This window comes from Grammomys surdaster, unplaced genomic scaffold, assembly GCF_004785775.1.
Source record: "Grammomys surdaster isolate TR1022 unplaced genomic scaffold, NIH_TR_1.0 126271, whole genome shotgun sequence".
Classification (NCBI taxonomy): Eukaryota; Metazoa; Chordata; class Mammalia; order Rodentia; family Muridae; genus Grammomys; species Grammomys surdaster.
The window spans coordinates 1,066,197-1,210,375 of record NW_021621071.1 but is presented as its reverse complement, the minus strand read 5'-3'; the positions used below and the strand labels follow the sequence as shown (position 1 = coordinate 1,210,375).

The window sequence follows — 144,179 nt, the reverse complement described above, 5'->3', positions numbered from 1 at the left end:
CGGGGAAAAGGAAACCCATCAGGAAATGCTTCCTGCCAACTCTCACAGAAACACGAGGTGGAAAATTTCCACCCGGCCACAGAGCTTCTCTGTCGGGACTCTCTTGGGTTCTTCCATGTCTAGCTGTGTGTGTGGTGATGTTTTAGGAGACTAATATTCCCCAGTGCCATTTATATTTCCTTATTTTAACATTTGGCTGCATTTTCTGTCAGAAGAATGGAATGGTCTGTAATTTGTAGGGTTTTTGAGAAGAGAAATATTGAAATGCTTTTCTTTTATGTTTAATGATTTAGAAAATTATTTAGTGAGCTGGAGAGATGGCTCAGTGGTTATGAGCACTGACTGCTCTTCTGGAGGTCATAAGTTCAAATCCCAGCCCACATGATGGCTCACAACCATCCATCCATAATGAGATCTGATGCCCTCATATGGGTGTCTGAAGACAGCTACAATGTACGTACATAAAATAAACAAATTTAAAAAAAAAGAAAATTATTTAGTGTGTGTATATGTGTGTGTGTACATGTGTGTGTATGTGTGTGTATATATGTGTGCGTGTGCATGTGGGTGTATGTATGTGTGTGCATGTGTGCATGTATGTGTATCTATGGATGTATATGCATGTATGTGTATGTATGGGTGTGTGAGCATGTGTATGTATGCATGTGTGTGTGTGTGTGTGCGTGTGTGTGTGTGTGATAGTCTGGGGAGGGTGCATGTGTCACAGCACACTATTAAGTTCAGCAGATAACTCTGTGGAGTCCTTTTTCCCCTTCATTTTTCCATGGATGAATTCAGGTCTCTGAGACCTGCCGAGCCATCCCCCAGGCTCCTCTTTTATAGTTGGCAAATGTTTTTACACTGTCTATAGATCTCTGTGGAAAACTATCTACTAATGAAGCATCAAATATCTCTCAGAAAGACTCCGACCCACATATTTGTGTTTTCCACTACAACTATGCATTTGTGAGAGGCAGCTGCACATAGCTGATAAAGACAGAGGACCGATACCTATATAAGATTTTCTCTGAATCATTTTACAGGGGGAACCATTGCACTGCTCATCCAGTTAAGCTTAAGAAAATGGAAGCCCTGAGAGATAAACTATTTAACCGTTTGTAGCAAAGGGGAAACTGGAAAATAAGTTGGTTCCTACACAGAGATTCCTACCCAGAGATCCTTTCACCAAACGTGGTTACTTGTTTCATTGAAAATTGTAACCAGTTACTAGACAGATATAGGGTATTTGAGCAAGCAGTCTCATGACTGACCAGTGTTCAGTAGTTTTATGTTGTCAGAATGTAGACAAAATACTGCTGCTACCAACAGCCCCCTGTAAGCGTGGCTAGGCGTATGTACTTTTGGTTGAGCTTTTACAGGAACCCATAAAGCACAAGTGTGCATTACTTTTCTTGTCCCTGAAAACATGCCCAACAGAACAACTTACGGGCTTAATTCTGTGGGCTCATGGTTTCAGTCCACACTTGTGTGGGCCCATACACTTGAACAGAGCAGCACGCTGGCTGGAGTGTAGGTCAGAAAAGGCTGCTCTTCACTTATTGGTGAACAGGAACCAGAAAAGGGGAACACAGGAAGGGAGCAGAGGGGCTTTGAGACTCACCCCTGGTAATCTACTTCCTCAACTAGGTTCCCACTTTTCTCCATTACCTCCAGTAATCCTGTTGTCTTATGAGTCTATCAAGGGATTAAACCACAGATGAGTTCAGAGCCCTTTCTACAATCATGCCTTACTCACAGGCAATTCTTGATCAAGGTGACAATCAAAATTGACTGTCACAATACATTTTATTCCTGTTTTACCAGTAAGAATAAAAAGGCCGAATTGGCTTTGTCCATTCCACTTTGATAACTTGTCCCGTCTCAAAGGTTTTCCAGTGCTGGCTGGCCCGGAACTCACTGTGTGCCGAGCAGATTGAGTCCAAACTCACAGAGATCTTCCTGCCTTTGTCTCCTGAGAACTGGGATTAGGGGTTTATGCTACTATGCCTGGTCCATCTGTCCTTCCTTCCTTCCTTCCTTCCTTCTTTCCTTCCTTCCTTCCTTCCTTCCTTCCTCCCTTCCTTTTTTCTTGTTTGTTTCTTTTGTGTGCATTTTGTATGTGTGTGTGTGTGTATGAGAGAGAAAGAGAAGAGAGAGAAAGATTGTAAATGAGGTATTATGTGGGTGTGTGAGTGTGAATAAGGGTATGCATGTGCATGATAGATTCATGTAATTCATGTATGCATGTATATGAGGTGTATGTGTACATGTGAAGGCACACATGTGCAGTTATGTATGGGCCAGGGTGCAGCTGTGGAGGTCAAAAGACTAATCTTGGGTGGTACTTGCTTTCCATTTTGTATCTTGACTTTGACATGCCTCCCCACCCCCACCTCAGATACCAGGCTGGCTGGCTGTAGGAATACAAGGATTAGCCGGGCGGTGGTGGCGCACGCCTTTAATCCCAGCCCTTGGGAGGCAGAGGCAGGCAGACTTCTGAGTTCGAGGCCAGCCTGGTCTACAGAGTGAGTTCCAGGACAGCCAGGGCTACACAGAGAAACCCTGTCTCGAAAAACAAAAACAAACAAAAAAAAAACAACAACAACAAAAAAGGAATACAAGGATTATAGACATATAGTACCACCCAGCTTTGCTTGGGTTCTAGGGACTTGAACCTAGGTCCTTGCTCTTATGCAGCAAGTGCTTTTCCTACTAAGCCATCTCTCCAGCTGACTTTGGCTTTTCTTAATCCTAGCACTGGGGTTAAAGAATAGGGGCTACATACAGTAAAAGGACCCCAAATTTGAGGCCAGCCTACATAGTGAGTCTGAGGTCAACATCAGGTGCAGGATAAGACACTGTTACAGCAAAAACTCCTCCTTTGCCCTTCCTCCTGCCTAATTCACAGCACGCTCTCAGTCTCAGCATAAAAACGCCTGGTTTGTTTAGCATTGTCCCACCACAGAGCATCATTTTAAATTGTTATTTCAATTACTTGTGAATCAACAGATATTTTTGGCAATTCTAAGAGGAATGTTTCTGTTGTAGTCGAATGTTTTCAGAAACATCTGAAGCCAAAACAAAGAGGAAAAAAATTAAATTAGCCATTGTTTATTAAGCATTGCCAAGAACAAAGGAGACTTGATTCTTTTCCCTAAAGGTAATATGAGAGTGTAGCAGGGGAGATAAGATACATAAATAAGTCACTACAGGGAGAGGTGGGAAAGAGAATGTGGTCGTCAGGAGACGCCCAGACAGGGCACTAGGCAGGCAAATGAGAAAGGACCACTTCTGTTCTGTGCTGGGAGTTGGGGCATCAAAGTAAAAATATTGGCTATTTAACAAGTGTGTCCTTTTCAACATTTTATTATCATTAATGTAACAGGTAAAACACAAAATTAAAATGCATGAGAAATATTTGGAACTTAGAGAAGAGAAAGAGAAATGGCTGAGAATTGAAGTTAAAAAAACAAAAACAAAACTGAGGACTAGAGAGATGGCTCCGTGATTAAGAGAACCTGGCTGTATTTTTTTCCAGAGGACCAGGGTTCAGTTCCCAGGGCCTACCTGCAGCTCTCAATCTGGGACTTCAGTCTCAGGAGATTGGACGTCATCCTCAGGCCCCTGTCAACAGTGCACATGATACATAGGCATACACACAGGGAAAACACCCCTACACGTAAAAATAATGAGTAAATACATAAATCCTTCAAATGGATATTTAAAAAATAACTAATACATTTTCTAGAAAGCTACATCATTATTATGTGGTTTGTTCACAACTCTCATTATAGTACATGCATAAATCACTATAGATAAAAACACGTCGTGATATATGCTGGTGCCTACATTAGGTCATAAAATTTTATGCGTCAATAAATTATAAAGGTATAGCAAGATTGTAAATGTTTTATCAGCTCAATGAGGTTTTATAAACGTGAGAGCTTTACAGCATCCTGGGTACATGTCCTATCGCAGTAGTAGGAAAGTAAATACTTCTAAAGGTTGTGGATGGCGTCGTCAGCAAGGAGGGACTTCCTTGAAGTGTTAAGAGATGAACATGGAATGTCCTTCTAAGAGCAAACTAAGTATAAATGTTACATAGGAAGGCAAGCTGTGTTACCTTCATTCTCAAGCGCAAGTTTCCTTCTGGGAATAAAATTGCAGGGAATGTCATAAGTGAGGTCGATTGTAGCAGAGATGAGCATCTCTGGCATCTCTGGGCATTTCCTTAGAGATATCCCAGCATCCTTTGCCATTGGACGTCGCTGAGTTCTAGACAAGGTTGGTGTGAACTCTGACATCCCCAGGACTGGTCCATAACTCTCCTCCCTACGTTCCTTCTCTTTCTCTTGCTTAATACAAATAAATAGAGAACCCTGGGAAGCCGTGTGTCGAAGATGAAAGAGCCGTAAGATTGAATGTCTTCATCTTCTGTTAGAGGGGACCTTCTTCCACAAGGAATAGTCATGGTAGACTTTCTTACTGTATTTTTTCAAAGATTTGTTTAGTGTTTGTGTGTTTGTGTGTGCATTTGTGGGTGTGTGTTTATGTGTGTGTGCCACCAGTATTCTGTGCCCCAAGAGGCCAGAAGAGAGCATCAGATTCTGTCAGGGGCAAGCCCTGCTTATACACTGAAGGCCTAGAATCAGCCATAGGCCTAAAAACAGCAATAGGCCTGACATACATACATGCTAACACCAAGTCTTGGGTCTCTGTGGAAGAACACTGAAACAGATGACTAGAAGCTATTGTAAACAGGCAGCTTTGGTGGAAAATTGCCAGGCTGAATAGTCATAGACCTTGTAGATAGGTAGCCTTGGTGGATAGTACCAACTTAGATAAGGACAACTGAATCATAGGTGGAGTCATATCGACCTGTCCCCTGAACCTTCACCCAGATGACACTCTGTTCTGGAAGATATCTGTACTCCCACTGAATACCCACGCTCCAGTGTCATCCCCTTCTGCACATCCTGCCTTTTTGTGTATATAACCCCTGTGTGAAAAAAGTAAAAATTATGGTTTGATCAGCCTATAGACAAGCCATGTTTCTTTGCGTTCACCCATTTTCCCCCCAATTCTCTCTTAGGTGATCTCCCCGGACCCTTTTTAATGCCCTGCTGGACAGGACAAGATTCTCAGAAGCTGGAGTTACATGTAGTTGTTGTCCCCTAGAGACAGGCACTAGGGACTGAATCAAACTCCTCTGGAAGAGCAATACCCACGCTTAACCCTGAGCTGTCCCTTGAGCCCGGGCTTTGTTTTGTTTTTTTAACTATATTTGAGCTGTCAAACTTTGAGGCATTGCTATAGCTGCTAGTGTTGCTGTAACTAATGAAAGGTTTGCACATCATTTCTTACTGATCATGACACAGTTCCTTCAGGGTCCTCCACAGAAATCAATCCATGTCCCACCGCCATCAAAATAGGCCACATAGCCCATCAGCAATAGCAGGCTAGGTCTTAGCCAAGGACGTAGTAAGGTGGAATCATATTGAAACCCATACAATCTTGAGTCTGTTCACCTGAGGTAGAGTCTCAGCTCTGCAGTTAGTGAGTGCATGCCTTGGACGTGTTGTTTCTTTTCCTTACTTTTTACTTGTCTTTCTTTTCACAGCCTGTTAAATGGGGATCTCAGCTCTAATTTGGAATTCATTGTAAAGAGTAAAAGAATATATGGAAGTTTCACAGAACATGGACCCCCCCCCCCATAGAGTATTTAATAATTAAGTCAGCTGTAACCAAGATCATGAGAAAATGCAAAATACCTTTTCAACTAAGCGGTCTCTCCTAAGGGGTCTCCCTTTCTTTATCTTCTTCTTTTGGGACTCCATAGTTGAGTCTCCAAGAATTGTCTCTTGGGGGCTGGAGAGATGGCTCAGCGGTTAAGAGCACTGACTGCTCTTGCAGAGGTCCTGAGTACAATTCCCAGCAACCACATGGTGGCTCACAACCATCTGTAATGGGATCCGGTGCCCTCTTCTGAAGTGTCTGAAGATAGCAACAGCGTTCTCACATATAAAAAAATAAATAAATCTTTTTAAAAATTGTCTCTTGGAGCACCTTGGGTATGATAATACTACAAACTGAGCTCAGGGGAACCTGAGCTTTCCTGGTCGTCTGTGGGAAGCCCTTCCAATCCAGCCGCAAGTGTGAATTTGTATTCAGCCTAAGCACTAGTCTTTGTTGTAGCTGAGGCACTCGCTAAAAAGAATGTTCAGCTCCGCACACCCCCCACCCCCACCCCCCGCAGCATTGTCCCTTTACCTAGCTCTGGGTTTTCCTCAGTATGTTTTAATGTCTCCCACAGTGAACACTGTCTGGTTAAGATCCTCCTTCCCCAAGCTCCAGACACACTGCCACGTCCTCAAAATTTCCCTCTCACTCCTCAGACCCTGGACGTCTCTAGATTGTTCGAATCCCGTGGAGCTCTTTCTTCTCTGATTTCCTAGGTATTTCTACTCACTTTCTTCCTCTTTCTTGTTTTGTTTGTTTGTTTGTTTGTTTTTTGTTTTTTTGAGACAGGGTTTTTCTGTGTAGCCCTGGCTGTCCTGGAACTCACTCTGTAGACCAGGCTAGCCTCAAACTCAGAAATCTGCCTGCCTCTGCCTCCCAAGTGCTGGGATTAAAGGCGTGCGCCACCACCATCCGGCCTCTTCCTCTTTCTTTCTGTTTTCTTTCCCTTCTCTCCTTACAGGTGACCAGGAAGAACTAGCCCGACGTTAATCTTACATATATGAACATATTAAGTTAAAATACATCAGAAAGTAGGCTTTGTAAGTCGTTCTGTCCCCCAAAGACGAAAAGGTGTCAGCACACAACGGGCCTGTCATTTGTACTTTTGAATGGATTTCTGCTTTACAGAGACTTGTCAAAGAATAAGTCGATAGTGTCTTAGTTAGGTTTCTATTCCTGCACAAAACATCATGACCAAGAAGCAAGTTGGGGAGGAAAGGGTTTATTCAGCTTATACTTCCACATTGCTGTTCATCACCCAAGGAAGTCAGGACAGGAACTCACACAGGGCAGGAACTTGGAGGCAGGAACTGATTCAGAGGCCATGGAGGGATGCTACTTATTGGCTTGCTTCCCCTGGCTTGCTCAGCCTGCTTTCTTATAGAACCCAGGACCACCAGCCTAGGGATGGCACCACTTACAATGTCTCCCCCCTCCCCCACTAATCACTAACTAAGAAGATGCCTTAGAGTTGGATCTCATGGAGCCATTTCCTCAAGGCTCCTTTCTCTGTGATAACTCCAGCTTGTGTCAAGTTGACACACAAAACCAGCCAGTACAAAAGTTCGTGTGAGTTCACCCAGTGAGTGGCAGAAGCTGGGTTTTGAACTCAGGCAGCCTTTGCTCCTACCAGGACTTGGCACAGTGAAGCCAGCTCCAATCAAGGGCACACAGACTCTGTAAGAGAGCAGGCCATATTGCCTCACGGCCTAAGGGGGTCGTGGTAAGAGCAAGGTGGTGGTGGGGGGAGGGGAGATATAGATGCTTTAGCAATTGTCTGTCAGTACAGAGACAATACCCCAGAAGCGCAACTGTCATTTGGAGAGATGAGTGACAAAGTGGAAAACAGAGATGGTTCTGTGACCCCTATGAAAACATGCAGGTGACTGGCAGCCTGGTAGTGAAACCACCACTCCTCTGCTTCTCCCAGCATCCTCTGCTTCTCCCAGGATCCTCTGCATCACCCTGGGCTCCTCTGCTACACCCCCAGAATTGCTTCCTTGTCAGAGCTGGATGCTCCTTTGGAATCAATTTTAACCTCCGAGCCATCTGGTCCCGTTGCCGCCTTAGCATCTCTTTCTTCCCACCCCCAGCTACTTTCTGGTTTTTTTTGATTCTCTCCTTTCGGTCTAGTAAACAAATGCAGTCAAACGGTAACTTTACATGCTTGGATATAAATGCTAACTTTACATACTTACATGAAATTCAAAAATAACGGAAGTGTTAACTCGCTAATGTCTCCACTTTAGGCCACCAGAGAGGTAGGCTGATGGATTGACATCACCAGTCACGTGTGTGCAGCCTAGAGCCCGGGTCTTCATCGTTTTCTCTCACTCAGCTTTTCTACAGCTCACAACAAATCTCTGGGGCACAGATCAAGGAACTCCCTTGGAGAACAGTCCGGGCCTAAATGCTGCCTAACCTCTTACCCAGTGTCTTGGCCAAGTTTTTTTTACCTCTTACCCCATTGCCTTATGATTAAAATTGGAAAGGTGGTTTATCGAAGTCTTATAAAGGTTAGACATCAAGCATGTAAGACTAACACAAATGATAAACCACAATAAAAATATTTTCTCTTTTCCTGTACTGCCTCGTTGCATGGCAACATTAAACAGTTACTGTCTGGTTACACATAGCAACAATGTATGCAATGTTCTCACTTTTCTCTGAAGACACGTTTACAATTAAGAAAGCTCATTCAAGTATCTCTTGTGAAGTCTTTTTCTTTAAATATCATTTAAACTAATACAGCGTTTTATTCTATGTTTGAAATTTTTTAAAGCCACGACTTTTATTAACAGAGTCTTTTCTCTGAATTTAAATGTAGCCATGTAACACATAATAGTCCCTTTACGTTCACATGGCTAGACATCACTGATTTCTCCCATAGCAAGGAGGATTAGTGAAAATACAGCGTCACTCTCAGATCTAAGTTTGACCATCACAAACTTAGTGTAATCCATAAAATCGTTGATAACTGATAGTAATCAATATTTATTCTAGTTCAGAGAAATACACAAGCATCCTGACAGAACCAAATTAGAACCCTTGCTTTGTGTGTTTCCTGACTGAAGAGTTTTGTAGAAGTTTACACCTTGTCTTAGTCAGTATCCATTGCTGTGAAGAGACGCCATGGCCACCTAAACTCTTATAAAGGAAAACATTTAATTGGACTGGCTTACAGTTCAGAGGTTTAGTCCATTATTGTCACAGTGGGAAGCATCGGGAAGCCCAGGTGCTGGAGAAAGAGATGAGAGTTCTACATCCAGATCCGGAGGCAGCAGGAAGAGAGACAGCTAGTGGCCAGGCTTAAGCATTTGAAACCTGAAAACTCACTCCCAGGACACACTTCTTTCAACAAGGCCACACCTCTTACTCCCTGTCAAGTATGACTTCTTCCTAATGACCAAGCGGTCAATTATATGAGCCCCACGGGCACCACTCCTATTCAAACCACCACACGCCTTATTTCCAAGAATCCCACTTATTGCAGTTGACTGTAAGAGAACATTCAAACCATGTTTGTTTGGTTAGTTTTAAAAATTAGCATATATAATATTAGGCTGGATTGGGGTGTTTTCAAACACAATTTGTTTTGTTGTTTCTTCTCTCTCTCTGCCTCTTCTTCCCCCACTCCCTGTCTCCACCTTCACCTCTTTTCATCCCGGGAAGCTCCTTTCTGCTTTCATGTCATGTGTGTCATGTTACCCCACTTCCTCAGTACCTCTTTCCCTCTCATGGTCTCCTCCTAAGTTTCATAGCCACACCCACACACGTATTTGTGCATAGCTAGGACCCCCACATATGAGAGAGAAAATGCATAACTGTCCTTCTGCGTCTAGACCATCTTGCTTAGTTGCTGTCCCGTTGATGGTGTTACTCACCATGACCAAGGCAACTTGTAAAAGAAAGCGTTTAACTGGGGGCTTGTTTACAGTTTTGGAGGGTTAGTCCAGGGTCCTCATCGTGGGGAGCGTGGTAAACTTCCTCTATGCAATTCTGTCTCAGAGTCTTGTTTCCAGGGACACTAGAGTTTTACATATGTGTCTACTTCTGTTTGTTTGAAGATTGATCTTCTAAGGGCTAGAAAGCTACTCTCCCACGAAGCTACATCCCAACTCTTGTCTTAAAAACAAAATGAAATCTGTAATTTTATTGCACATGTGTATATACATGTTTATGGAGTCCAATGGTCAACCTCTTGTGTCAGTCCTTGCCTTCTACTTTCTCTGAAACGCGGCCTCTTGTCTACCACTACCATCCCAGTTCTACCTCCCATCTCTCCCTAGGATTACAGATGTATCCCCAACAAATCTGACCTCACATGGGTCCTGGGGATCTGACCCCAGGTCTTCAGGTTTGCAAAGTGAGCCCTTTACCCACTAAGCCGTCTCCTCAGTCTCCTTGAATTGAGTCTTTAGTTTATAATTTTCCTGCCTCAGCTTCCCAAGCAGCTGGAATCACAAGTTTGTGCCCTTGGGTCTGATTTGTGAGGTTCTTCCGAGGAAAACCCATTTCTTTCCTTCACACTCTTCTCCTTCATTCTCCATCATATGCTTCTCCCTCTCAGCTTCCTCCCGTGGCTCTCACTGCCTGGCCGCTCAGCTATAAACTCTACCTATAATGTATAACTTCTTCCTGGCTCATTCCTCCTCATCCCGACTCGTCTGGTCTTCCAGGAAGCCTAAATTTCTGTTTAACCCAGCCCGAGGGTCTTTCTTCTATGCTAATATGCCATTTAGTAAGCATGGATGTTCCCTGAGTATAGGCAGAGCTGCAACCCAATAAATACATGCAAACTGTACATGTCGTAAGCCGAGAATGAATTGAAGACGCCCAGTGCTGGAAATATGATAGCTCAACAAAGCAGCGCATGGTAGAGTAACGGCCATTTGTCTGCACGATGTTGTGTGTGATTAGACGTTTGCTGTTGCTGCGGCTGCTACCGCCACCGCCCAGTTTTAACAAGGGAATCTCACTCCATGTTACTAACCTGCTTGGTGGTAGAGCAAGCAATGCCAGATGACAAGGACCGGATAGATGGCTGCTTTTGATGATAAGAATGACTAGAAGACGGTTCTCAGGGAGAGACAGGATGTGTATGGCTGGGATGCTGGGATCTTTCTTTTCTGATGATGTCATTGTGGAGTCTCCATCCCCGTGCCTGTCAGAAGTTTAAGAGGATGGAAGAAGAAAAGCTGATTTCTGTCCTGTGCCAGTTGCTTATCCTAATGAAGGGCGGCCGACTTGGCTCCAGGGAAGGGGAATAGGTCAGTCTTTGGTGGCACTTCCTACACCTTTATTTTTTATTCATTTGTTTGTTTGTTTGTTTTTCGAGACAGGGTTTCTCTGTGTAGCCCTGGCTGTCCTGGAACTCACTCTGTAGATCAGGCTGGCCTCGAACTCAGAAATTCGCCTGCCTCTGCCTCCCAAGTGCTGGGATTAAAGGCGTGCGCCACCACCGCCCGGCTTTATTTTTTATTCTTAAGGCTCCAGTATTGCTCTTGTAATCATGGGAGATTAGGGAGATTAGGCTTGAAGAGCCCTTAATTCTGTGGCTTAAAGTCACTCCGGAACTTGAAGCGAAGTTATGATCTCATTTGTTCCATGTTACAAAATGCAGAATACAGAAAAGAGCAAGGTCTCATTACATATTTATAATCCGGGAGCTGAAAGGCTAATTTAACCCTCTTGGTTTCAGCCCACTGGCTCATTGGCCTTGCACAGGCCATGTGACTCCCTCTGGTCCAATCAGCGATGGCTAGAACATGGCGCCTTGGAATATCAGTGGAGCCGGCCCCACGGTCGTCATAGGACAAAGTCAGCAGAGGTCACTAGCAAGAGAGGAGCCTGGAAAGACATTGGAATCCTCGTGACAGGTGTTCTCACGCAGGAAGTGTTTGAGTTTTTTTTCTCAGATATTTACAGGATATGAGTTAAAATTGGATGATGTACCCACAATGAACGGAGATGCAGGGTCTCTCAGCTTTTTCAAAGATCCGGGAGACTCTAACTTCTTCAGTAGTTTATAGAACAAAGCTTGCCACTGGAGAAGAAACGCATGAAGTGATGGGTGGCCCATAGATGTTTGTCTGTTCATTTCCTTACATTAGGGAAATCACACCTACAACAGCAATTATATGGCCTGATGGTTGATGTTTTTGTGTCCATCTGTTATCTAATGAACATCCAATTTTGGGTAAATGTAAATTAAAATTTATTTACACCCTATGTAAGCTAGCTTGGCAAACCAAAAGCAGCCAGAACATTTTCCCCCTGCTAGTATGTGTACTGATAAAATAAAGAAGATAATAATAAATTCAAAAATATAAAATATTATTAATAACATAATAATAATGATAATAATAATACAAAAAAAAAAACCCAAGCAGGGTATGGTGTCACATGCCTCTAATCACAGCACTCGGAAGGCAGAGGCAGGTGGATCTCTGTGAGTTTGAGGCCAACCTGGTCTACAGAGTGAGTTACACAGAGAAACCATATCCAAGATAGATAGATAGATAGATAGATAGATAGATAGATAGATAGATAGATAGATAGAATAAAAACAATTTACTTCATCTTAGCACAATCCTGTGGATTCATCCATAAGGGGTCTATACCAGACTGGTAAATCTTAGCTAGCTAGCTGAACCACTAAAGACATTTACCAACCCTCCATGTAAGTTTTTCCACTTGTAAAATAAACTGATTAGAAGAGAGGGATACCTCAGAGCAATCCCAATTCCAGAAATTTCATTAGGTTAATTGTGAGTTTCAGAGAAGCTGGGGAAAGGGGTTATTTACATCTGCATACTAATTACTAGTGCAGATGACAAAAAATATAGAGTAAAGGAGTGTTTCCCAGCAGAAGTGGCAGCTCCTAAAGAAAGCAGATGCACACAACTGTGCAGGATTGGAGTTGGAACTGTTTACTCACGGGCATCTCACAGTGGCGAACAGATTGGGTGGGTAAACTGTGGACAGAATTACAGATAAACTTATTTGCAGGGATTTCCTGAAACAAGCATTGAGATGATTTATTGGCCTTTGGTCTTATCTTCTATAGGCAAATTTTCCTGGAACAAATGACCAGGTCACCTTGACACAGGTTGTCTCCATTCTTAGACCCTGTGGTTCTAGCACATCAATGCAGGTGGCTGGGGGTTCATTCTCCAGGTCTTTGCTAACAGAAGAAAGTAGACTGCAACAGAGAAATGCACCATTTCTAATCTGACTGGAACTCTGTACTCAAATACTCTGGTACCTACCTGTCATCTCTTCTTGGATGTACTATGTATTTTTCAAATACCACATAAAACACATAACAAATCCATATAATATGAGAGGAAACCCTATGATATTCTTCATTTCGGTAAGTAAAACTGTCTGCTTAGTTGAGTCCCCCCTCTGGCCTTGCACTCATGCATGCTATGATGGGTTGGCAGGACCAGATTCAAGCACTGAATAAGTCACTGTTCAAACCCTAGCTCCAGCCATCCTTAGCTCTCACACGTTGTGACAATCCACACTAGTCTTTGCTTTTGCTAGAAGGTGCGTACTTCTTCTCCTATCAGGGCTCTTGTCTGTGCTGTCCTTGTCTAGAAGATCATCCCTCTACATCTCCCTGTGAGTCCTTCTCATGTTAAAATCTCTTCCCTCCTCCATCCGTCTAGCCATTTTTTACTTATTTCATTAGAGCTGGAAAGTTCTGGAGCGGCCGGGCAGTGGTAGCGCACGCCTTTAATCCCACCACTTGGGAGGCAGAGGCAGGCGGATTTCTGAGTTTGAGGCCAGCCTGGTCTACAGGGTGAGTTCCAGGACAGCCAGGGCGACACAGAGAAACCCTGTCTCGAAAGAAAAAAAAAAAAAGAAAAGAAAAGAAAGAAAAAAAGAAAAGAAAAAAGAAAGTTCTGGAGCTACATTATTTTAGACTTCATCCCCTTGTTCACTATCTCTCTTGACTCAGCAAATACGAACTCCATCAAATCAGAGATCTTACCCGCTACACACCAGGCCCTGCGTTCTCACAGCCCGGAAAGGAACCTGGCCACACAGCATGGTCAAGAAGCAATTTGTGAAATGAGTCATGGAGAATTTTCAAGCAAAAAAATGATTGATTTAGAGGGATAGTATTATGGATTAATATATAAATTACATAAGTAACCACCATTTAGTGGAAATATAAAGATACTAAATATAGAATCTCTGTCCTCATTAATGGCTTAGCATGCTGAATTCATCAAATTCATCATTTAAAATATATTTAATGCCAACTTTCACCCAGCAGATCTCAAGGATAAGTGATGAGATTTGTTTCACAATGGTACCAGGTTAGCCAAGGGGTATTTTGTTGGACTCCTTGAAGAAGCAGGAAGATAACTGCTTCCTGGGAAAGCTAGGCGCATGACTAAACAGCTGAGGACCAAAGCGAAGTCTTTTGAAGGAAAGCTTGCTTCAAAAATGCAAAAACCTTCTCAAATGCATCTTTATTTTTAATAGACACTAAATGTTAAAGCAATTTTCTGGAGGTTCAAGTATGTTTAAAATTCCATTTCTGTGCAGTGTGGTGATATTTGCCTGTAATTCCCACCACTAGAGAGACAGAGGCAGGAGAATTTTTATAAATTCAAGGTCAGCCTGATTTACATACATAGAGTCTCAGGCCAGCCAGAGCTACCTAATGAGATCCTGTCTCAAAAAATAAAATAACAGTAGCTGGAGAGACAGCTCAGCAGTAGTTAAAAGTGTGCAGTGTACACTGTTCTTACAGCTCCCAACATTCTCATTCTCATTCTCTCTCCCCCTCTCTCTCTCTCTCTCTCTCTCTCTCTCTCTCTCTCTCTTCCTTCCTTCCTCTGTCTCTTCTCCTCTCCCCTTCTCTCTCTCCCTCCCTCTCCTCTCCTCTCTCCCTCTCCCTCTCTCTCTCCCCTGACCACCCCTCTCTCCCTCCTCTCCCTCTCTCTCTCTCTCTCTCTCTCTCTCTCTCTCTTACACACACACACACACACATACGGATACACAGGCACACAGACACACTAAAATAAACTGAACAACAACAAAAGCAATACTATTTTTTGACTGGACATGTAGCTTATGCTAATATCCCAACACTTGAGAGGCTGAGGCAAGAGGATCTTAAGTTTAAGCCCAACCTAGCCTACATAGCAAGATTATGGTTTCATTGTTGTTGGTTTGTTTAAATACCGATTCCCGAAAACAACACCGAGTTTCAGCATCTAGTCGAATACATTGACTTGCATGGAAATCCTCCTAATTCAACTTAAAGAGAGTATCATTTCTTGCAGTTGGCAGGGAAGAGCTTCCTCAGGCAGCACTTTTGGAAGTGACCCTCGGCCATGGTTGGCTTAGCATTGTGTCGTCATCATTCACAAAAGCACAGTGTCATGATACGAGAAGGCAGATGCTAGTGAGACGCACACACCGAGTTGTGTAAGTGCTGCTGGGGCACAGGGGAAGCTTGAGTGCCTCCTGGACCTTTCAATAGATTGGGAGCAGGAGTGTAATCCATAGAGCTGGGCAGAAATCTTCTGAGCAAATAAACTGTGTCTCCCAAGCACCAAAATGGCAGAGAGAATATAAAGATTAAAAATGAGAAAAGTTGTATTCCTTGCTATCAGGCTAGTGATGTTTAGTGATCAGACCGTTGAGGACCTGAACAGTGTAGAATATTTTAGAATGTTTTATCCTATGGCTTAGGGTTGAAACTTCATCCTGACACCAAAAATAGTTGTTGAGAAATTCAAGTGGCCCAATAAAGTAGCATGCTGCTGCTGATAATAATGATGACACATATAGATATATGCATATATGCATACATACACACACCTACACACACAATTTTAGTAATATTAATGTAAATTCCTGATCAAATATTTTGTTTATAATAGCTTAATTTATTGAATACTTAGATCATTTTGTTGGTCTGTTATGGGGTCCTCTTAGATCTAACACAACTCAAATACCAGATGAATGCATGACAAAAAGTTACTGTAATCAAGCCACTGCTGATCAATCAGGGTCACAGAACAGACTCGGGAGCTGAACTGTGACCATGTGCCAGAATTTTACAGAATATTTAAGCTTGAAAGCCACAGAGTTCCAGGACAGCCAGGGCTATACAGAGAAACCCTGTCTCGAAGGAAAAAAAAAAAAGAAAGAAAGAAAGAAAGCCACAAACAGGCCGGGCGGTGGTGGCACACGCCTTTAATCCCAGCATTTGGGAGGCAGAGGCAGGCGGATTTCTGAGTTCAAGGCCAGCCTGGTCTACAGAGTGAGTTCCAGGACAGCCAGGGTTACACAGAGAAACTCTGTCTCGAAAAACCAAAAAAAAAAAAAAGAAAAGAAAAAGAAAAAAGAAAAAAGAAAGAAAGAAAGCCACAAACATCTGTGCCAAGTTATTGTTACATTTTTCTACCAATCAAGATTTAGGGGAAGAGCTTTCCTTATGTGATTGATCTATGTCAACTGATGCAGAATGAAGGCTTTACAGTCCAACCAATCAAAACCATTTGTTCTTTTGTAGTTAGGAACAATCATGTTTTGGGAAAAAATGGAAGTATTTAGGACAACTTTCTTTTGTTTGTTCTCAATGGGTCAATAAATATTTTGTGAACACATTATTAGTTCCCTACTGCTGCTATAACAAATTATCACAAACTTAACACCTTAAGATACAGAAGGTATTCTCTTATGGTTCTGGAAGTCCAAAGTTGAGAATGAGTCTGTATTGTTTTTCCTGTTGCTATGACAAAATACCCTGGCAGAAGCAATTCAAAGAAGGTAGAGTTTATGTTGTCTTACAGTTTGAGGTGCAGTCCATCATAGTTAAGAAGCCAAGGCAGCAGGAGTTGGAAGAAGCTGATGAAACCGTGTCCACAGTCAAGAGGCGAGAGCAATGAATGCTGATGCTCAGCTCAGGTTACCGTTCACATGCAGTCCAGGACCAAAGCCTAGGGAATGGTGCCGCCCACTTTTAAAGTGTGTCTACCCACCTTGGTCAAACTAATAAAGATAATCTGTCATAGTGGGCATGCTAAGCTTATCTCCCAGGTGACGCTAGATTCCATCAAATTGACAATTGAGATTAATCAACAGAGTCTTGCTCGTCTAAAACCAACATGGTAGCCACTCTGAGCTTTCTTCCAGATATTTTCCTGGCTTGCCCCCAATAAACTGTCACATGATATGGACCTATATATGTCTTCTCTGATTTTCACACTTCTGCATGAGGAGTCTTATAGTTGTATTATGACTATTAAAAATCCCAAACAATTCTCCCACATCAGTATCACTAACTTAATTGTAACTGCCAACCCCATCCATCATCCCCTTAAGAATACAAGTCACAGGAATATTCATCCTGCTTCTGCAGAGAAACAGAACCAATTAGATAGATTCTATATAAGCCAGGCATGGGGGTGCATGACTATAATTCTCTTTCTGGAGAGATGAAGGCAGGCAGATTCTTGGGGCTTGCTGGATAGCCAGCCTAGCCAGTGAGATTGAGGCTAGTAAGAAATTCTGTCTCAAAAAAAAATGTGGACAGTGCCTGATTAATAATACCTCAGTAGATGTGGTTCTCTGGTCTCTACGTACATGTACACAGATGTACACACACTTACACATATGTACAGGTACAGACGTGCATGCTTATGCATCTATATTCACATATGCATGAAAGAAGACAAGCCTCTGTGATATAAATGTTCTTACACATGTGTGTGTATAGGTGTGTACGCACACACATTTAAATATGTATGTCTATATACACAGCCATATATACGTAAAGGAAGAATAAAGTACTATCTAATGTTATTATGGTACGTAGTCATCCAAAATCTGCCATATAGCTAGTGTGCCGATTAGTTTTTTGTCAATGACAGAAACCAGAATCATCTTAAAAGAGGGAACCTCAAACAAGGAATTGCCTCCATCAGATTGGCCCATGGGCATGTCTGTGAAGCATTTTCTTGATTAGTGACTGACACTGGGGCCCAGCCCGGGATGGCCACTGTCACTGTGGAGCAGGTGACCCTGGCCTGTGAAAGGACACAGGAGAGAAAGGCAAAGGGAGCCAGGAAGCAAGCAGTGCCCTATGACTTCTGCTTCAGTTCCTGTCCCCAGTCACGGGCTCTAAGCCACGTAAGACTTCCTTTCCAAAGTCGGTTCTATCACAGCGGTAGAGAAACAAGCTAAGACGATTACACATATTACATTATATCCCCCCCCCCCCCCCCGCGCCCAACGTTCCAATCCGGGATTGGACATTTTTTTGTGTTTGTTGTTGTGGTTTTTCGAGACAGGGTTTCTCTGTGTAGCCCTGGCTGTCCTGGAACTCACTCTGTAGACCAGGCTAGCCTCGAACTCTCGAACTCAGAAATCCGCCTGCCTCTGCCTCCCAAGTGCTGGGATTAAAGGCGTGCGCCACCACTGCCCAGCTTAGACATTGTTAATGCTCATGGATTTCATTGTTTAGAATATGACGTCAATGAAGAAAGAACCATAGAGTTTACTTAAAATGAGTACTGTGCATAGTACCTTTCTGGGCTTTTAAAAACCGTTCTTATTATTGCTAAGGCATAGTAGCGCTCGGAGCTTCTAGTGCGCCCCTCCATCGCGTATTGATTTATAACACATTTGAGGGGAATTATCGTCACTGCTGCAAAGTGCTGCGCTCCGCTCGCTCGACATGCAAACGCCTCAAATTACAGTACATTAAGATGTCAACGACCGAAGCGAGCATTCTAAAAATAAAGTGGTTTTTAAGCATTTTGTAAAATGACTAACTCCTTCCTTTCCCAGTGAGCGTATACTGAACACCTCCTCAAGTATTGCTTAGAAGATTGTAGGAAACAGAGCTGGTTTGGGGGAAGAGTGGTGTTTGCTATCGTTGAGTCAAACTGGCTTTTCAAGCAGGCAGAGCCTTGCTACACACAAAAATAAACCAAGGTGACTTCGTTCACCTTGAGACGTCTTGTCCAAATTAATGTCAAACCAGTGTTGCTCTGGTATCTGTAGCCATCCCTCACACTGATTCACCTTCCCACTGCTGAAGGAAGTGTGCAGAGAACTGCTTCCACATGGTTGGAAAAAAAAAAAGGATTTCCTATTTCATTGTTCCAACCACAGCCTTAAAACTAATTTACTACTTCTTTTTCCCATCAGGGCCTTGTATCTCTGAGCTGTCTGTGTGTAGCCTGAAGTTCTCTGTTATTTTAGAGGCTTCTGAAGGCTGGTAGATTCGATAAAAAAAATATTCCCTTTTCTGAATGGCCTATGAGAATATTGGTCAAGGCAAGTCAAAGTTATTGAAAGACCTAACTGTGGTGTGTGTGTGCGTGTGTATGTGTGTGTGGGGGGGGGAGAAGGAGGAGGAGGATGGACGGAGGGGAGAGAGAAAGGAGGAGGAGGAAAGAGGGAGGGAAGGAGGGGGAGGTAGAGAAAGGGAGAAAGAGAAAAAGGGAGGGAGAGAGGAAGAGAGGAGAGAGGGAGGGAGAGAGAAGAGGGGGAAGAGAGAGGAAGGCAAAGCAATTGAAAGTCAGAGGACAACTTGTGGAAATTGTTTCTTTCCTTCCACTACATAGGTTCCAGGGCCCCAGCTCAGGTGACCACGCTTTATGGGAAATTCGTCTGCTGAGGTATTTCTATCATTCTGGTTATATTTTTCTCCCCCCTCCCCCTTTTAAAAACCAATTCTCCTATTTATAACAGGATTAGAGCAAGCCAGAACCCGTCCAACACTGGTTACTACGTCCAGGTCCCAAGTCACATTGGCTGGAAAATGGCTTCGCTCCATCCCTGGGCTACTCCCAGAGCCTTCATAGCCTCCTTAGGGTTGAGCATTCTTCCTTCTGGTGCTGGTGCCTCTCAGCCAAGGACTGAAGCATCCGATTGGTCCCAGGCTTGTACAAGTAAGAGATTACCATGGCCTTGGTAAGACTTGAAGATCTCAGCGTCTTCAACTGGAGTACAGCCTGGATTACTGTTGCGTGTAGCTTTTGCTACCCGCCTAAGTTTTGGGAACGAGCCATGCTACTAGCCCCCACCCAGGATAAAAGACACACAAAGGTTGCTCATTTTCAATTTGCCTTCTTGGTACAATTGCTGGCTGATACTATCTCTCAACTGGAAAAAGTGTGCCCTTATCAATATTCTTTTGTCTTGTTTTGTTTGTTTGTTTTTGTTTTTCGAGACAGGGTTTCTCTGTATAGCCCTGGCTGTCCTGGAACTCACTCTGTAGACCAGGCTGGCCTCGAACTCAGAAATCCGCCTGCCTCTGCCTCCCAAGTGCTGGGAATAAAGGCGTGCGCCACCACAGCCCGGCTCCTTATCAATATTCGTATCTCCTTACCTCCCTCCTGCCCTAAACTTTAGTGGCTCAGATATATCTGATTCCTGCTAAACATTCCCAGGAGGGGCCACAGGCCACCACTCCTCCTGAGATCTCACATGGCTGCTTGGTTTAACTCTCTCCAAAGCCTGTTGAACTCTCCTCTCTTCACTGCCATCTCTATCTTTTCCTCCAAGGACCTGGAAGTCCCGCCTATTCCTTCTGCCCAGCAATTGGCCCATGGCTTCTTTACTGACAGATCAAGAGCCAATTGGGGAATAGGACCTTAGCATCAGAACCTGCCCCTGCAGATTATTTACTGGATGTAGGGGGTTAAAGATCACCCTGGGCTGAACAGGGCTTCCACCATAGTGTCTGGGCTCAAGACAACTCGAAATTTTTTCAGAGAATTTTCACCCACAGAAGGAGATCTTTACAGGCAGGTCTGATTCCATTTCAAGTCCCATACAATCAACCACTTTCCGTCAAACGCTAGGCTAGATGTGACCATTTGACCTTTCTGATTATTTAGGGGTGAACTTTGTCCTTTTTTTTTCTTTCAATAACTACTTATTAAGTTCTTCTGATGGGGTGGCTGTATCAAGGACCAAGGCAAAACTGCTTCTGTGTTCATGGAGTTTTGGCCTAGAAGGAAGAGGATGGAGAGGCCCAGGGCTCATAGGTGAGTGAGTGTGAGCTGAGTCCGTCCTGTACTGATTATTGCAATGCTGTGTGATCACATTTCAACCTCACAGAAACCCTGCAGGGGAGGTTTTTTTTTTTTTTAACTATCTACACTTTATAGACAAGAATCTGGAATTCAAAGAAAAATAAAACTTCAGGACTGCAGAGATTCTAAGTGGCAGAGGTAAAGATTCAACCCCAATTTGCCCAAATCTAAACTTGGCTACATAACCAGAGACATCTCTATCAGATGCATATGACTGAAAAATATATGTATATGCATATATGTTTGTAATTATCTATGCAATGGAGAAAATGGAGAATGTGTGTGTTGGTTAGTATTATCACCTTGGCAGGCTCTAGATCATCTAGGAGACAAACTTCTAGACCTTTCTATAAGGGAGTTTTTTAGATGTAGTTAATTGAGGTGGAAATACCCTAACTGGACCATTCCATGGATTAGGGCCTTAGACTGAATGAAAAGGAGAAGGTGAACTGAGTACCACCACCGTTCATTGTCTTCAGCTTCCAAACCGTGGGTACAATGTGTCCATCTGCCTCATGTTTTTGCTTACATGCCTTTTGGGACAACGGACTGAACCTTTGAACTGTGAGCCAAACTAGATCCTGCTTTCCTCAAATTGCTTTTGTCACGGCAACAAGAAGAGTAACTAATGGCACAAGAAGTGGAAAAATTAAACAGAGAGAAGGAAAACTGATAAAATACTAGACAGTTTTTTAAATGACCAAAAAAAAAAAAAAGAAGAATTTATTATAAGCTTTGAAAAGTAGCCTTGCTCCAATAGTGCCAAGAGTTGCTTAGAGGGCAGAGGAAAGATCGTCAAATTTGAAGCCATCACCGAATCAAACACAAAGAAGAAAAAGATTAAAATTAAAAAAAAAAAAGACTATGCCAGCAATGACCTTGGGACCATACAAATACTATCAAACATAAAACTAAAGCCCAAAAGGAGTGAGGGAGGAGAATGAGAGGTTGGCCAACCACAGGTAAAATAAAAACAAAAGAAGCGTCATGCTTGTGCCTGTTACAGCCAAGCTGCAGCATGGGGGTAGGGGTGGGGTGGATGACATAACTGTAGGAGAATGCTCTAAAAGGGTTGTCTACAAAACAATACAAAAGAAAGACATTTTCAGATAGGTAAGCGGAGAGACCATTTGTTGGCAGTTGAACTACACTAGAAGATGGTCCAAGGGATTCTTCATTGTAAAGGGAAGTGATCTTTTTTTACAGGTAGACAAGGTATTTAGGAATTTAAAGGGCCAAGAGACCCAACACACCTTTTTAATACTCAGTCTATCATACCTACATATATATCACATGCATTTATATATTCCATACATGAATATACATCCATACATAAATATATATGTATATATTATACACATATACATGAATATATACATATATGTATGTATGTCTATATTCATATATGTATATATATTCATGCACATGTGAGATGTGTATTTATGCAGTTATATAAGGAAAGAGTGTTCTGGCCAGTGAAACTGTTGATAAATATTATATAAAATAAGGTTCGCCGGGCAGTGGTGGCGCATGCCTTTAATCCCAGCACTTGGGAGGCAGAGGCAGTCGGATTTCTGAGTTCAAGGCCAGCCTGGTCTACAGAGTGAGTTCCAGGACAGCCAGGGCTACATAGAGAAACCCTGTCTCGAAAAACAAAAACAACAACAACAAAAAATTAAAAAAATAAGTTCCAACTTTTTAGGGCAAGAAAATTCCACAGGGTACTTTGCATAATGATCCAGGAGCATATGGGATTATTGTGAATTCAGCTGGAATATTAGCAGGGTCCTTTCCAGTCTGGAATCCTGACTTTCAGATGGGAGGAACTCCACTCTCACCCCATTCCTACTCCCTGAATTCTGTGAATGGGTCTGCTTGTTTTTCTCACATTGACACTATCCAGATCTTAGCCTGTTCCACCTTCTTCCACTGTTTCAATAGGAGCCTTTATCTCAATTCAAAGAGACCTCCGGTCTGTCTGTCTGTCTGCCTGTCTGTCTGTCTGTCTCCTGTCTGTCTCCTGTCTGTCTTCAGTTCTTTGGTAGACACTAGCAGCACTTTTCTTGTTTGTTTGTTTGGTTGGTTTTTTATTTATTTGTTTGTTTGTTTGTTTGTTTCGAGACAGGGTTTCTCTGTGTAGTCCTATCTGTCCTGGAGCTCATTCTGTAGACCAGGCTGGTCTTGAACTCAGAAATCCACCTGCCTCGGCCTCCCAGGTGCTGGAATTAAAGATGAGTGCCACCACTGCCCGGCTTAGCAGCACTTTTCTTTTGGTAACATCAGCACTTCCCTTCAGTAGAGTATCATCTCTACTCTCCACCCCATATGGGTTTGTAGGGAGCTGCCAATCATGCTACTCAAATCCCTTGGCCTAAGGATTTAGGTACAGTGTGGGCTGGGCCAAACAGAGTAAACTGTCACCCTCCTGACTGGTCTAGGGTTAAGTGATAACAAGTAACTCAGATTTCCCTGGGAGAATTTTAAAATGAAGTGAGAAATATGACATCTTCTAGAAGCTGCTAGAATCTTCTGGAATACTAGAAGATCAAGCTTGCTAGCAGATGGGAGAGCCCATCTGTTCCAGGAGACAATGAGGCCACGCAAAAGTAGAAAAGTGTGAGAATTAAGATGAGAGACACATCTCTGCAGATGCTGAGTCCCAGATAGAATTTCCAAGCCCTTTGGAAAAAGAGAGGAATGGCTGATGAGAGGGCTCGGTGGTTAAGAGTACTGACTGCTCTTCCAGAGGACCCCGGTTCAATTCCCAGCACGCACATGTCAGCTCACAACTGTCTGTAACTTCAGTTCCAACATCCTCACATGGACATACGTGCAGACAAAACACCAATATATATAAAGTAAAAAATAAAACCTTAATTTAAAAAGAAAAGAATTGTCTCTAAAAACCAAAAAAAAGAAGAAAGAAAGAAAAAGAAAGAAAGAAAAAAGAAATCTCTAAAAAAAGAAAAGAATTTTCAAGATCTACAACCTTTCTGGTCTGCAGAAGTCTTCCTTCAATTCTGCGTTTCCAATATACTTATGATAATATACAAACGGAACTACAGATACACAAATAACTGAATTAAAATTTCTATGTCCCTCGTGCTAATCCTTTTCTTGCTGCCCAAAAGAGGAAAGAAAGAGGTGTCAACTCCATTTACTGCCTGATGATGTCACTTTTAGTTAGTGGTCATGGTAGTGACAAAAGTATCAGTGTTTCTATAAGATTTCCTGTATTTGTGATAGAATCATCAGCTGTAACCTCTGTGACTGGATGTCCATCCCTCTAGGTGTGAAAAAAACCTTTGGGTATTCGTGGCTCTGAGGTTGAGGGTAGACTCAGTGATTCAGGAAAGTAGATGTTAGACACTGTGGGGAGATATACAGTGAGAGATTCTGAGAACAAGAATGCCATTTGGTGCAAATTTTGAGGGAGTCTTACTCAAGGCAAAACATTTCATAGGTAAGTACTCTGTTATTAGAAATAATGGGATCCTTTCTGATCTGGCTGTGTGGTTTTAGTTGCATGTGTATGGTGCTTTCCTTAAAAATGAGACTTCCCAAATGAACCATGCTACAGAGTCCAGTCATTTTTTCCTTTCCTTTCCTTTCCTTTCCTTTCCTTTCCTTTCCTTTCCTTTCCTTTCCTTTCCTTTCCTTTCCTTTCCTCTTTCCTTTCCTTTCTTTTTTCCCTTCCTTCCTTCCTTCCTTCCTTCCTTCCTTCCTTCCTTCCTTCCTTCCTTCCCCTTCCCTTCCTTTTCCTTCCCTTCCCTTCCTCTTTTCCTTCCTTCCTTCCCTCCTCCTCCTTCTTCCTGTTCCTCCTTCCTTTTCCTTCTTCCTACTCCTTCTGCTCTGCCTCCTCCTCCCCCTCCTTCTTTGCTTCCTGACTTGCTTTTAGGACCTGGATACATTTTTCCTTCAAATCTCTAGGGACTCTTCCTTCTAACGTTCATTCTTGAGCTATTCATGTATTCGTGGCAATTGTCACAGGGCTAGCTGAATCTAAGGCAGATGTGAAAGCAAATAGCTACGCAGTCCAGTTTCATGGAGCAGAACCCTGATGTTTTGGGGCTATGCTTTTTTCCTCAGTATCTCAGCGTTTTCTGCCTTCTTCCTCATCCAATCTCCTGATACACAGGGGGCAAAGTTCAGCCTCCCAACTAGAAGTATAATCCAGTAGCATACGCCCTCCTTATCTTTCTATTTACAGGACAAGAAGTTCACTTGCCCCCACCACATAGATTTGGTGGCTAACACCTGTAATCCTAACATTAAGAGGGCTGAGCTTCGACAGCAAGGGCTATGTAGTGAGTTCCAGGCCAGTCCTGGGTACACAGGGATACCATCTCAAACAAAAGAGCCAACAAGCAAACTCAACAAAAAGTCTACTTTTTAGAAGCCATCAGTATCTCTCTGCCATTTTGTCATGTTTAAATCCTATTCAGAATTCACTCCCTCATACATAATCTTATACCCAGCTTTCCCCACCTAACGCTCTGCCTCTGCCATGCACCTCTTTCACAACATAAATTTCCTATATTAAACTGTTTCCCTGCTGAAATACCATTAGGGTGATTTTAGATTTTTACTGTGACAAGCTGCCATAATAAATAACTTTGTAATATAAGCTCCTTCATGCTTGTGTGGTGAATCTGTATATTTCTAGAAATGGAATTTCTAGGTCAAAGAAACAGATGTGTTTGAAATTTAGATAAATACTACAAAAATGCCATCCAAGGAGTTTATGCTAACTTGAATTTTTACCAGCAATATGTATCTGAGAGGGTCTGTTCTTAACCTTTGCTGATCTGTTAGTAAGATATAGTATGCTATTGTTGTTTTAATACACATTTCTGTAATCCTGGTTGAGATCTAGGACTTTATCATTTATGCATAAACTGTTTATATTTCTTTTTCTCTGAACCATATTTTTATGATCATATATATATATATATATATATATATATATATATATATATATATATATTGCAGATCACTCCCAAGGAATAATATACATGTTTTTGAATTTCATACTGACTTCAGGAGTCTTTAAAGCATGCAATTGAATTTAGAATGAGATTGGCAAGGTCATATATAATGGATTTTTCATACAAGAAAATATACTCAGTTCACATTGGTCCCCAGGGAGTCTTCTCTTTCCCACAATGCAAAGCTGTAATCTACTTGCCTCTTCACTGTTTTTCTTAATATCCAGGCACTGCAGTCCCAGATTCACATTCTTTTAAAATTTACCACCTCTCCAAAACTGCCATATAACAATATGGTTTATCGTAGCCTTGAGACTCAAAACTATGAGAATTATAGAGAATGGGTTGGTTGGCTGAATCCCAATGACATACAGCAGCTTGTGAGAGGTTACGTAAGAAAGAAGACTCCAAATGTGTCGCCACATATGTCAAACTGAGACGCTGGGGTTGGTCCAGATCTTGAGTGCAACTGAGAAAGAAGAGGCCAAAAGGAAAATCTCCGGTAGTGGGGGTGGGGTGGGGGTGGGGTCGGGTGGGGGAGCCTGAACGCTGGAGCGCCGCGTGAGGATCCAAAGAAGGTCCTATTTAAGGTTTCTTTAGAACCACGATGAATACATCTCCAACGTGGTGAAGTCTCCGAGTGTGACAAACCACCGGTTTCAGTTTTTGTGTGTGTTGGTGGTGACAGGTTTTGTAGCGATCTTAGAGGAGCCTGACTCAAACTAGCTGTGGCTAAAAAAAGGATTCCCTGGGTTATGTAAAAGGAAGTTAGGGGATTAACCATGTTCAAGCATCAGTGACTCTCGCTGGCTCCTTAGAGCTCTCTTGTGTCTTCCAACTCTCACCTGCCGATTTCTGAGTGTCAGTGTGTTTTCTTCTCAGTGGAAACTACTTGACACCGTTAAGACTTTGCTATAAAGCAACAGACAGATGTTAGGTGACATCTTAAATGCTTTCAATGTACAGTTAAAAAAAACAACAACAACATACTGTTTATATTCTTTCTTTTATTTAATAAAAATGTATTATTAAGTTTATTTCCAGAGAATTAAAACTCTTTTTGCCTTTACTTATACCAGGGATTCCTTCACTTTTGCCACATGTTACCTCCGTCAAACCTGTGAAATTTTAACAGAACTCTGGATATATAGTTATATAAAAATAGGTACACAAATCAAACACTGCTGATAATAAATCATAAAGAAATGTATTCTGAAGCAATTCTCTGTCAGCTGTGGTGGTGCACACCTTTTAATCTCAACACTTGAGAGATAAGAGGCAGGCAGAGCTATGTGAGTTTGAGGCTAGCCTGATCTACAGGATGAGTTTCAGGACAGCCAGGGCTACATAGAGAAACCCTGTCTCGAAAAACAACAAACTCCAATTCTTCGGTATGTAAGCAATTTTCTTGTTCCTTAGAGATGAAAGAAAGTTTCCATACTAATGACATGTTTGTCTAACAGAATCTGATCCAAATGCAGTCACATGACATGTGTTGGGGAAGGAAGTTACTGTTTCCATCACTAGACTATTCTATGTCCATAAGCTCCGAATAGTTGGCCTGAATCTGGTCTAAGCTGCTTTGAGTGTCACTCACCGACACTGTGTAGTGGAGGAATGACCAGGGCACAGTTTGTGTATTGAGATTCATAACACTTGACTTTGAATTCATATTTGGTCACTGTGTATTTGGAAACCTTTGACTCTTACCGAATTATTCCTGACCACCACATTCGGTCACGTGATCCCACGTGGAGTTGAGATCCTCAGCTCTAGAAACTTACACCTAAAGGACTTTCTTGATGGATTTTCAGCCTCTTTCCGAATGGGAGCACTATAGTAAATTCCAGGATAATATAGAATTTTTTGACACTAAAAAAAAAAAAATGCCTACCTACGTGTATGAACTCAGCCAATATTCATGGTCCCAGGTTCAATTTTCTTTAGGAAAATACATGTCTTAGGGTGAAAGAACTCTTCTAAGCAGGGTATTCTGAATTATCATTAAAGAAAAAGACAGCCGGGTGGTGGTGGCACACGCCTTTAATCCCAGCACTTGGGAGGCAGAGGCAGGCGGATTTCTAAATTCAAGAGTTAGAGGCTAGCCTGGTCTACAGAGTGAGTTCCAGGACAGCCAGGGCTACACAGAGAAACCCGGTCTCGAAAAACCAAACCAAAAAAAAAAAAAAAAAAAAAAAAAAAAAAGAAGAAAAAGACAGTGCTAGATAGCTCAAAACCTGTCCTTGGTTTGTTCCCCTATCAAACATACATATACCGTCTTCTATGTGACAGGAAGCCTTATGCTAGGTGCTTAAGATAGATATACAAAGAGTGATACATACATACATACATACATACACACACACACACATACATACATACATACATACATACATGCATAGATTCATATTTGTATACATATCTACATGAATACATATGTTAAAAATTTAAGCTTCATTTGGACATAATTTCCCAGTATCTGTACAAAAAACCTACAAAATATCCTTCATATCTTCATTTTTTTAAAAGTTTTTTTCAAATTTTAAAAGTTTTACTGGCCGGGCAGTGGTGGCGCACGCCTTTAATCCCAGCACTTGGGAGGCAGAGACAGGCAGATTTCTGAGTTTGAGGCCAGCCTAGTCTACAGAATGAGTTCCAGGACAGCCAGAACTACACAGAGAAACCCTGTCTCGGAAAAAAAAAACCAAAACAAAAAACAAAAACAAAACAAAACAAAAAGTTTTACTGTCACTTTCTGTTGGAGAATTTCAGAGATGATGTTCTTTATGCCTGACACACCGCGGTATATTTTCATAAAAACAAGGACCTTCTCAAACTACCCTCCACATAAGAGGACAAATCAGGAAATAAACATCAATTCAAAAATACATTGTTAGCTGGGCGGTGGAGGCGCACGCCTTTAATCCCAGCACTTGGGAGGCAGAGACAGGCGGATTTCAGAGTTGGAGGCCAGCCTGGTCTACAGAGTGAATTCCAGGACACCCAGGACTATACAGAGAAACCCTGTCTCGAAAAACAAAACAAAAACAAACAAACAAACAACAAAAAATACATTGTTTAACCTATAGGTTAGACTCAGCCTTTGCTCATTGTCCCAATAACATTTGTTTTCACAAAACAAAACCCAGCCTCAGTATCACATTTGATCTTTAGTTAGCTAATTCCCCAGAGTTTGTCTTTCAGAATAGTCACATGGGGGGGGGGGGGGGGAGCAGGAGGACAAGGTCCCTTAATTTGTTTGCCAGACATTTCTTCCTGGGATCTGGCTTTTGGCAGGAGAGCGTCAGGGAAGTGCTGCCGTCTTCTCAGGGCTCACACCACCAATCTAGCCTGTGTTTCTATTTTTAATGTGTTTAGTGTCTAAGATAGGTGGCAGGCACAGAGGATGACAACCAGGGTGTAGTCTGTTAATACAGTAAGGGAGGCAGGCACGTGTGTGTGACTTCTTGGATTTCTTCCTCATACTTTTTGCCCCCCTCCCCGCCCTTTGCTGTGCCCTTGGTGCCATAGCAACTGTGCTCTGACATCGTTTTTTTTTTTTTGCCTCAAGCGGATGAAGCATCTCTTGCATTTTACACTGTGTCTTCTTTGACAGAACATGAAATGCCTGGCGAAACTTATCTACTTCCTTTCTGTGCAGGCACCCAGTGGGTGGGAGAGTTAGCACTGTACCACCTCTCACAACGGCAGCACGGAACTGGTCAACCGGTGTTTCCTCTTCTGTGCCACCGGCTTTATTCTGACACAGGTGTTCAGAGGTTCCCGGCAGGACCAGGCTCCCGGTGCCCAGCGAATCACGTCCATTGAAGTTCTTTCTTGTCTTCTATACACACATAGAGATGTCTCTGAACTTTTTAAAGGTATAGGTAATTGTGAGACCTATGGACTGGCTAGCTTTTGACAAGGAAGCATTTAGATTAAAAAAAAAAAATGGGCTCAAGTAGCCAATTTTCATTCTGGGCAGGCCATGTAAAAAGAAAACCTCTGTTTTAGTTTTATTTCTGTCATAAAAATATCTTGATAAAAAGCAACTTGGGACAGTAAAGAATCTGCCGTTACAGTTCCAGGTTATAGTCCGTCACTGCTGGGAAATCACAGTGGTAGGAACTTGAAGCAGCTGGCTATATCATATCTATAGTCGAGAGCAGGGAACAATAAATACATGCATGCTGTTTGCTTGCTTGTGCTAGCTTGATTTTTCTAATTTTAGATAATTCAGGCCCCCCTGCCTAGAGAATGGTGCTGCCCACAATGGGCTAGGTCTCCTCAGATCAATCAGCTTGAGATATTCCCCGGCCGCTATGGCCACAGGCCAAACCAATGTAGACAATTTGTCATCGAGACTCTCTTCCCAGGAGATTATAAATTGTGCAAAGTTGGCATTTAAAGTAGCCATTACAGCCTCTGTACAGCATTTAAAGAGATGCTTGCTGGGCAGTGGTGGCACATGCCTTTAATCCCAGCACTTGGGGGCAGAGGCAGTCGGATTTCTGAGTTCAAGGCCAGCCTGGTCTACAGAGTGAGTTCCAGGACAGCCAGGGCTATACAGAGAAACCCTGTCTTGAAAAACAAAAACAGAGAGGGAGGGAGGGAGGGAGGGAGGGAAGGAAGGAGGGAGAAAGAGAGAGAGAGAGAGAGAGAGAGAGAGAGAGAGAGAGAGAGAGAGACTTGTTTTTTGTATTTATAGAGCAAACAGTGCTGGTAGTCAGACCCAAGACTGAACAACATGTTAATGGAACTAACAAGGAGACAGAATGGACAGCCCAGAGAAGTCATCTATAGCAAAGTCCATGATAGAAAAAAAACGGGAGCCTGAGACTCAGCACGACAGCATTCAGCCTGTGACATTTCTACTCACACATTCCAATATACATGCTCTGTTTAGCTAAGCAGTTCTTTCCGATTTGCCTAGAGCAGTGGTTCTCAACCTTCCTAACCCTGCACCCCTTTCATACAATTCCTCATGTTGTGGTGACCCCCCAACCATAATTATTTTTGTTGCTACTTCATAACTGTAGTTTTGCTACTATTATGAATTGTAATGTAAATATCTGTGTTTCCTGATGGTCTTAGGTGACCCCTGTGAAGGTGTCATTTGACCCTCACAGGGGTCTTAACCCACAGGTTGGGAACCACTGGCCTAGCGAGAGCAGCCTCCTCTTGCCTGGAGGCCCTGCACTTACTTCTGATGAGGTGAGAAACAGTGTTACTTGTTTGAACAAAGGTATAGGGGTGGATCTTGATAGTAACAAGCCACAGAGGGCAGGATATAAAAGTGGACAAAATTATCATTGGCAGCGTAGATTCTTATGGTGAAGCAAGACCACCTGAGTCCATTTTAATATACAGTGGGGAAGGGAAGCACAGATGAAGGGGATGAAGGGGACATGACTGCCTCGATTTAAGGACAGCATCTCGAGGAAGTTAGATTGACAGGGAGAAGTAGAATATAAGGTCTAAGACTCACCCCCTAACTGTGTTTCACCTAAGAGCCCAGAGGACATATTAAATCCCTAAGACAGAAATTCCGTGATGAGGGTGCCGTTGGCTTCTTTGGGATAGTCAATGGTAGCTGTCTACTGTATTTGCTAGTGCGGTGGTTTGAATAGGTTTGTCCCCTATAGACTTATGTGTTTGAATGCTTGGCCCACAGGGAATGACACTATTAGGAGGCTTGGCCTTGTTGGAGTGGGTGTGGGCTTGTTGGAGTGGGTGTGGGCTTGTTGGAGTAGGTGTGGCCTTGTTGGAGTAGGTGTGGCCTTGTTGGAGTGGGTGTGGGCTTGTTGGAGTGGGTGTGGTCTTGTTGGAGTAGGTGTGGCCTTGTTGGAGGAAGTGTGTCACTGTGGGGGTGGGCTTTGAGGTCTCCTATGCTTAAGCTCCACCCAGTGTGGAATTCCAGTTTCCTCCTTGCTGCCTGTGGAAGACAGCCTCCTCCTGGCTGCCTTTGGATTGAGATGTAGAACTCTCGGCTCCTCCAGCAATGCTTTCGACTAATGAGGATAATGGACTGAACCTCCGAAACTGTAAGCCAGCTCCAATTAAATAAACATTTGCCCTTATAAGAGTTGCCTGGTCATGATATTTCTTCCCAGCAATGAAACCCTAACTAAAGGACACAGTGAGAGGTTCTGCCATGGAACTGGATTTCTTCACTCACTCACTCAATCAATAAGCATCCAAAATAGCAGAGGCCAGATGGCAGCAGCCCTTGTCAGAGAGAAAGAAAGCGGACGTAATTACAACAACGAGCTGCAAGGCCAGAGCAGCAACCAAGCGCCTTGCCCACAGGCTTCTGAGATAATGGCTACCGGAGCGGTGTTCCTCGGGAACGTTAAGTGAGCATCCGCTGGAGTGCCATTTGACCTACATATGTCACTTAAAAAGTGGACAGCTGGTGAGCAGAAGGCCCAGTACTAGCTGTCCCCATGGAAAATCACAGACCCTTACCCAGTACACCGCTAAGCAAGCTCTAGACCCAGAGCCTTATCATGCGAAGGGGATGCTGATTAAATAGCTTGCAGTTCTAGCACAGATTCGTATCCTGCATATTCTTCCAACAATCCCCAAATGTATCTATTTATAGAGACACTACACTGAGAAAAGGAAAGCTTACAGACATTTCAAGGCCTGTGGGATACAGTTCTAAGTTGACACCATACCGGGAGACAATAAGATCATCATAGCCTGCAGGTAGAGAGGGCATTCATGGAGACCAACTAGCCCAGGCTGACTTTAGGGGAGTTAGAGATTCACCCCACATTTATACTCCTAAATGTCCAGTTGAAGTGTATATGATGTGTATGTAGCAACTGGCAGAATTCTTGTATTGGTTTCCCTATTGTGTAGCAAAGAATTATTATGATAGAGAAAGAAAAAGAAAGAAAAAGAAACAGTGGAAAACCCTGAAACCACATACCTTCTCTGGGTAAAACAGTAATTAAATCAGAATGACTACAGCAGCCTGAGGGGAAACACAAAAATTCTTATCTCTGTAAAAGACTAGCATATAGATTTGTTGGTACTCATCAGATTCTTTTGTTTTGGTTTGGGTTTTTTGTTTTTGTTTTTGTTTTTTTTTTTCAAGATAGGGTTTCTCTGTGTGGCCCTGGCTGTCCTGGAATTCGCTCTGTAAACCAGGCTGGCCTCAAACTCAGAGATGCCCCTGACTCTACCTCCTGAATGCTGGGATTAAAGGGGTACACCAGCACTCCCTAGCTAGGTGTTCATATTCTCGTTCAAGTCCATTATTGAACCTGTTTGACCACTGCAAAAAAGCAAGCTCCGTCAGAGAAAACCATGGTAAACTACTAGAAACTTAACCTTACAACAGCTCCAATCTCTGCTGCTATGCTGGGTGTGTACTACTTACTATAAAATAAATTGCCTGGCACGTGGTTAATGCCCTTGGGAATAGATTCTTCTCAGTCCTGCCAATAAAGAGGGACAAAAGCTGCCTTTCATGTCAGAGGCAGAACAGTGTACATGCACTTTATTGCCACAGACGTAGGTTAACATCCCTGCTCTCTGGCACAACATAAAAATAGTTCACAGGACCTGGAACAACATGAAATTTGGTAGATTACCTCATGACAACAACATGATGCTAACTGGGATTCTCAGTGCCACCACACTGAATGGTAAGTGTAAATGAGAAAAGGTAACAACCATTATTCAGTAAGGCTCATTGTTCTACACCCTCCAAGACAAAGAGCAACCTAGCCGGGCAGTGGTGAAAGGAATAAACACCAAGCCTTGAATGAAAACAGTCAAAAGGTTGTACCTGTTCCTCCAATGCTACCAGACTTGCTCTCTCATGGACATGTTTACCCACCTCCTTGAAGGCCCTGTGACAGACACACGAAGGCTCCAGGCAGACCGAGTAAAACACGCTGTGGAATGGACCAGACACCTTGTATCCATTTGGTATCCATAGTAACCAGTTGAGCCAAGATGACACACGATCGCTGCAGTGGGTATCTTTTGTTTCCAACCCTAAGGCTCCCCTTTCTATGCAAACATAAAAGCCTGAGAGCTTAGACAAAGAAAAGTACAGAAGTATCCCTTCTTCTTTGAGCAAATCGTTCTGAATTCTCATTGCTTGGAATCTTTCCAGGAGAATGGAGCCTCCTTGCCGGTAACAGTAAATGTGTTCTGTAACCTGCTACCCATTTTTGCTTTCTTTCTTTCCAGGAGGATGGAGTCTCCTTGCCAGTAACAGTAAATGTGTTCGGTAACCAACCTGCTACCCATTTTTGCTTTCTTTCTTTCCAGGAGGATGGAGTCTCCTTGCCAGTAACAGTAAATGTGTTCTGTAACCTTCTACCCATTTTTGCTTCCTTTCTACTGCTTTCTAACTTTTGATCTCTTCTTCCCAGTTCCTGTCTCCTGGAATCATATCACAAAGCAAATAAGTGTGAGGAAGCTCTTGTCTCTGGCTCCCCACATCCACCGCCCCCCTTCACCCCAGCCCAGGGAAACCTGGAAAAGATAGGAAAGTAAGGTAGACTGTAAGGGACATTTTCTATGGTTCTTTAAAGGCGTGACACCTGAGTTAGGCCTTAAAGTTTCATCTAAGATGTTGGCCAGGTAGGCAAGAGGGAAACGTACTCCAGGTAGACGCAGCAACATGAACAGAGGTTAGGAAACGTCTTGGTAAGATTGGAGATTTGTGAACACTCTACAGGAGAAGCAGCATTATTGAGTGTGTGGCTGAGATGTCAGGGGATGCCAAAGAGGTAAGCAGGGATCAGGTGCACAAAACTAACCATGTGGCATATGACACCGTGAGGGACGTTCTCTTGCATGTTCTTGTCATTTTTCTAATGTTATAGCTGTTTTTGTCATTGTAGCACACTTTGTCCTGAGACTGTAGCAATGTGAGTCAACTCTCTTCCCAGTGGGGAGACATTTTAAGCTGAATCTGCTTTCCACCAATCGAAAGTTCTAGAGAAAATGTGTGGCAAAGTACACAGACATTGCTAGCTCTTACCTGATCCATTTATTCCCCCTCTTTCCAGCCTTGCTGGGAAGAGCTCAATTTTGTTTGTCCTCACCGATCATACAGCTTTGTACAGGAACACTCTGTGTCCCCGGCTGATATCGTGAGTGAGGGGCAAGCACACGTTTCCTGTAAGTAGCCAGATTAGTGAATATTTTGGGTTTGTGAGCCCCGTGGTTTCCTATAACTATTCACCTCTATGACTGCAGGACGACAGCATCCTTTAGGAACACCTATGCATTACTTATGGACACTGAACTCACATTTTTTTTTAAACTTCTTTTTTTTTTTATATTTTATTTATTTATTTTATATATATGATGAGTACACTATAGCTGTCTTCAGACACACCAGAAGAGGGCATTGGATTCCATTACAGATGGTTGTGAGCCACCATGTGGTTGCTGGGAATCGAACTCAGGACCTCTGGAAGAGCAGTCAGTGCTCTTAACCACTGAGCCATCTCTCCAGCCCGAACTCACATTTTTTTAAAATCATTTTTCCATGTTACAGAGTGTGGCAATGTACCTCGAAGACTTCTATGGATACAATTTTTAATTAAATTAAAAATCCATTTTACTCAGGTAAAATGGCACAGAACTTGCAGGTAACCTGCAGACATCCTCCAATAAGCTCTGCCATCTCGAAGTTTCTTGTAATGCACAATACAATGTAAATTCTACGTAAGTAGTTATACATTGTTCCTTAAGCAATGGCAAGACAAAAGTGTACATGTTTAACACAGTTGTATTTTTTTTCTTGGTAAGTATTTCCAATCCTGGGTTAGTTTACTCCACAGATGTAGAACCTAAAGATAAGGGCCAGTGTAGTGTTGCATAACTTTAGTCCCAGCACTCAGGAAGTAGAGGCAGGCAGATCCCTGTGAGTTTGAGGCCTGCATCGTCTACATAGGAAGTTCCAGGACATCCAGAACAACAGAGAGAAACTAGGTCTCAACCAACAAAACCAAAACAACACATATGTAAGATGGACTATTTCTCATTCTCTCCCTCATTTAAAATATAAAACTTGAGTCTGGAGAGTGAGCTCAGCAGTTAGGCGCACTGGCTGCTCTTTCAGAGGACCTGGTTTTAGTTCCCACATCCTACATGGGTGTTTGCAATCACCCAAAACTCCAGTTCTTGGGAATCAGATAGCTTCTTCTGGCCTCCCTGGGTACCAGGCATGCATTTAGTGCTCTTACATATATATACAGCCAAAATACTTATACACACGCGCACACACACACACACACGAAATTAAAAAGTCTTAAAAACAAAAATACATAGTTCGCTGGGCGGTGGTGGTGCACACCTTTAATCCCAGCACTTGGGAGGCAGAGGCAGGCGGATTTCTGAGTTCGAGGCCAGCCTGGTCTACAGAGTGAGTTCCAGGACAGCCAGGGCTACACAGAGAAACCCTGTCTCAAAAAACCAAAAAAAAAAAAAAAAAAAAAAAAGTTCATGGACTATGTAAAAAACGAACAAGCAAGCAAGCAAGCAAGCAAACAAACAAAGACATATGCAGCCCAGAAACCTGTCTTCTGTTTGTTCAATGTGGCTTCGGTTCCTTTGCCAAAGATTGGTTTAGTATACACGTGTATTTAAATCTTGAGGAACAAGATCTGGCTCAAAAAGGAGGCACGTGAGAGGGAACAGTCTTTTTCTTGCCTGTCTATGCTGCTGTGTGGTGAGTAATAGCTACAGCTGTGAGAGTCGTGTTGAGAACGTGAAATTTCTCACTTTTATCCGAGAAGAGCAAAGCAGAGAGAGGAATCCGAAAGAATCTTCTCGACAGTACCGAGCTGTTGAACTAACCTGAAAAACACTGGAACTTCAAATGTCATCAGACCGTTGGACCACATCGACTCTAGACTGCTTGTAAGAAATAATAAAGGTTCCTACCCTAGAAGCAACCTCCATCACATTTTCAGTTGCTTAAAAACCGATATCGATAAATGAGCAAAAGACCTAAGGGAATACTATGTGAGTCATTATAAACACAGAATTTGAATAATATCTTAGAATGAATAAAACTGTGGCGGACTTTACACAGTGAAGACGCCATATTTTCAGGACACATAGACAGAGATATATATGTACTTTTCAGACTGAGAAATGTGTGGGGAACGATTTTATCATTGTGTGAACATCAAAGGGTGCTTACACAAACCTAGGCGGTATGGCTTATTACATAAGTAGGCTATATGGTATAGCTTATTGCTCCTACGTCACAATGGATAAGATGGGAGAGTATACTAAGACATTAAACAATCAAGTGTGGCACGTGGGAGATACACGAGACAGCTGCTGATGGGACTTGATCTGCTGTTTCAGTTATAATCCTTTTCCTTGTAAGTGGTATGAGTACATTCTATGGAAGAGATGGTTCAGTGGTTAAGAGCCCACATCTGTTTTCCAGAACACTTGAGTTTGCTTTTCAGCACCCGTGTTGGCAGCTAACAACCACCTGCAACTCAGGCTTCAGAGCGTCCAGTGTCCAGTGCCCTCATATATATACAGAGACACCCAGACATACAGACACATAGACACACAGATACACACACAGAGACAGACTTACACACACACACACACTTTAAAAAACAGAAATGAAGCTTTTTTTTTTAAAAAAGGGTACATTATAAAATAAGTTAGTACAGTACATTGATAAACCAGTAACATAGTAATCTCTAATCATTATTCAGTAGTAAGGACGTCATCCTGTTACTTCTGGCAGCATGGTTCATTACTGCACACCCACACTGGTGCCACAGTGCATTGCAACCGTACAATGGCTACAGTGCCACTAGAGTAGGGAAAATGCTCAGCTCCCTTGGGATTTAATGGAACATCTATCTATCTATCTATCTGTCTATCTGTCTATCTGTCTATCTGTCTATCTGTCTATCTGTCTATCTGTCTATCTGTCTATCTGTGTATCTATGTATCTATCTATGTATCTATGTATCTATTCTATCTATCTATCTATCTATCTATCTATCTATCTATCTATCTATCTATCTGGAGGTGTTGGTCAGGGAGGAGAGATATATATCACCTCTTTATGTGTTGCAAGGTTATAGACTTAAGGTTTTAGGATTTAAGCCTAGGATTAACCATAACGAACTCTGGGAACTGTCGTTGGGTAAGCAGGGAGGCAAACGAGACTAAAGCTTACTTGTCTTCTCATTCAATTGTTTAAAGAAGTTAATGTACATGCAATCATTGTAGACTTTAAACATTGGTTGACTGGGGCTAGAGAGACGATTTAATGCTTAATAGCACTTACTGCTCTTCCAGAGGACCTCATTGGGTTCTTAGTACCCAGAGCAGGTGACTCACGACCAGCTGGAACTCTAGTTTGCATTCCGTCTTCTGGCCTCTCTGGCCACCTGTACACACGTGGCATATACTGACACATACAACACATTTTAAGAAGATTTACTAGAAGAAGAGCCAATTTACCAAAATGAAGAGAAAGAATTGTTGACTTGGGCCGCCATTTTGAATTGGATTCTGTGGGAATCTAGGAATTAATGAGTTCGTTGATCAATTAACTTAGAGCCATGATCTCACTATGTAACCTAGGCTAGCCTTGAACATCTTTGTGCCCCCTTTCCTGAGGGCTGGGAGTACAGGCATGTACTACCATACCTGGTTTTAGTTTATTCTCTTAATATGGTACCTTTAGCCAGTCTACCAGCTCTGTGAATGTATCCTGGAAGCATATAATCCAGTCCAGGAAAATGGGGATACTGGATGATACACCCACAATACTAAAGTTTCTCTTATCTCCCCCAGAGGCACAATATCTAAGGGAAGCCTTTGGACATTACTATTGCCACTTCTCATGTAAGCAATTACTTAGAAATGATTTTACCAATGGCAGTCTGGTAATTTTTATTAAGACTAAGCCTGTCTTAAAAAGACTTAGATAAAAGAGAAAACTGGGCTTGGTGGCGAAGGCCTATAATCCCAGACACTTGGCAGACTGAGGTTAGGGGATTGCAGGTTTAAGGGTAGCCTGAGCTACAGAATGAGTTCAGTGCCAACCTGGGCAACTTAGTAAGACCTTGTCTGAAAAAAGGGAGAGGGTTGAGAAGACTATTAAAAGGACTAATTTAAAAAAAAAAAAAGGACTAATTTTAAAAAAAAAAAAGATGAAGAAGAAGACTCACAGAACGAGGAATTTAAGATAGGAAGAAGAGGGCTGGAGAGATGGCCCATCAGTTAAAAGCACTAGCTGCTCTTCCTGGGTTTAATTCTCAGTACCTACATCACAGCTCACAACTGTTTGTAACTCCAATGCCAGGGGATTGGACACCCTCACACAGACATACATGCAGGCCAAACACCAATACACATAAAACTAAATAAATCTTAAAAAAAAAAAAGATAGAAGAACGTCTTCTGAGAGCAAAACCCACATTAGAATAAAAGTTGGTTGCAGGATCTCGATATGGGCGTTCAAAAGAGAACAATCTAGGGTGGTTCTTTCAACCGTTAAATCCCCAGGCCTGAAAGGGACTCCAGAGAGCGCCTTCCTCAAGCCCTTTATTTTACAGCTGACAAAACAGGCTGAGGAGTCAAGTCAAATGGTGGAGGTCATACCACTAATTAGCTTCCCAGCCAGAGCCAGCATCTTGTAATAGTCTGTCTTCCACATCACATTTGCTGGGGATTACTTGTCTGAAAACAATAGAAGAGATGACTTGCCAAAGTCCTGTCCAGGTTAAGTGCATTAGTCGAGAACTACAATTATAAGACATCGCTTGGGGGAGGGGCTGAGACGGCTCAGCAGGGTAAAGGACCCGAGCTTCATCGCTGGAACTCATGGACACCTTCAAGTTTCCGAGGGGAAAAAAAAAACAACGTAATGCCGCTGCATTTGTCATTCTCTTCTTCTATAATATTAGAAAAGATCGCAAGAGAGCCTGTTGAGTTTGGGAACACGTGCTAGAGGGCTGACTCTGAGGAAGGTAGAGGCTCCAGGGATGCTCAGTGAGACTCGGGAGCAAGTGCCCATCTGGCGATATTTTTCTATGGAAAGGACATAGAAATTTATGTTTCACCTAGCCAGGCAGTGGTGGCGCATGCCTTTAAACCCAGCACTTGGGAGGCAGAGGCAGGCAGATTTCTGGGTTCGAAGCCAGCCTGGTCTACAGAGTGAGTTCCAGGACAGCCAGGGCTATAAGAGAAACCCTGTCTCGAAAAACCAAAAAGAAAAAGAAAAAAAAAAAAAGAAAAAAGAAGAGAAAGAAAAGAAAAAGAAAAAAAAAGAAACTTCACCTAAGTAGAGCATACAGACCTCAGAACCCAGGCTTGTTTTTTCCCCCTCATTTGTGTTTCTTTTTCCTTTCTTCCTTTCTTCCTTTCTTCCTTTCTTCCTTCCTTCCTTCCTTCCTTCCTTCCTTCCTTCCTTCCTTCCTTTCTTTCTTTTTTAAATCAAATAGTAATTTTTACTTATTTATACAGGGGTCATAAGCACAAAAAGGCAGGACATGGGGAAGGGGATGACACCAGAGCGTCAGTGTTCAGGGGAGTACAGATATCTTTCAGAACAGTGTATCGGCTGGGTGAAGGTTCAGGGGATTTTCTTTTCTTTCTTTTTTTCTTTTCTTTTCTTTCTTTTTATTTTTGGACAGGGTTTCTCTGTGTAACAGTTCTAGCTGTCCTGAAACTCCGATCCCACCACTCAGGAGGCAGAGGCAGGCCAAACTCTGAGACAATGGACAGCCTGGTCTACAAATGAAACTCCAAGCCTGTCAGGACTACACAGTGATACACTGCAAAAAAATAAATAATAATAATAATAATAAAACAAAAGATTTCTGCTCTCTGATTCCAGTTTACTCTCAGGCGAAGAGGTTAATCTAAGAAGAGCCCGAGGTTCCTGATATAATAAACTCCTCTAATAACAGGAGTGTGGAGAAGGGGCAGTGGTGCTGGAGAACTTTCTAGAAATGACCTGAGATCAGCTAACAACCTGCAACACTCTATCCTAATGAAGCCCTGAACAAGAATACTAGCATGGGTCCAGCATGGCAAATCTAGTCATCTGTCCTGGCTAGTTTTGTGTGTCCACTTGACACAAGCTGGAGTTATCACTGAGAAAGGAACCTCCCTTGGGGAAATCCCTACATCGAGATCCAGCTGTAAGGCATTTTCTCAATTAGCGATCAAGGGGAGAGGGTCCAGCCCATTGTGGGTGGTGCCATCCCTGGGCTGGTGGTCCTGGTTTCCATAAGAAAACAAGCTGAGCCGGGCAGTGGTGGCACACACCTTTAGTCCCAGCACTTGGGAGGCAGAGGCAGGCAAATTTCTGAGTTCGAGGCCAGCCTGGTCTACAGAGTGAGTTCCAGGACAGCCAGGACTACACAGAGAAACCCTGTCTCAAAAAAAAACAAAACAAAAACAAAACAAACAAACAAGAAAAAAAAAAAGAAAAGAAAGCAAGCAAGCTGAGTAAGCCAGGGGAAGCAAGCCAGTAAACAGCACCCCTCCATGGCTTCTGCATCCACTCCTGCCTCAAAGTTCCTACCTTGTGTGAGTTCCAGTCCTGACTTCCTTTGGTGATGAACAGCAATGTGGAAGTGTAAGCTTTCCTCCCCAACTTGCTTCTTGGTCATGATGTTTGTGCAGGAATAGGAACCCTGATTAAGACAATGTCTCTTCACAGTGGCTAAGACAGAAGCAAAGAGAGTGAATGTCTGGTAGGTTGGGTGGATTCCTCCAAAGCAGCTAAAGTAAGGGCTCTTTGACTCAGGGATGGTATATGGGCATCAGTTCTGTAGACCAGTAGTCATTATGAGGGACACAAGTGACTGATTACATGGCCAAAAAAAAAAAAAAAAAAAAAAAGAGCTGAGTACTAGACAGAGAAAGGGTGTAGGGGAATACTTGAAAACATGTTGCTGCTTTTTCCTAAAAGTTTAGTTATAATGTGTATTTTGTTTCCCCCTAAATGGACTTCTTATGAGCTTATCTTTAGCCATACTCTATGAGGGAAGAAACGATCCCCACTTCATTTAAAGCAGGATGGTACAGTGTTGGTCCACGTGGGTCCTCGCTTCTGCCTGGTTCTCAGCAGCAGTATATTTTGGTTCTCATGCTGGCAGTTCCAATGACACACAGAAATGTGCACAATGGCTTATGTAGAAGTCTTAGCATCAATATACTTGATAGAATTCAAAGTATTGTGATTACATAAGAGAATTTTGTCAGTCCAAATAATCTAAGGACTAGAATCCAACAATTTTTTTTTTTTTTTGGTTTTTCGAGACAGGGTTTCTCTGTGTAGCTCTGGCTGTCCTGGAACTCACGCTGTAGACCAGGCTGGCCTCAAACTCAGAAATCCACCTGCCTCTGCCTCCCAAGTGCTGGGATTAAAGGCATGTGCCACTACCGCCCGGCTAGAATCCAACAATTTTAAGATTAAAAATATCTCTATGTTATGGTTACTATTTCCAACATTTGTGCAGAAAAAAAATGTTTAATGGTCATATGTTAGAATAAAAAAATAAAGCTGCATGGTGCAAAAGCAGCGTATGAAAATCACTTGTCAAGTTGGCTGTAGTGGCTCTTACCTGTCACTCTAGCAACTTGGGAAACACTAAGGAAATAAAATTCTGGTACACTAAAAAATTCTAAAAAATAGATGAAAGAAATTAAGAAAGACATTCATGTGTTTATTTTGGAAAAAAATTACTACTGCTAAAATATCTATATTACTGAAAATGATGTACAGCTTTAATGCATTCCTTCAAAGCCCAAATGGCTTTCTTTGCAAAGTAGATACACAAAAATCCTAAAACTCATAATTCATATGGGATGATTCTGGGAAAAGTGTGTTCCACGTTCAAAAACAATGAAATTAGATTCACAGTTTGCAAAAAGGTCAATTCAAAATGAGATGGAAATGCAATAACTCAAACTCTACAAACTTCTAGAGGAAATCTGTGTGAAATCTTCACGACACTGGGCTTGGCAATGACTCCTCAGAGACAACACAAAGCAGTAAGCAACAAAGATACAACTAGACAAGGAGGATTACACTGAGCTAAAAAGCCATCTACTCAGAGAAGCTGTCAATGAACAACGCAAAACACCAACCTGCAGAAATGGGAGAAAACAGTGCAAATCCTATGGAGCCGACATTCAAGACAGGCAGTGAATTCCTCCTACAACTCAGTGGAGAAACCCCAGACAATCCAGTAAAATTGGGCCAAGGAATAAACATTTCTCTAAAGATAAGCAAATGGCCAACGGTTTTAGGAAAGGTGCCCCAAACTGCTAATTTTTAGGAATATTCAGGTGAAAACTTATACACGTGTTAGTGTGGACACTAACAAATAGCAAAAGCAGCTAGGTAGCACTTACCTGCAATCTCAGCCCTTGAGAGGTGGACAGAGGAGGATCATGGGTTTAAGTCATCCTCAGATTCACAGCAGTTTGAGACACCCTTAGCTACATTAGACTTTGCCTCAAAATCAAACAAACAAACAAACAAACAAAAAACTGTAAGTGGGTGAAGTCACTAATCAGTGTCGGCACTTCTCAAAACACGCAACATAAAACTACCACATGATCCAATTACTCTATCCCGAGCCTGCACTCTAAAAGCTCTGTATCCTACCACAGGCAACTGTACATCCATGTTTACTGCTGCTCTATTCACAAAAGCAAGGGAATGGCGACAGCTTAGATATGTACAAACCAGATGCATGAACGACGAAAACAGGGCATTTATACACAACGAAATGTAAACGTAGCCACTAAGAAACTGGAAATGACGAAATTTGCAAGAATACCGATGGAACTTGAAAGGATTTTATTAAGGTAATCTAGGATCAGAAAGACAAGTCACATAAGTTCTCTACCATCTGTGGATCCTGTAGCAGCCTCTCATTGTTAAATATGAATATGTGGGAATGAATGTGGATGGAGGCCAGAAACCTAGAAGATGGGGAAAAGGAGGCTTTAAGGGAGGGAGGGGAGAAAGCAATGGAGCACAGGAGGTATGAAAATGGAAGGAGCCGAAGAGTTCACCAGAGCGGCGGGAAGAAGGAGCCGGGGAACAGGAAGAGCGTGGGAAGGAAATGCTAGAAGAAAACCTGCTACTTTGTAACCAAATAAATAAATAAATAAAACACTAAGAAAAAAACAAAAGACATAAAAACCAACCAACCCACCAGACACAAACGGGAACAGGTGTTTTCAAGGCTAGGGAGAAATGGGAACTCTTGTTTGTCAAGCTGATTACATCTGGAATGAGCAGAAGCCCAAGCAGCTGGGCACACTTATGAGGGGTTTAAAAAAAATCATTTGACGTGGGAAGACCCACTTTTAATCTGGATCTTTGGAAGTGGGAAGATCCACCTTAAATCCGGGTTCCATCTTCTGAGGGCAGTCTAAAAGACACGGAAGAAGGAAGCTTGCTCTCTTTGCCTGCTTGCCCTTGCCCTTGCTGGCAAGCCTATTCCTTCACTGGCATTACAGCCTACTTCTTCAAATTCTGCTGTATACTGAAGACCAGCTGAGACAGCCAGCCTTGTGGACTGAACAACTAGTAGATTCTTGGACCTTCCATTGGGAGACAAGTCGTTATCAGACTAGCTGGGCCACAGCCAGCAAGCCACTCTAATAAATGCCGTGGTGTGTGTGTGTGTGTGTGTGTGTGTGTGTGTGTGTGTTGTGTTCTGTTTTCCATATTGACTGTACCATTTTGCATTTCAACCAACATGGTTCACAGTAGCCAAGACATGACGAGCACGTGAACACTCTCTGAGGGGTGAACAGATAATGCAAATGTCCTGTACTGCTATCACAGACAACGACATAGATAAACCTTGGGTTTACATTGTGTTAAGTAAAATAAGCCAGTCGTAGAAGAAATACTGCATGCTTCTGCTTATATAAGGAATATGAAGACATGCAAACTGATAGAATCACAGCAGGTGGTTGTTAGGAGCTAGGGGAGGGTACAGAGGGAACTGCTGTTCAGTGTGTATAAATTGTATCAACTGCCAGATGAGATCAAAGGATCCGAGGTACAACATTGTGCCTATAGTTAACAGAGCTGTGCTACCGGGTTAACACTTCAGATCTCATGTTAAACGCTATTACTGTGATTAAAAAAAAAAAAAACACCCACTGAATAACAGCTAGAGAGATGGCTGAATGGTTAAGAACATTTGCTGCTCTTGCAGAGGACTTGAGTTTAGCTCCTAGAACCAATATCTGGCCAACTGTCTGTAATTCAGCTCCAGGGGCTCCAGTGCCTCTGACCTTCATGGACAACTACACTCACATGCGCAGATCCACATGCAGACAGACATACCTACACATTTTTCAAATAATCTAATAAATCAAATAATTCATTGCACATAGTTATAACAGAAGAAATACGGGATGGCGGTGAAGGAGCAGACCAGGAAGTTCAGGTGGATCCTGATGTGGTTCTGTGACTTTCAGCAGGTTTCTAAGTCCCCCATCATTTGCCCATTGTGAGGTACTAGATGGTGGCTAAAGTTGTATTTAGCTTGAGTTGTCTCTGAGGTTCCCTAGGAAGCCATGTCTTCGCCACAGGAGTCCACCTTCCAAGGTTCCTCAATCTAAATTCACTTCCCTGTTCTTTCCTTAACAAATCGATGGCTCTCTTTGAACTTTGTCCCTTCTTTATCTACGAATGCCATTCTTTCGTCATCCATGGGCTCAATATACTTACCTGCAGTGCTGACTGTCTCTTGGAGCTATTATCAGATTTAGGCTGTGTAGATAAGAACCCTGCAATTCATAAGGTGGAGTCTGAAGAGAGCCAACTGCTTCCTTTCGGTCCCAACTAAACCTAGTTTAGTTTAGATTTGACACGATTTCCTGCTGCTTTTTTTTTTTTTTTTCAAAAGGAGCTCTGGCAAAGTTTTATTAAAGGAAAACTTTCTTGTTCACTTCTCACCAGTCTGCTCTGGCATGCTTCTAATAATATCAGAATCACCTGGGTCAATGATAGCCAGTGTGCATACTCTGTAGTATTTTCCACAAGCTGTGCCCAGTTCAATATTATTGCCACTGTAGTGATGGACACCAGTTTTAGCCAAGATGGCATAATATTCTATTTCAGATTTCCTCAAAGCTGGGCAGTTGTTGGCAAGGATAACCAACTTCGCTTTGCCTTGTCTGATCATCTTCAGAGTCTGTTTGTACCCCAGCACGTATTTTCCACTTTTCATAACAAGCTGGAGCCTAGAGTTGGTCGACTCCAGAGAGTTTTTCGTCTTCTTTTCGGTCACCATCTTCTTGCCTTAGGTGCCAAGATGGCCGGGGATCGAGAAAAAAAAAAGCCCTGCTGCTTTTTTTGTTGTTGTTCTTTTAATTGTTTTGAGACAGTCAGGCGACAGGGTCCAGGCTGGCTTGTCAACGCTACGTCTTGAGAGTGTCTCTATTCATGAAAGTGAAAAATAGACACGCTTGCTCCCGGATTGCCAGTTGTTCTTTCAGTAATTATTTATTTCAGCTGTACTGCAGTGAGGACCGAAGACATGAGTTTTTCATTCTGTATGTTGTTTTCCCTGCTGCCACTTTTAACAGTCATGTTTTTTCCTTTAGAAACTGTAGGTTTCCCAGAAACCTACACAAATGTCTCCAGTAGTCAGTCGGATAACGACAATGAGTAAGAAAGAAGTTACTGAGCAAGAAGGCTCAGGTGTCTCAGGTTTTCTAGATAGAGACCTAGGCTTCCCCCTCCCTCCTCCCCCCCCTTTTTTTTTCAGATGAGGAAGGATTAATTTCGGTCTGTGGTTTTGGAGGTTTCAGTCAGTTGTCATTGTCTTCATTGATTCTTGGCCTGAGCGAAGCCAAGCACCGTGGTAGTGGGAGCATTATGGAGAAGGCAGGTTGACTCATAGTGGACAGAAAGAAGGAGCCGGGGTGGGGGGTGGGGGAAACTACATAAAAAAAAATTGAAATCTCTTGATTTTCTTAATTTTGTTATCTAGTTAACCTACATCCTTTTAAATTACCAAACTACCATGTGGGCTAAACGGTAAATTTTGCTGACCCAATTGACTTTGACCTTTCTACCAAAGTGCTCTATGAACCCAGGGTTCCCAAGTTGAACCCTCTTTTATGAATATTCCCGCCATATACCTGCACTAATACGTCTCATCCCTGGGCACTCATAAAATTTGTTTGTTTTTGTTCACTATGCCTAGTTTTGTCGTTCACTTCATGTTTGTTTGAATGCCACAACCTCTCAACTGTTTCTTTACTTTTTTTTTTTTTTTTTTTTTTTTTTAGATTTAAGTAAATGCAAAAAGCCTAAGAGTAAGGAGATCGCGTCAGTAATAACCCAGTAAAAAGGATTCGGTCCATGCTGACACGTGACTGAAAAAATTTTTTTGGTGCTGAGACTGGAGAACTAGGAAGTCTGTTTAGGTTTGCACGGTTTCTGGTTTCTGCCAGGACAAAAATAGAAAGAAAGAAAAAGAAAAGAAAAATCGGTCCGTGCCGGAAGGAAAAGCCGTGCTGAGAGGATACACACAGATACAGCCAGCTCCAAGAACAGAAATCGCTTCTTTTCCCCCACCAGAAGCAGCTATAAAATAACATATTCATCCTTTTCTGAGTGATTACTGCCCCTTTACCGACGAATGCTAGGTCTGGTTTGCCATTTTCATTTGTTACTGCGAGAACTCAGTATTGAACTCTCCTAGCCTCATGATCTCGTCCAATGCCTTGTCACTCCCCGTTTCTCCCTCACCTCCTCAGAATCGATGATGTCCAATCCAGAACCGATCTCAGCTCTCCCTAGACCCTCCTCAGATTCTTTTGGCGGGAACATAAACCTTACAAAGGGGTTTCCTCTTCCATCCCTATTCTTTTTTTCCCGTCAGGTGTACCTTCCTCCCGATTTACTAGTAAATCTGGTTTTGTCCGACTGCAGGTTTTCCCCCACCCCCATGGTGATCTTTGGCTGATTTGGCTTTGACAGGGGACTGGTTAGTATCAGAATCTCTCTAATCAGTCGTGTTTCACGATCGCTCGCTGCTAAACGTGCCCCGGCGTTGTAGAGATTTACAATCCCGAGTAGCCGGGAACCAGAAACAAATCCCTTCTGCGATTGTTCCACCAGCCCCCTCCCAATCCCCAATATCCTCTTAAAGACGGCTTTAATCATTTTTATCTAGGTCACACTCTAGAGCTTTCATTTTAAAAGGTTTCACTTTTTGAATTCCTGGGTCCTATTAAAATGCAGCAGATGGGGAACGTGCGGGGCTTTGTGACCTTGTCAAAAAAACAATGATTTAAAAAAAATGTCCCAGCTCAACTGCAAAGAGGGCATCACATAACAGCAGCTCTTCCAGGAAGCCAGTTTTCACCCTTTGCAACTCCTGGTGTCCCCCCCAGAGGCGAAGAGAACGCATCCTTGCTCTCCGAGGGGTCACACCCTAAGTCCTCCGAGGGGTCCGGAGCGTGTCCTGCGCAGCTCTGGATCTCGGTCTTGTCTCAGCTCGCGGCCTTTTCCCCGGTGGCCAGAGCCGAGCAACATCGGCCTCCGACCGGGACCCGCCCCCCGGGCCGCGGCGCCCACGCCCAGCGCGGTCCGCTGCCCCGGCGCAGTGCAGCAGTGAGCACACTCCCGGCCGGGCCGGGCCGGCGCACGCGCGGCGGGAGGGGCTGAGGGGGCGTCCCGGGGGCTCGGGGGAAAGAGGAGGAGGAGGCGGCGGGCCGCGTCGCCCTCATCCGGGCTTGCGCTCGCCCTCGCGCTCGCCCTCCGCCTTGCCGAGCCCCGCGAGGCTGAAACGCTTTCTCCCGGCATGCAGCGGGAGGAGGGATTTAACACCAAGATGGCGGACGGCCCGGATGAGTACGATACCGAAACGGGCTGCGTGCCCCTTCTCCACCCGGAGGTGAGGGACCGCGCCGAGCGCCTTCCCGGGTCCTTGCGGCTCCGAGGCCTCACTCCCTCAGCCTCGCCCGGGGCGGTGGCCGATGCGTCCGCGCGGTGACCTGTGCGGGACCTGGGGAGGCTGAAGGAGCGAGTCCAGGCCCGAGCGCGGCGGCGAGCGGATAACGGGGGAGGAGATAGCGGGGCGGGCCCGGCCGGGGCGGGCTCTGGGACGCCGTCCCTGGCGGTGCCTGGAGGACAGAGGTGGGGATGGCGATGGTCCTGTTTTGGTCGCTGCGCTGCCTGCGGGTGCAGGGGCGACGGGGGCCTGCTGACACTTTGGAACCTCGGCTGAAGCCCCTGGTCTCGCTCCAAGCCTCTCCAGAGAGAGAGAGGAGGAAGCCAATCTGCTTTTGATTTTTTTCTCCCCTCTTCCCCTCTTTCTTGGTGGTGAATGACACTACCCTCCCCATTAGTTCACTCGTACCCGGGGGACAGTAGTTTCTTGGGCAAAGTGATGTCCTTCCAGGATATGCCATAGCCACCAGCTCGCCGCTGGGGACGGCGAATTTCAGTGTTTGAGTGTTTGCCCTTAAGCTATTAAAACAACAACAACAACAACAACAACAACAAAAAAGCAAAACAAAAAGAGAGAGGGTCAGAATTTTGGCTAGTAAACGCACGCACCCATTAGCTTGTCACTTAGTAGCGCTGTTTTAGGGACTGTTGGGGAGGGTAGGCAGCGCAACACGTTTCCCACCGTTTCTGCTGTATCTTCTCGTGAAAGTGAACAGTTTTCTGTGCCAGGTCGGTCAGGTCCTGGAGTTGTTTTACCTCCCAGTTTGTAGCTTGAGTTTGTGTGTAGTTAAGGCCTGGAAGCAATTCTTTGTGCATCCAGGCTTTTTTTTTTTTTTTTTTTTTTAAACGGTGCACGGTGAGATTGGGGGGGGGCAGGATAGAGTAGCACAGCTTCCTGCAGAACTCAGGTCCTGTTTTGAGGTTGAGGATTGTGCACAGATCCGTGGTGTTCACTACAGGGTGAACAAACGTGGTTACTTTGCGTTGGATTGATTTTTATTTGTTTCTGGCTTTTGTGTCTTGCTTTTTTTTTTTTTAAGTTGTGAATATATAGGACCACCTTTGTAGTAATACTCCGTTATCTTATAACTTGATTATATGTATACATATATGTGTGCATATATATTATATACATATATATATAGATACATACAAATATACTACACACATATACATATATATGCATACATACACAAAACGAGACAGTTTCTTAGAAATACATGCTTGGACAAGTCTCATTGGAAAGGGCCATTTTGAGTTTCTGACACAGCTATGCAGTAAAAAGAAACTTTTTGAAAAATTAAAGTGGTAACAAACTTAGAATTGGCATTAGAGACATTCCTTTTGGTTTACACCTAGGCCCTAAAAATATGTCCACAAAAAGTTTTCAGATGTTTTGTTGGAATTGGGGTTAAGGAATATTTCTGTTCATCAGTTCCTGTGGGTATATTGTAAGCACTTAAAGTGTTTTATGTATTTTAATGTACTGTGACACTCAGTGGCAGTTTGGAAGGAGAGGGATTAGGAGTTCAAAGTTATCTTGAACTCAGTACAATGAGTTGGAGACCAGCTTGTGGCCAGACTATACACAAAACAAAAAACCTTTCCTCTTTGTAAAAGTGTACGTTGTTTGTTACCCTAAACATAATTTTGCAGGGCATGGTCATTCACACCCAGTTCTTGGAGTCAGGAATGTCCCTGAGTTTGAATTCAGACCAGTCCACATAGCAAGTTCCAGGCCAGCCAGGGCTGCATAGTGACACTGTGTCTTAACAACTTTTTTTTTAAACTTACTAATAAATCTAGAGATTGCTTGGTATAATTGAGAGCTTAAGTTTAGATATCATCAGTCTGTTAACAGATGGTATGTTACTAGAAAATCAACTTCCCTATTGTTCAGAGCTGAAATTGGTAAGACACAGATTTCTTTTACCAAGTAAGCACTAGGTCTAGTAAGTTTACGTTGGGGAACTTCGGGGACTGACTGAAATCGTCCTCATTTTCTGTGGTTAGTTTATTGCACCTGCAGTAGACCTGGTGGCGTTCCATTCCTTACAGTGTGTTAGGAGCAGAACAGGGCATGCGGTTTGCCTAGAGTTTGTAAAATTGGGCTGCTGCTCCTGCTGCTGCTGCTGCTGCTGCTGCTGGTGCTGCTGGTGCTGCTGCTGCTGCTGCTGCTGCTGCTGGTGCTGCTGCTGGTGCTGCTGCTGCTGCTGCTGCTGCTGCTGGTGCTGCTGCTGCTGCTGCTGCTGCTGGTGCTGGTGCTGCTGCTGCTGCTGCTGCTGCTGCTGGTGCTGCTGCTGCTACTTAACTAACGGCCCATTAAGGAGATAGGAGAACAGAGGCTTTTGGGTCAGATTGACTGGGATTACCATTCTGTTGCTGCTTCTGTTTTGTCTCCATCTTTTCCTGCTCTTCTTCTTCCTCTTCCAGGCGTGGTGTCTTGTAGCCTTCCACTCCCTTTGTATCCCAGAATGACCTTGAATTTCTAATTCTCATACCTTGCATCAGCTATGTGCCACAATGCCCAGTTTATGCAGAGCTGGGGATTGAACCCAGAGCTTTGTGCATACTGGGCAGGCCCCTGTTACCAGCACCTTATTCCTAGTCCTGGATTCTAATTTGGAATCCTCAGTAAATGAACTGATTTGAAGTAAAAACTTCCTAAAGCTTCTATTTGTTCATTAGAAAATATTGATGTTTCCAGACTTTGTTTAACCGTATGGGAATATATGTCAGAGTTCATGAATGAACACATTTTAGGCTCTCTGGGAAGGTCATCTTTCCACTCTCACTACCAGAAGAAGTGACGCTTTTTTTTTTTTTTGAGTGATTTAGAAATTTATGTGTGTTGAGGTTTTTTGGCGAGTGGGGGACTGGGGTGAGACAGGGTTTCTCTGTGTAGCTCTAGCTGTCAGGGAACTCACTTTGTAGACCAGGCTGGCCTCGAACTCAGAAATCCGCCTGCCTCTGCCTCCCAAGTGCTGGGATTAAAGGCATGCGCCACCACTGCCCGGCGAATCTGCTATTGCTAATTCACCAATTTATATGCAAATTGTTCACTACTAGAATTCTTTTAGGATGGATATGCAGTTATATGGACAATGGAACATTTTTAGAGGTATTTTTGGTAAGAAAAAATCTTATTTTTTAAATGAAATGCCATTCATTTAGTGAGTCATATAAATAATTGTTTATCATATTTGGACCAGGTGTGGTACTGAACTCAAAAGTAAGGGTCTGTGTTAGTGTGTGTGTGTGCGTGCGCGCGCGCGCGTGTGTGTGTGTGTGTGTGTGTGTGTGTGTGTGTGTGTAAGGTCAAGAAGCAGCACTGTAGGATACTTTTTTAAATGTGGGGTTTGCTGTTTCCTGTCAAGGAGGTCAAATTATATTCCCCTCCTTTGTAAAGTTGGGTTGCTATTTGCTTAGCTTGTAGAGTCATGAGTGGTAGCCTTAGATAAGGCACAAGCCACCGCCTGAAATCGGCCAGCACATTGGGACTGACCAGCCCACGGCCTGCAGTGGGTGCTGAAAGGGAAGTTGACACTGCTCTTGCTCTGTGGAAACAGGTGCTAACCTGTTTTATCACAGAGGAAGAATTAAAGGCTCTCTGGAGATAGATAACCTGGCCGGCCACCAGAGGATGAGGGTGATGACCCTGAGTTAGCAAGACGCTTAGCTGCTTAGCTTCTTTGCTTTTGAGATGAAGAGGCTAGATTACATGATCTCCAAGATTTCTTTGAACTCTGATGTTCTGATTGAAGTTGTGATTTTTTTTTTTTTGCGGGGGGGGGGGTAGGATAATCAACTTGAACATCTAGCTGCTATGCACACAATAATATTCTAGACTATCTGAGTAGCCTGACAAAGTCAGTGCTGAATGGAGCAGTAGCCTGCTCGCTGTGTCAAGTTCCTGTCACTTGGGATAACCAGTTAGAAGACTGGGAGGAGGGAAACAGACCATATGTTGGTTTGCAGTCCAGCAGCCTCTTGTTTTATAGTAGCCTTCAGTAGAAGGAAATCACAGACCCTTCTGCCAGGCCATTGTTGGAGCTCCATGGGGCAGGAATCTGACGGCACTGGACTGGATTGCCTGGATTGCCTGGGCTCTCACTGTTCTCTCCACTTCTTTCCTTGTTTTCAAAACCTGGTACTGCATCTTCCCCCTTCCTCCATCCCCGACACCTACCACCACAGTGTGCGTGTGCGTGTGCATGTGTGTGCGCGAGTGTGTGTGCTTGGGCACATATGTGTTTTAATTGTTTTAATGTGTCGCTTTATTTTACGTTCGTCTTTATCCATTTTCTCTTCTCATGATTTGGCTCTGTTGAATGTTGAAGTAAAATGTAACTGTACCTGCCGTCTCACACACAGGCTTTCTTCTTCAGGCTCTAGTAGTGATGCCTTTTTTCCATTTGTATTTTTCATCCTATTAAGTATTTAGAGATAGGTTTGTTTAAGTGTATAAACTAATGTCTGTAGACAGGATTTTCTTCTGTTAGGTTATTGGCAGCTGTCCTCAGACTCTTGTTTGCAGACGTTAGATAGCATGCCTTAGGGTGACTTTTTTCTTTTAGGGTTTTTATTTTAACTGGGTGTGGTAGTACACACCTTTAAATCCAGCACTTGGGAGTATAGGCAAGTGAATCTCTTGAGTTTGAGGCCAGCCTGGTCTACAGAGTTCCAGTACAGCCAGAGTTATGCAGAGAGACCCTGTTTCAACCCCCCTCCCAAAGATTTATTTTTATTGTTTGTTTGTGTGAGTATGTGTGGACGCTTATGGAGGCCAGATGAGGGCACAGAGCTCCCTCGTGCTGTGCAGCTGTGAGCTATCCCATGTGGGTGCTTGGAACTGATCGTGGGGCCTCTGGAAGACCAGCAAGAATGCTCAACTGAGCTGGTTTTCCAATCACCTTTTTTTAATTGAAGCAAAAATGCTCTAAATCATAATTGTAATTTAGATTTTAAAGACATGATAATGACTGAGTTTATATAAAATGAAAATAATATTGTTGACCTTATGGAGTATAATAAATCCAAAGCTGAAAAGAAGTAGAACTGAATTTTTAACTTTGAAGGGGAAAATGTCATTTTTCTGTCCTATATATATTTTTTTCAATCTTAATGTCTTGTAAATCAGGCTGGCGTCTGATTTACTGTGTAGTGTTGAGTGACCTTGCGTTGTGAATTCTTCTGCCTCTCCTTCCTAAAGTACCTGGTTTACAGGTCTGGGCCCCATGCCCAGGGTATGGTTTGTTTAAAATGTCAACTTGACACATGTAGAGTCCCCAGAAAGAGAGTCTCATTGAGGGACTGCTAGATTAGGTTGGCTTTGCAGGACTGTCTTGACTATGTTACTTGATGCAGGAAGACCCAGCCTGGAAGTGGGTGGCAGTGTCCCTGAGTGTCTGGGTCCTGGACCTATAAAGTAAGCTGAGGAGTAGGCAGGTGTGTGTGCATTCATTCTCTCTCTGCTCTGACTGCACATGTCACTAGTGGCTTCAAGTTCCTGATTTGCTGACTCCCCTGTTACGGCTGACTGTTGCCTGGAATCACAAGCTACAATAAACCCTTTTCTCCGCAAGTTGTCTTTTTGTCAGGGCAACAGAAATGAAACTAGAATACCCAAATTCTCATCATCATAATTTGTGGGAATTATCTTCCCACAAAGTATTAGGAGTGAACTCTGGGGTATGTAGATTGACAATCATAAGCGTGAGCAATGAGTGATTTTAGGGTGCTGGGATTCAGATCTCAGTCCTCTTACTAGATGTGTGACCTGGGCCAGCTTCTGAACTCCTGTGTTCCAGCTGTCTAAGCCAACACCAAGTTACCGTATTATGAGATTATTGTAGCAACTAAACGAGCTAATTTATGTAAAGTTCTGTGTCAGCCATTGATAAACACAGTAGATCTTAGGTATTAATAATGGCATCTCAAATTGAGCAATAGTGTGTGTGTGTGTTAGCTTAGAGATAACAGACTGAATGACTACAGTAAGTAATACTGGTTGTCTCAAGGATGGGTAGAGGACTTTTATGATAAGCCCGTTTGCTTTACTTTATGGTCTTAAGCAGTGTTTGTAGAACATCTGAGTATGACTTTGTCACAGACGTGAAGCCACAGAGTGATGAGTGTACAAAGTGACACATGGTGAAACAGAAGACTGTAGGTTTTGAGATATTTCAGGATGGACGAAGATGAGTGAGATTGTGTGCTTGTGTGTGTGTGTGTGTTAGATTAATGGATTGTAGACTATTAGAGTTTGTGGAGGGTGCTGTGGTGGGCCAGCTATGGTGTGTTAGACATGTAACATGGCTGAGCAAGTAAAGGCTCATACTGCCAAGCCTGACGATCTGAGTTCAATCCCAGGGACCCACGTAGTGGAAGGAAAGAGCTAGCTCCTGAAATTGCCCTGCACCTGAGTGCTGTGGCTCCCTACCCCCCCTCCTCCTGAAATTGCCCTGCGCCTGAGGGCCGTGACTCCCTATCCCCCCTCCTGAAATTGCCCTGCGCCTGAGGGCTGTGGCTCCCTACCCCCCCAAACACTGGATTAATGTAATGAAAAATGTAAAGGTATATTAAACGTAATGTGCTTTACACAGAACTCCTCAATGCCATCACAAAAGTAATTTACTGTTAAGATGTATAAGTTCTCTTTAAAAAGCATTATACCATTATATTACTATTAAATAAGTTGTTGCAGGTAGAAGGTTTAAGAGTAAATACATCAAGTATCTCAATGTTGAGTTTTGAAGGTCATGCTTCAGGATGATATATTTATAAAACATATGAATAAGAACTTCCACTCAGTAGGACAGTTCGTTCTTTTAGGATTTTGTTAAAAGTAACTGAGCTGGAAGAAACGACAGTGAACCCTCAGCCTTCTGAGAAAGGAAATAACTGCAAGCAAGGCCATGCCTTGAATTGCAAAGGATTAAATGATATTTTTTTCTATGTGGAAGAATTGCTGCACTAATTGCCAAAATTAGTACCACCAAAAAGTAAAAATTAAGAAAAAAGAAAAAAAAATAACCTTTCCAAATGAATTCTGCTTTCTTTAGAATTAATACTTGCGAGATAAGAGTTTGTCTTTGGTAAGTCAGAGTCCTCCCAGTGGACTTGTGAGTGCCCTTCATGTTGCTGTGGGGAGGAGACGGCAGCTGAGTGGAGCTGATGGTCTACGGATGCCAAATGGATTATTATCATTATTATTATTATTATTTTTAATTGGTTTTTCGAGACAGGGTTTCTCTGTGTAGCCCTGGCTGTCCTGGAACTCACTCTGTAGACCAGGCTGGTCACGAACTCAGAAATCCACCTGCCTCTCCCTCCCAAGTGTTGGGATTAAAGGCATGCGCCACCACTGCCCGGCTATGGCTTATGTTTTTAATTGTTGCCACATTCTAGGGGGAAAAAAACAAAGGAATGATTTTCTGATTGTGACCACTTTCTAATTTATGAAGAATTTGATGTGAGATGCACAAAACTAATGTGATTATCCCTATTTTCATAAGGGAAAAAAATCTCGTTTTTACACTGATTATGGAGTTGCTGTTACTTTATTAGAAACTTCTGGTTGCAGATGTCAACAACTTAAAACTTAGCTGAGTCTCCGATAACCCATAAGGTCCTGTCAGGGTACAGTTGCACCAAAGGGCAGCACAGTCTGGGCTGAGACTCTCACCTCTGTTTCTTTCAGCTATGTTCTCTCCTGCTGGACAGCAGCTTTCTTTACTCTATGTGATATAGACATGGAAGCCAGGTTTATTTATTTTTATTTTTTGGCCAAACTGCTCAGACCATCTCAGCGAGGAGAGGGACTGTGTGTTGTCTCTTTCCACCCTGAAGAATAGTGTTGAATGGCTCAAATGTAATTTCTGGGCCTGCTCATTACCACCAGTGTAGCAGTTGCTGGTTAGGACGGTGTGCCCGGAGCTGCGGAGGACCATCTGAGCAGACAAGTCCATGTCTGACGGACACTGTTGTGATCTCTTTCTGTCCAGCTGTCATTTATCTTTTACAAGCATGCTCTAAGAGAGAGATGTTGGCATAACTTAGTTGTGCTAACTGCATAATACAGTTTCTAATGAACTACTGGGTGGCATGTGTTATGAATAACCTAGACCAGGAATTTGTAAACCCTTTTGTGCAGTGCCACATAGTTATAATAGTTTTTTCAAAATATTAGGTTGTACAGTTACCATAGCGATTGCTGGATCGTGCTGCTGTATAAAGCAGTTGTAAGCAGTATGCATGCTGAGTTCCTGTAGCAGCTGATTGTAAACTCAGATGATGGGGCTATACCTTACCAACCTCTGAGTCAGAAGATGCATAGAAACTCCAAGAAATTTATGTTAAAAAACATTTCAACAACAACAAAAAAGCTCTTTATCTTATATCTTGACTTTGTCAGAACTGTGTTCATGGGCGACATGGGTTAGACGAAGAATATATGTATACACTCAAGTCTGAAAGGGAATTTTCCCATCATAAACATACTTCCTTCCCTGCAGAATTCTTTACTATGTGGGTTCGTGTCACACTTGTTTTAAAAGAGTTTCAAGGGGAGTCTTATAAGTGCCCCTCCATTTCCGTCTCCACCCTTCCATCCTTGGACAAAGTTATATAGAGAAGGTACTAATTTGACATTTACTGTATGAGGCATTGTGCCAAGTTAGTGTTATTGCCTCAGTGAGATACATAATAATAGCAGTAATTGCTAACATTGACATGTAAGAAGGAGTTAAGTGTAGCACAACCTATTTAAACTTATCCCCAACTAGCTTTCAAATAAATGAGACTCTGACTATGGTTATTTTATTTGGGTTTGACAGTTACTAGGGTAACCCCTAAGCTACTTTTCTAACTTCTGTCCTCGATACCTCCCCAGGGATGTACGCTAAAATACTTGCTGTTTTCCTGGCCATGTCCTTATGGTACCTCTCCTCTCTCATGGTGCCTTCTTCTCTCACCTCTTGCCTTTCCACCCCAACCAGCAAACTCCAAACCCACCTTTAATCCTTCTAGTGACTGGCTGTAGCCAATTTTTTTTTTTTTTTTCGTTTCTTCGTTTTTTTGTTTTTTCGAGACAGGGTTTCTCTGTATAGTCCTGGCTGTCCTGGAACTCACTCTGTAGGCCAGCCTGATCTACAGGGTGAGTTCCAGGACGGCCAGAACTACACAGAGAAACCCTGTCTCGAAAAAACAAAACAAAACAGAAGTTTTAAATTGAGGAACCAGGTTTAGACAAGAAAAGCTTGTAAATGTGAGAATTCACTCTTAGGTCTAGGCCTTCTGCTACAGAATTGAGGAATATAATACAAGGCAATAGACCCCACCTCCACACTAAGCATACCAAACAGGCTTACAGATGTGCTTATTTCGTTGTCACTGCTTTGTGTGCCTGTTCTACAAATGAGATGATTGATGGATGTGGGAGTCAGAGTCATAAACTCAGGTTGCTCTGTATTTACACCATACTTCAATGTGATAGAAACGATGGAGTCACAGAGTCGATTATTGTGTGGTAGACACCAGACAGCTGTGGTTGCAAATGCTTTCATCTATGCTGTTTTTAATTTTTTACAGTTTTGTTTCTTAGTTAGTTTAGGTTTTGTTTAAGTTATATTCTACAAAATCGAGCAGGAAGCACAGTGAATTCCCATATCCCTTGCTCCCACGTCTTTGTGATTGTCCCTGTTATCTGCATGCAGCAACAGAGAGGTACGTTTGACAGTATTTCAGCTTGTGTTAGTGCGCCATTGCCGCTGAGTCCATACTTTATATTTAAGGCTCATTCTTGGAGTGTACAGCCTATGGATCTTGACACACGTGTGTTTACTATTATTGACTCCCTGAAATGTTTTTTGCTTACTGTAGAACATATACTAATTGGAAACCATGCGTTACATTTTGCTCCTTGGGCAACAGTATGCAAATGCTGTGTTTGTTGCTCTTTATAGCTGTGAGCCCAGTCATCCGAGCAGTGACTAGGGCAAAGGATCAGTACTCAAGCTGGGCATGACATAGCTCACATGTGCTGTGAGCACACTCGGGAGGATATGGCAAATGGTTATAGGAAGGTCGAGGCCAGCCTGAGTTACAGTGTGTTCCAAGCCAGCTTGGGTTACATAAGATCCTGTCTCTGTTCTTAAAAAAAAAAAAATGGAATACTGTTGAGCTCTAAAGAAAAATGCAGTCACAAAATTTGTAGGAAAATTACTGGACTTAAAACATACAATATTAAGTGAGTTTATATAATCTCAGAAAAAAAGCCCATGTGCTCTCTCTAATATGCAGGATCTAGCTAACAGTATAGATAGGTATACATGTAAACAAAAGGTACATGTGGTACAGTGTAACATGTAGAAAGAGGAACAAGTGCCGGGCGGCGGTGGCGCACGCCTTTAATCCCAGAGGCAGGCGGAGTTCTGAGTTCGAGGCCAGCCTGGTCTACAGAGTGAGTTCCAGGACAGCCAGGACTACACAGAGAAACCCTGTCTCAAAAAAACTAAAAAAAAAAAAAAAAGGAAAAAAAAAGAAATGGGAACAAGAAGGAATGTTAGGGGATGAGGAAGGACTGAGTGCAGGAATGGAAATGAGTTATGACAGAGGTTAGACAGCTAATCATTTCTCTAGTTTTAAGTCTGTCTGGATTTTTTTATTTTTGGTGGTGGATAACTGTGAAAATATGTTCAATACTTAAAGCACTAAATTCACTGTACAGCAGTGCAGCTTTCATAGAATGACTACTCCATGTGTATACAAGTTCATTGAGAGCTATAGACTGATGTGTGTGTGTGTGTGTGTGTGTCCTGAGATGGGAGTCTTACTAAGATAGCACCAGCTGTTCTGGAACTCACTATATAGACCAGACTAGCCTCAAATTCACAGAGATCTACCTGCCTCTGCCTCCCAAGAGCTGGGATTAGTTAAAGGCATTCACTGCTCTGCCCAGCTAGCTTGATGTTTTTTGCATTTTCCAAGTTTTTTTACAATAAACTTTATAAAATCCTTTAAAAGGCAGCTAGTTTGGTCAGTTTGGTATTGTGTGTGTGTATACAGATGTGTATGTGTGCATGCATGTGTTGTATGTGGAGACCAGAGGACGGCAAGTGGTGTTCTTCAGGAACTGCCCCTGTGTTTTGAGAAAGGGTCTCATTGGCATGAAGCTCAGTGGTTAGGCTAGGCTGGCTAGTGCACCTCAGGATTTCCCTGATCCGAATCTCCATCTCCCCAGTGCTAGGCTCATAAGTGTTCTTGTAAGAATGTAATTTGAATGTAAGAATGTAACTTCAGGTCTCAGCTTAAACTTAAAATTAAAAGATCCTTAAGTTTGAGTCAAATATTAGTGGCCCCCTGAGGCACATCACAGGAAGAGTACATCCCAAAGTACATCTCAAACAAACATTCCAGGAAGAAAGACCCAAGATAAGAGTTTATGAGCCATTCTAAAATTATATGCATATGTTGTTTGTTGGGATGGGGTTGTGCATGTGAGTGCAGCTGTGTCAGAAACCCTGGGGCCAGAGCTCCTGGACTTGAGTTGCCTTCAGGAGCCAGTGGGGTAGAAGCTCTCTGAGAGAGCTGTGCCCCTCACCTGACCAGCCTCTTCTATCCCGAGGTTGGTTCTCCTTTGCATTTCAAGATGAGTGCATGGCTGCTTTGACAATCTTGCTTTTCTATGGGTTTCTTTTTAATTTTGATATTTTTGTTTGTCTATGTACCTTATCTGAAATTGTAAGTATTCATCACTCTTCAGTGGTTTTGTAGGTTTAATTATGAATCAGTTGTAAACATTGATTTATTTGGGACATTTGAATACCATAGTATAGATATATAGGATCTTATTTATTTGGAAAGTTAATTAACTTGATTTCAAAAGTTCCCATTATTTAACTTTCTTGTGTGCATGTGAGACAAAGTCTCATTTAGTTTATTTTAGGTTTTGAATTTGTAACCTTGAACCTTTGAGCCTTTTGTCTTAAAGTGCTGAGATTACAGAAGCTCAGCCACCCATGACTTACTGGGGATTGAACCTAAGGCTTCATGCTTGTATCACATAAGTACTCTACCAACTGTGAGCTACAGCCCCAGCGCAGCGTGCGAGTATGCTTGCGCATGTGTGCGTGTGCGCGTGTATGTGTGCGTGTGTAATTGAATGTAGTCTAGTAGAAGAAAAGGAGCATACTTGGAGAGGAAAATGAAATAGGCTAGGACCTGGCATTATAGCATTGTGGGCTGAATATGAACTTACACTTTCTGAAAGAGCTGTCACTCTAATGTGTGTTCTTTTTTTTTTTTTTTTAAGTTGGATAGCATATGAGTTTTGAAGATATGAGAAATTTAAGCCACAGAATTTTTTAAGCCTTAAGAGTTAGTCACATAATTGTCACATTTTAACAACTACAGCAGGGTGTGTGGTAGAAGAGGAGTCCTTCAGTGAGTGCTACATCCCCAGCAGACAGGCTCTGCTCTGGAGGCGATGCCTCCACTACTGGGGGCATTTGCTGAAAAGGTTTTTTGGCGGATAAAAATATTTCAAGCACATGCTTACATACAATTTTTTTCTTGTTAACATGTAAGTGTTATAATATGTTTTAGAATTTGTAGTGTTTTCCTGAACCCTGGTTGGGTATAATTCTATTTCAGAGCGTAATACTCTTCCCTTTATGGTGTTTAAACTGTATTTCCCCTTGCAGTGTCCTCCAGTGCCATGAGGCTGATGGAAACAAGTAAAGTTGATAAAATAAAAATTCACATTTCAGTCATAAAATTGACATCTTGAGTATGTGTTGGTGACTAGCAACTATTGCTTCTGACAGCACATAACTAAGGGCTGTCCTCATATTACACAAGTTCTATTGGACAGCATCCACCTATGTAGGGTTTCTACATTTTCTACAGCTTCCACAAACATCTTTTGGAGAAATTGCTTAGTTGGTAAGAGCTTGTGTGTACAAGGATGAAGACCTGAGGTGACCCCAGCACTCATGTAGAAGTTGGGCTGAGCAGCGTGCAAGTGTTGTCCTGGAGCTGGGGGAGAAACGAAAGGAGTCTCAGAGCTTGCCAGCCAGCCAGTCTATCCAGTGCTGAGCTCAGGCTCAGTGAGAGACCCTGTCCCAAGAAGTCATGTGGGTAAGAGCAGTTACTGCTCTTCCAGAAGGCCATAGGTCAGTCCCCACCGCCTACATTGTGCAGCTCACAAGTGCATGGAACTCCAGTTCCAGGGGATTGACACTCTCTTTTGGCCTCTGAGGATGCCATATATAAAAATAATAAATGTAAGAAAAAAAAAAGAAGAAAGATGGAAAGCAATTGAGGCAGACATCCCATGTCAACTTTAGACCTCAAAACTCATACACATATCTCCATGCATACCCATACATGCATGTGCACACACATGTACACAAATACACACATGCACAAACAAGTAGTACATGAGTAGGATCATTTAGAATGTGCCATACAGGATTGATTTTTTTTTTCTCCCATTAAGCATAATTCTTGGAGATTTCTCAGGTACTTGTGGTGGTTCTTTTCCTTTTGTTATTGACTGCTCTTCCATAGTATGAATATATATAACACTGTAAATGACCTGGGTCCCCAGCTTTTAGTTATTATATTTGTTATAGAATATATATATTATATCATACTTTTTATATTTAGTTATAAGTATTTGTGTACAGACATTTATGTAAGCAAAATTTTAATTCTCTGAGGAAGTGCAGTTACTGGATCACGTAGTTGTGTATGAATGTTTTTAAGAAATCAAGCTGTTTTCCAGAGTGGCTATGCTTTTTACATTCCCGTCAGCTGAGTATGTATGATATAATCTCCGTATCCTCATTGGTATTTGATGATGTTGCTTTATTATTTCATTGTTCTGGCTTTTTTCCAGCCTGATTTTCAGATTTCTTTTGTGATTCGGTTCAGTTTCCGCTCTGTAGGAGAGCGCTGGCAGGGGGACAGGGGTGTGGAGTTAGGATCAGGCATGTGTTAAAAGGCGAGACAGGAGTGCATGAAACAGAAGAAATTTGCGGTTTAGTATGAGGGTTAAAGGTGAACTGGAAGTAGGGAAAGAGAAGAGACACTTTTGATGTGTCTTTATTAAGGGTTACGAATATGGTAGTGTTGACCTTCTTGCTGGGGAAGGGAATGACTGGATTTGCTAGCCATGAATGTGCATGCATGATGTGTGCGTCACATGATTGCATGTGTCACAGAATGTGTGTTCAGAAGACAGCTTAAGAGAGTTGAGTCTTCCCACCCTGGTGTAGATTCCAGGAATTGAACTGAGGTTCCCAGGCTTACCCACAAGCACATGTATCTGTCAAGCTGTCTGTTGGCCCCCAAGACACACATGGATGAGGGGCTTCTTGATACGGACACTACTAACTGACCATTTGATCTGAGATTAGAAAATAGGGAACAAACTAGTTATATTGCAGTCACTCAAGTAGGGAGGTTTTAACTAGGCCAAAGATGACAAGCTAGGACTTGGTTTCAGATATTTTATGTCAACTCTAAAAATCGATGTGGAGACAGCAGTTCTATTAAATTATGACCTACCCACCTAACCACCCTGCCTGTTTCTCTCTCTGCTGTCTCTATGTGGTGTGTGTGTGTGTGTGTTGATACTGGCTTTCTTGGTTGCTCTCCACTTAATAGTTTGAGATAGTCTCTTGCTGAACCTGGAGTTCACCATTCAGCTAGCTGGGGAACCTGCCCCTTGTGTCCCAAGGGTTGGGATTAAAGACAAGTTTACCATTCCCATATGGCTTTAAGTTTATCCTACGCATATGGCTTTTTTTTTCTTTTCTCGAGACAGGGTTTCTCTGTATAGCCTGGGCTATCCTGGAACTCACTCTGTAGACCAGGCTAGCCTTGAACTCAGAAATCGGCCTGCCTCTGCTTCCCAAGTGCTGGGATTAAAGTCGTGTGCCATCACTGCCTGACACACATGGCTTTAAGTAATCACTTTATCTAAGGAACCATCTTCTCATCCTGATGCCTACTCCTTTCTCAGATCACATCTTTTGTAGCCCGCCTGCGGTGGCCAGGAATTTGTAATGCTCCTCCCTCAGTGTCCTGAGCGGTGGCCTACAGGACTGGGCAGCCACGCCCTTGGACACTTTTACTTTTAGCTGGTCCTATTGTCTATGATATAAAGCCAGTGCCTGTTAGCCACTTCCCGAGTGGCTGAGGATAGTGAATATCCTTTTTCCTGTATATTTTCGTTCCTGTATCTGTGGTCAACAGATGGTTACTCGGGGAGAGCCCCTCCCCAGTTTTGGAGGCTAGAAAATAAAGGTCTAGATTAAGTTGTTGACTAGCATGCTTTTGCCTGTGATATCTTTAGCTTTTAGTGTTTTTCATTAACATTTAGTTTTGTAGTAACTTTTGAGTTAATTTTTATATAACTTGAGTTTTAAAAATTGGTTGGTTTTTTTTAAATCTTAATTTTGCCTATGGATTCCCATTTATTTCCAAAAACTCTTTAACTTGCTTTTATATTGTTAAAAACATAGTTGAGCAAATACTTGGGTTTTAATTTTTAGGGTTTTTTGTTTGTTTGTTTGTTTGTTTGTTTCTTGAGTCTTTTTGTGTCCAAAACTAAGCCAGCCTTGTGTGATGTTGGTAACTTTTGCTTTGTAATAGTTCTTAAAATTGACTTTTAGAAGATAGCAGGTATCTTCCTATATAAATTTAGAATAATGTAGCTACAAAGAATCCTGAGGGATTTTGATGGAAAAATGCATTAAACATATATATAAATTTGAGGAGAATGGGCATCTTTATGATGAATATTCTGGTTCATAAATACAGTATGTATGTCTGTTTATCCAGATTTGGATTTCTTTCATTGGTATTGAACATGCAATGCTGCATATGAGGGCTACACTAAATTGTGTCCCTTGTTTGCCACCAATTCTTGTCCTCACCACACCATTTCTACCAGTGAGGAAAAACTCCATTTTTGAAACCAAACCAAACAGTATTATTTTCCGTTGACCTCATTTCTGTTTTGACTTGTAGGCTAATTTATTAGTAACACAGCTTCCCTAAAAGAGTTGTAGGTGTTCCGTGTTCTGTCCATCCTTTCTTAAACCATGTCCAGTCAAGCACACACCCTCACCTTGTCAAAATAGTCTGACCTCCTGCTGCTAAGTCCCCAGGTCAGTTTGACAAGCTTTCTTTGTTTTGCTATAGGGAAATAGAAACTGAAATGGTAAGGTTTGGTATTTCTCAGGTCTCTCCAAAGAAAGAAGTCTGACAAATCTAAGCACAGTGAGAGGCAAACGTTTGTATTGTTAGTGAAGGTATAAAGTGATACTGCCCCCTGGAGGACAGTTTAATAGTGAAGTTCAAGAAACTGAGTCATTTTATCTGCAGGTGGGTGCTTACCTAAATAAACAAAATCTAACCAGCACAGTATCAAAAAGAATAAGCAGGGGCGGCATTTTTGTGTGATGTATTAGTGCAGTGAAATACCATTTACCATTGAGTGAAGGAGTACTATCTGTATCAGTGCTGATTAATCTCAGAATGACAGTGCTTACTTCTGGTGTGCGAGATAAAAGCTATCTGATACACTTGTGCAGAATAGGGGATTGGGTACAGCTTTGCTTGTCCTCTCAGCTTTTTTTTTTTTTTTTTCCTGGATCATACCACTAAGAATGGGATCTGACAAGGGTTCCTGCATTTTAAAGAGAGAGATTGAACTTGCCAGAAGTAGCTATAATCTACCCCACAGCTCTTTATGACCCCCACCCTGTCCAATATAGAGACAATGTAAGGGAAGAAGATTCTTTGAAGAATTTAAAGCGATTCTCTCTCAACCTACCCAATAGTATTCTTGCTAAAATTGGGCCGTGGAACCAAACCAGGATAGGAGTCAAGGTCAAAAAAGGGGCTCCACTGAACAATGTGGCTGACGCCTGTAATACCACCAGCATTCGGAAAGCAGCTCCAGGGTCACAAGTTTGAAGCCAGGTTGGGCTGCTTAGTGAGCCATTTTTCAGTGTTCAAAAGATCGTAAGTAAAGTTTGTTCAAGGAGAAGGAGTCTATGAGTCCTACAGAGTAGACCTCAGAACTCTTAAGATGTCCCAGTTGAGAAAGTAAGTACTTGAATATCTCCATAGGTATTAATAACTGAGTAAACTACACACAGTGCCAGCCCTGCAGCTTGGACTATGCAGGAGTCTGCAGAGATGACTAAGGATCTGTGAAGTTGTTCTTGCCTTTAGCAAGCAGGAACAATGGTTTTGGGTTTCTGATCCAGGAGCCTAAGATAATAAATTAGTGTTGCTTTAAGCCACTAGGTTTGTTACAAAAGAGATAGCAAATGAACATAATTCCTTCTCACAGTGCCTAATGATTTGTTTGCCTAGGAATTGGAGCTCAGGGAGTAGGGTAGCTAGCTGGGTGTCTGAGGGAACTAAAGTGGTATTTGAATTGTGAATTGAAGGATTTAAAAGTCAGCCTAAGCCCAAGTACATCTTCTAAGTAGGATGACTAACATGGCATAAATAAGATAGCAACGTTTTTAAAGTACGCAGCTTGTGGATGTGTAGGGTGGGTAGAGGAGAGTGATAGATACTAAAGTTGAGGAAAAAAGTAAACTGGGACAGGTCCATGGAAGATTCTGTAAGATTGCTGACTGTGCTCATTTACTTGTGGGGCAGAGGCCTGGGCAGACCGAGAGGTGTTGTGAAGGGTTACAGAGAAGGGCCACTAGGGATTCGTCTAGAGAAAAGTATTCTCCAGAGTCAAGGTTGAATGAGTTTTCTAGCTAATACATTTTTGTTTCATTACATTCGTCTGTTTTGTTTTGTTTTTGACACAGGGTTTCTCTGTGTAGCCCTGGCTGTGCTGGAACTCTGTAGATCAGACTGGCCTCAAACTCAGAGATCCACCTGCCTCTACCTCTTGAGTGCTGGGATTAAAGGTGTATGCTACCCCATCTGGCTGTTGGACATTCTAGCAAGCAAGAAAGTCTAGGAATGTATTTGTTGAACAGCACTAGTTCATTCCGTTTCCCCCCACCCCAAGACAGGAAGGAGAAAGATTGGATTGTGGAGGTGTCAGAATACCTTTGTGTTAGTTGGAAGGACTGTGTATCTAATCCTGTTATTTCCTCTCTTGAGTCCTACTGATCACGGCTCTGATATGTTGAACTAGATGTGTCATGCTCTGTTTATCCTCCTAAGAAATCACCCATCAGTTCTCAGGGTTTTCCCTCTGTTCCTGCACACTCAGATTTTGGTAACAGCTTAAGTAGCAATGCATGTGTGTATGTAACTCTTACATTTTAAAAGGAAAGACAACTTAAAATGCTTAAAGGGCACTTTGTCAGAATCTCTCAGAACCATTTTGTATCTGACCCAGTGTTTTGGGACCTTTTGGAAATGTGTTGAGGATTTGAGTTTAGGATGCTGGTAAGTGCTTTTGACCAAGAAGAAGGAAAAGAGACTTCCAAGATAATTTCAGATCGACTAGGAAATGTATTAAAAGTATGCTCTTAGAATCTTGAGTTGGATGATAAAACTGATAATTATTGTCAAGCGGAAAGCCAAAAGCATAGTCTCACTCAGAAAGGAGTAAGACACTTTATTAGATGTAACCCCGAGTGACTGTGGTCTGGACGCAGACTGAGGTCCCCAGGTACTGTGTTCTAAGGGCACCACAAATCTTTATAGGATTAGAATGAAGAGACCTTTTCAGTACCTCGTGAAAGCATGAAGAAAGGGGCCTCAGCACAGCAGGGATGTCTTTCCCATAGGCCTCAGGTACTATCTAAGGTCAGTCTTAGTTTGGGATCTATTCATACATTCCAGAAGGATTTACTGGGTAGTTAAAAGGTTAGCACAGGTAGAGAGGTAGGCTGTGAGGAGCTGTTTGGGGAGCTAAGCTAGTCTAAGATAACTTCTCAGGACCTGCAGCAAGCAGTCCAACTCCACACAATCACTGATTAGAGTCAGTCTTGCAAAATGTTTAATATATGCAATTTGATAATTTTTGTTAGTGCTTAGGCATGAAAATGAGAAAACAGTACCACCTATTTTTAGGAAATTAGATTGTTCTGTATCTGTGTGTACACACAAAGATACTCATATCTATCTATATATATATATGAAATTATTGCTTATATACAAATAGGAAAATTTTCTTATATAAGAAATCTGTGAACATAAATTAGCAAAACCATATAGTAGTTATAACCATCTTTAAAAAATAAAGATGATTTCTAGAGGTCTATCTGTGTAGCACTTCACAAAATACATAGCCCTCATAACTACACTATGGTTCTGCTGAAGTTTCAACCCTGACATGTTAACAGCTTCAGTGTTACTGGTTCATGATACACATATGTTTTAGGGTAAGCAGGGGCTACTTTTGGACCCAGAATTTTACTGTTTTACTCTTTAGAGGATTGCCAATGTCTGTGACCCAGAGAAAGTGAGAGTGAGGCACATATCTGTTGTTCTTATTCAGTTAAAAATAAGGATCTGTCCCGTACACACGCTACTGCAGATGGCCAGGCTTGCAGAATCTTTCTATGCGCTTGAGAAGTGGGACTACTTGGACAATAGCACTAATGATTGTAGTTGTATTTAAATATAAAAATCAAAACCAGAGAAGCCCAAGTATGTGACTATTGTAGAATGTCAGGAATACATTGAAGCCATAAATCAGCCATACTAGAAATGGGACAGATAGATGGCTGTAAGAAAATGGGTAATATCTAATCTTGCATATATAAGTCTAATTCAATCATGTTAAATGAATCTCAGAACTTCAGGAAAGTTCATCTACTCCAAAGGATGTAAACAGGAAAATTTCAAAAATAATATAGTAGGAAAATACTTATTTTAATTAATTAACTAATTAATTAATTTTTTATAGACAGGTATTCTATGTAGTCCTTCCTGGCTGTCTTAAAACTGACTATGTAGACCAGACTGGCCTCAGATTCAGATCCACCTGCCTCTGCCTTAGAGTGCTGAGGTTAAAAGTGTGTGCCACTACAACCATCATAAATGTTATTTTAAGTAGGGAGAATTTTAAAATAATGTCCACTGCCATGGGAAAATAGTTAATAATATATTGCAAATATTGTCCTGTAGCTAGAAGTACTCATATCCTCTTCAAGAAATGAAGAAATGTTAATTGAGTAAAAGGGTTTTTTTTTAGGGGGGGATGTTTTTTGTTTGTTTGTTTGTTTGTTTGTTTGTTTTTTTACCAGAATCTCTCTAGTGTGTAACTCTGGTTGTCCTGGAACTTGTTATGTAAACCAGGCTGGCTTTATTCAGACTCAGAGATCAACTGCCTTTGCCTCCCTAGTGTTGGGATTAAAATGTTTTTCAATATGAGAAAAAAAAATCCCATCCATTCTTTTATTTCTTTTTGGTGGTACATGTCCAATGCTAGTATTGGGGAGGTTGAGGCAAAAGCATTGTGAGATTGAGGTCAGTCTGGCCTACCCAGTGAGACTCTGAAAAAGAGGGCACTAGTATCCGGAGAGGCTCTGCTGTGCTGTAGGTACTGCGGTGATGCGTGTTTGTGCCCTCCCGTGTATCTTAAGCCTAGTGCTGAAGAGGAGTTTAGACGGGTATGTGGAAAAGGGGCTCCTCGGCACAGAGCAGAGAGGTTGTTAGCAGGACTCGCCTGAGAGTTCAGCCGTCAGGGAGGTAACACTGCCGCGTGTTGTAATATGTCCGTGTGTGGAGTGCCTAGAAGCTATCGTGAGAATACCAGGCGGTAAGAAATGATCGGCCCTAGGATAGGTCCGTGCAGCTCCAGCTGTGTGTGGTCAGCCGTTGTTGACTGAAGTGTTACCGGATGCAGTTAGACTTTCTGCTAGAGTTGCTTATTTACTTAGAACCCTTAGGAAAAGCTAGTATCTGAGAAGAGATTTTTGCTCTTTGTTTTGTTGTTGTTTTGTTTTGTTTTTTTTTTGACCATGCTTTTTCTATATTTTTTTAGATTATTTATTTATTATATGTGAGTACACTGTAGCTGTCTCCAGACACCCATATGAGGGCATCAGATCTCATTGCAGATGGTTGTGAGCCACCATGTGGTTGCTGGGATTTGAACTCGTGACCTCTAGAAGAGCAGTCAGTGCTCTTAACCGCTGAGCCATCTCTCCAGCCCCCTGTTGTTTTGTTTTTGAGATAGGGTCTCATTATGAAGCTCTTAGTGTTTTAGAACTTAATGTGTAGGCCAGCTAGCCTTGAACTCGAGAAGATCCGGCTGTCTGGGATTAAAGGTGTGCTGTACCATGCTTAGAAGAGGAATACTCTGGGATGTCTTCCTCTGAGAGACCGTGTGAGCTCTTCCCTTTATTAGTTTCTTAGGGTGTCGGGGGCAGTGCTGGAGCTCAGGCTATTCTCCAGTTGTAGAGGGGCGAAGAGTTGGCACAAGAGAATGAGACTTTCACAAAACCTAGAGTTGAATGGTATGAGAGACAGTTTCTAATTTACCGTTAATTTGTTATCACAGCTTTTTTAGTTTAGGGGATGTATACGTGGGTAGATTTATCATTTGACCATGCTTTTTCTCTAGAATATGGATTTTAAGCATAATTACTTCAGTAATGAATATTTGTCAAATAGCACCAAAATAAAAGTAATAACATATTTTCTGTGGTTTTCATTTCTTATTTACATGCGTTTTCTCTTTAACAGGAAATCAAACCACAGAGCCATTATAACCATGGCTATGGTGAGCCTCTTGGGCGGAAGACTCACGTCGATGACTATAGCACGTGGGACATCGTCAAGGCTACACAGTAAGGTTTCTTTTTTTTCCTGAGTCTGAGTTACGTATTAGAATGCCTTGGGGGAAATGGCAGTATCTCGTTAATTATTGTAATTCTCGCCAGCTGTTAGCCTTTGGTACTTGATATTTTGTGGAAATTTATTGTTTTGCTTTAAGAATATTAAATGTAGACAACTAGAAAACATTTCCAACTTTAAAAATCATGGGATTATATCCCATATTTCCTATCCCTCAACCAGGTACACAAATATAATAGTTAATGTTATGTATGCATGTAGATTTGCTATACTAAGGGATATTACAAAAATGTTCAGAATGTGGTCTTTAAAATGTCAGGTTATGTTGGTCTGTGAGATTGAACAAGGAAATGATGGATGACTCTAAGAATGTTGTAAGTCAAATCATTTGGAAGTTGAAATACAACAGATGTTTTTATCCGCAGACAGGAGAAACATGAATTGAGTCCTTCAGCATTTTAGAATTGTTGAAGCAGGATGTAAAGTGAGGAAGATGACATTGTCTGGGTGGTGGCACACACCAGCCTTCAGTGCTCAGCCTTCAGTGCTCAGCCAGGGCTCTGTGCAGAGGGAGAGACTGCAGGAGTTTGTGAGGTCTGGGCCAATCTGAAAAAAGCAAAATCAAACATAGAAACCAAAGAAACAAAGATTGTCAATGTACAGTTTGTCAAATTTATTTAGGTTACTTTTTGTGTTATATAATTCCAGAGATCTAATATTTTGAGTAAGAAAATGATGGTATGTAGCTTGTTAATGGAGTTTTGGTGACTTATTTTCTGTTTTTTTTTTTCTATTTTTTTGTCTATACTTCAAATTTTTCACAATTAAATTATGCGGCAGCAGGGATTAGAGGGGTGGTGGCTTGGTGGTCAGGAGCCTGCTGCTCTTGGTTCTTAGCACCCATCTGTAGGATAGCTATAACTGTAGGTCCAGGGGGATCTGATGCCTCTGACCTCTGCAGTACATGCACACACGTGTATGTACCTACCACATACATACACAGTTACAGTTAATAAAAACAAGTCTTTAATAAAAGAAGACATTAACAGGCTGGCTAGATGGTTTCTCTGGGACTCAGAGAGTGTCAGCAGAGAATGACATCAGCAAATACTGATAAAATAAAAATAAATCTTTAGACAGTAAGTTTTGGTTTTGGTGCACAGTGATGAGGGTCAGTCTGTGCATTTGCCTTCTTCGTTAGAGGAAAGCTTCTTCCTGGAGCTTTCTAGGGGACCTTCCCTAGTTTGTCATGGATTGACCCAACTCTCAGGACTTTCTACCCCAACACAAAAGTTTTATTTGCCTTCAGGAATATAGCTAAATTTATAAATGGAGAATCCTAGGGTTCATATAAAACAGCGTTTGTTCATGATATTCTCTTTTGTCTTGTGTATTTCCTATTACTTATTTTCTTAAAATTTAACATTTTTTTAACTTCTGTGTAATTTTAAAATCTGCATAGTTTTGTGAACTAAATTATAAAGAAACTGGCTGGTTTATGTTTTTTCTGAGATCTTTTTGTTTTGTACCTCATGAAATTTTACATTGTTACAAATGAAATATTTTAGAGTTGCAAAAAAAGGTTAGTAAAAGCAATTGAAGTTTAAAAGCAGTTAGTAAAAGCAGTTTAAGTAATGTATGTTTGAAAATGATTTAATTTGTAAGTATGACATGAAGCATTAAATCAAGTGTGATGTCACACAAGTGTGATTCTAGCAACTTGGGAGCTGAGGCAAGATGTTACTGTGGCCTTAAAGCCAACGTGGACTACCCTGTCCCATCCCCCACCTCCCCCATCACCATCCCCCAAAGCAATTCTTCGGAAAATACGATGCTTAGCTTTAAATGTTTTTAAGTACCGAGACCATTACTTTACTTGTTCTCTTTTCCAGATACGGAATATATGAACGCTGCCGAGAACTGGTGGAAGCAGGTTACGACGTACGGCAACCGGACAAAGAAAACGTTACACTTCTTCATTGGGCTGCCATCAATAACCGAATAGATTTAGTCAAGTACGTGTTCTGTGCTCTTCGTTAATAGGCTTTTGGTTTTTCTATTGCTATAACATTACTGAAATTACTTATAAGAAATAACAATTTCTAAAATCAGTACCTTTCATGGTGTTTATTCTGTATACCTAAAAGAAAAACAATACTCCCCAAAACCCATGTTTAACCTATTGAAGATTTACACGGATCGAGTCCAATAGAGTACTTTTGCACACGTATTTCTGTTTGCCATATTGTTGAGAAAACCCCATTTGAGCTGTAACAGTTGGCTGAGGAACTCAAGTAGAAAGCTTGACTGCTGCCCAGTGTCACAGAAAGGGAAGTGTGATCCGAGGGTAGAAAGGGACTGGAATTTATTCTTAGTGTGGAGTCTAGGAGGGAAAGCAGCAAGCTAAACAGTGATAGGTGACGTTCTTACATTCACAGCAGGCAGGGCTGTGTGATAAGTACTTACATTCTAAGTATGAAATGTCCTTTAGTGGATAGCTGTTTATCTTTAATAAGAAAGAGATGAGAGCCGAGTGATAGGAGTCTCTTAGCAATCTTTGATACTTTGGACCAAAGATATTTCAGGTGAAGATATGAATCTGAAACAGACCGCTTTAAATATACAAGTAAACACAGCACAGAGAGGGAAGAGCAGACAGACACTGAGGCCAAGGCAGGCACTAGCCACTAAATCCTAGAAGGTAACACAAGGCACAGCCGTGGAAGGCCTGATGTCCTGAGGGGCGGCTTCCTGTAGAGCATGCTGTTTGCTCTTTCTCCCTCAGTTTCTTGAGTCTCCTCTGTCTTGAGTATACTCTCCTATCTGACTCAGGTTGGGTAGGAGGCACTGCGTCCCGTCTTTATGAAGGGGACGTTCACTAGGGCGGATGTCCACATTGACAGATGTGCTTTTCTGTGCCACCCATCCCAGAGCCAGTGTGCTGTTTCTGGCTTTTGTCACTGTTGAGAAATCGATATAAGCGTTGTGTGTTTGAAGTTTGGTTTTGTTTGGCTCCTCTTACAGGTTTTCCATTTCTTCTTTCTGCAGTTTCACATGATATATCTACAAAGTGTGGATTTTATTAATCTTGAACTTGACTTAAAATAGTTTTGATCTTGTAGGTTTGGTTATTTGAATATGTTTGGCCCAGAGAGTGGGACTATTAAGAGGTGTGGCCTTGTTGGAGTATGTGTGGCCTTGTTGGAGGAAGTGTGTCACTGTGGGGTGGGCTTTGAGACCCTCCTCCTCGCCATGTGAGAGCCAGTCTTCTCCTGACTATAGTCAAATCAAGATGTAGAACTCTCAGCTCCGCCTGCACCATGCCTGCCTGGATGCTGCCATGCTCCCACCTTGATGATGATGGACTGAAGTTCTGAACCTGTAAGCCAGCCCCAATTAAATGTTGTCCTTATAAGAGTTGCCTTGGTTGGAAGCCAAAGCTAAGACAGTAGCATTTTTATCAGTTCTGGAAAAAATCTTTTTAGCTATTGACTTTTTTTTTCCTTCTCTTTCTTCCTCTAACCTTTCTTATGTACCTCCTTGCTCTCTCTCAAACTCATGGCCTAATTTTAATCATTGTCACCATGTATGGATTATATACATTTCTAAATAAATAAATGCAAAGTGCTCAGTCCATACAGTGTTAGTGGTATGTTTGTGATTTCAGGGCCGGCCACTCTGTCATGGATAACCAGCCAGTCCAGGGCTCTTCTCTGTAGAACACTGTTTGTCTTCTCCCAGGGTTCTTTAGTTCCCTGTAGTACTTCTAGGGTTGAGGTCTCATGAGCTCTTCCTCTTCCATGTCGGCATGTCCGTTGGTGTGCTCTAGTGTTTGGGTCATGTTTAGGCAGCCATGTTGATGAGATTTCATAGGTGTAGCTTCTCTGACACCTAAAAGATGCAATCTCTTACATGTCAGCAAACTTCCTGTTTCTTTAGTTATGCAATATTTCCACACCATCTTCTGCTATGATCCCTGAGCCTTAGGAGCAGGGATTATATCAGTTGTGGCTGGACACCAGGGATCATTTGTTTTCTGTGTTTTGATTGGCTGTGGCTTTCTGTAATGGCCTTTGTCTGTTGCAAGATGTTTCTTTAAAGAGGGGTGAGATCTATACTTACCTTCGGACATAAGGGTAAGCATTCAGAAGGTAGTTCTAAATTATGCTGGTTTGGTAAAGGGATTGTTATTAGGTTCTCCAAGATGGACAACTTTGCTATCCCTGGGGAGTTGGCTAGGTTTCTAGGAGGGGACCTAGCATGATTTTCATCTTGTGTGGGCCTGAAGTGAAAGAGCTGATGGTTACCAGCAAGGTATGGATGCTAATAGTGTACACTAAAGGACATTGTGCCATGCTGGTTATTGTGTTCCAAGGTATCATAGATGGATAAGGGCTGTTGGTTGTTTCCCTCCCTTGGAAACTTAGATGGAACCCTCTGGTATGGTGAAAACTTGAGTCCTCAGGGAGGAAGCTTTCCAGTCAGATCCAGTTCAGAGCTCCTGGGTCCTAAGCCCAAATGCAGTGTGTCTTCAGCAATGGAGACTTAGCTTCAACTTCTCAAAGGCAACAGTAGTAGCCTACAATGTTTAAAAGTCTCTTGAACAGCAGTGACCAACAACTCAATAGAGAGTATCTTGCACCTACTGTCGGAGATTTTGTTCATTGCTTTTGGGGTAAGCATTGGTATCTCAGATGGGAGAATTTAATTTCAACTATATGTGTATACGTGGACTTGATGCATTATATATAAATTTGGCGAATACATAATGTGATTGCTTAGGACCTTTTTAGACATGCTTACTGTTATTTTATCCCTCCCTCCTGTATTCTCCTCCGTCTCCCTCCCTAATTAAGTGCCTCCGCTGTCTTTCTTTGTACCTTGCCATTCTCTTTTGCTTCCCTGCCCCCACCATGGTCCCTTTTTACTTAACTGTTTAATGTAGTTACTCCAGTTATATACTCACATCTATAGATTTGGAGCTAGGATCCACAGATGAGAAACAAATTGCAGACTTGTCTTTCTGGGTCTGTTATTGCACTCAATATGATGTTTTCTGGTTCCCTCCATTTTCCTGCAAATTTCATAATTTTATTTTTATTCACAACTAGGTCGTCCACAGTTACACCGCATTTTCATTATCCACAGATCAGCTGGAGGATTTGGGTTGTTTGCATTCCCTACTCTAGAGAATGAAGTAGCAGTCAGCCTGGCTGAGGAAGTATCTGTGGAGTACGGTGATGAGCGAGTCCTTTGGACATGCTGAGGAGGGATATATAGGGCTGGATCATATGATAGACTGATTTCCACAGTGCCTGGACCAATTTACAATTCTTCCAGTAGTGAATGAGAGTTCCCTTTCCCCTGCGTCTTCTCCCACATCCCTCTCTTTGTTCTTGTTTGCTTTGTTGATGTTTGCCATTCTGACTGAGGTAAGATGAATTCTCAGAATTGTATTGATTTGCAGTTCCCTAATTGCTGGGGACAATGAGTAGTTTTTTTGAGATATTTCTTTTTGTTTGTTTGTTTTGGGGGCAGGGTCTCTCTATGTAATTCGGGCTGTCTTGTAACTCACTATGTAGACCAGGCTGTCTTTGAACTTACAGAGATCTACCTGCCTCTGTCTCCTGAGTGCTGGTATTAAAGGTGTGTGCCACCGTAGCTGGCCAAACATGCCTTATCCAGTTTTATTTCTTCTTTTGAAAACTGTTTAGATCTCAAGCCAGTTTCTCAAATGGGTCATATGTATTTTTTTTACTTTGTATTTTGAGTTATTTCAAAATATATATTCAATAGGATATTTATCATGTGTCAAATATATATCCAGCAAATATTCTATCTCATTTTGTGGGCTTCTTGTTTATTTGATTATTTCTTTAGCTGTCCTGAAGAAGCTTTTTGGTTTCTGTGGTTTTTCTTTGGAGTTGTTAATATATTCTCTCTCTCTCTCTCTCTCTCTCTCTCTCTCTCTCTCTCTCTCTTTCTCTCTCTTTTCCTTTTCCTTTTCCTTTTTCTTTTTTTCTTTTTTTGGTTTTTTGGTTTTTCGAGACAGGGTTTCTCTGTGTATCTCTGGCTGTCCTGAACTCACTCTGTAGACTAGGCTGGCCTCAAACTCAGAAATCCACCTGCCTCTGCCTCCCAAGTGCTGGGATTAAAGGCGTGTGCCACCACTGCCCGGCTGGTAATATTCTCTTAAGAAAGATTCTTCTGATCTCTTGGAGAAGAGCTGAATCTGCTCACCTAGGTTACAAAAGAGGTCGAAAATCTTGTTTAATGTGTGAAGTTTTAATAATTATATTTCTAGTACAGTTCCTTATGCTGTTCTTGACATTAGTTCTCAAGTCTCAAACTTCTCTGGAAAAGGTGCACTGAAAACACTCTGTGGATTCTAAACGGTTAAATGGTGAAGTCAACCAGATGGAGTCCAGAATCATCACTATACGGTGATGACCAGGGACACACAAAAGGACTCTAGACACATTAAAAGATGAGTTTGGATTATAGCTGCAGTTACAGTTTGTAGTCATGTCCTAAGATTCAGCACTTTATGCAGCTTTAAGTGCTTATTAGCACTTCCAGGAACAAAATTGCTTCCTTATTGCTAAAATATCTACTTGCGATGCTAACTAAACTCTGCGTTAGAAAACACAGTTTTTAGAGTGACATTTATGTGGCCCATCAACCATTGCTTTTGTTATAAGCTAATCTTTGATAATTGCTTTGGTGGCAACAGTTACCACCAATTCCATAGCCTTCTAGGGATTTTAAAAAAATCTGGCCTAGATTGATTCTAGTAGGTGTCCCTTCTGGAGAAATTTGTCTTGTAGCTATTGGCTTTTGTCTTTTATGTACCTGTTAATGTTCTTGTTCATTGGTAGTCCCTCTTCAAAACCTAGAGAACATTTGTGCCTGCAAGAACATTCTTTGATGATACCCTGTAAAATGAATTTTAAAGTCTTGCTAGTCCATATAAAAGACACACAGTCGAGGTGTTTTATTTACAATCCATACGCCTAGACTGGGCAGGTTTCGGAGCTGTTCTAACTTACATCCCAGCCATGTGTCCCTCGTTACTTGATGTTTCTCATGGTCATGTGCTCATGGTCCATCTCCTTTCATGGTGGCCTCCTCCTCCTTGGCCTTCTTTCTTCTATCTGAAAGCCTGCCTACCTCTATCTACTGGCCAATCACAGGCTTTATAGCCTTTTATAGACCAATGAACTTTGGGAGCAGGGTAACATAACATCACTTGGTGTATGGGAGGATCTCCGTGTCAGGGGGCAACCAGACCTTGGCGCTTAATATTTAGCATTTGAATCTATAGCACTACCAAACCAATCCCCTACCATAACCTTTTTTGTAGTATTGAACAGAGGTTTGAAATAAAAATAAATATATAAATAAGAGTGAGTTAGAAGGTGGTTCAGGAGTTAAGAGCACATACTGCTTTTGTAGAGGTCCGGCACCTATGCCGGCGGCTCCCTACTGCCTGCTTCTCCAGTTTCAAGGGAACTGACATCTTCTTGTAGCCTTTTCGGCACTTTACTCATGTGTATAAACCCACACACACCCACATAATTAAAAATATAAGTAAAGTCTGTACAAAATACGAGTTTAAATGCTTGTCATGTTGAGCTCAGGGCTTACATCTGGGGTGAAAATACCATCCTATGAAAACTGGTACTCTCTTGCAGGAGTTTACAGTGGAAGAAAAGTAATAGAAGTCACTGTTTTTGGAAACCGTCACCAAGTAAAAATGCCCCAAGATGTAAACTGTGTCTATAGAAAAGAGGGAAATTGTTTAAAAAGAGATCGCAGTTGAGGTTTTGAAGTAGTTTTTTGGCTTTAGATTCTAGTCTTTTTTTTTTTAAGGTTTTTATTTGTTTATTACATGTACATACACTGTAGCTGTCTTCAAACACCCCATAGGAGGGCATCAGATCTCATTGTGGATGGTTGTGAGCTACCATGTGGTTGTTGGAATTTGAACTCAGGACCCCTGGAAGAGCAGTCAGTGCTCTTAACCACTGAGCCATCTCACCAGCCGGATTCTAGTCTTTTCAAAACATTTTCAATCAGACACTTTAAGGACTGTCTGGAGCAGGGACTCTTATCTGTGAGATCATCAGCTTCTCGAGAAGGAAGAGAGAGTACGCTAAGAGACAGAGGTTTTGGAATTCAGTTATTTTTTTAATGATGCATAGCAGACAATATATTAAGGCTATTGCTACAACAAGATATTGCCACATCTCCTATGCATTGCCTCTAACAATATGCACAATGAACACAAATAATAAATTGCTAATTACCAAAGAAATGAGCATAGCAATAAACACACCATTCATTCATGGATTTTACGACCTGAGTCCTTTTGATGGTTTTGGGTTCCAGGTCCGGAGTCTGGGAAGGCGGGGTCAGGTTGTGGCTTCCAGATAGTTGAATTGATAATTTGACCTCGTAGGGTGCTTGACCACAAAGAAGCTGGAGGCATTGGTCTCTCGGTTAACTCTTTGATGACCAGGTGCTAAGGAGGCTTTGTGGGGAGGGTCACATTGGCCAGACATGGCTACAAGTATGATGAAGTGCTCCAGACGGGCTCCTCTTTTATGTTGGATTTAGCACCACTCGTGTCTGTTATCACCAGGCTCTAACCTCATCACAGCTGGTTATCACAGCACAACTTTTACTTCCAGACTTGTCTTTACAAGTACCAGACTAGTCTCTACAAATTTCCTATTACAAAATGGAATTGGTCCTGTTTAAGGGCCTGCTCCTTATAGGACTAATTCACACCTATGTAAACATCTGTGTTCTTTTTTTTTTAAAGAGTAATTTCTTATGTGTAGTGTTCTACCTGCATTAATGCATGCAGGCCAGAAGAGGGCACCAGACCTCACTACAGGTGACTATGAGCCACAGTGTAGTTGCTGGGAACCTCTGAGCCATCTCTCCAGCTCCCACCATTTGTGTTCTTAATAGAACCCAGGCATGGTAATGACACACCTTTAATCCAGCTACTCCTCCTCCAGGTCAGGTCGTGCTACAAAGTGATACATTGTGTCCAAAGAAAAAGGACTCCCACATCTTGGAAGTATTTTTTTGGTTTCTTTAACTCTGTTGCATGATGGAGAACTTGGTCCCTTTATTATACAATGTTTACAAGACCAGTTTAATGCATATTTATATGAAGCAATGTTTTCTGAATTAAACATGTAAGTATGGTTATATTAAGAATTTAGAACTGTGTGCCTTAAGAATGAATGCATTTGTTATTTAGAATGGCTTTAACGTCTGGATTATATGTATCTATCTATGTGTGAAGTGTTTACCTCTTGCCTTAAAGGCATTTATATTTCACTGCATTGATTAGTCCATAATTAGGCATCACAAAGAGCAGCCAGGTCTTGTTCATTCCCGAGTATATAAGAATGCTGTGGCAGCAGTGTATTAGGTAACAAAACTACCTTTTCCTGTTGAGAACCATGTCTTTTATAGCAAATAGGGCACAGTGAAGGATCGTCACCTTCTCGTTTATAGGTGGCAGCCTTCTTGTGTTGTCTGCTGCTAGATTTAATCTTTCCTCACCCTCTGAGGAAGGTAAAACTTAAAAAGTTGCTCTACTCAAAGTAGACTGTGCCTGGGCTGTTCTTACCTATTCTATGGTCAACGACTCGATTCCAGAAGTTTGTATGTTTTTCAGATCTTTGTGGTTGCCTGAATATCTTTTTATATGATTTGTTTTTTTTTTTTTTTTTTTTTTACTCTTTGGTTTTTTGAGACAGGGTTTCTCTGTGTAGCCCTGGCTGTCCTGCAACTCACTCTGTAGACCAGGCTGGCCTTGAACTCAGAAATCCACTTGCCTCTGCCTCCCAAGTACTGGGATTACAGGCGTGTGCTACCACCGCCTGGCTACTCTTTTTTTTTTTCTTTTTTAATTTTTATTCTTTACATCCATTGCATCCTGACCACAGCTTCCCCAACCCCTTTGCTTCCTAGTCTTCCCCACCTCTCCACTTCACCCACATCTACTCCTCTGTTTCTCTTTAAAAAAAAAAAAAAAGCCTTACAGGGATATTAACTGTAAAACAAATTACAATAAGATTAGGCACAGACCCTCACATCAAGGCTGGATGAGGCAATCTGTTAGGAGGAGAAGGGTCCCAAGTGTGGGCAGAAGAGTCACAGGTACCCCTCCCACTCTCACTATTAGGGGTCCCATGAGAACAACTATGCAACCATAAGGTATATGCAGAGGCCCAAGCTCAGACCCTGTCCGGGTTTGTGGTTGTCACTTCAGTCTCTGTGAGCCTCTATGAACCCTGCTGAGTTGATTCTGTGGGCTGTGATCTTGTTGCCCTCGACCCCTCTGGTTCCATCGTCCTCCTTTGTGGGGTTTCCCTACCTTCCCCCAGTGTTTGGCTGTGAGCATCTGCTCCTATCACTGGCGGGGTCTGCCTCTCTGATGAGAGTTGAGCTAGGCACTGACCTATGAGTATAGAACGGTATTGGTAGGGATTACGTCATTGACTTTTTTATTTCTCCAGTCATATGTGGTTGTATCCTAGGTCTCTGGGCTTACCAGCCTCTGGTTCTTGGCCATCCACATAGTGTTAGATGTGGGCTCCCTCTTGTGGTGTAGGCCTCAAGCTCTACCAGTCATTGGTTGTCCACTCTCAAGTTCTGCGCTGCCGTTACTCCAGCATACCCTGCAGGCAGCACGTATTGTAGGTCGAAGGTTTTGTGGCTGGTAGATATCCCAGTCTCCCTGCTGGGAACTTTGTCTGGTTTGGGCTCTCTATCACCCATTAGGAGACTTCATTAGGATCACTCTTAGAGATACATGGAGTTTCCACTGCTCGGGGATTCTACTTTGCCCCCTAGATGCTTCGCTTCCCAGTTCCAGCCGTCTTTCCCAGGACTTCCCCACCCTCCCAAGGCCACTTGCAAAATCTTTTCTATTTCTCCTTCTCAGGGAGGAGAAAGTTCCCTCCACCCCCTTGAGCCTTCTTTGTTACTTAGCCCCCCCTTCTCTCTCTCTCTCTCTCTCTCTCTCTCTCTCTCTCTCTCTCTCCCTCCCTCCCTCCCTCCCTCTCTCTCTTTTTCTCTCTCACTTTTAACTTTTAAACTTTCAACTTTTAAAAGCATTTTAAATTTTAAAAGCATTTTTTTCTTCTAGAACAAAAAGGTGATGTGTTTAATATGAAATTGTATTGAACATGTTTTTTAAACTTTGAAAAGACTGTTTATCTTCAAAAGGCACAAAGTAGGTTGATAGTGGAAGATGTTTGATTTTTCATATAATTTCTTAAAGATGAGAGCTCTATAAATTCCTACCAATCTTATTTTACAGATACTATATTTCGAAGGGTGCTGTTGTGGATCAGCTCGGAGGAGACCTGAACTCAACGCCGTTGCACTGGGCCACAAGGTTCGCGGTCACGTCTCTGTCGCCCTTCGCCTTAGGGTCCTTTATTTAAAAAAAAACAAAAAAGATAATGCTAATATTTGATATAGTTAATTGTTTATTTATTGCTGCCCAGTATTGTCTTCACTGGAAACAAAGTTACAAGTTGTTCTTAGGGAAGTATGCTAATCCAGTTGTAAATGGAATACTTTGGAAGTCTTTACATTTACAGTTAAACACGTTAGTTCCTGGGGGTTTTAGGATCATATTGGAATGAACTCACTTAGTAATTACTATGTTTTTGCTAAGTTATCAAAGCTGTCATTCCTGTTAAGACTTTCAAGAACAACCAGGGCTACACAGAGAAACTCTGTCTCGAAAAACCAAAAAAAAAAAAAAAAAAAGACTTTCAAGAACCATAAACTCCTTGTCTTGTTTTAAAGTAACTTCACAAAACACGTGATCAGACTTCCCATTATTACTTCCCTCAAGTATGTTCTTTCCCAGTCGACTGACTTTGAAATAACTTAATGTCTAAATGTTTGTCTTTCTGTTTTGTAGGCAAGGCCATTTATCCATGGTTGTACAGCTAATGAAATATGGTGCCGATCCCTCATTAATTGATGGGGAAGGATGCAGCTGCATCCACCTGGCTGCGCAGTTTGGACATACCTCAATTGTTGCTTATCTTATAGCAAAAGGACAGGTAAAGACGTCTTAATAGTGTGTATCTTCGTCATGTGTTATTAATGGCTTAAATGCCTGATATTCATAGCATTACATTTTTAATATCCGAAAGTACTTTAGTAGTTTCTGATGGATGAGGAGAGTAAAAAAAATGTATTTATTTTTGTACTGAGTTTTAATGTACTTAAAATAAGAGCAAATACCGTCATAAATTAAGATAATTCTGTTAAATGGTTTTAAAATTATAAGTGTGATAGAAATAAGTAGTGGAAAGTAAGGGAAAAATACATAATCTATTCTTTTCTTTAAATATTTCCCTTAAATATTGTCTTAATTAGGATTTCTGTTGCTGTGATAAAACACCAAGAGTGAAAGCAACTTGCAGAGGAGAGGCTTTATTTACTTACATCACATCCCAGTCCATCCCAGTCCTGCCTGCAGTCAGGGCCGGAGCTGATGCAGAGCCCGCAGAGCCCGCAGAGCGAGCACTGCTTACTTACTGGCTCGCTCCCTATGGTTTGCTCAGCCTGCTTTTTATAGCACCCACGACTACGAGAAGATCAGGTGTTGCACTGTCTGTAGTGAGCTGGGCCCTCCCACAGTAGTCATTGATCAAGAAAAGGTACCACAGGTTTGCTCACAGGTCATAGTCTGGGGGGGGGCAGGGGACATGTTTTTCAATTGAGATTTCCTCTTCTAAACTGGCTGTAATCTGTGTCAACTTCACATAAAACTAACCAACTCGATTGACCCCATGTCAGCTTGACATGGAATCATTACAAGTCTTTTCTCATTTGTCGCGAAGATGGTATGTTAATATAATCACAATATGAAACACATTCTAAACCTTCAAAGTTCCACAGTCTTTAAAAAATTTACACATTAAAAGTTGTGTTTCTTTAAGATATCCAGATTGTAAAATAATTATTATAATAATATAGATTTCATAAAATTAGTACGGGAGCAGTTTATCCCTTAACCAGCTGATTCCCCAGTAACCACACAGAGAGACTAAGGTTTATTAAAATAGCAGTGAGCCAAATACCACGTAGTGATTACTGCGTTTGAAACCTCCATGCCGTCAGCTTCCTCCCAGACTGGGCTCCCATCCTGTTGGCATGTTTTTACCCTGTCTGATCCAGCTCTGCTCGGTGCTCCTTCACCCACTCACGACTCCTCCTTCACTCCAGGTCTCTGTCTCCACTCCTCCTTGACTTTATTGGCAAGGCAGAGAATGAATGAAGAGCGCTGTTTACACAAGCTTGAGACTTTTAAGAATAAACATTAACAGCCGGGCGGTGGTGGCGCACGCCTTTAATCCCAGCACTCAGGAGGCAGAGGCAGGTGGATTTCTGAGTTCGAGGCCAGCCTGGTCTACAGAGTGAGTTCCAGGGCAGCCGGGGCTACACAGAGAAACCCTGTCTCAAAAAAACAAAACAGGCAAACAAACAAACAAAGAATCAACATAACAAAGCCATGTCCACGCTGAAAACAGATAGTGGGAGAGAGAAATCAGCACTTAAAGTAACAGGGTAAGCTTTACACGGTGTACAAAGCATAATGCCTACACCAGAGTCCATCTAAAGTAGAGTAGGTTTCATAACTGCAGGCTGCTGCAAAGTTAAAAAAAAGTCAGGCTAAAATCGTGTGACTTGAAGAAGGAAGAACCAGGATCTGTGTAGTCACAGCCTGAACACAGCAAAATCAGACTGGAGCCCGACACAGCGGCTTGTCTTCTAGCTTCAGGCTGGCTTCACCTCACCTGCTGCTGACCTTGGTGGTTGTCCATGGCTCTGGCATCTCTAAGTACTTCACTCTCCGATGCAGCTGGGATGCGCTTATACCTCTTCTGGCCTCTCGTCCAGGACTCCAGCCCCACCACACAGTGCCAAGGCTCAGTTGTTCTCTCTGACCCCTTCATGCCTTCAAAACCAGTACCAGCTGGATGACTCTTGCACTGCCAAGTTCAGCTGCCAGCATAAGATACACCCCTGCCCCTTCTGGAGCACAGCTTCTGTGTGCTGACCCCGAGGAAATACTCCTACATTCACTATGCTCAGTGATGCTCAATGATGCTGGTCTCTTCTTAATCACTGCTCCTCTCTAACCAGCTAACCAACGTAGATCATTCTAGAAAAGCAAATGTTGTACTTGAGTGGTGCTGGTCTCTTGTTAATCACAGCCAACTCTTTAGCTCCAGTTGACCAGAACTGCAGCTTCTTAAAGCCCTGGGCTGGGTCCTCTCTAGAAGGTGTCAGTGTGGGCAAGACTTGGTCTGGCAAAGTAAACGGTGCTTAGCATTACTCATACTTACTCTCTTTGAGTTGTAGTTATATTGGGGTCAAAAGCTGATGGCTTCACCTTTTGCTTAACAATAGGGGAGTAGGTGAAGGATTTATTGCTAGCACTCCCTTTTCTGGCCAGCTAGCCAGAAGCCCTTCACTGCCTAGATTTGTGAACCAGAGAGGAAGGAAAAAGGATTATGATACTTTATGCAGGCAAATATACACAGACAGATACATTCTCTCTCTGCTGGGGCCAGACTGCCTCTGTCAACTCCACATGTGTTCATGCGTGCTTCCATGCACACACATAGACCTACATATGTACATGCAGACATATACATTTGGATAGATGGATGGGGCAGAGCTCCCCAAGTCACCACAGCACACCACGACACCTTTCTTTCCTCTGGCCTTTTTATAGACAGAAGTTCTTAGACAGTTACCTCATAGATAAAATGTGACACAGAATGGGAGTTACAGAAGGATGCTGATACCAAGTTCAAAGCAGTGTGTCATTCTACATGCTCATTTAAGTTCAAAGCAAAAGTTTCTCATGGCCTTGTCTTACCATGAGCACACGTATGGCTTCATCCTCGGACCTGAGTGCTACTCCTTGACCCAGGCCTGTGTCTCTTTCTAGTGTGAGTCTGAAAGCCCATTGTGTTCTCACTGTTAGAGGAGTGGGCTTGTTCTAGTCTTGATTCTCATGTCATTACATCTTTGTAGCAAAACAACTAAATCTGTTAACATTTTCTTTCTAAGGTTATTAGAATCAAATCAGGAGTTCTATGAAATCATTAATTCATCTAAACAGTATGAAAGTTATGTTGATCTGCAGGAAATCTAATCATTAGGATAGACTAATGCCCAGGGATTATTATATTAATTTAATGGCATTATATTAATTTAATTTAAGGCATGTCAGCTACAAGAAGCAATCCTGAGATGAAGTCTCTTTGTGACATTGCTTCATAGAGCTCATCCAACACAGACCATGCAAAAGCTGGGGCAAGTGGGGCACCTTCAGGAAGGCCACCTGCTAGCCTTAGCCTATCTAGAGGGCTCCTGACAGTCCTGTAGGTTCTTTATGGGACTCTGAGAATTTCTCTCTGAAACTTCAGAGGCCAGGCAGGGCTCCATCATTTGCTTTCTTTCAGCATTCTTATTTTCCAAGCTTCCTCAGAACAACCCACTGAGCTCTGAGCAGTCAACACCTATTCCAGCACCAAGTACAGTTGTCACCACAGGCCTTCCCAGAACACACAGTCAAGTCTGTCACAAGTACCCCATGACCTGGTACTATTTGCTTTAGTTAGTGTTCCTAAAGCATCTTGGGGAGGAAAGCGTTTACTTTGCTTACACATCCAGGCAGCAATCCGCTGTCAAAGGGAGTCAGGGCAGGAACCAAGGTAGGAGCCTGGAGGCAGGAGCTGATGCAGACACTGTGGAGGGCATTGCTTACTGGCTTGCTCTCATGTCTTGATCAGACTGCTTTCTTATAGCACCCAAGGCCACCAGCCCAGGGTGACACCACCCACAGTGAACTGAGCCCTCCCAAATCAGCCCTCAAGAAAATGTACCACAGGCAAGTCTGGGGACATTTTCTCAATTGAGGTTCCTTCTTCTGAAATGACCCTAATGTGTGTCATTGTCCTAAAACTAGGCAGCAGAAATATTGAAACCTGCCATCTGAATTGATGTAAACTTCTAAAGCTAATTTTATTAACTGATAATTGTCTATTTTAATAACCTTTTGAGAGGAATGATTTTAAAAATAATAAAACACAGTTCATCTTTCTGCTGCATCAATTAATGCAGTTTCTGTCAGAAAACATGGGATCTAAATTCTTTCTTTTTTTTCTTTTTTCGAGACAGGGTTCCTCTGTGTAGCCCTGGCTGTCCTGGAACTCACTCTGTAGACCAGGCTGGCCTCGAACTCAGAAATCCACCCGCCTCTGCCTCCCAAGTGCTGGGATTAAAGGCATGCGCCACCACCGCCCGGCATAAATCTGTTTTATTAACAGAAATACCACCTGAGTTCTCTTCTGCTTTTTTTTTACTGATTGTATAAAATCAGACTATGTTGTGTTTTGGAAAGTGAATATTTTAAAACAATGTCATGTGTAAAGTTTCATTCTGTGACAGACTAGTAAAAGTTGTCTTTTATTCTAAATTAAGATTGTGTCATAAAAGTGTTTGAAGACTACTGATAATTCTAAAATTGCAAAGGTCGTTAAGTGTAAACCGTGACTAGGGAAGGGTAAGTCATAATTTGTAAACCACTTTGCTAGTTAATGGCAAAACGTAGCTTTAGTTACAAGTTACAAGGTAAACTTGCATAAAGCATTCCCAGTTAAGTAGTAATATATTAGATTGTATAATGTATAAATTAGATATTTCCAACTCATTTTGGTTAGGATCTTAAACTTGTGCTGTCTGGTTTATTATCAGGATGTAGATATGATGGATCAGAACGGAATGACACCTTTAATGTGGGCAGCTTATAGAACACATAGGTATGTAATTGTCACGGACTCCTTAGCTCATTCAGCATAGCACAGTGTGGAAAGGAGGGATTGCCAGGGCTGCTGCTGTCCCAGGGCTGCAGAGCCTGTGCAGCAGTGATTAACCAGGACAGAGCACAGGTTGCTCTCAGCCTGTTTCGCTCTCTGTACTTTGGCTCCATAATCTTCTTAATTCTCACAGTGGAAGAAGAGGTTACTTTTTTTTTTTTTTTAAGTAATAACCTTTTCATGTGATTCTGTTGTTAAGTTTTATGTATTCATTTGTAAGTTGTCTTGAATAATTTTTGGATCAGTCTAAATTGAAATATAATTAATTTTTATTCTTTAAATATATAGGTGTTAATAGCACAGATTCTCAGATTAAAAACAGGAAAGTTAGGTCCAAGTGTGCTGTCTCTCAGCACCATATTAACTTCTCCAGGGTTGTGCATACGTGACAGTTCATACTGGAACATTGCTTAATTACTGACTGTAACAGGAGCGAGGCTAGACAAGATGTGTTCTGAGGTGGAGTGAGAATGCAGCCACAGTCAGTGTAGTCTCTGTAATGATTTCGATAATTGAAATTAGGGTTGTTGTTGTTGTTTGTTTGTTTTTTTTCCTTTTCAGTGTGGATCCAACTAGATTGCTTTTAACATTCAATGTTTCAGTTAACCTTGGTGACAAGTATCACAAAAACACTGCTCTGCACTGGGCAGTCCTAGCAGGGAACACCACAGTCATTAGTCTTCTGCTGGAAGCTGGAGGGAACGTGGATTCCCAGAACGTCAAGGTAAATATGCCCTGCTGTGGATGGAGAAGGAAGGCATAGCATGAGTCCTGGGAACATGGTCTGAAGGCTGTGATAACTGGAAGACGCACACTGTTATTTAGTTCAATCCTTTGCTGCTTCAGAATAATTGGTTTTTAAAGCTTAGGTAACTTAATGTCATCTTACGATATTAAATTAGTTTTTAGTTGGTGGGTAGCCTTTTTATTAGTGAATTTGTACTGGATTTAGAAGTTACATGCTTCTAACTTACACAAATGAAGGACAGTAGCTGTCTGGTTTCTTAATATCAATATGTGTAAGTTTATAGTAACAAAATACACTGTCTGGTCAGTAAATTGGCACAGCTGGTGACATCACTTGTTTGTAAAGGCTGACAACCTAAGGTGAACAACTCCCAGGACCCATCTGTATAAAGATGTGGCAGGAGAGAGCCACCTCTACCGTGTCCTCTGACCACACGTGTGCCATGACACAGCGTGTCCCTGTGTTTCAGACCTTCACGCACAGGGATAATAAGAGCAACAGGGAAAACACGTTCGTGTGTATTGGAGTCATGTTGTAACTTGGTCATTTTGGTAGCTTATTTCTTTAAAGAACAAGACTTTTAAATTTGGTAAAACACTTTATGATGTTTATAGAGTAATGACAAATTAACCCAGGATAAGTATGCAGAATTAATTTAAGCACGGAGTACAAGATTCTGCGGGGGGACTGGCAAGGTGACTCAGTGGACAGAAGGCGCTGGCTGCCAAGCCTGACAACCTGAGTTCTGCCCCCAGGACACGGTGGAAGAGAGAACCGACTCTCTGAAGTTGTCCTCTGACTGCCACATGGGTCCCGTGGTACTAGTGCACTCACATAAACACATCAATAAGTGGCCAAAAAAAAAAAAAATGGTTCTATGGGTAATCTCAAGCTTTTGATTAATCTCCTGAGTTTTCAAAGGCTTAGGACCCTTTAGCAGTAATCTAAATGACTGCAAATACAGGAATCACGGTCTTTGGATAAACAGTTTTAAGGACTAGCTGTGATTTATAGTGTTTTCTGAGCCATGTTTATAAATGCCTAAAGGATAAGTGCTAATGAATGTAAAGGAGGTTGAGCTATATACTAACCTGAAGTAGCCAATCAAAACGTAGGTATCTCTGGCTGGATCAAGGCGTCTCTTCATGTTCTAATGACAAAGTTTTCCTTTATTTGGTTACTTTAAGAAGAGAAGGTGAGACTGTTAAAAATGGGTTGGGCTGTGGTTTTTTTTTTTTTTTAAGTTTTATTTCATAGCTTAGTGAATTTTTAGAAACTAGCCTAATTACAAATTTTGAGTTTAGTTTGAATATTATAAACTATAAAATTGATTTTAAAAATCATGTGTTTTCTTTCTATTTTTTAACTTTTAAGTCTTGTTCCTACCCAGGGTGATCAGAATGGTCCACTAAAACACTTGGAAAGAGGAAACTTGGCTTACTGTAGTGACTGGCATTTACTAGTTACTATAGACTAAAAAATGAAGATTTGCTCAGTCTTTAGTTTTACCCAAGCTGGCATTTATGATAGCCAGGATACCATTCAGCTACTTCAGAAATGATAGAGTAATGTTTGCCTTTGCAAAAGATTTAAAGGGAATGCTCTGAAAATCCTTAACACAGGCGTTAGTAAACTATGCCGAGCTCAGGACAAAAGCATACAAGTGATGCTTACCTAAGCCGACTGGTGTTCCTGTAGGCCGGGGTGACTGGAGTGTCCTGTTTGATCACCTGCATTCCTTTCCATCTCACTCTCTGACTTTCAGAGTCCCAGTCTTATGGGTCATGAATGAGAAATACATTTCAAGGTATTTCTTATATCACTGAAAGAAAAACAGAACCAATTTCAGTACAGCAAGGAATTAGTCTCAGTTTGCTTTTTCTTAATTGCTATATTGACATATATTAACATACAGTGTAACAGTTATGTAAGCAAGATGGCTAAACAGTTTCCCAGCTTGGAACCAGTGCTGCATTCATATAAAACCTTAGGACAGGTTTCTTCAGTCATGATCTTTAAGTATTTGCACTGTGTTTGAAAATTTTAATGTCTTTTCAAATAATCTAAAGTTGTGTTCTTCATTAACCATTGCATAAACCTTTGATGTTGATAAGACATAAAAGTCCAAAGTGAGCTTCAGCAGAAAGGTAACGGTGTGAGTGCGGGTGCTTGAAAGTCCTCACATTAGTTCCCCACCCCTGTCTGTTCTGGGTTCAGGCATATTAAAGATGTGGTACCCTGAAGATCAGAATACCCTGAAGAGTCCACAGTGCCAAATATTGAGCTTACCTCAGTGTGCTTGTAGACATTTTATTTAAATCCATGCCCTTTTAAAACTACTCATAAGATTTTCATTGATAACTTTATCTGACACAAATTCAAAGTTGACTGTTGGTTAAAAGTCCCGTTCCCATATTAGAGACTGAATCCAGGACTTCGTGCGTGCTAGGCAAATGCTCTACCACTGAGTAGAAATATCCTCTAGCCTAAAACAGTGATTGAGGGTGCAATGCTCTTGGTAACTTCTGGAATAACATTATAGCTAAAGGAAGTTAAGTCTAAAATTCATTTGCTTATGCAACATCCACAGTCTTGAGGGGAAAATATTTCTACTTTGCTAAGAAAGCTTTTAGTTCCTAGATATTCTTTTCCTATAATTAAAAGTAGAAAGCAGGCATGAAATACTGTTTCTACTGGGATCTAGCATTCTCTGTATACTTGAAGTGTGGTCACCGCTTTCAGTAGAAACCATTTCTTCATTCATTCAGTAAGTAATGGTTCATTGGTAGGTTGTCTGAATGTTCAAGACTGATTAAGCTCTGTATTGTTGGTCTCAGAACATACATTCTCTTGAAGAAATAAAATAGTGAAAAAACGAATAATCAGAATCAACTGAGTGGCGAGCCTGAGGAGGTGGTAGTGATAGGAGGATTCCTCTGAGGTGATGCATTCCTTGGAGGTTGTGAGGAGAAGAAATCGGTTGTGTGGAGATAAGTGGTAAACAATTTTTTTTCTGTAGAGAGATCTGCACTTTACAAGGCCTGGGAAGGTAGGGCTGAGTTTGAGGTGCAGATTTGAGGCTGACTTAGAAGTACAGCGAGCGAGGAGTGACCTGAGAGACAGATGCCAGATCAGTGAGACTCTGTGATAAGAAGCTCAGTGGTTTATGACATCCTAGGACACAGACAGATTTGTATAGACTGCCCTAGGATGTGCTGTTTCATTTAGATGCTGTTTTGGTTGGAGAAGTGATGGAATCATTAGGACAGGACAGCAGAAAGACTGGAAAGTCAGTCAGGCTGATGGTTTTTGTTGTTGCTTTCGAAGGACCAAGTTAGCTTAGCCAAGTGTGGAGCTAGCCGAGAGGATTCAGAGAGACTGTCTACAACATTCAAATCGATTTGAGAACGAAAGAAAGCATCATTGGTGACGTAGCTTTGTTCAGTTAACTTGTCTTTGCACGTGTGTTGAGATGGTGAATGCTGAAGGGAAAGTGCTCTTTTGAGGTGAAGATGATAGGAATTCATTCTATTTGATAGTAGTTAGTGTCAAGGTGATGTCTGTCCTCCGTGTACCACTTAAAGCTAATTAGGCTACTGCAGATTTTGAAAAGGAAATTTCATTTTAAAATCTCCAACATGATTCTTTGTTCATAATTTTAACATTCATTATTTCATTTTTCATTTTAAGTACTAGGAAAGATCATTTTATTAAAAATGAATTGTAGAGGCTGGAGATGAGAGCGTAGCAATTAGGAGCACTGCTGCTCTTGCAGAGGACCAGGGTTTATTTCCCAGCCATCTGTAACTCCAGTTTCAAGGGCTCTAACATCTCCTGACGGGCAGGTACCACGTATGCACGTGGTACACATACATACATGCAGGCAAAACACTAAATACACATTGAATAAACTAAATATACACATTTAATAAAATAAATATACCTTTAAAAATTTTAGAGTAAAAATAAATTGTAAGGGTAGGATGCAGCTACAAATCTAGATTTGATTTTAAAAGGTATAAAAAGTTATATTCTTTAGACAAGATAAAACAGACATTCTCTGCTGTGATTATTTAGCTATTTGGTCCTATCCTAAAATAATTATTTCAAAAATATGGTTAATTTATGTTAACTAGAAATTGCTTTTGCTGCAAATTGCTTGTTTGAAAAAGAAACTAGAGTCCTTTAGTATATAAAATAAAATTTTCTATCAAAATAAGACAACTTCCTTTTAAGACTATTTTAATAAATAGATAACTTTAAAGTACTTAATGCTTAAGTTAAAGAGTAAGAAGAAGTCGGGCAGTGGTGGCGCACACCTTTAATCCCAGCACTTGGGAGGCAGAGGCAGGCGGATTTCTGAGTTCGAGAGTTCGAGGCTAGCCTGGTCTACAGAGTGAGTTCCAGGACAGCCAGGGCTACACAGAGAAACCCTGTCTCGAAAAAGCCAAAAAAAAAAAAAAAAAAAAAAGTAAGAAGAGTAAAGAAGTAGCTAAATACTCTAGATTAGGTCACTGATGGATCTAGGATGACATGGACTTGTTTAAAATATTACTTGTGACAGCGTTTTGGGGGAAGATCGTTGTCTTTCATAAGTGTCAGGAGAATTTTACAGTCCTAGGTTATGGTTAAATAGCAACCATAGGGCAAAAAAGTAATTCTGTACTAAGAATAACAAAAAAAAATTATGGCTTATGTCATCATTTTTTTTTTTTTTACTATGGTAGTTTTGTTAAATTTTAAGGATCTTATTCTGTAGTTATAGTTTCATAGATAAAGTTAGAAATTTAATTTGGGAAGAACAATTCATCTGAGTATTACCCAAGCATTTCCAAAATTTTCTTTCTAAAACTGTCAAAGGATGCCAGTAGACAGAAGGGTCTGTAGTTTCTTGGAAGGAGGTGAGAATCTCTGGGGACGAAGTTGTTGATGAGCTCTTGAACACCCGACCTCGATGGTCTCTAACCTGGTTTACCAGGGAGAGTCAGTCCCACTGAGACACAGCTCAGGTGATCTTCCACTTAGCCATGGTTATTTGACCAAAACCCCTGAAGAGTTTCTTGTATTTACTACCAGTGACATAGTCTATAAATACTCCATGTGAATTCTTGCTGATGTTACTTTGTTAGTAATACTGTTTTGGCTATGACATGGAGTAAGCAATATAGACTCGATTCCAAACCCTGGTTTTAGTATAACTCTGGAATTGTTTGTTAATTTTACCATCGGAATAAAAGAATTATACAGTCAGATGACTAGAGAAGTTGAAAGGTTTTTTTAAAGCTCCCTCAATCTTTCTGTCTAGGCAATCCTTAGGTGTCACATGGCCCTCTAGTGGAAGGGGTGCTCAGCTGGACCGAGGCAACTGCAGGATATTCTGGGAGTTGTTACCCAAGGGATGGCTATTATTCAGGTAATACTTATAGTTTGGATTAATTAGCTGATTCTGAAAACTTAGGTGATGAAATTCTGGAATAAGCAAGGAATATCTAAAATAAAATATCCCTATTTGTTGAAGGCTCACCTAGATTAGCCCATTCCTTATTAAATACCATTGGTTTTTCTATTAATAATGTGCTTGGGCTTTTGAAAATTTTTATTATTGTTGTTTGTTTGTTTATAATTCTTTGTTGCTATATAATAGTGTTATGCTTAATTTTTGTGTTTTTAAAAGTATATTCCATGCTTGATAAATTATCTCTCCCCAAAATGGGATTCTGTTTGTTTGTTGTTTTTTTTTTTAATCCAGCATTTTGAAGTAAAATTTCAGTGGTTATTTTTTTAAAAAAATTGAATATCATTTTTCCCATTTTGGCAACTTTATCTTATTTATTTAAAGAGTCAGATAACTAGAGGACATTAAATAGATTGGGAATGTAGGTATCTAATTTACAAAAGAAATAGAAGATTTAAATTAGGAAAAGCAGAAAAGGAACGTCTAGGAGTGAGTTGTGTATTTCTTGTCTCTTGATGTGTTACTGTATTCCTGGCGTTCTTGTTTGAGGGTTAAAGGATCTCATAGCTTCTAACCTGAGTGAAACTCTTTCCTCTCAGTCACTCTCTTGCTCTCTTTGGGAATTTCTGTGTGGGTGGTGACTTCATGGTAGGTCGAATGCCAGTACAGTGGTAGAAGTAGACACTGACTTTTTCTTCCTTCCCTAGTCTCTTGTTAAGGCGATCACCATCCATGAAATAAAACAGATTTCTGACAGCTTGGTACAGTGTTAGGATGTCTGTCACACTCAGTGTTAGGAGTGTGCACTAACTGATGAATTTAATGATAGCCTCTGATCCAGCAGGTACTAAAATACCTACTTTTTGATTTGCTCTCTAATTTGTCAAAAATGCAAGCAAAAATAGAATCTATAGTATAAGATGAGAAAATGTATTTTCTTTTGTGTTTTGAATGGGAAATGATAACAGGTATGTAATAATTTAGTTTTTTTAAATTGATTTTTCTCAATGTCAGAAATCATTGTTGATGAATTTATGTAGTCTATCTTTATGAAATTTCTTTAAAAGTTATTAGTAAAAATAATAGTTGTATTTTTCATGTGAATTTCTTGTATTTACTTTATCAGGGTGAATCAGCACTTGATTTGGCAAAGCAAAGAAAAAACGTGTGGATGATCAACCATTTGCAGGAGGCAAGGCAAGCGAAAGGGTATGACAACCCATCCTTCCTCAGGAAGCTGAAGGCTGACAAGGTAACTCGGGGCCAAGAGGCCGGCAGCCTGCAGCTGTAATTCACTGTGCATAAGTGTTCACTTGCCTTAAGGTTTACAGTTCCCGTTGTATGTTTAAAGTATCGTTTCATCCAAAGTAAGAGGAGCGTATTTAACACAGTTTCTTAGAATGATCTATGCTCTGTGCTTGCTATGTCAGGAAGATGGAAGCGTATCCGTGGGTTATTTCAGCTAACTGGTGTTTAGTAGAGAGAAGCATTTCATGGACATTTGTTGATGTAATAATGAATTGTGAACCACCTTAGTCTTACTGTGAGTCTTTCTAAACCAAGTACTATAGCTCTATTTGATTGAGCTTTTCATTCTTCACAATGTATTATGACTTTTAGAGAAAAAGCTTCCTTTTTTGGCTCTTTCATAGAAAGTCCACTTTCTTCCATGAACCTTCAGTTTTAAAATTTATGGCTGTTGGCTTAACTGACTACTTATAATAGGATTTTGAAACTTAAAACATTTCCCCAAATGCAGAGTCCATGTTCCTTAGAAAACATTATTTCCACTAAAAAGGGAGATATCATTTAACTGGCATTTAAAAATATATATGCTTAAATAAAAAATGACACTATATATTTTAGCTTGAGAGTAATCACAACTTGAGTGATATTAAGTTGTTCTTTCTTATTTTTTATAGAAAAATTGAGTACTTAAGCTTTACTAATGGCAATACTAAAATCATAAGAAGTTAATAGTAATCCATTTAGGAGTGTGACAGAAATAAACAAGGAGTGATATCCTTGAAGGCAGCAGCTCGTGGATTTCTGAGGATGCAGACGTCCTCACTGAGTAAAGAGTCCCTGGTCCCTCACATTGACACCAGAATAGCTATATTTGAAGTTTCTTAACTTGTACAGGTGTTCTCTTATACTAACTAGTCTATAGTAAGGACATTTGACTTATTCTAGAAGGTTCCATAATTTGACTTTGCTGAATATTCCAAACTTTTATTTTTTCTATAGTGTCATATGAAAATTGGTTCTTAATTTAAAGATAACATATTAATATATAAATTTCCTTATTACTATATTTGAGGTTATATATTTGGGTATTGTTTCTCTGTAAAAGAGAACTTTGGGGGCTGGAGAGGTGGCTCTGCGGTTAAGAACACGTGATGTGTTCTTGTAGAGGACCTGGGTTCTGGTCCCAGCAGCCGCATAGGGCACCTCACAGCTCCCCATAATTTCTGCCCCTCTGGCCCTCACACACCTCAGTTATTTGCTTCCTCTCCAACATTTCAAACAATTAAAAATGAAAAGGAAGTCCTAAAAATGAGAGAGAAAGCGCTTTGGGGGCCGCAGAGATGGCACAGCAAGTAGAGTCCTTGTCTCACAGGCAACAAGCAGGAGGCCTAGATGTCTGGTCCCTGGGATCCACATGCGAGCTGGGTGGGTGGGCTGTGTTCCACAACCCCACCATCCCAGTGCACCAGAGATGGGGAGTCCATGGAGCAAGCTAACGTGCAGTGTGTCTGTTACGGTGGCTTCAGCTTAGAAACGGCGCTCCGTGGTTTTCCTTTGGTAGCTTTAAACATGTCAGGGTTTATTTCTCTGTAGTCTGGAACTGTTTATGTATGTCAGGTATGTGAACTCACAGACACCTGCCTTCCAAGTGCTAGGATTAAATGGTATATGCTAGCCTAGTTTTTGAAAAAGGCCTACTGGAGGAAAAGACATGGTAATTGAGCACTTTGTGACATTAAGTACCACAATTACATGAACTCTTTTTTTTTTCCACCGCACATCGAAACTTTTCAACTATGAACATGGTTTTGTTTGCCAGTCTGTTGAAGTGTGTACTGTGTTTGAGGTGGAGAGAAAAACTCAACATGACAGTGCTGACACCCAGGCTTCACTAGCACTGTACTTTAAAAAATCAACTCAAGGGAGGATGCCATTGGGTATCGGTAGTAGGCAGACTCAGAGGGAGCTTGGATCTTCGGAAACAATCTTAAAACTACTGATACTTTGAAAGTTAGGATATCTTCAGTGTGTGTGCACATGCATATACATGGATGAAGAGGTGTGCACAAAGCATGTGCAACATGGAAACGCCAGAGACTGACAGCAGATGCCTTCTTTAGTTGCATCATCATCATCATCACCACCATCATCACCATCATCATCACCATCATCACCACCATCATCATTATTTTGATGTGTCTCTCATTTAATCCGGAGCTCTCAGGTTTGGCTAGACTGGGTGGTGGATAATCAGCTCCACAGATCCTCTTGTTTTCACTCAGTGCTGTGACCACAGGCTTATCCGACCACACTTGGCTTTTTTTATTTGTAGATTCTGGGGATTGAACTGAGGTCCTCATGCTTGTCTAGCAGGCCCTTTACCACGGAGCCGTTTTCCCAGGCCCTGAAGATAGAGGGTTTTAAGCAGGCAGGTTTATGGTTCAGTGAGTGAACTGTAAAAGTTTAGGTATATGAAGATACACTAATATATACTACTCATTTTGAACATGCTATAAAACCTTTTTTGGAGAAATGTGAGCACTTTTGGATTCAACCCAGATAACCCAGGAGACCAAAGAAAAGATTCCAAGTCAGTTTGGTGACCCAGTGAGTTTATTGAGATTGCTTATAAGAACTTGGACTAAAAACCTATTAAGAAAATAAAAAAATTATTGACAAGCTACAAATTAGAAGATAACACTAACAAGTCATATGTAAAACAAAAGACAAACATACAGACTGTAGAAAGAACTCTTAATAAAACTCAACAATGAAAACGTGTCCAAGAATCCAATTTTAAAGTGAGCTAAATGAGTTTGGTGGTATATGCCTGCAGTACAGGACTTGGGAGGCTAAGGCAGGGGGATCTCAACTTTCAGGTCACCGTGGGCTACATGGCAAGATGGTATCTCAAGTATACATGCATACACACAGAGAAAGAATGAAGTCTAAAGACTTCTGATGGTACACAGAGACTGGATTCCTCAAATGTTTGCTGGTGGGATTGTAAATTAATATAACACTATGAAAAGCAACTTGTGATCTCTATAGTGCAGAATTGCATTTACCTCAGAGGCACGATAACCTAAGGTCATAGAAATCTATATGCCACTATTTATTGCATCTTTGTTCATAATTCCAAGTTGTAAACATTTTCATGTTCCTTAATAGGTAAATGGTTAAACAGACTGTGATGTATCCATACCATGAAAGTTCGATCAAACGGAAGCCATGTGTGGTGACATATGCATTTAATCCTAGTTCCCAGGAGGTAGAGGCAGGCAGATCTCTGTGAGGTTGAGGCCAGCCTGGGCTGTACCATGAGACTAAAACAAAACAAGAAAAGAAAACCACAACTAAGTATCTGTATGTACTTTTGTCATCTAAGATGATTCGAGCAAGATATTGACGTTTGTGAGGAGCTGGTCTGTAAAGAAGACCACAGGTACTGCCTATTGCTGCTGTGAAGATACAGTTGTGATAGAGAGTACAGAGAGCTGTGTGCCTTTGTATATGCCAAGCGTGGATTCTGCCAACCAGCGCAGTATACCAACTGTCCAGAAGTGTCCCTAGAGTGCTGAGAACTGTGGGCTGGAAAGCCCTGAGGAGTCATTTGATGTTTGTCTGTTTGCTTGCTTGTTGTTCTGTGTGCACGTGCGTGCGTGCGTGCGTGCGTGTGTGTACATGCATGTATTTGCACACATCTTTACAGATATGGTACATGTGTCAAGGTTAGAGGACACGCTTTTGGGGCCTCAGTCCTTCCCTTCCCTTTCACTATGGGTTTCAGGGCTCAGACTCAGTGGTCAGCTTTGTGTGGCAAGCACGTTTACCCATTGAACCATCTTACTGGCCTTGATTTTATTCCTTATTTCATTTTACAGTTTTAATAGACTGTTGGTATATATGTCTTCTCCAATTTAAGCATCTTTAGCTGTTTACTATGTGATAAAGTCATTTTGATTGTCCTTGTTAACAGGTCCTCTATTAAAATGGGATGTTGAGCTATGAACTACTCTCTGGCTAGCCTATGGTAACCTGTCCTACTGTTTGTTGTTTTTATGTCTGGCTGTGTAGAACTCATTCCCAAAATTTCAACTTCTCATTTTCCACTGCCTTAACAAACTCCTTTTAAATGTTGAGTTTTGTGTAGTACCTGAACATCATAGGGAGATTTGAATGAAAGAATTTTACTTTTGGTTGCATACTTTCATAAAGATAGCAGTGGTTAAGATTGAGATCATTTGAAACATGTAAAAGCTTTGTAACATTTGTGTTGTTTTGTTTTGTTTACAGGAGTTTCGGCAGAAAGTAATGCTAGGAACTCCATTCCTAGTAATTTGGCTGGTTGGGTTTATAGCAGACCTGAACATTGATTCTTGGCTCATTAAAGGGTTAATGTATGGTGGTGTTTGGGCTACAGTACAATTTCTTTCCAAGTAAGTATGTTCTTTTTAACTTTAGTTTTATGAAAGAACATAATTTGTTACCTACTATGTCAAATTCATGTTTTCTATATTTAGAACATGGTCTGTTTTGATAATTTGTGAAATTGTTTTTTAAGCATTATTAAAATTATTCAAAAAGTTCCTTAATTACAAAAGTCTAGCATGAGATTTTGAAGCTGAAATAGTTAAAGTATTTCTTTAGAAGTGAATTTGAGTTTGTTGAACTGTAAATGTGATGTATTCCTGTATTCTACTTACCTTTCTGTAGGATTGGTTGTAGATAACTAAGAGTTCTGGCTAATCAGCAGAGTGGACTGTGGTCTGCACAGTCACAAAGCAGGCCTTTTCCATTGCTTTAAGCACCGACCATTTTCTTCCTTGTTGAGTCTTTTGCCCTAAATGTTGCCTGTTCAGCAGTCCTAGGAAGGTGTCTGTCATCCACAGCCTCCTCTTTACCTTGCCTTCTTTAAGCATCTTATTCTCACTGGAAATTTAGAAAGACTTTGGAAAAAGTTCACAAGAATAACTAGTCATACGCTGATATTCGTTCTGAGAAGGGGTGACTGCTGGTTAATTCATCTCCGTAGTATTTCTGGGAGCTCTGACCAGTTATTAAATATTAAATAGGAAATTATCAAGACTACTTGGTCTTCATGGATAAAGGGTGGTGTTTGTCTCAATGAGATTCATTGGTAACTCTTCCTAACGTTAACTATTACAGACACAAGCCTGCAGTTGCACTGAATCAGCCAGTTGGTTTCACTTGAAAGCATGTGTCCGCACCTTAACTCAGCGGGGCGGGTTAGCAGTGATGAGTCTGTCTCATCTCACTTGCCAGGACTGTAACCTTCTTAACAATGTGCTCGGTGATGAAGTTGCTGTAGACTAAAGTGAATTGCTGATTTCAACAAATGGTAATACACTGAAATTCTAAAGCTATAGAGTATGTGGAGTATAGTTTAGTTCTTGGTAGGCTAAAGGATCTTGATGAACTCAGTACTGTGAAAACAATTCCAGGGTTGTAAATATCTTTGACTTTTGTGATTCTAATCTCAATATTCATTTTGTAATGAGATATACCACTTATATTTTATAAAATTTGTGTCTTACAGATCCTTTTTTGACCATTCAATGCACAGTGCATTGCCCCTTGGGATATATTTGGCAACCAAATTCTGGATGTATGTGACATGGTTCTTCTGGTTTTGGAATGATATCCTTTGTTGTGAAAAACGTGTTTAGCGCAGTCTGACTCGAGCAGCTGTGAGCTTGTGCCCCTAGGAGTGTGTGAGCTAATATAGATAATGTTTGTACTTTATACCTAGTGTAGTGTTTTAAACTGTCACAACCCAAACACTAATTCAGCCAGTATTCATTTAAAAAATCACCTATATCTTGTAAGCTACTGTTATTTCATTTTGTTGATGGGAAAATTGAGGCCTTAGGAAAGCCCAAGGCTAAATAATATAGTTGGTCTTTGCTAAAGGTAGGATTGAAAGCTGTCGAAGTATTTCTGACGTCGTCAGAAAGGGATGTTCATGTTTATAGGACCCAACTCTTCTGAAGACCTTTGTCTTCACCCCTGCCTCTTCACTCTCTCATTTTCAATGGGATCTTGTTTATAGTACAACCTCACCTTGAATTCACACCAGTCCTCCTGTTTCAGCTTCCAAAGTGTTAGGAACTTTATTAATCTAACTTTTTTTTTTTTAACTTAGTAAGTCTTTACTGAATATCTTTTGCTTCATTTTAAAAAAGTACAATTAATGTATCAAGCATATGCTTCATATATTACCAAATTATCAACATAAAATCCTTTTTTTTTTTTAAACAGAATCTCTCTAAATAACCTTGACTGTCCTGGGACTCACTGTGTGGATCAGACTGGCCTCAAACCCACAGAGATTCACCTGCCTCTGCCTCCCAGATGCTGGACTTAAAGGCATGTGCCACCACACCCAGCATAAAAAAAATACTTTTTAAAAACAGTATAGTTTGGAACTTAATTACACACAAACCTGTTTACCACATCATCTGGCTTGTTTGGTTTTCAGAGAGTTTTATCTTATAGTCTAACATGTCATGGAATTCTGTCGTCAAGAAGGGGTCTGCCTCACCTTCCAAGTACATTGGGCTGAAGGCCTGTGCTGCTGTGTTCCTTTTAACTTCTTAATTCTTTCCTTTACTTTTTGTAATAGCAACAGTTTAAAAAGTAATGCTCTGTGCTTTTCAAGCACATTCTGTGTGTAAGACCAAGTGTTCTGGTTCTTCAGGTCGTTTTCTCATTGCAGAAACACAACTGGGGAGAAGAGTTGTGTTGGGTTTTCCAGCGTGTTCTTGTGTGTAGTCAGCCTTCTGTTGCCAGTCTACAGGCATTGCTGTGTGGACTTTGGTTTGGGTTTCTCTTGAATCCATTCAACCTTAGCATCAGTGTGTAATGACGGAAAGTCAAAAGCACTCATACCTTTTTTTTTACATCAGCATTTTATTTTTATCTTCCTTTTCTAAAAGAAAGATCATTTTCTTCTGACCTTTGTAAGGTAGATCTTTAGAAATGAATTTTGTAATCACACAGGTGTAAGTGCACACCCTAGGCTGTTGACTATCGGTTTCTTGGTCTCAACTTGTTTTCTTATTTCTAGAAGCACCCATTTATCTATCTTATTGCCTTAGCCTTAAATTCCTATTTGGTAGGATTTATATTTTATTTTTTATTATTACTATTGTGTATGATGTGGTATGTTCTGCCATGGTACCTGGTCTGTCAGGTCAGAGGAGCTCATTGGGAGTTGGTTCTCTTCTCCTACACAGGCTCTGTGGGTTGGACTCAGGTTGTCATGCTTGCACAGTATGTGTTTTGTTTTTTGTTTTGTTTTTCGAGACAGGGTTTCTCTGTGTAGCCCTGGCTGTCCTGGAACTCACTCTGTAGACCAGGCTAGCCTCGAACTCTCAAACTCAGAAATCCGCCTGCCTCTGCCTCCCAAGTGCTGGGATTAAAGGCGTGCGCCACCGCCGCCTGGCACAGTGTGTGTTTTACCTTTACCTGCTGAGCCATCTCACTGGCCTCCTGTTTAGATTAATACTGCAGCATTTTCAGTTCATTTGTTAGCTTTGGTTCTCTTCAAGACTGGATTCTTTGCCTTGTGGCTGCTGTAAAGTTTTCTTCTTTGATTTTCCTCAAAAGTAAGCTGGTGTAATTGTTATGTCATTGCTGTTCATCTTTCATCTTTTCTATGATTAACTGAAGTGAACTTACTCAAACTTTGATGTTTTCTCTGATCGGCTTTAGAGTAATTGTTGTGTTTTTCTGTCTGCTTTGGTGTCTGGATAATACCACTTCACCATCTGATCTGGCTGTTTATACCTGTGTGTGTGCATGTGCGTGTGCGTGTGCGTGTGTGTATTTTGAAGCTCATGGTTAAAGAGTGAAATAATGCTTTTTTTTCCAGAAGAATTGGCAGTGTATTTTTTCTTAGTGCTGGTGCAGAGGTCAGTGTGTCACCGGGGATTACCGGGGATTAGGTCAGTGTGTCACCGAGGAGCTGATTCCCCTTTGCCCTTCTTTTGTATGTGATGTGGTTGTTCAGTGTTCAGATATTAATCAAACACATGTAGGATAATCTCATTCAAGTTATTTTTTTTATAACTGTCCTTCATGAAAAACATAAGCAGGTCATGTTCATGTCATCCTTCAGCATTTTTGTATGTTAACTATCTCTACATCAATCTTAAACATGCTATTGAGTCAACCAGATAGTCTCTGTTCAGGGCTGTATTACTTTAGCAATATTTTTTATAGTTTCTTTTATATTATAAATGCCTTGTGCATTTATTATAAACCTTGCTATTTGAGGAAAGTTTAAAAAAATTTGTTTTGTTTTGTTTTCTTTTGTTTTTTCGAGACAGGGTTTCTCTGTGTAGCCCTGGCTGTCCTGGAACTCACTCTGTAGACCAGGCTGTCCTCGAACTCAGAAATCTGCCTGCCTTTGCCTCCCAAGTGCTGGGATTAAAGGTGTGCGCCACCACTGCCTGGCCAAATGTTTTCTAAAGTTAATGTGTTTATTTGCTTCCTTGCTTGTGCTCAGTGTGATAGTTTCACCCTACATTGTTCAGGACCCCCTGCTAGGGGACGGTGCTTCTCAGACTGAGCTAGGTCTAACCACGCCCCCATCGAGACACCTCCCCAGCGAGTCTAGGCTATGTCAAGTGGACAGTTAAGGCTAATCATAGCAGATATCTGAAGAGTTTGGATTCTGTTCATAGTTATATAATTTATAAAATCCTTGGTACAAGAAGAAATGTATGTGTCTAACTTTGAATGTGAAAATAAATTCATTTTGTCAAAAGCTGAGTTTTTTAATGTTTGCTGACTTTCAGAGTATTATATAAGGTGTCATGAATTAATAGTCATTTTTCCTTTTGTACTTAGTATGAGTATTCTGGGAAAGTATACTCGGATTTAGGAAACTTCCCTTTTGGCTGATAGTACCCTGTGTGGTAAGAGTGTGTGGACGATAGCCTGCTACAAAGCTCCTTTATCACTGCTGTCGGGGTTCCTTAACGTGGACACATCTCAACTTCCTGTTCATCCACCTTCCCTTCCTTGCCAACAGTGTTGCTCTTTTCTACAATTTTGGGAAGTCTTGGAAATCAGATCCAGGGATTATTAAAGCTACAGAAGAACAAAAGAAAAAGGTGGTGATGTGCCCAGTTAACTGCCAGTTTCTCAGTCCTCACAGCAGAGTCAGATAAGGGCAGAAACTCTTAGAACTGGTGACAACTTAAGTAAAATTGCGCTCGCCCATATTTTAATTAAACTAGAAACCCAGTCAACTGATAGTACAGATACACCACTCCACTAGCCAGAGTACTAGATATGACTGGCGGAGGCATCATTGTCTTTTGACATGGGCTTGAGGCTAAATGTATGTAAAGTTTTCTGTCAGTAGGGAACTGGACTGGGTATTTCAGATTTTTTAAGAGCTGTTTTAGCTGAAATACCACATGTGATCTTGGCCCTCGGGAGGTGGTGGCAAGAGGACCAGGAAGCAGACCTGTCTGGGATATGGGAGACCCTCTCAAGAAACTAAAAGAAAACGAAACCAGAAAGCTCTTTTTTTTTTTTTTTAAGATTTATTTATTTATTTTATATGAGTACACTGTAGCTGTCTTCAGACACACCAGAGAGGGCATCAGATCTCATTGTGGATGGTTGTGAGCCACCATGTGGTGGCTGGGATTTGAACTCAGGACCTCTGGAAGTGCAGTCAGTGCTCTTAACCACTGAGCCATCTCTCCAGCCCCAGAAAGCTCTTTTTAAAAGGAAACACATCTTAATGAATCATTTTTGTCCACAATTAACTGGTGTTAGCAAATTCTGTGCTCTACCCCCGTTTCTGACTAGACTGCATAGAAATTGCTGAGCTGTTCTTCAGTTGTAATGAAATACAAAGGCGAGTCCAGCAGTAGGTCTTATTTTAACTTAAAAAGGTTGAGAAGAATGGCATGTTTATTGATTCCTAGTAATAACAAAAGAATTGGTGAGCATTATTCAGTTTTGAGTAAAAATGTTTTTGGTTTTTAAATCCACAGACGATAGTTGAACTTGCAGAGACTGGAAGTCTGGACCTCAGTATATTCTGCAGTACCTGCTTGGTAATATTCACCCCCTTCTTGTTTTTCTCCTCTTCCTGCTGACAGTTTCACAGCGTAGAGGGAGTACTGGGTATGGGCAAAGCCTTGCTCCCGTGCGCACTCCACACACCCTGTAGTCTGTGCTGGAGGATAAAGCAGAGGGGGATGCCTACATCTGGGCTGAGTCTGTTCCCAGTAGCAGACCCTGACTGCACGTCAGAGTCCTCTCAGACCCGTGCTCCTCCTCCTTATCCTTCAAAGAGGGACTCAGTGAAAACCCACAACTACTCAACAGCAGACGGTCTAGCTGTGGTTGAAATTTTTTTTCTGAGTTTAAAAGTCACAGTGTGAAAATTCCATAGATTATTTTTCAGGCAGATAATCTTAAATAAATATACTTTGAATATTTGTCTGAAGTGTCTGTGCAACCTGGAGTACTCATTAAACTGAAAAGTGGTTCTTTTCAATAAAGTCGTACATTAAAACTTGAAAGTAGTGTTTATGAAATCAACTATCTTATGATAGACATTTTAAACGTAATTTTTTATATAGTGTGAAAATACTATAAGCATTGCCACGAATGTTAAAATTCCCCAAATCATACATCAACTTAAAGGCATTTAAATTATATCATGCAGGTAAACTAATGTCTTGTTATTAGTACATAATAGTAAATAAACAAAATAATTGAAGTGACAGGATTGTGGGAAGGTTTAGACAGCTTAGTCTTCCATTTATGATTGGAATGTTTGTGCCTGTCCTGTTCATTTCCTGTCAGAAAAGGGCATTCCCACCTGACAGAAGACAGCTTCCTGCCTCCATGTTCATTAAACTAGGGGTTTTTGTTGTTGTTTGTTTTGTTTTTGACAAGTTGCTCCTATTCTTTGCAAGTGGTGTTACCTAAAGGAAACTATAAGTGGGTGCTTCAGGTTGGGGAGGCTGGATCACCCTGGGCCTTCTTAGTAGATTTAGTCACAGCTGTGAGAAGGAAGAACCCACCCTTCTCCTTACTCCACCCGCCATGCTTGTTGTTTAAGTGCTACAGCCTACTTCGTCCTGGCTACCTCAGGATAGTATATAACCCGTGAATTTCCTTTGTACTCATTTATTGTAACAGATTTATCTTTCCTTCTTACTTTTGGGGAGTGTGTACAGCAGTAGACCACTTCCTGTACCCACTTTCAGTGTCTGCAGTAGACCACTTCCTGTACCCACTTTCAGTGTCTGCAGTAGACCACTTCCTGTACCCACTTTCAGTGTCTGCAGTAGACCACTTCCTGTACCCACTTTCAGTGTCTGCAGTAGACCACTTCCTATGTACCCACTTTCAGTGTCTGCAGTAGACCACTTCCTATGTACCCACTTTCAGTGTCTGCAGTAGACCACTTCCTGTGTACCCACTTTCAGTGTCTGCAGTAGACCACTTCCTGTGTACCCACGTTCAGTAGTCTGCAGTAGACCACTTCCTGTACCCACTTTCAGTAGTCTGAAGACAGTGTGCAGAGCTCAGTTGTTGCTCTGTAACATTCGCCACTCTTTTCTTTCTTGCTAACAAATTGTTTTAAGATTTCATATTATGGAGCACTTTATCTTCTTTGTTGCTATAGTTTTTGTTTTGAACAAATTAACAGGCATTTTGTTGGGTTTTCTTGGATTGGAAATGTTGATATAACTCTCAAAAAAATATAGTACTGTCTTTTTACTTTCTTACATACAGTGTCTTTATAATACTTCACTGTCTGTTACTAGATTCGGAAGCCGGTGAGGTCCAAACACTGTGGTGTGTGCAACCGCTGTATAGCGAAATTTGATCACCATTGCCCATGGGTGGGTAACTGTGTAGGTAAGTTATGTTAGCGACCTCTGAGTGTGTTAATTTAAATTACTTCAGGTAACTAATGAAGTACAGTACTGAATTAGAGTTCATCCTTACACCCCACATGCTTCCTACATTAACTTCTGCGTGTCTGTATAGCAGCTCACTGAGTGCATGTCCGTGAATGGGGTGTGTGTGTGAAATCAGTCTGAAGAGTCTAATTGTTTCCCTGTGCGTTGTGTCTGATGTCTGCTTTGTCCTCCTTTCTCCATCGAGTAAGAAGGAAATTCATCTGATGAGGCAAATACTATTTATTTAAGCATTAAGCTAGAGAGCGCAAAGCAGTCGTAGTACGTGAAAAGCTGCGCAGAGGCAGGGAAGACGGGCAGCTGGGATCCCCAGCCCAGGGCTGGTGTGCAGTCTGAGAGCTTACAGGGAAGACGGGCAGCTGGGATCCCCAGCCCAGGGCTGGTGTGCAGTCTGAGAGCTTACAGGGAAGACGGGCAGCTGGGATCTCCAGCCCAGGGCTGGTGTGCAATCTGAGAGCTTACAGGGAAGACGGGCAGCTGGGATCCCCAGCCCAGGGCTGGTGTGCAGTCTGAGAGCTGACGTTAGCCACCTGAGAGCAGCTTCAGGTGGATGTGCTGATACAGAGGAAATGCTTACAAAGACTGCATGACCTGGGAGAGGAACTCTTGGAAATCTCCATTGCAAGGGTTCTAAAAGGAAGGTGGGAAGGTTTAATGGGACCCTCCTACCTAAAGAGTAGGGTTGAAAGCCACAGTTAGGTCTTGGGTTCTTTTGGGGACTCCCTTGCCTTCATCGCTGCTCATCACAAGTGTATTCTTGGTTTGGTTTGGTTTGGTTTGGTTTTTTGAGGCGGGTTTCTCTGTGTGTAACCCTGGCTGTCCTGGAACTCACTCTGTAGACCAGGCTGGCCTCGAACTCAGAAATCCACCTGCCTCTGCCTCCCAAGGGCTGGGATTAAAGGTGTGCGCCACCACTGCCCAGTGTGCATTCTTATTTTAAAACTGTTATTACAACAATTTTCTTATTTTGCAAAATAAGTCATGTATGTGATTACTACTGTCCGAGTCATTCCACACCCTCATGCATTCCTGGTGAGGTGTGACCAGTTGTTTTTCTCTTAGCTGAAAACACTTGCTTCTATGTTGTTTTAGGTGCAGGCAACCATAGATACTTTATGGGCTACCTATTCTTCTTGCTTTTTATGATCTGCTGGATGATTTATGGTTGTGTTTCTTGTGAGTACAATTAGTTTCTGCCTTCTTAAAACATAAATGTTTATATACTTAACATTTATTGTGTTAACAAATTAATGTAGTAACAAAAATCTTCTAACAAAAAATTTATTGTTTGGGGCATCTAATGAAACGTAAAGGAAAAAAGTAAGGTAACCTATTTATCAAATGTATTCAGTGTCTAGTACAAGCAAGCAATGGTTAGTGAGCCCCCTTTCAGTATGAACGTTCTTTGTTGCTTTAATAAGCTTTGAAAAGTTTCTGGGTCAAATACACTAATATTTCATGGTCACATGCTGGCTCTGCTGGCCAGTGTGGATCCAGTGACTGTGCTAGCTCCTCTTTCCCACCAAACAGTTGAGAAAATAAACTAACCACTAACTTTGCATAAACTTAAAATATTCTGCAAAATGTGATGTAAAGTACTGCCTGCTGGGCAGGGCAGTGGTTGTGGGTTTCAGAAGTTACTGTTTAAAGATAAGTTGTCACATGTTTGTTTATCAACGGGCTTAATGCCTTAAGAATTAGAGGAAGGTGCTGCTTCCTGTGATTCTGAGCATGGAAACATAGAGATAGCAATAAATAAAAGAACAATAATAAATACAGTCCTCAAAGAGAAAAAGATGTGGTCCAGGAACTTCACCTGCTTTCTAGACCAACATTCCTAACGAGGAGCACTTCCTCCCTCCCGCAGATGTCATGGATAGTGCTTCTGCCACTGTTGTGGTAGGAAAGTCCCTCCTTACAAGTTGCCTTGTATCATTTCTCCTGTTTAAAAAATGTTTTCTCCAGTACTGGGAACATGAGCTAGCAGTCTAATACTCTTTATTCTTATCAGACAGGGATGTTTTTTAAGATTGGCAGCCATTTTCTCAGGTTTTGCTCTGGTATGTTTTTATTGATGTATTATAGAATTGTAGATTATTAAGATTATAGAAACAATTGCTGTTTATGTGATGAGTTAAATCTAGACTGTTGTCAGCGGACGCCTGAGGTGACTGGAAGAGTAAATGTGTCACCTGTCTTGCATTTTAGACTGGGGACTTCACTGTGAGACCACGTACACAAAGGATGGGTTTTGGACATATATCACTCAGATTGCCACGTGCTCCCCTTGGATGTTCTGGATGTTTCTGAACAGTGTGTTTCATTTCATGTGGGTGGCCGTGCTACTCATGTGTCAGATGTACCAGGTATGTGCAAGTGCCTTTTCCTTAATATGGTAACAATAAAACTTGCAGAACTTGTCTTTCCATCCCCTCTGGCTTGTTAAGGATCAGTTTTATTTTTTTATTTGCTTTTTCTTTCTGCCTCTTTTCTTTTGTATTCTAGTTTCAGAAGAATTTTTACTCTATTTGGGTATTTGCACTGGGACATATGTGAACTTACATTGTGAGACCGTTAATTTTGTGTTTATTTTAATGATGCTGACTTGTTTATAAAAGTATTTATTCAGCAGCGTGGGGGAGGCAGGTTGTGTTCACGGTGTCTATTGGTGTGTGTGCAGTGTTCAGCAGCCTGTTTGTACGTATACTTTCATAGGTAATTAGCTACTTTTGACAGTTGCAGTGATACTGTGTGAAGTAGCCTAAGGATCTGTGGAAAACCACAGTTTTTTATGCTAGAGAATTTTGTTTCTATTAAATGTTCAGAAAGGATAATGGGGTGCTTTTTCCTTCTTAGATAACATGTTTAGGTATCACTACAAATGAAAGAATGAACGCGAGGAGATACAAGCACTTTAAAGTCACCACCACATCTATTGAGAGCCCGTTCAAGTATGTATATATGTATGAATGTCATGTTTTCCTCTGTTACATGCTTCCTTAGGAAAATACCTAGTAATTACATCAAAGGAATGTATTTCCCTCGGTATATGTGTTTTCTACAGAACAACAGGGATGTGTCTTTTAGCTGTACTTACACTTGATTTAATTATTATTGAGTTTAAGGTTTTGTGGAAGTGACCTTAGTCAGTTCATCATAACTATGATGTAGAATCTGTCACATTAACTCAATATACAGTTATACTCCTAATATACACTGTAAAGTTAACCTCTTACCCGATACTTAGAAGGAATTGTGCATTAATTACTTGAAATATTTCAAGTTCAGGGTTTTTTTTTAAGGCTACTACTGACCTTCAGATATCTGTAGTATGTTTAGTTATTGTATACCTCTGGAAGGAAAACAAACTTTTATATGAAAGGAGGACTCAGAGTAGAGGTATGATTCTTATATAGAAGGTAAAAAGTGGGCTGACTGCTTTTCAAGTGTTACTGAAGTCTTAAAGTCCCTGAGCTCACCTGACATTCTTTATATAGTTTGTTAATTTTATTAAAGACTGTTGTTGAATTTAGACTGGATAATTAATTTTTTTCACTTTTGCTTCTTTTCTCAATTTTGGACCTAGTTTGGTTTATTGGCAAAGAGCCAGTAATCAGTGATGCGTGGTTTTGTTGTTGTTTATGTTTTGGAAGCAAATCCTCTATCTGGCGCTGAAGGGCAGTGGTTGGTCACTACAAAGTATAATTATGTAGTATCTAAAATTAGCAGACGAATGGTAGAGATGTGGATATGCATTTTGCAGTGATAAATTACTTCTTTCTTGCAAGCAGCCTGAGTTTTTAAGCTTAGAAAAAAACTGTTAACAGGAAAAGTGGATAGACGCCATTAAGTCATTCTTACTAACTGAATTCTCCTTTCTTTTGGGGTCTGATTTTAGCCATGGATGTGTAAGGAATATTATAGACTTCTTTGAATTTCGATGCTGTGGCCTCTTTCGTCCTGTTATCGTGGACTGGACCAGGCAGTACACTATAGAATATGACCAAATATCAGGATCTGGGTACCAGCTTGTGTAACAGCGTCTGTATGCCAGGAAACAATGTTGCTGAGTGGTGCCTGAAGATTGTGTCTGTCCCTGTCTCTCTCCCTGGAATCCAGATCCTTGGAACAAATAGCATGCTATATGTAGGGCTAACCGTGAACTTTACAGCCTTTGTTCAGTACTTTTATTAACAAAAGCAAACATGGACAGAACACACTGCCACGTCTAGGAAGAAGAGATCACAAAGAGAATTTTCACGGTTCTTAATGTTTGAATTCATATCATACTCAACTTTTTGGTTTTGTTCTCATAACATTCTTCATGAAAAAGGGAATTTATTCTGTTACTAGAGATGACATACTGAGGATAAATGTTGTTATAACGAAAACTAAATTTATGTTATACAGCTATAGTATATTGTGCAGTACTTAAGAGTATTGCATTTAATTCCAAGAAAATTGTCTTAAATTGGTGACAGGTATTATGTACATTTTAGGTGTACATGTAAATACTGTGATGAAAATCATGTGTTTTTATTAGAGGTCTACTGTACTGTGTCCCAAAGGCACGGAAAAATAATGTTCATGGAAGCGGGCTCGCTCTTCTGTTGCCGCCAGCTCTTGGAATGCTGGCTTGTTTCTAGTTCAGTGAAATAATTTCTAGTAACCTTGCTCTGAGGTCTCATGGTCTGATAATAAAGCACTTGCATGAGTATACTAAGTCATAACATTCTATTGAAATTTAAAGCCCTACTAAGTGCATGATACACTGCATAGAATGTACACTAGCAGATACTGTCCAGTGAAGCATACATTAGGATTTACTTTCATGTGCAAAACAGCCCAATTTTTTAAAGAGTTACGGTGGATTTTCAACAAGAAGCAAAACAAATAAGCTAATGCAAAATTCTTTATTAATAGAGATAAGTGGATATGCTTTTTAAATTCTGAGCTGAAGAATAAATTGTAGACAAAATAATGGCATCGAGGCTAAAGACGGGGCATGAGCTCTGTGCACAGCACATGTGCACACATGGAAAGCTATGGAGTAGTCTTGTTGTAAAAATGACCTATCAGAAAGTGGAATTTAAACCCCAGGGTTGTTTTAATTTTTCCAATATGGAATATGTTTTAAAGTTGGTAATACTTTCTGAAGCCGTCTCAGATCTTACTGTTAAATGTGACACACTGATCACGTTCTGTTGCCGAGTTTCCACACCTCAGGATTGATTTGTCACTGCTTCCATGAATATTCTTTACAGGGAGACTCTGGTTAGCCCTCATACATGCTCTAGCAAACTGTGGTTCGCAACCTGTGGGAGGGGCTGGGGGGGGGTCAGACTGACATCCTAGACCAGTGTAAAGAATGTGTATCTGTATATAAATAATTTATCAAATAGTTTTCTCTGTGTCTATATGTATTAGTGTTTTTAAAGCTGCTCATTTCATTTTGTCCAACCAAAAAGCAAAGGGAGATATTAATGAGCTTCTAGTGATGTTCAATATTGCTGTTAATAGGCACTATCCCCTGCAAGTTCACTGCATGTCCAGTGCTAGGTCACATTAGTATGCCCTGTAAAGTGCTGGTTACAGGTATTAAAGCAATCTAGTGGTCCACCCGCCCTGCCTTAGGAAGAGGAGCAGCGGACAGTACATAGCTGATGCTCAGTATTTCCAAGTACTACCATTTTATAGTAATCTGTGACCATACGTCACCCCCACAAAATGCCCTTACTGTACTTGAGGGTTTTAATATTAGAATTGGCATACGTACTTTATTTTTGAAAAGGGAAGAGATGGGTGTGGGGTGGTGATAGCACTGTACCATTTTGTCATAGAATGTAAAAAAATTGGTCAACTGTACAAATGTCTGCTAGTTTTGGCTATAAATGGGGGGAAATTTTAGGTAATTTTTAAATTCAAAGTTTATAAAACGCTAGGATTTGTTTTAGTTTTATACCTCGAGTCACTTCATATGAAGACTCAGTTGCAGTTTTTATCAGATGCATTTTTATCAACAGTTAAAGACTGTGGTGGTTTTCTCAGTTTGAGTAAGAATGTTGTTACCATGTTCTTTCTTTGTGGTACAGTATTCTTTCAGTGCAAGAGATGCTTCTCAGTAAAGCAAACCCCTGTAGATGTGTAACTCCATGGAAAATATTTGCACGGAGCTTTCCGGACGGACTATTTCAGTCTCAGCGTGTCTGTAGCAGGATGGTCAGATGGTCTCCAGGCAACTGTGCAGCATGTTTCCTTACTCTGTAGGACTTGTATGTAGGGCCAGTTGAATCCAGTCCTCGGGCTGTTCGAACGGTTCCCTTTGAGGGATAGTTCTTACTGCTTGGATGGATTCCTTTAGGAAGTAGGGACTGAGTACTTTGGAGTTTTTTCATTCATATTTGTGTTGTTTGTAGGAGTTTATTTTAAATACTAGGCATAAAGAAGCATCCTACTTAAGCTATGAATGTTTTTGTTTTCTATTTTCTTTATTTATAACTGTGCCAAGTATTATTCTGCTACTTACTGTGTTACTCTGTGGAAAGAAAAACTTGTAAAGTGTTTAATAAACCCAGTCCTCCTTACATAATTTAAACCTGTCAAAATTTTGTAAAATATTAATCAGAATAAATATTGACTCTTAAATGTGGTGTTTGCTCAGTTCACTTAGAAGAAATCGATAAAACTGTGATATGAAGATTCTATAGTTCTGCTTTGATCAGATTGAAGTCAAGTGCAGGATTTATAGGGATTTGCAAAAGTAAATCTGTTAGTATTCTAAAATTTCAGATTCTCTGATTGTGCATAAATCTTTTTCAATAAAAAGACAACCTTTCTCCTTAGTGTATTTTAGATTCCATGGAGTTAATAAGGACCTCAGGAAGCAGAGAAATCTGAATTTTAAATGTAAGTATGTCTAAAGCATTAATAATCTTTACAAAATGGTTCCTACCAAACTTTGAACCTGGTTGCTTTAAATGCTAGGCATGGCAGACAAAAGCGTTTTCATTTTGCAAATTTGAAAGGCAAAATCATGATGAGATTCTTCCCGATCATTTGTCTCATTTTCTGATGTCTCGGAGACGGCTGCCGTCATCGGGTGGTGTCAGGTTGGACCCGCACTCAGTTCATAATTAACTGTATGGTGTGAGATAGAAGGGCTCCAGAACGATGTTTTGAACTCCATGTCCATGTGGTGCACTCCCCTCATTATTCACGTCTCTCTGTCCTTGTCAGGTTGGTAGGTCTTTCCTATCAGATGTCTGGTTCCAGTTTATAGAAATGTCTGAAAGGGTCTCAAGGCCAGCTCCGACCCTCGGAAAGCCCTTGCCTCTGACCTGGATGTGTGTCTTCCTGAGTAGCTTTCACTCAGATTAGTCACCATACATTGCTAGAGTTGTAGAGCTTTTGCTTTGCTGCTGGCTGGCCATGAGTCCACCTGCCTCTGCTTCCCAGGGAGCAGTGATTATAAATATTCATCCCCACCCCTGCCTTGATAAAGTTTTAGTAGATGGCACTATTTTAGAACTTGGTTATTTGCATTTATAGCATCAAAGGGGTTCTATAGATTTACAGCTTTACCAAATTTGGAAAGTTCTCAGTCATTCTTCAGATATTTTTCTGCCCCCAACCCCTCCCAAGAAATCTCAGTTAGACAGTTCCGGTTACTCACATGGGTAACACGGTAGCAAGTCCTGTATGTAGGACTTCCACTGTTGACTAAATGCTTTCTGTTTGAACAGTTGTTAGCACTTCCTGACAGTTTTTCCCTGCAGGGTGAGTGTTTCCATAACCTCCTCCCCGTTTCCCCCGTTCCATCTTTACCAGTTCTGGTGGCTTTTGATAGTTGGCACCCTCATCATAGATGATGTGCATTTGATATGAGTTTCCCCCTTCTTTTCATACCTAGTCATTTTTTTTATTAATGCTAGATATTTTTGTAAATGTTTTGAACTTAGTTTCATAATTCAGTTAAGTTACTTGGAAAAAGTTTTATCTTTTTGGTTTTGAATTTAAAATTTGTTAGGCAAGGCTAGAACGCTGCTCAGTTTAGTAATGACCTATGTGTAAAGTACACTAGCCAAAGCTCCAGTAGTGCTTTATCTATGGTCCTGCCTGTGGGGAGTGGGGACCCTGGTGAGTAGCTAAGGTTGACATGAGGTGTTTCACTGGGTCCCCTTACTTTTGAGACAGGGTCTCTGAACCAGAGCTCATTGGCTCAGCAGGGTGCTGGGGACCCAAACGTCTTTGTGATCGCACCTTCACCAAGCCACCTCCCCAGCCCAACTCATACCTAGGTGTTACTAATGGAGATGATTTCCGTCTACACTCTGGGGAGCTGTCCTGACAGAGTCACCACCAGCAGGCTCGAGTGGGGCAGAAAGGAAAGAGGTGCTGCGTGCTAACTGCCAGCTCTGAGCATGATGGTTGTAGCCTGGCAACCATGGGTGGTATCTTGACAGCTAAAGAGATCCGCCCATTTGTGTAAGGCTGTAGAAGCCTGGAGAACTGCTAGTGAGCACACTTCAAAAAAGAGTGTTTTGGGGTGCGTGTGTGTATGAAAATCTCAAAAGTAAAAATGTTTTTTAAAAACCTTGTTTAACTCCCAAAGTGCAAATGTTAGCCTGCTGCCTAAAGGAATTGATTGTCTTTTAAACAACTTGATGTGTGTGTGTTTAAATCAGGAGGCTGCTTTTCATTAGAGGAAGGAACCAGATAACTTCCCATCACCTAAAATCACAACAGCCCCTCTGGAAGGTTAATTAAGAGACAGTACTCAAATCAAGCCAGAATTTTATTTCACATGTAAAAGAATGCTCTTAGCTGCTGGTGAATCGGCGGGAGCGTGCAGTGCTGTCCTGTCCAGCCCGCCCATGCAGGCAGCGTGTGGTGATCAGTGCTGAGGACTGGCTGTTTGACAGTGCTGAGTGCTATAAGGCTGTCTGCATTTCATAATGGAGATTCTCTGTCCTGCTTACTGGGTTTACACCATTACTGAGCATGAACAAGGGCCCCTGCTCCTTGACCATAGCCAAATCCCTTGGGCCCAAAGTTCTTTGCATAGCACCCTACAAAGGAGAGGGAGAGTTAGTCAGAGTTCATTAACAAATGTCCAGGAATTTAAAAAACAAACTGAAGGCTCTGCCAGAGGTCAGAGGTCGATTTAAGATATCAAATGTGCTTTGCTGTGAGCATCCTTGTTTGAAGCAAGTCCAGGAATTCCCACTGCAGCGTAGTTGGGATCCTGCTGAGTTGCAAGTATGAAATCCAGCTAACGTATGTGTTACCTTCACATGCTCACACGATTGGCTTAAAGCAGGAGGTGTGGGGAGGCAGGGCTGAGTATGGGGCTCAGCCTGGTGAATTTGCCACAGAACCGCTGTACCGTTCTGCCACATCCCCAGCCCCGTGAGAGTTACGCACACATAGGAATGGAAGGGTGTAATCACTGTCCTAAGTTGTCTGGGTCTAATTTTCAAACAGTAACAGTATACTATGTCTCCTTTTCTGGTGATACTAACGGACAGCAGAGGTGAGGTTTTACCTTTACAGTAGATTTCACCTTCTTTCTCAGTCAGAGTTGTAGACTCCAGACTCTTCCCACACTTGGCGCATCGGAAGCAGTTTTTGTGCCAGGGCTGGAAGAGACAGCTGTGTTAGGATGTTTAAGAGGCTTGTTCCCTTTGGTATGATCTAGATGCAGCAAGTGGCTGGGGAAACCAGTGCCGAAGCAACCTCCTCATGCTATGGTTTGGCTCAGCTAGAGAGCTGGCCTTCCTGCCTGTCCGTATCCTAGCCACCCATAAAGGGCTGTCGGCCTGGGAGCATGCTCTGGCCTTGTCAAAAACCCAGTCTGCTCCTTGGAAGTTGCCGTCTTCCTGGCTTAAAATTTAACTGCTCGAAGGAATTAAGTGGTAATTTTTCCAAGTCCTCATATCTAACTACCAGCTGGTGTCCTGGCCCTGATCACACAGCAGAACCTGTACACAGCAGATTGTTCACAGTTCGGCCTTTCAAAGGAAAACAGGTTTCTCTAAACATGATAGTTAACCATGGTGCTCACTTCCAGAGATCAGTGATTCCGATGGAAATTGTGTTGGAAATACTTAAAAAACCAGAACACATTGCCTAAGTGGGAAATGGAAGTGTGTGTGTGTCTCTGTGTGTGTGTGCATGAGTGTGTGTGTGTGTGTGTGTGTGTGTGTACTACAGTTAGAGACAGCACCCTACCTGTGTGTGTGTCTGTGTGTGTGTGTGTCTGTCTGTCTGTCTGTCTGTCTGTCTGTCTTTATGTGTGTTACAGTTATCAGTTAGAGACGGCACCCTACCTGTGTGTGTGTGTGTGTCTGTCTGTCTGTCTGTCTTTATGTGTGTTACAGCTATCAGTTAGAGACAGCACCCTACGTGTGTGTGTGTGTGTGTGTGTGTCTGTCTGTCTATCTATCTTTATGTGTGTTACAGTTATCAGTTAGAGACAGCACCCTACCTGTATGTGTGTATGTATGAATGTGTGTGTGTGTGTGTGTGTGTGTGTGTTACAGTTACCAGTTAGAGACAGCACTCTACCTTCCCAGCTCCAATGATCTTCTCCGCAGCGTACACAGAATCCCCACACCTGGAACACTTCTCAGCACCTCCATATTTCTGGGCAAATTTAGAAGTGTTTGGATTCGTTGTGGGCCTGTGAGGTTGAGCACTGGAGGGAAGGAGAAAAAAAAAAAACTGAGGCGGTGTTTCTCCCAGTGTCTCCATAAGCTGATAGGAGCTTCAAAACTTCACTGCTGGCCAGGTGCCGTGTCAGAAGTTACAGAAAATAAACACCCCAAGTACTCATGGCAGGACTAAAACTGCCTGTGTCTGGATTCATCAGTACTAGAAAAAGTCAAGCCAAACCTGAAACCTGAGTGTCTTTCCCTCTGAGTGTGAACAGAATGTGTTATGTCCCTAGCATTGGCCTTGCCTCCACAGTTATTCTACCCCACAGGCAAAGCAATATAACTTGATCATAGCTTTGTGTTTCACAGGCGACTGCAAGGTCAAATGTAAACAATTCTGGCATTAAAAATACCCGCAAACACATTAGCTGACTTCAGTGGTTCACAGCATGTTTTCAGATTATTTGCTCACTGTATCTTTAGCAGGTGACATGTGACTCAACTGTTTTCTACATGGGAAATGCTTTTGGAAGTCTGTTACTCTGAGTTTTGTTTTTGTTTTTGTTTTTTTTTTTTTTTGAGTGTTACTCAGAGTTTTGTTACTCTGCTGTGCTGCTTTAGGGTTTCTCGTGGCAGGATGGTATTTTATCACTGTTGACGGGTTATGAAGGTGAATCATATGTAACAGGATTGATTTCCTTCTTTCATAAGCAGCCACACTAGAATATGCAAACATCCTCTTAGCTGAAGGGCATTTCAGAACCTGAAGTCAACATGTACACTGCGTGACAACTCTGCACTGTGTAATACCTGTTAAAATACTCACATAAGGAAAGTCAGAATCTTAATACCAAAGTGCTGATTTTTGGTTAAATTATTTGTCAAAGACTTCGCTGCCCCGTCAGCTCTCTTCACTCTGTGTTTGAGTCACGCAGGAGTTTTCTCCATGAATTGTTGGCTAGATTGCTGTCTTGGCGTTAATGTGCCTGTGGCTGATTCAAAGTATGAATTCACAGTGTGTTTCTGCAGTTGTACCTAACACGGGTGTATGTTCAAATCACTTCCAAACCTTTTGATATGATTATTTTTTAATGTGATCTTTAAAAACTTGCTAAAAATGACATCTAACACTTTTCTAATCCCAAGATTTTTCTAATCCCAAGAAAAAAATTCCCAGTATGTCATTAGAACTTTACAGAGATCACCGCCCCCTGGCCTTTTAACAACTTCACAGGTTATGGATACTACATATTACAGGTTTTAGAATGGTGGCTCAGATGTTAAACATCTTGCTGATGGGATAGATTACCTCAGTGCTACCTCTCAAGGAGCCCCTCGTGAAGCTCTTTAATCTGGGTATTAAAAGGTGGGCCATGGTGTGGAGTCATAAAGAAGACCTCTGGGAGAAGGAATTCCTTAGACCTGGTCCCAGAGGAAGAGCAGAACCCAGGCCAGCCAGAAGGAACAGACAGGATTACCGCTGCACACAGGGCGTGTGCACAGAGCTTGTTTATTGCTGGAAAAGGTGGAGACGGGGCAGCAAGAGCAGCTTCCTCCGTCATCGTCATTTTCCAGTTCTGGTTACAAACATAGACTTTTGGGGTCTTGGATGAATTTAGTTTTCACTGATGGGAGGATTTAAAGGTAGCACATATTTGGAAAAACTTGAAATTAAACCTTTGGAATCAGGGACACACTTAAGTCAGGGACTGAACATAAAAAAGTATAGTACATTGAACAGTGTCCACTAGGGCTGTGTTGCCTGTTTCGGGACCATACAGAGAGAGCCTATTTCAAAACCAGGGAGTGGGGAAAGAAGGAAGGAGATAGGAAGGACATTCCGAATGAATTCCTGAACGTGGGAGCGAAGCATTGGATAACCTAAACGGATGAACACTCTGGTCCTCTGGTATCTGAAGGCATGCTTCCCATTTGTCAACCCTCAAATAATCAGAAGCAGGAAACTGTTTTAATTTCTAAGTTGAAGGATCGTAATTTCCCGAGGAAACCGTGACTAAGGACTTTCCGTGGACGGCTTAATTGAATACAAGAAGCATCTCATAATTTAGACACTTATTTCAAGATACTTGATCTCCAAAGTACTATGGAATGTTAATTTAAGTCACGTTCCTTGAGACACTTAAATGTTTCCTGCTACCAGTTAAAATGCTATAAAACGAGTGCTAGAAGTCCCTGCAATAATTACTAAGATTTCTTTCTTTCTTTCTTTTTTTTTTTTTTTTTTTTTGGTTTTTTGAGACAGGGTTTCTCTGTGTAGCCCTGGCTGTCCTGGAACTCACTCTGTAGACCAGGCTGGCCTCGAACTCAGAAATCCGCCTGTCTCTGCCTCCCAAGTGCTGGGATTAAAGGCGTGCGCCACCACTGCCTGGCAATTACTAAGATTTCAAACACAAAACTGTCAATATTTTGATGTGAAAGAACAAAATAGTGTTTACATTAGTTATTAGTAGGGATTACATTACATCTTGCTTGCTTAGTTTTTAAGCTCGGGCTCCTGGCGCCTGAGCGACAGCAACTGTTCTACCCACTGTTAAGAGAGTAACAAACACTCTCTCACCTCTCTGGCTTGATGCCCAGCCTCTCACCACGGTCCATGTTGAGTGTGCCAGCGCCCTGGCCATAACCATAGCCTTTTGGTCCATACTTCTTTCCGTAGCAGGATTTGCAGTAGATCTCTTCATCATGAATCGCCACCGTTGTGCTGTCTAAATTTTTCCTGCAAACCACTAAGCCCCGGGGAAGACAGATTTTAAACATTGTTAAAATGTGTGTGTGTGTGTCTTTAACTTAAAGCAGCAGTGCCTTAGGCTGTCTAGGTCCCACAGTTTTTATCCTGAGGTTTCCCAAAAGCCATTAGCCAGCATCTGTCTGTACTGCCCACTTCACCTGAGGATTATGTAGCCTTCCTCTGTGGTATGTATGGTAGCTGCTTCACAAGAATGTCCAAATTTCAACATCAGAGATTCAAACTTTCCTGTATAGAATCTGCCTATTAATAGGAGAGCAGGAAGCTTTAGAAGTGCCCATTAAAAGACAGTATTACCTCTCCACTTTTAACATTCATCCTTTCTACCTTGTCACACCAAACATTGCTACATCACAACCTGATGAAGAACCAAAGAGCGGTGAGTGACTGAGTGCCTGGCAGTTGTTTCTGCTGCCCGCTTTCCTCTAAGGGCATCCTCTGGATTTAAAAAAAAAAAAAAATTAAATCCAAAATTCTAGTTTTTGTCCCCAGTCTAGAATGAGAAGAAGAAAACCCATCCTTCCCTCTCCCCACCAGCTTTCCCAGCAGTGATAAGTAGGTCTGAGACTCATCAAGTGGTTTTGGACCAGCGTTTGCGTTCCCTGTCTCAGAGGAGACTGCATTCTTTCGTGATGGATTCCTTACCGCAAGACATTTCTACAGGCCCCACTTCATAAAACTGCCAAATGTCATCATGCTATATCCAGACATTATTTCACTTTCTAAAACTTCAAATTGGCTTGAGAGGAAAAAAAAAATACATTGTGAGGGAACTCGCTGGTGGCAAATCGAGTGGGGCCGCTGGAAATCAAACCTTAGTGGAAGAGAGAGAGAGAGAGAGAGAGAGAGAGAGAGAGAGAGAGAGAGAGAGAGAGAGAGAGAGAGAGAAGATGTTTGCCCCCTTAAAAAAGAGGGAGGGGAGGTGGCTGGCTGGTTTAAAATAAAGTTAAATGCTGGCTTCCACTATATAAGATTAAAGTGTTCTCTGGAAGAATAAATTGCAGCTACTCTGGACTTGAACTTCAGACTCAATACTAAAAGGCAGTTACTTAAAAAGATACTAACTGCTTGTCCTTAAGGCCAAATAGCCTTAACACGTCGTAAAATATACACAAAATATGTTCTCAAAGACCTGTTTTAGGGCTGGGGATATGGCTCACTGAGAGAACACTTGACTAGCAAGTACAAGGCCCTAGGTTCAAACCCTAGGCCGCAAAACCAAAAAACTCCCATGTATGTTACCACGGCGTCTTTAAAACCACGACTTGCTGCCTGGCCATTCCTTTTCCCTCTGTAGCCCTAGCCTCTGCAGTGAGTTTTCAGGATCTGTGCCAGACCCTTAGTTACCTTGTTAAGGCTTCAGACAGCGGGGACAAGTATTAGAAAATAAACACTGGGTTTGTTACGGTACAGAAGAAAAGGAGAACGGTTTCTAAAGTATTTGCATTTCAGATTTCCAACATTTTGTTTATTTACTTGCCTGTTGAAATCCAGATTCCCTTAAAAAAAAAATGGAGAAAAAAAAAATCCACTACCTTGGAAAAGAAACAGTTCTACCAAATCTGAGCCGTTATGAAGTCACACCCCCCCTCCCCCCCAAAAAAATAGCATGTGTAATGATTTTACTTTTCATAACCACGGCTTTTCTGTTAGTTTTTACTGTCTGTGAAACACACATACTATTACACGGGTCCAGACAGCTTGAATGCCGACATCTATGGAAATGAGAAGTCACATTTAAAAGTTTCTTTCCTGAAGTTCAATTCTTAATGTAAGCAATTTTTGGAGACAGGGTCTCCATATCTTCTCAGTGTCACCTAACTGGCTTGGAATTCCCTCTGTAGACCAGGCTGGCCTCAGACTCAGATCCGCCTGTCTCTGCCTCCCCAGTGCTGGGTTTAAAGACGTGGGCCACGCACCGGCCCAGAGAATTTATGTTTAAAATGTAGCTGTTTACAGTACTTTTCACTGTATAATCTATAAGTAAGGCAGATCTTTGCATGCGTGGATCCTTCATTAAAGAAAGTTCTATTGTTTGACTTGTGGTGAATTTCTCAGGCCATGAGGCTACAGCTTTTGAAATGACATATGTGTCTTCTGAAGGGTTTTTTTTTTTTCTCCCTTGTTTCTCTCATGGGGTGTTTATTCTTCAGAACACACAGGTGTTTTTTTATGCCCTACTTCCTTCTACACCACACACCTAATAAACAATGCTAATCTTAGTGTGCCTGGAGGGACCTAGGTATCCTATAGTCTTCTTCCAAATTAAAAATACTAATTGTCGTAAGCAACTAAAAATACCGTAGAGCAGAGATTCTCAACCTGTGGGTCGCGACCCCATGCCCTCCCCCATATCAGATTTCCTGTGAATCAGATATTTACATTACGATTTATAACATTGTAATGAATCATAACTGTATGGCTGGGGTCATCACAACACGAGGAACTGTATTATAGGATCACAGCATTTGGAAAGTTGAGAACCGCTGCCCTAGAAGGTCAAATTAGAAGGTTCTGAAGAAACCAAGCTTGTAGACTCTGAACTTCAGCCCTTGGTGTGGTAAGAATGTCAGAAAGGAACCCAGCTAGAAAGAGAAAACTGGCAAAGATCAACTTATTAACCAAACCAAGCCAAACACACAGGGTGTGCCAGAAACTTTTGGTAGGGTGCCAGACTGTCTTGGGGACACAGAGGTGACAAAGGCAAAGGCCAAATGGCCAGAACTGAGGGATGGGTGGTCTTTGACAAAACCCTGTCACACTAAAACTATTACTCTTAGCTAGTGTTAATTTTCTTTGAGGTAAACTGGAGCTTTTCACAGAGCAGTTTCGGAGGGGGCGGGGCCCATACTTACTGCACAGAAAGCAGCAGCGGTGGAAGCTCCGCCCATCACACTGCACCTCCTCCGCGTGGTACACGGTTCTCCCGCAGGCCCCGCACTTATTTCCACCGCCCCAGACAGGCATTCTGCGGAACAAAGGATACATTAGGATGCTTGTTTTACGAGTTCCCTACGGGCTGTTTCAGCCCAGGAGACGGTGCAGATCGTGCTTCGTGATCCACCCAAACCACATCTTTCAGAGAGGCCTGCGTTCCTCCAAAATAGCTCCAGCTCCACTCCCAAATTATAGCTCTCATTAGGAAACTGGCTCAGACAGCTTCTTTTTTTTTTTTTTTCCTTCCTTTTTTCTAGAAGACAAAGGAATCTTTGCATCCAGTGCAAGAGACAGGTCACCAAAGTACAATGCAGAATAAGCCCCTAGAATTCCCAGGAATCAATACGGGAGTGGAGAGGCAGACACTGCCCTCTCCCACACCCAGTTCTTAATGAGCCTTTGAAAAACTCAGCTGGGAAGTTTACATTTAAGTATAGTTCTTTGCTACATGTTTATTTAATTCTCTGCACAGACACTCGATTCTTAACATGTAATGTAGATAAGCGATGAACATACTCGTATGTACCTGACAGTGTGTTCAGTCCAATTACAGCTCACATAGATTTCTGTGGCTTAGTACAATCGCACGGAAGCCCCACGGTCACCACGACAAACATGTCCGGATGGCTGCCAAGTAAGTTAATGTGCACTTCACTAACCCCAAAAGCCAACCGTTGGTTTCCCGACTCTGGTAGGTTTGTCAGGCCTACAGAAAAGGCTATCAAGTCCCCTCTCCACGGCAGTGACTGTCAAAGTATGTGGGGACAAGCCTCCAAACATGGTCTGATGTGATGTGAAATCCCAGACTGTCTATGATGTAGGGGTAAACCTTCTCTAATCCCCCTTAGCAAACTGGCCTCCTGGGACGGCTTAACTGGCTGGTTTCTGGATGCCAGCATTCTCCACTGCCTGGGCCACTACACCAAGGCAGCCTGCTAAGAAGGGACCTTGTTTCTGAGGTCCCCTGACTGGTATCTACCAACACTGTTTTGGGCTTCCCTTCTGTGAGGGGTATTTGCAGTCTTTGCCTGCTAAGTTTCTGGATATGGCCCTTGGCTCTTTAGAAAGTGGCTAGTTATAGAAGCTGACATTTCCTTTATAAATATAAATCTAATTAGAACAGAACCTAACAGAAGTTCTGGTAAGCAGGGGAAAGCTTGAATCTTTGCCCTTAAAAGGAGGTGATTTCCCATACAACCATTAAAGTGGGTCCAGACCTCTATTAGGTTTCCTGACAATACTTTTATTAAATATTTATACAATTAATACGAGATGCTTTGTCTGTCTTCTGGTTACCACCCTAGACTTTTATCCATCATAGCACGGAGGAACATGCTATGTTAACATCTCTCTTAGCTCACAGAGGTTTGAAAGGACCAGTTCAAGCTGAAATTCAGGCAAGTGTTTAGAAACTTGAGTTTGAGTGTCTGCCACTAGTGGTTACCAAAACTTAGGCCGGAATTTCTCCAAGCAGCACCATTACGGGGTGGGGCCCCAGTGGTAGTATGCGGCTCCAGGAGGTTCCATGATTACACATTCAGAGGGAGTGAACTAATTCTCACAAAAGAGACCAGTTAGAAGGCACCTCCCCATCCTCGATGTATAAACTCACCAGTTTATTACCATACGTGGGACAGCAGAACTATTAGCTAAAACAAACTCCTTTATCATGTAACCCAGCTTCAGGTATGTTATAGCAAAAGCAAATACACCAAAGAGTTAATGCTACGCCGCAATGACCATGAGTGTGCTTAGTCATCTTCTGTTTCAGGAAAACCTACTCCTGGTACACAATAACGTGTCATCAAAGGGGCCAGGAGACAGAGGCAGAGCAGACAGATCCCGCATTGTACAATGCAGGCTTTATGGACAGAAGCATGTTTTTGGCAATAACAAGAAAGGATGAGCCCCACGCGCGCTCACCCCCTCCCCCACCAGGCAGGAGGAAGGGGCTTCCATGCTGAGCCAGACAGACGGGCTCTGGCCAACCAGAATATATCTGGAGTTTCTCAAAAGCCCTGATATCTGCAATGCCTGCTAAGAAACCATCCCAGCATCTAGTGTCTTGTTTATGGTGTAGGAGGTTGGGCTCATGCCAGGTCACTTAGTGAGCAAAACAGGTCATATCAGCAGGATCCCTGCATAAAGGGTCACCATACACAGCTTGAAAGCACTGGTTTCCGGGGCGCTGACCCTGCTGGTCTTAGCCTGTTTTGTGCTGCTGTAACAGATTGGGGGTGGATGATCTGTAAAGAACAGACATGGATTTTCTCAGAATTATCAAAGCAGTAAAATCCAAGGTGCTGGTAGTCTTGATGTCTGGTGAGGGACCCAGGTCCCTGCTTCTAAGATTGTGTCTTCAACACAGAGACACATGGCAGAAGAGCAAGAAAGAAAACCCATTCCTCAGCCTTTTTATAGTGCCATTAATCCATTTAGTCCTCAACTGGTTGTGCCCTGCCTCCCTGGGGATTGAGTTTCAACAGGCATTCTGGACCAAACCAACCACTCACACCATGGAAACCCTCAACCAGGTATGAACACAAGACCTCCTTCAGCTCAGTGAAAGGTAAGCCCAGAGCTGTGCTTTAGAACAGGGTGAATACAGAGTGCTGGCTACTGTAAACAAAAGACCCAGGGCCCCATGGTCCAGACTAAGAAGAGAGACTGAGTCTGTGAGCCCCTGATTTGACTGTACTCAACTTCTTCCGAACCACTGAACTTGATTTTCAAACCATGTGAGATCAGAGCCTGCTCCTTAAAATAAACAGATTGAACACACAAAGGTCTTCCACACAATGAACGACCTGACTGATATCACTTGCTAGCACTAAGTCGTGGGTATCGATTTGCAAAAAGAAACTACTTCTGCCTAGACAGGGATAAAAGGAGTCCAAGGGTCTACAAATGTTACAAAGCTTACCATGAAGCCATCCACTCCGGCTTTCTCTTTTGATGTTGTGTCTCTGTCTTATGCCCTTCTGTGCAAACAGACACTTCTTTGTTTAAACTCTGACTGAAACTTCAGCCTGACTATAAACCCAAGACACAGAATACTAGCTCCAGCAGCCTGCAGTGGCTTGGATTTGCAGTACGATTAGTGATTGTGACCGACTTCCCTTGCCTCTAAGGTTACCTGCCTGTGTTCTGCAGTGCTCATGGGTGTGAGAGGCATCTGCTGGAGGGTCCCTCATGAGACCTAAGGAGACCAGAGGTCATATAAGACCAGGCTTATAGGTACTCAGTTGGCTACTGAGACACTACTGTTATCAAGGTGTGTCCCATCATATTAAGCACCGGCAATTTAATATCATCCTGGTAGCCAGCCTATTTTTTTTTTTTTTTTTTGATCCTGGACTCTGTCTTTGGAGCAATCTCAATGAGGAAACAAGAGCTCCATCAAGACCAAGGTTAGATCAACTTGTCCTTGAATGACACTCAGACATATTTAACTGACCACTTACATTGCTCTGTCCAGTGAAAAGCAGTCCGGATTTCATTTGTTTAAGGAGTAAATACATCCCCCCTCTTCATGTGGTAGCAGTTAGCATAAATTCACTTAGAAGTCCGTTCTGACACAGGTGTGCCTGCCACTGCAGCCAAGTGTGAGCATGCCTGTGTTCAGGAAATACCCGGGCCTTCTACAGAATCCTGCTTACGATGTTCTTAGTTTTTCTGCTTCTACTATATCTTGGTTTTCTCGATCTTGCTACCAGTCAGTGTGGCTTGTATCTAGACATTCAGGTCCCATCCATCTTAAGGGTTTTCGGAAGGATTTTTGAAGAACCTCTTCTTTGCTATAGTTGCTATAGGCAAAAAAACAAAAACCCCACATCCCTAGGAAAGCCTCAGTCAGACTTATGTTCTCTGTTTCAGGAAAACCGATGGGTAGTTATAGTCAATTGCTATGCGTTTTGTATGTATAACCATTCTATTAATACAAAGAAAAGCAGAGAGACAGGCTGGTTTGGGCTTTTTTTTCCCCCTCCAATGTTGCACTTTTCTTATAAACCTGGGAGGGTAGTTCCCACAGAGATACCGTGAAGATAAAATCCTACATCCGTAAGAAAACCCAGAGAACAACCTTCAAACAGCATAGCTGTAAAGCCGCAGTTTTTTTTCTTAAAAAAAAAAAAGGAAAAGGAAAAGAAAGACAAAAAGAGAAGCTTAGCTGATTAGTCACTCATAAGCATCTTTGCTGAGCATTACAGCGTGTAACAACTGTCCCGCCCCCAGCACTGGCTGTCTAAAGAAATGAAGTTCAACTTCACACATTTTGTCTGAACCCCTATGGACGGGACCTGCACTTGGCAAGAGAGCGCACGATAACCTTCCGTTTCTGTCGCTCTTGGCATTTCTGTGCATATTTTGAAGAAATGTGAAGCTTCCTTTTCCCTCCGAGCCCTTGGCTCGGCGCCTCCACGACAGCTGCCGTTAATCAGAGCAGACCCGATCTGCACGGAGCAATCTGCGCTGCGTGCCTTCCCCATGCCCACGTGCTCACTTACACAGTGTTAAGAGCACAGATAAATCCCCACTGTCCACACAGTGTCGGCCAAACAGTGTCGGCTTTTCCTGCGTTTTAGTCTTCTTCTTGGGTTTTCAATGTAACTTTTAGAACTAGAGGTTATCCTTTGCACTGGACTAGACGGCCTGGTTTACACGTCAATACCAAGGTAAAACTTTTCCTGCTCTTCCTGCTTATCCTCAGGCTAAACCACCAACCCAAATCCAACAGACCTACCCTTCTGAGACAGGACTGGAGGCTGGAGGCTAAATCTTACTCACCAGGTGTGACTTTCTTACTCTTTTCTTACTCTTTAGGGAACCTATAAAACCTACAAAGGGACCTCAGGGGTCAAGGCTGTCGCGCTCGCGCTCTCTCTCTCTCTCTCTCTCTGATCTATTTTTATTTTATGCACATGTTTATGTATTGGGTACAGTGCCTGTAAGGCCAGAAGAGGTCAACAGACTTGTGGAACTGGTATTTCAGCTGGTTTTGAGCCATCACATGGGTCCTGGAAACTAAACCCCAGCCCTCTGCAAGATTAGCAAGTTCTCTTAACTAATAAGCCATCTCTCCAGCCCTATAGACCAAGCCATTCTTATCCTGCTGGTTCTGTATTTGGTACCTTAAAGGAAGGAACCTGTGCATCTAAGTGTACACTTCCCCACTTAGGAGTTTAAATCACCTGATCTAATACTAAGCATTCCCGCCTCTCTGTGAATAAATCCAGATTTTAAATTTAAATGTTCCCAGCGTCCACATCAAAGGTCATTGCTACCCTAGAAACTTGTCTAGAGTCTACTCTCTCAAAAGGGAAAATGTTTATAAACCAGCCTCATCTCGAGGCACACTTGGGGGTGAGTGGCTTGTGAAAGGATAGAAATTAGTGGTACTCTCCCTAATACAATGGCTCTTGGCACAGCTTGTATTTGAAAGCTGTTGTTAACCAGAAACTAGGCAGCAGCTCGTGCTAGTCTGAGGATTTTTTTGTTCTGCTGCCCCAGCTACCTATGCAGTCTCATTCTCTCAGCTAGTAAACACAGCGGCACCAAGAACCGATCCTTTCTGTCTGAGTAATCTGCTTACCCGTTCCATGAGCGTCTTTCTAAGAAAGCCAGATCTTCACCCTGGCCCCGAGTAACCATGTAGCGAACCCAGTGTAACACAGTGTCTGCCATTCCCCTGGTGAGAACCGGGGACAGCAGTACCTTTTTGACAGAGCTCCCAGAATTTGCTAGGACAGTGCTTGGATAGCAGACACTCGAATGACAGTGTCTCTCCGTGTTTCACAATATTCAGCTTCCGTTACTTGAGTTACTGAGGACTGGACTCCAGGCCTTGCATATGCTGGCCAAGTGCTCTACCGTGGTGACAGCCCCCAGCCTAATTTTTGAGGAAGGCCCTGAATTCAGATCTCCAGCATCCACACACGACTGACGGCATGCACTGTATTCCCAGAGGTAGGGGTGGGAGCAAACAGGAACATCTCAGGGGCTCTCTAGCCAACCAGTCCAAACCAAACAAAGGAAAAGCACTGAGCTCCATGCCTGGTGAGACCTTGTCTCAAAAAGTATAAAATGGACCGAGTAAAGACACTCTCAACCCTGGGCAAACACATCCTCCCACACGTGTACACACACACACACACACACACACACACACAGATTTATAAGGAAGCGTGTCTATTTTTCAGGGATTTGTTGTTTGGTGGTAAAGATATATAAACAGGCTGGAGAAGTGGCTCCGTGGCTAAAAGCACTTACTGTTCTTCCAGAGGACCTGGGTTCAGTTCCTAGCATGCAAACAGCAGCTCACAACCTTCCAGTGAGCCTACACAGTCACCTGGACTCGTCAGGAGCCAAGCACACCTGTGGTACATATACATACATGCAAGCAAAACATCCATACACAGAAAGTGATTTTTTTTAAATTATGCGAACAGGGCTGAGACACAGTGTATAAAGTGCCTGGCAGTGCAAACTCATGAAGACCTGACACAAAAATTGACCATAGCAGCGTGTGTGTACAGTCTGAACACTGAGGAAGCAGACAGGTAGATCTCTTAGATTCATTTGGCTAGCCATCAGTACTGAATCCGTAAGTGGCAAGGTCTGGCCATTGTTTATTAAAAAAAAAAAATACACAATAGCCTGGCAGTGGTGGCCCACCAGCACTTGGGAGGCAGAGGCAGGCGGATTTCTGAGTTCAGGGCAGCCTGGTCTACAGAGTAAGTTCGAGGACAGCCAGAGCTACTGAGAAACCCTTCCTTGGGGAAAATAAATAAATAATAAAATAAAATAAATAAATAAATAGGTAAGCAAACAAGGAAGACACCCAACATTAATTTCTGGCCTTCATCTGCATATGCATACACCCATATGAAAGCATTTACATATCACACACGTGTGTATACACACACATGTGAACTCACAGACACACATAAACTATGAAAACAATTTTAGCATGGTTTTAATTTTACTGACATGGCTTTATCTTGCATATCCATGACATCCCTTGAAGCTGAAGTTCAGCACTGGTTGTGTACACTGTAACAATGTCTGCCATGAACAGTGAAGTACACACTACCTCAAGACTATTGACACTCCTGGTCTGTCACAATGTAGGTGGAAGTTAGAATTTGAAGTCCTTATGTCTGAAAGCCAGTTCCTGTCCTTGGGACTCTAACAAAGTCCATAACCTCTGAGCTGTCTTGACTGAGATATGAGATAGCAAGTGTAAGTACCTGGGAAATTGCCAGCAACTCAACTAAGGCCACTTTTTCTTCAGGAACACCTCCTGGCCTGGATATAGCACCAAGTTCAACCGTGCATGCCTGCTGAAGTCACTGACCTCCAAAGTAGCAAATCAGACTCATGTTGAAGCCATTTCTAAAACGCTCCTGGTTTTTTTCCCCCACAAGGACTTTAAAGGTTGAGGGCATTTGAATCACCGAGAGTTCTCCATCTCTTAATTCCCAGACTCCATGCACAGGAATAGGTTCCTGCCTACTAAGGTCTCATCCATGCAGTGTGGCCAATGGACTCAAACTGTGACTTTTCAACAAGAAGCTCCTCCTTGTCCTCCCTGCTCACCAAAGTCTAATTTCACCATGGAAAGAAACCTCCCTTTGACCCAGTGACCTTGGCCTCTTCATGTTAACTAACGTGCATGTCGCCACCGCAATGCCTTCAACGGGAGGACCTCGAAATTCTTGACATGGATGTGGGAGGCACCTGGCCAGTCACATTCTGTAATTAAACGCAGCTCTGCTGTAAATTTGGTAATCTCTGGACCCAACATATCCCAGAGCGATCCTCAGTCTGGGAGTATGACCAGATACTTGACTATTCAAACAGTTCAACATCTTCACCATCTTTACGTGGAGCGAGAACCTAGATTTTGATGCCAAGATTTCTGCTTGTTTGGCAAACGATGAAGATTGGTAACATTTTATCTGCTAGTTCTCTTATTTTAAACATGGAAATAATGCCTATTTATATCATAAAGCAGCTCTGAGATTAAACGATATATGCAAAACACCCTTACAGTAGTGTCTGTTACATAGCTGGTAGTCATAAATACAAAAATACTCCTGTAATATTTACTATATTCATTTATGTTAAGTCGTTTATTAATTTAGTCTTCACAACTGAAGTAGGCATTACCATGACTCCCATTTTTATGGATGGAAAACCTGGTAAATATTAACTATAAAAACAAGATGGCCAATTTGACTTAGAACACTAATAGAACTCAGCGCTAGTCACAGAAAGAGTGGTACTGTCATCTGTGGCTATGCCAAAGATTCGGAGCATTTGCTATACTAGATTCAAGTCTCTCTTCATTTTTCTTTTGTGAAGAAGCCACCAAGAAACCTTTCCTACAGTTAACTGTCAAGGCCCTTCACCTTGCTATAACTATCATAATCTGTCTGAACTTTTATTACTAGTCAAAAGCAATTATTACTGTTGGCCCAAGGATCTCCTTAAGACGCAAGGACCCAGCTAAGTCTTTGCAAATGATTTGCACACAATATACACTATGGGTCTTCCTCTATAGCTTACAACAATAAAATTTAACAGCCAGAAATTGTGCCTTGCTTCCCTAGAATGCGGAATGAGAAGCAGTCCTCTAGATCTTGATTTTCAATGTAAGAAATTCAACTCCTTTAAATCTGCGGACCAGTGAACTTAGTCACACATGCTGTATTTTATATATTCAAAAACATTTTGGACCAGTCACAGATCTGTAATCCCATCTAGTTGGAAGACTCTGACAGGATGATCTAAAGATCAAAGCCAGCCTAGGAAACTCTGCAAAACTTTGTCTCAAAATGAAAAATGAAAAGGGCTGACTGTGGCTCCAATCAGAGTCCTTGCTTAGGATTCTTGGAGAAGAGGTCCAGATATTTCACAGGCCTGTAAAAAGGCCCGGGATACAGAAACAGGATTCACTAGATGTTCCCCAACAAAACCCAGGAGGTGGCAAGCAAATGCCAGTCTAGGCAGAGATGGAGTCCCGAGAAACCTCTGAAGGTCTGAGGATGGACGGAAGGACTGGGAGATGTTCAAGTGGAAGTCACCTCTCTCAATCTGGGAACCATTTCATTTCAAGTTTCAGAAAGCACAGAGTATGGTTTAAAATCACACGGTATCCACCGTACACATATCCCTAAGGTTGTACCTTGAACTCACACATTCCTTACACACACCCTACCCACACACGCCCTTTCCCTCCTCCCAGCCCCCAGCAAGGATGCTATTAGACCTGTTTCATGAGAGGAAGTGGCCGAGGCCAGACAGAGTTTACTTGGTAGGGGCACCAAACCAAGGGGTACCGACTTGGGAGTCACACTCCAGACTTGATTTCTACACCTCCTCTCCCTTAGAGGGCTCCCTCTCTCCATTTCACTCACCCATCTCATTTGTAACAGAACAAAACTGAAAATTAAGGGCTTGAGCTCTCCATAGCTACGTATTCACAGGATTAGGCCTGGACCTAGTATCCTGTTGCCCTACTTGATACCAACATTTACGCTATCTTTTTTTTTCTTTTTTTTTATTTATTTTTGTTTATTTTTTTAAATCAAATCATAATTTTTACTTATTCATACAGGGGTTATAAACACAAAAAGGCAGGACGTGGGGAAGGGGATGACACCAGAGCGTGGGTGTTCAGGGGGAGTACAGAAATCTTTCAGAACAGGGTATCGGCTGGGTGAAGGTTCAGGGGACAGGTCACTATGACTCTGCCTATGATTCACTTGTCCTTATCTACGTTGGTATTATCCGCCAAGGCTACCTATCTACAAGGTCTGCTATCTTTTAATAAAGATACAATTTCCCCAAGTCCAAGATTGTACAACTTCACCAGGATGGTCCTCCAATCAGCACTGATTTTAGCATGGTCTTGAGCATATTCCATATCAGTCAAAATTTTCAAAACAAAATTGGGAGGAATCTGTTAACAATTTATGGCATAAAAAAAAAGAAAAGTTGGCTAAAATCTGTTAGTGAATATCTACTGCTCCCCACAATGGCACCTCTTCTGTTTCCTCCTTCTTTATTCAGTTAACAAGGACAGAGGTGTGCTCCAAACATATTCAAGATAGCTAAGCAAACAGTGTTACCGAGACTTCTGGGATGTATACATCTATGGCAACCCGGCTATACAAAGCAGCATCAAAGAGCCTTGAGAAGTAGTGAAGGAATTATCAGTAACAATTACAAGAGAACGACAGAGAATAGGCTCTCAAACCTCACTTGTATGCAGTGCTGAGATTGTATGAGTCTTTCTTTTGAAATCTACCGTTTAAATCTTTCTTGAAGAATCTGGGGACAAGAATCTCCTCCTTTTTAGATTCTTTGTTTTTAATGTAAGAGATTTAGCACACATTAGGAAAGTCAATAATTTAACTATCTTCGCTGCCCAAGTTAAAAAATTACCACATTCAGTATGTTTTCCCCGTGTACTGAAAAGCATTTGTAAATAAAAATGTATGCAGCCCAAACAAAACAGGTCAAACTTTTGAATAATCATGTAAACAAATACAGTTCAAAGTCCCTGGCTTCCGAGGGGGCAGAAGTTTCAAGAGCACTCCCCTCCCCTCACCCCACCCTACCCCACCCCACCCCCGCGCCTGCTGATGTCTATACCAGAACCTAGCTCTGAATCCAGACAGTGACTTGTAGGACCTGTTGCAGAATTTCAGAGCCAAGCAATGTTGTATCCTTGTTTGTACCTTAAAGGTAGAAAGCACCAGGAAAAGCTAGGTATGTTCAACTGGGATTTCTCTATGGTTTCTTCTGTCTTTAAGATTCTGTTCCTGGTGGGCAGAGACCACCGAACAAAGGCGATGGCCAGGAGCTCCGTTTGGCCACAGGAGAAGAACTGGAGCTCAGCGGGTTAAGAATAAGCCCACCACCCCAGAGCGCCCACCCAGTTCCCAAGAAGGTAGGCAGGGCCGGGCATGCACACCCTTGGGGTACAGGAGCCCTGAAGCTTCTAACCCACTCCTACCCGAAGGCGAGAATCAGCCCTGGGAGAGAGCCTGGGGCTACAAAAAAGAGGGATTGGCGGCTACGAGAAACTCTCAGCTCGCCTCTGCCCCAGAGAACAGGATGGGAAATTAAAGGTCACCGGGGAGGATTTACCTGCCCCAAGGACTCGAGGTCCCGGGGTAGGGATGGCCTGGGGGTGACAGCAGGTGAGCTAGTGGACCCCGCAATGGGGAAGAAGTGGGAGGATGGGTGGGAGCATAGTCAGGAGCAGGGGTGGAGATGACAGGGACCGCGGGGCTGCAGGCTTCCTAGGACTCACCCGAGTGGGAGGCGGGAGCACGCGGCGGGCGGAGCTAGCGAGGTCGGGACAGCGGAAAGCCGCGGGCGGATCGGGACACTGGCGGGAGTGCGCGCGCCCGCTTTTAAAGACTTGTGCTGGGCGTGACTTGATTGGCCACGCCCATCGTTCAGCCACGCCCCCTCGGGTTGTCAGATGGTCTCCGCCCGGCGCGCTGAGCTAGGCTCCGGCTGCGGGTTCCGAGCTCTGGCCCCGAGACAAAAGACCGGAATCGCGCCTCTTCCTGCGGCTTCCCGCGCGTCGGAGTCTCCCACCATCCCCAGCTGCTCCAACCCACCGGTCCCGGGGCTTCCCGAGCACTCAGGACCGGCCCGGAGCCATCGAGATCGGGGGTCGCCCCACGGGGTTCCCGCCACCCTCAACTGTGCAAACGCTATATGGGGTGCAGGACTCCCCGGTGCAGGATAGCGTCTGATCAGATTCCCAGCTTCTGGAATCCACAGCTTTCCTGTCGTGAAAGAGCCACATTCCTCATCTAGACTAAACAAATGACGTTATGAAAACACCTCATTCCCCAAGTGTTTTGCTTTCCCCACCACTCACTGCCGGGGGGTGGTGGGGGAGGAAGAAACCCACAACCCACGCAGAAACCCTGGCGCCAAAAGGCTTCGGATTTCAGTTTGCAATTGTTTGCAATTGTCAGAAAAGCCCAGGGAGGCCTCGCCAGCGAAGATAGAAGAAAGGACCTAAAATCTGGGCTTGAGGTGACGTATTATTGTTCTAGACAAAAAGCAAAATAATGTCATCTCTATCTGGTTTGTATTCTAGGACATCTGGTGATCCACTTCTCTGTCATGGGTTGGCCTAAAAATTAGTATTTGAAAAGTGGTGACCCTACCCCCCCCCGCACCGCTCCCCCTTCCCCCCAAAATAGGCAGTGACCAAAACTACTCCCTCCTGTCCCAAATCAATCAACCCTTTTCATCCAGGCTGTTAACAGGCTAGTTGATTCTTTGATGGGGGTTAGGATGACTTTATCTACAACATGCCAGTACCCTCATGTTGCAACAATAAAAAGAAAATGTCCCGTTACCAAAGGCCCTGCTGGGGGAAGGGAGAGGCAGAGTTGAGGAACGCCCCTCTGGGGTGTATGCCTGGTGACAAAAGTACAGGCCTGGCTTATGATACCGTTTTATGTTGTATGCTGGGCTCCATCCAGAATAAGCTCGTAATTGCAGCCAGATTCTCTGTCCACCAAGTACTGTACGGAAAACACTGCAAGTAGTGATTGACATCTCCCCAGATTGCGGCAGGAGTTTGAAAGCATGGGTGCCTGCTGTGTGCTTTTCTAAATACCAGCAATTCTTACATTCACGATTCAGATCTGTTTGCTTGCCGCACTTCTCACCTGAGGAGCTTCTGGTTTGTTCTCACTGAAGGAAGTGAGGTAGTTCATGTTGTGTTTTTCAGCAAGCAATAGTCCTTTTTTCTGCTACTCCTGAGGTCAACTAGAGTCTAGTCTCTTTGTGGAAGTGGCCTCAGGACCGGACCTGTTGCCTTTCTGTCAAACTATCTGTCCCTATATTTTTAGCACAAAACCTATCATGTGAAGCAAAGCTATTTATGAAAGTTGTGGTGGGTTTGAATGAAAATGGCCCCCATAGGCTCATAGGCACTATTAGGAGGAGTGGGCGTGGCCTCGTCACAGGAAGTGTGTCATTGAGGGTGGGCTTTGAGGTTTCAGAAAGCTCAAGGTCCAGTGTGTCTTTCTTCCTGCTGCCTGTTCACCCAGATGTAGAGCTCTCAGCTGCCTCCCAGCCTCACATCTGCCTATGGGCTGCTATGCTTTCCGCCATTATGATAATGGACTAAACCTCTGAACTATAAGCCAGCTCCAATTAAATATTTTTCTTTATAAGAGCTGGGATGTCTTTTCACAAAGAAATAGACACCCTAAGACAAAAGTAGTTCTGTCTCTGTATATATTTCAGTAAATCTGGGACTTGTATACATTGATTTTTTTTAATGTATCTATCAATGTAACTATCAATATTTTAAAATATCGTTTACTTATTTAAATGGTTTTAAACTTGGAATTTCAGTTGTGAATGTGAATAAATTCTTTTAGCTTTTATAATAGAAACGGTGGTAAGAAAAGGTGTGGCTTTTGAGCAGAACATGTGGTTTCAACATTCAGCTCCGCAGTGTGCCAGCTTGGTTCTGAATCAGCCTCACAGCCTTCCTAACGCTGTGACCCTTTAATACAGCTTCTCAGGTTGTGATGACCCCAAACCATGAAATCAGCCCCAGTGACAAACTTCCAACAAGGCCACGCCTCCTAATCCTTCTCAAACAGTGCTTCTTCTTCATGACTAAACATTCAAACGAGGCCTTACTTATTCAAATCATCACATCTGTAAGATAATACTATCCACCTTGTAAGAGAACAAATCATTTGCTGTCTGTAAAATGCCAAGCATAGCACCTGGTCCAAGGTAAATACTTGCTCAATGATTGTTATCTTAGAAATGGATATCAAAAAAATCCTTCTTTGCTTTTTAAGAAAGAAACAGAAGTTGTCTTTTGCTAACCAGACATGATGCCTTCTTAAAGGTTTTGAAGTAAAAATCTATTAAGTGTTCTCTAAAGTAACTAGGAGGATTTAGGAGAAAGATATTTATGTGTCTGGAGAAGGGCTAGTTGGAAAAATTCTCCTTTGTGGACAAGAGTATGTTCTACTTAACTGCCCCATTGTTCTTGTCTGTTTGACCTCTTCAACCTTGAAGGCAAAATGGAAGGTTTAAAAACTGTCTAGAAGTTTTTATTTTCCCCACTGAAAACACACAGTGTCTTTGTAACAGATCCATTTCTGGAACCAATTTTGAGTCCAATTCTGTGTCAAGGTCAGTGTCCTGAGGCGACTTGAACGAAGGCTAAGTTTCTTTATAACCTTGTGCTTGAAGCTTAGATTTTTCAGATAAAAAATTTTTCAAAATTTTTGTACTGTTTCCATTTCTTACCACCTTTCCTCAAAAGCTGACAATCACCCGGCCATGACTAGAAACCCAAAGCCTCTTTATTTTAAGGCTGAGCCTTCTTTCCTCGGAGTCACCTAGACTAGATGGAAAGGAGTCTTTAAATCCATACTAAACAACGGGGAAAATTCTCATTTTGTTAATGGACAACGCAGAAAACAAACAAGCACAGCTGCTTTACGGCTTTAGTCAAGTAGCAATGGTGGGGATTTTGATGTGTTCGCACTAGCCGTGATGCTCTCTGAGGCGTTTTCTGACAGAAAACACGTTCCTTGTCTTTGAATTCTGAGAGCAGAGAATCTGATTTTGGTGCTTACCATAGCTGTGTGTTTTTAAATCTGCCACAGATTCTTCTTCCCTCATCTGTGGTTTTTTTTTTAATTTATTTTATGTATATGATGAGTACACTGTCACTGTCTTCAGACACAAGAAGAGGGCATCAGATCCCATTACAGATGGTTGTGAGCCACCATGTGGTTTCTGGGAATTGAACTCAGGACCTCTGCAAGAGCAGTCAGTGCTCTTAACCGCTGAGCCATCTCTCCAGCCTCGTAATTTTTTTTTTAACCCACTCTCATCAGTGGTTACAAATCTACTTTCGTATCATTATCTTTTCTTACCATGTTTTTTATGCCTTCTTTTAGACAAGGGTTCCCTGGCTTTCCTAGCTCTGCGGAACGTTGTTGTTGTTGTTGTTGTTGTTGTTGTTGTTGTTATAATTGAGTTCTTCTAGCTCCATACGTGTGAGAAGGCAACGCTTTTCACCTGTGTTTCAGCTCCTCGAATGCGGCTGGGTCACTTTCCCATCTTTTCTATTGGTCGCATCAGCCTCTTCAAGGACATTCACAGTCACGTGACATCATTACCTCGGCCTCCATCCCTTCCTCTCAAAATGTCTGCCTATGTTTTCTCGAGAGTTGGTATTTACCATCCCTGGGCTTGAGAAGATGGCCAGCATTCCCACTTCACAAATGCTCCTTGGATTGTTTTGAGTGTTTGTCGTCTGTTACTGTCTGATTTGGTTGGGTTTTGAGCCACGTCTTGTGGTATACAGAGTGGTGGCAAGTTCCTGGGCTTAAGTGGTCCTCCTGCCTCAATCTCACAAAATGCTTGGACAACGAGTGTCTCCTATCATGGCTGGCTGATTTCGAATTCTTTAACTCTGGCCCCTTGCTTTTCAACTTCTGTTTCTAGAATTTATTTTCAGACGGCAAAAATGCTGTCTATCTTATAGTCTAAGAAAACCTACAAAAGTGTCCTCAAACCTTGTGTTAGGTATGTGGGGTATCTTCTTATTATCCACTCCCCTCAACCCATTGAGTGTCTGAATGGTTTCAGGGAAGTGATTCCGCGGACCTCATTTAGGGTGGAGGAGTGCCACCAACCAGGGCATCCCAGCTACTGGTTTACGTGATGATGGAGAGCAGAGGGCAGGCATCTCAGAGCCCTCTGGAAAGCGTTGGATGCATAAAGGAATCCTATAAATGTATGGCTTGCTAGGGAGCTGTAACTCTAGAAAACTGGCCCGAGAATGAGTCTACAGAGAAGACCGAAACAGAGCTGAGAACAACTCTTCGCAAACTTGACCTACCTGCAGTATCTAGTCATTAGGGCAGCCAATGAGTTCCTGTTAGTCTATTTCGTCATGGGTTTTCTGAGACTTCAAGTGAAGGCTCCCGACTAACTCGTGGTGGTAGCACATTCACAATTTCTTTTTCTTTTTTCTTTTCTTTTTCTTTTTTTTTTTTTTTGGTGTGGTTTTTCGAGACAAGGTTTCTCTGTGTAGCCCTGGCTGTTCTGGAACTCACTCTGTAGACCAGGCTAGCCTCGAACTCTCGAACTCAGAAATCCTCCTGCCTCTCCCTCCCAAGTGCTGGGATTAAAGGCGTGTGCCATGACCACCCGGCTCACAATTTCTTTTTCAACTAGTCCTGATAAACAAAATGACTGAATCCGTGACTAATGCTTCAGCAACCTTGGGGGCACCCCTGGGCCCCTTGTTGTGGCCATCATAGAGTTCCTAGCTACCAAACGAGTTGTGGTTTTCCAGTATTTCCTCTACTCGACTCTCTTGTTCTTTAACAACGTTGAGTAAGTATACGGTTGAATGTACATGTGCTTCCGAAGTTTCACACAAGTGTTAACGCCTATCTTTAAATACTGTTCTAAGGAGACACGGGAATAAATTCCAACCCCTGGGAAATGGACACCTTCTCCTAAAAGATTTGTGCTGTGAGGGATGGAGGGCATTAGAAAACATAGGAAATAATTGTTATCACACTTATTACTAGAAATACCAGGAATATTTTACGTATTTTATTTTACTTATTTTATGGGTGTTTGGGCTACGTTGACTATCTTTATACCACATGCACGCCTGGTGTCCACAGAGGCCAGAAGAGAGCATCGGATCTTCTTGGAACCAGAGTTACAGATGGCGGTGAGTCGCCATGTGGGTTCTAGAAATCAGACACAGGTCCTCTAGAACAGCAGAAGCCAGTGATTTTAATCTCTGAGTCATCTGTCCGGCCCCAAATAGCCAGAGGAAAAGAAAATCTCTTTATTTCCATTTTTATATTACATTTTTTTGCTCATGCTAAGATTAAATAAAAGCATATTTATCTATCTACCAATTGTTATGAAAAAAAATTTTTAGATGGCGTGATAGGTCTTATCACAAAAAAAAAGTATTTTTCTCCATTCAGGAAAATGCTAGAAAACTCAATGTAACTCAGGATTTTAAAATTAACTTATAGGTATATGTTTCATTTTAAATGTAGGTAATGAGATTTCCATATATCTGGGTCACTGAAACAAGGTCTGGAGAAAACCTCATAAAAATGTCCATTTAAGGTGTACGTGTGTGTGTGTGTGTATATATGTGTGTGTGCATGTGAGTGTGTGTCTGGTGTTTCGGTGGGAAAAGAGGTAGGGAAAGTTGATTCAATTTTAGAAACAATGATGAATTATGTAATTAATAGGTACTGTATTGTCTGGGACATATGCCTGCAAGGATTTTTGTGCAATCCTTACACATGGGGTTAAACGTCATTTGTGAAATGAACCTTTCCTGGTAAAAGAAAATAAAATCTGTCGTTACCTCTGCACCTCTCACATCATAAGAACAGTGTTGAGCTATGGATGAAAAGTTAATGCTTAAAAAACACACACACACACACAATTTCCTATAAATTGTGCAATTATGTGCTTAAAAAAACTACAGGCTTAGAGTTTACTTTAAATGTTATTAGATTACAGTGTTCCAAAAAGAGTGTAGGACAGTAGTTCTCAACCTTCCTAATGCTGGGACCTTTTAATACTGTTCTTCCTGTCTTATGATTCCCTAACCATATAATTATTTCATTGCTACTTCATAACTGTAATTTTGTTACGGGTGTGAATAGTCTGTAATGTAAATATTTGATATGTGAGACCCCCCCCCCAATGGGGTCGCTACCCTCAGACTGAGAACTGCCTTTGTAGAATGTAATTCCCATTTCCAATTCTTCTTATGGGGATTTTTTTGGTTGTTAGTTCTGTTGCTGTTGTTTTTATTTTTTTGAGACAGGGATTCTCTGTATAGCCCTGGCTGTCCTGGAACTTACTCTGTAGACCAGGTTGCCCTTGAACTCAGAGATTCCCCTGCTTTGCCTCCTAAGTGCTGGGATTGGTGTTGCCACCACCACCAGGGCACTATTCCCAGTTCTTAATGTCGTAAGCTGACATACTCAGGTGTTTTTTTTTTTTTTAATTTCCTGTCCATATTTTCTCTTCATGTACACAGATTGAAGTCCTGTAGGGAGATGGACATCACTGGATCCCAAGGGTGGGGCTGGCGTTGGTCTCTGCTTTTGTATCAGGATGCCCGAGGCATAGTAATCTACAAACAACAACAAACAAACAAGACAGAGAGGAATTTCTCATAGGTCTGGAGTCTGAGATTCCAAGGCAAAGGGCCATTTTCTGCAGAGGGCAAGAGGGATGGAGGGGGGGGGAGAAAGAGAGAGAGAGAGAGAGAGAGAGAGAGAGAGAGAGAGAGAGAGAGAAGAGGTCCTAACTGGGCTTGTTTTTTTGTTTTTTGTTTTGTTTTGTTTTTAAATCAGGATACTAATCTTCTAATAATACACTCTCAGGAGAATGACATGAATCATAAGTGCAAAGCCTTCAACAATTATCTTTTTTCTAACTTCCTGGAAGCCTCCTTACAATATCCAACACAGAGCAATAGGGTCCAAAGCCAATTGGGTCTTCTGTGAGAGGGAGTTGGGCTATCTTGGAACCTTCTTATGACCTACTTCATCATCTGTAAAATCATAAATGAGAAAGGACCAAAAGTCACCACTGGCTGTTCCTCAAGCCAACAATATTTCAATGAAATTACAATAAGGATTCTTTAAATGTTGTTTTGCACGTCCAACATTGTGGGAATATTTTTCATAGTCCTTCACATGGTCTTGCAAGTTTATTATTCTACACAAAAAAGTGAGATATTGAATAACCTCTCTGAGCTTGCATAGTAAATAAGGGGCAGGGCAGGAGTTTAAGTCCAGTTTGGATCCAGTACCACATTCTTTCCACTATTAAATCCTTTCAACAATGGTTCTTTGATGTCAAACTAGAACTTTAAAAATATATATATTAGGTTCCTCTTAGCTCAGAGAACTTACTGTAGAGCTCTGGTTTCCTGGGAACTGTCTTCTGGAAACTGGAGCATAGACCTCATCCTCCAGAGACTTCGATATGACGCGCTATATAGCAATGGAGACCAAGACCACTGGTACCACACAGCAGCCTCGGGAGGCTTCAGACAAGGGAGCAGGTGTGGAAATAGGGCCTTGCTGTGGAGGCAGGGGATGAGATGGATGGAAAAAGGAAGTAAACTCATTACAAAAGCATCAGATTCCTTCTGTCCTCCAACTGAAGTCAGCAAGAGCAGATGAACACTTTAGGCTGACACAAAAAAATGCCCAAGTGTAACTGGGAGCATAGCCGGCTGGCCATTTGTCTCATCTCCTCTTTGGGCATAAGGATGTATCAGGAGCAGCCCTGCTTATACACTGAAGGCCTAAAATCAGCCATACACCTAAAATCAGCAATAGGCCTGACATACATGCCTGCTAGCACCAAGTCTTGGGTCTCTGTGGAAATACACTGAAACAGATAGCTGGAAGTTATTGTAAACAAACAGCTTTGGTGGAAGGCTGCCAAGCCTGGCTACTCATAGACCTTGTAGATAGGTAACCTTGGTGGATAGTACCAACTTAGATAAAGACAAGTGAATCATAGGCAGAGTCATAGTGGTCTGTCCCCTCAACCTTCACCCAGCTGACACTCTGTTCTGGAAGGTATCTGTACTCCCCCTGAACAATCTGTATTCCCCCTGAACACCCACATTCCTGCGTCATCCCCTTCCCCACATCCTGCCTTTGTGTGTTTATAACCTGTGTGTGCAAAAGTAAAGATGGTGATCTGATCAGACTATAGACAGGTCGTCTTTCCTTCACGTTCGCCTGTTCCCCCATCTTCTCTTTCAGGTGATCTCCCTGGGCCCCTGTTTAATGCCCTGTTGGGCAGGACAAGGATGCACTAAATTCTTTATGTAGAGCCAGAATAAGAGGACCATATGTTGTTTAGCCTCTGTCTCTGTTTACGGAAGCTTTGGTAAGTTATCGACTTGGTTTGAGATGAATTTAAGTAGAGTTTATTGCTCAGGTTCTACTTAGCTTTAAAAGTCTACAGTTCAACTAGTAGTACCAATTTTATATTATGTTCCTGTGGTTTTGGATAAGGACATAGGCTCACATGAATCCACCAAGGTTGCAAATCATGGAATTACCGTAAATAAGAAAGCAAATGATGGGTCAGGTAGGGTGGCACACCTCCTTAACTCCAGCCCTTGAGAAGGAGAAGCATGCGGATCTGTGTGAGTTCTAGGTCAGCCTGGTCTACGTAGCAAGCTCTAGGCCAGTCAGGGATATATTGGGAGATGAAGAAACCAGTCAGTGTCCAGTCCCAGGATGACACTGCTGTGTATGCCAGACTGTCATGATCCTGCCAGATCTAGACAATATGTCGTCTACTTTAGCTACTGGTGATCCACTGTCCTTGACCAACTCTTTATGCTTCTCGCTTGCTCTCTAAATGTATATGAGAGTAAGTCTAGATGAGAATAGGTTACATATAGAACTTAAGCTTCAAGGGAATCTTTAGAGTATAGTAGTTGTGTTTAAAGAGGGAGTGGATGTTAAGAAAACATGTGTGGAATGTCTATGTGTTACAACGGTATACAAAAAAAGAAGCATGCATGTCATGGCTCATTTTGATATATAAGTCATGTTTTGTTTAATGATTAGGTCCTATTTGGAGGAGTACACATAGAGGATGCTGGGTACAATTTGTTAATCAGGAGAAAGAAGTCATAAAGTAGACTTTGAAAGAGCGAATGGAACAGCTTGAGATCAGGTTCTCATAAAGGGTCATTTTGAGTGACATCAT

At 42.0% G+C, this 144,179-nt stretch overlaps 3 protein-coding genes across 6 annotated transcripts; 1 reads left to right on the top strand and 2 right to left on the bottom strand.

Annotated features, from left to right (window-relative positions):
• Positions 1-45,710: 45,710 nt before the first annotated feature.
• On the bottom strand, positions 45,711-46,119 carry LOC114613750 (60S ribosomal protein L30-like). The gene has a single exon (XM_028759118.1). It carries the CDS (start codon positions 46,117-46,119, stop codon positions 45,772-45,774), a length of 348 nt encoding a protein of 115 aa, XP_028614951.1. The 3' UTR covers positions 45,711-45,771.
• A 2,487-nt stretch (positions 46,120-48,606) lies between these two features.
• Zdhhc17 (zinc finger DHHC-type containing 17) lies at positions 48,607-113,630 on the top strand. Of its 4 annotated transcripts, none has more exons than XM_028758998.1 (17): positions 48,607-48,735; positions 70,488-70,591; positions 72,491-72,613; positions 81,949-82,026; positions 82,564-82,708; positions 87,426-87,490; positions 88,150-88,271; positions 94,877-95,002; positions 99,295-99,437; positions 100,559-100,659; positions 104,017-104,141; positions 105,039-105,101; positions 106,830-106,923; positions 108,078-108,161; positions 109,194-109,351; positions 109,842-109,936; positions 110,884-113,630. In XM_028758998.1, exons 8-17 carry the CDS (start codon positions 94,922-94,924, stop codon positions 111,020-111,022), a joined length of 1,083 nt encoding a protein of 360 aa, XP_028614831.1. In that variant the 5' UTR covers positions 48,607-48,735; positions 70,488-70,591; positions 72,491-72,613; positions 81,949-82,026; positions 82,564-82,708; positions 87,426-87,490; positions 88,150-88,271; positions 94,877-94,921; the 3' UTR covers positions 111,023-113,630. The 4 variants fall into 4 exon arrangements, with proteins under 4 accessions (XP_028614831.1, XP_028614828.1, XP_028614829.1 ...); XM_028758995.1 differs by having other exon boundaries at positions 48,613-48,735; positions 88,109-88,271; XM_028758996.1 differs by lacking the exon at positions 108,078-108,161 and having other exon boundaries at positions 48,633-48,735; positions 88,109-88,271; positions 110,884-112,316.
• Positions 113,631-115,761: 2,131 nt separating this feature from the next.
• On the bottom strand, positions 115,762-134,744 carry Csrp2 (cysteine and glycine rich protein 2). The gene is made up of 6 exons (XM_028759000.1): positions 134,671-134,744; positions 123,263-123,375; positions 120,219-120,387; positions 117,552-117,681; positions 116,530-116,623; positions 115,762-116,053 (listed from the first exon to the last, which is right to left on the bottom strand). The coding sequence occupies exons 2-6, from the start codon at positions 123,372-123,374 to the stop codon at positions 115,977-115,979; spliced, it is 582 nt and encodes a 193-aa protein (XP_028614833.1). The 5' UTR covers position 123,375; positions 134,671-134,744; the 3' UTR covers positions 115,762-115,976.
• Positions 134,745-144,179: the final 9,435 nt, after the last annotated feature.

Coding starts and splice junctions, on each gene's coding strand:
- LOC114613750 (XM_028759118.1), bottom strand. CDS start 46,119: ATGGTGACCGAAAAGAAGACGAAAAACTCTCTGGAGTCGACCAACTCT.
- Zdhhc17 (XM_028758995.1), top strand. CDS start 48,643: ATGCAGCGGGAGGAGGGATTTAACACCAAGATGGCGGACGGCCCGGAT. Junction 48,736..70,487: donor TGCCCCTTCTCCACCCGGAG/GTGAGGGACCGC, acceptor TCTCTTTAACAG/GAAATCAAACCACAGAGCCA. Junction 82,027..82,563: donor CCGTTGCACTGGGCCACAAG/GTTCGCGGTCAC, acceptor TCTGTTTTGTAG/GCAAGGCCATTTATCCATGG.
- Csrp2 (XM_028759000.1), bottom strand. CDS start 123,374: ATGCCTGTCTGGGGCGGTGGAAATAAGTGCGGGGCCTGCGGGAGAACC. Junction 117,682..120,218: donor CTGGGCATCAAGCCAGAGAG/GTGAGAGAGTGT, acceptor CCTTCCCTCCAG/TGCTCAACCTCACAGGCCCA. Junction 116,624..117,551: donor AGATCATTGGAGCTGGGAAG/GTAGAGTGCTGT, acceptor TGTCTCTTCCAG/CCCTGGCACAAAAACTGCTT.